Source organism: Callorhinchus milii, unplaced genomic scaffold (genome assembly GCF_018977255.1).
Source record: "Callorhinchus milii isolate IMCB2004 unplaced genomic scaffold, IMCB_Cmil_1.0 Scaffold15, whole genome shotgun sequence".
Classification (NCBI taxonomy): Eukaryota; Metazoa; Chordata; class Chondrichthyes; order Chimaeriformes; family Callorhinchidae; genus Callorhinchus; species Callorhinchus milii.
Window position 1 is genome coordinate 543,942 of NW_024704756.1, and position 144,179 is coordinate 688,120.

General features: G+C 47.3%; 3 protein-coding genes across 8 annotated transcripts in view; 2 read left to right on the forward strand and 1 right to left on the reverse strand.

The window, feature by feature from the left end:
• The first annotated feature begins 32,507 nt into the window (after positions 1–32,507).
• Positions 32,508–119,925, forward strand: si:dkey-172j4.3 (diacylglycerol kinase delta). 6 transcript variants are annotated; one of them, XM_042340645.1, is made up of 29 exons: positions 32,508–32,760; positions 73,644–73,754; positions 74,108–74,188; positions 75,874–75,978; positions 77,394–77,526; positions 77,984–78,090; positions 78,775–78,900; positions 81,913–82,015; positions 85,202–85,364; positions 87,575–87,683; positions 88,581–88,720; positions 88,895–88,976; positions 90,579–90,670; positions 91,557–91,656; positions 93,492–93,753; positions 95,836–95,946; positions 96,442–96,535; positions 96,992–97,099; positions 97,963–98,059; positions 98,676–98,783; positions 99,141–99,254; positions 99,903–100,037; positions 102,755–102,918; positions 104,674–104,800; positions 108,114–108,203; positions 110,365–110,484; positions 111,481–111,583; positions 115,085–115,215; positions 118,412–119,925. In XM_042340645.1, the coding sequence occupies exons 1-29, from the start codon at positions 32,557–32,559 to the stop codon at positions 118,499–118,501; spliced, it is 3,510 nt and encodes a 1,169-aa protein (XP_042196579.1). In that variant the 5' UTR covers positions 32,508–32,556; the 3' UTR covers positions 118,502–119,925. The 6 variants fall into 6 exon arrangements, with proteins under 6 accessions (XP_042196579.1, XP_042196581.1, XP_042196578.1 ...); XM_042340647.1 differs by lacking the exon at positions 115,085–115,215; XM_042340644.1 differs by lacking the exon at positions 118,412–119,925 and having other exon boundaries at positions 115,085–115,415.
• Positions 119,926–132,810: 12,885 nt separating this feature from the next.
• LOC121850208 (interferon-inducible GTPase 5-like) lies at positions 132,811–134,288 on the reverse strand. The gene is made up of 2 exons (XM_042340801.1): positions 134,167–134,288; positions 132,811–133,855 (listed from the first exon to the last, which is right to left on the reverse strand). The coding sequence occupies exon 2, from the start codon at positions 133,846–133,848 to the stop codon at positions 132,811–132,813; it is 1,038 nt and encodes a 345-aa protein (XP_042196735.1). The 5' UTR covers positions 133,849–133,855; positions 134,167–134,288.
• Positions 134,289–141,835: 7,547 nt separating this feature from the next.
• Positions 141,836–144,179, forward strand: part of LOC103173704 (interferon-inducible GTPase 5-like) — an 8,889-nt gene continuing 6,545 nt past the window's right edge. The window contains exon 1 of the mRNA XM_042340651.1: positions 141,836–142,076. The gene's annotated coding sequence lies outside the window, so the exon portion shown is untranslated. The remainder of the gene's footprint in view (positions 142,077–144,179) is intronic.

Genomic DNA, 144,179 nt, shown 5'->3' on the forward strand with positions numbered 1-144,179 from the left:
TGCTACACACAGTACCCCTACACACAGCACTGCTACACACAGCACTGCTACACACAGTACCCCTACACACAGCACTGCTACACACAGCACTGCTACACACAGCACTGCTACACACAGCACCCCTACACACAGCACTGCTACACACAGCACTGCAACACACAGTACCCCTACACACAGCGCTACTACACACAGCACCCCTACACACAGCACTGCTACACACAGCACTGCTACACACAGTAACCCTACACACAGCACTGCTACACACAGCACTGCTACACACAGCACCCCTACACACAGCACTGCTACACACAGCACTGCTACACACAGTACCCCTACACACAGCACTGCTACACACAGCACTGCTACACACAGCACTGCTACACACAGTACCCCTACACACAGCACTGCTACACACAGTACCCCTACACACAGCACTGCTACACGCAGCACTGCTACACACAGTACCCCTACACACAGCACTGCTACACACAGCACTGCTACACACAGCACTGCTACACACAGTACCCCTACACACAGCACTGCTACACACAGCACTGCTACACACAGCACTGCTATACACAGCACTGCTATACACAGCACCCCTACACACAGCACCCCTACACACAGCACTGCTATACACAGCACTGCTACACACAGTACCCCTACACACAGCACTGCTACACACAGCACCCCTACACACAGCACTGCTACACACAGCACTGCTACACACAGTACCCCTACACACAGCACTGCTACACACAGCACTGCTACACACAGTACCGCTACACACAGCACTGCTACACACAGCACCCCTACACACAGCACTGCTACACACAGCACTGCTACACACAGCACTGCTATACACAGCACTGCTACACACAGCACTGCTACACACAGCACTGCTATACACAGCACTGCTATACACAGTACCCCTACACACAGCACCCCTACACACAGCACTGCTATACACAGCACTGCTACACACAGTACCCCTACACACAGCACTGCTACACACAGCACCCCTACACACAGCACTGCTACACACAGCACTGCTACACACAGTACCCCTACACACAGCACTGCTACACACAGCACTGCTACACACAGTACCCCTACACACAGCACTGCTACACACAGCACTGCTACACACAGCACTGCTATACACAGCACTGCTATACACAGCACCCCTACACACAGCACCCCTACACACAGCACTGCTACACACAGTACCCCTACACACAGCACTGCTACACACAGCACTGCTACACACAGCACTGCTACACACAGTACCCCTACACACAGCACTGCTACACACAGCACTGCTACACACAGCACTGCTATACACAGCACTGCTATACACAGCACCCCTACACACAGCACCCCTACACACAGCACTGCTATACACAGCACTGCTACACACAGTACCCCTACACACAGCACTGCTACACACAGCACCCCTACACACAGCACTGCTACACACAGCACTGCTACACACAGTACCCCTACACACAGCACTGCTACACACAGCACTGCTACACACAGTACCCCTACACACAGCACTGCTACACACAGCACCCCTACACACAGCACTGCTACACACAGCACTGCTACACACAGCACTGCTATACACAGCACTGCTACACACAGCACTGCTACACACAGCACCCCTACACACAGCACTGCTACACACAGCACCCCTACACACAGCACCCCTACACACAGCACTGCTACACACAGCACCCCTACACACAGCACCCTACACACAGCACCCCTACACACAGCACCCTACACACAGCACTGCTACACACAGCACTCCCTACACACAGCACTGCTACACACAGCACCCCTACACACAGCACTGCTATACACAGCACCCCTACACACAGCACTGCTACACACAGCACCCCTACACACAGCACCCTACACACAGCACTGCTACACACAGCACTCCCTACACACAGCACTGCTACACACAGCATTCCCTATACACAGCACTCCCTACACACAGCACTCCCTGCACACAGCGCTCCCTACACACAGTGCTCCCTACACACAGCACTGCTATACACAGCACCCCTACACACAGCACCCCTACACACAGCACTGCTACACACAGCACCCCTACACACAGCACTGCTACACACAGCACTGCTACACACAGCACCCCTACACACAGCACTGCTACACACAGCACTGCTACACACAGCACCCCTACACACAGCACTGCTACACACAGCACTGCTATACACAGACCCCTACACACAGCACCCCTACACACAGCACTGCTATACACAGCACTGCTACACACAGTACCCCTACACACAGCACTGCTATACACAGCACCCCTACACACAGCACCCCTACACACAGCACTGCTATACACAGCACCCCTACACACAGCATCCCTACACACAGCGCTGCTACACACAGCACCCTACACACAGCACTGCTACACACAGCATTCCCTACACACAGCACTCCCTACACACAGCACTCCCTGCACACAGCGCTCCCTGCACACAGCGCTCCCTGCACACAGCGCTCCCTGCACACAGCGCTCCCTGCACACAGCGCTCCCTGCACACAGCAACCATTTGTTCTGGACACTCTGTTATCGACCACCTGTGAGTTACCAAATCTCTGGTCTCCAGAATCTGAAAGATCCTGTGGCCCTATTTGAAAATAGAAGGGAGTTTCTCTCCACTGACCAACTATTCCCCAAATATAATTGGCCATTCACTCCATGGCTGTTTATTACACTTCACATAGTATATTGTGAAGTGAACTGATTATGTATTTTGTGGGGTAAAAATGCGGCAGCCAGTTAAGTACAGCATTTGCCACAAACCGTTGTGAATTGAGTGAGCAATTTATTGTTTTTTTTTAAGGGATTATTACCCCGGAAAATCGATCCGACATCAACTAACAATTGGGTTATTACTTGCTGTTAGGTAAACAGGGGACATTGCTATTTCCAAATTGCTTGCACTTTACAGCAACATCTTGTAAGTGCTTTGAAGTGTCTTGAAGATGTGATATATTATTATTATTTATTGTTGACTGAATCCAAGTATTATATTGCCTCGCACATCACCTAAATAGGCTTTGAACTTGCAATGTTTTGCTTGGGGTAGCACTGCATTGTTCCAGCCTGCAGATGAGATGGCCTGCTCAGGTGGATGTTATAGATCCCACGGCATTATTTGAAAAGAGAAGGGAGTTTCACTAGTATCCTGGCCAATGATCCCCTAAATAAAATTTGTCTCAGTTAGAATACAATTTACATCACGCCTTTCATGTTGGAAGTCATCTCAAAGCACTTCATAGCTGTTTGGGGGATATTGCTGTGTGAAAATTGGGTCATGCATTTGCTTACAAATTCACAGTCACTACACTTTACAATACATCTTGCAAAGAGCTTGGAGATGTTTGTATGGAAAGTTAAGATGTTACATTAAATCTGCAAGGTTTATTATATTATAAAGTCCTGATGTAGGGCATGAAACCAGCAGTCTTCTCAACCAGGGGTGAGAAGACCTCAGACTGGGCCAGGACTGCACAATATTTCCATTAAGTAAGAAATCATTTTTACCAGATTTGAGTCATATATCAGCCTCATTGCTGAATGAATTGTTATTGATTCTGGATTCTGGCGAAATAGTCCGACACAAGACCTCAATGCTCTACATGGCCAACAGAGGGAGCACTAAACCCATACCAAAACAAATCAGAGATGTGTGGCCTGTGGTGCTCCGGATATCACAGTGTGAGGTGATAATTAATCTTCAACAAATCAATCTCCAGAATTCCACCGCAGTCCACCTGTGTGCTGACCAGTCCTGTCCTGTCTTTAATTTCTAGTAACAGCTTGATTCTGACATTCATTTGCCAACCATGTCAACCTGGGGACAGTTAATAATAATAATCCTTGCATTTGATACAGCGCTTTTCACATTTTTGAGATGTCTCAAAGCTCTTCACAGAATATACTGTAAAGTGAATTGACTATATAATTTGTGGGCGAAATGTGGCAGCCAATTGCACACAGCAGCGTCCCACAAACAGTCGTGGATTGAGTGCCCAAATTATTATTTATCTTTTTGAAGGGATTATTACCCCTAGAAAAGCTGTCTACCAATTGACTAACAGCCGGGTCCCCACTTACTGTTGGGTAAACAGAGGCTTGTGGGGTAAGGAAACTTGCCTAAGGTTTTGTCATTCAGAACTCTGCAGCTCGTGTACTGTCCCGCACCAGGCTTCGGGACCACATCACTCCCACCCTCGCTCGCCTCCACTGGCTCCCCATCCCCCAGAGGATTGCTTTCAAGATCCTCATTCTCACCTACAAGGCCATTCACGGCCTTGCTCCCTCCTACCTCTCCAACCTACTATCCCCCTACCTACCTGCCCGTACCCTCCGTTCCTCTGGCTCCGGTCTGCTCCACGTCCCCCGCCCCAATCACCCTACCATCGGTGGTCGGGCCTTCAGCCTCTCAGCCCCGAGGCTCTGGAACTCTATCCCCAGTGCCTTCGCCGCTTCCTCCCTTTCCTCCTTCAATGCCGGTCTCAAAACCTTTCTCTTTGACCGAGCCTTCAGCTCCCCTCTCGACTCTCTTCCCCCTCCTCGCTCCCTCCCTTCCCTCCCCTCACCCTGACCATTTCCCCCCTCCTTGCTCCCTCCCTTCTCTCCCCTCACCCTGACCATTTCCCCCCTCCTCGCTCCCTCCCCTCACCCTGACCATTTCCCTCCTCCTTGCTCCCTCCCTTCTCTCCCCTCACCCTGACCATTTCCCCCCTCCTCGCTCCCTCCCCTCACCCTGATCATTTCCCCCCTGCTCGGGTCATGACCCAACTGTGCAGCGCCTTGGGACGTCCTCCTGACGTGAAAGGCGCTTTATAAATGGAATCTTGTTGTTGTTGTTGTCCTGCCCAGGAATCAAACCCGGGTCCTCTCACGTATGAGGTGAGCGCACTAACCAATAAGCCTCAGGGCTTATTTGTGCAGTTTGTGCATTCTTTCACAATCCATGGAAATATTTGTCTTCAGCAAATGTTAATATTCTGCCCATCTACCAGTTCCCATCCAAATACAGCTTCCAGTCTGGTCTCCAGCAAAACAGTCCCCTCCGCAATCTCACCCAGCGGACTCCTATACACAGCTGTTTGTGGGACATTGCTGTGCGCAATTGGCCTCCATGTTCGCCCACAAATGTACAGTCAATTCACTTTACAGTGTGTTCTGTGAAGCGCTTTGGGACGTCCTCCCAACGTGAAAAGCGCTATATCAAATGCAAGAATTATTATTATTATTATATGCCAACAAAATATAGTCACTGCACTTTACAGTAAAATCTTGTAAGTACTTTGAAGTATCTTAAAGATGTGATATCAAGTGTATTATTATTATTTGTTATTGACTCTATCCAGCCATTATGTTGTCTAGCACGCCACCTTCGCGGTACTTTAGTTTTCTAAATAGGCTCTGAACTCACATTGTTTGCTTGACATTGAGACGTTGTGCTGGGGAGCGCTGCATCATTAAAGGTTCCGCCTGCAGATGAGATATTAGACTGAGGTCCCATCTCCCTGCTCAGGTGAACGTAAAAGATGCCATGGCACTATTTGAAGAAAGGAGCTTCAACAGTGCCCTGGCTAATAATCCCTCAGATAAAATTCGTCACTCAGGACAATCCAATTTACATTTATGTAGCACCTTCACTTTGGGAGACAAAGTGCTTCATGGCTATTTCCCATATTTCTCATACAGACAGTCTGCCTGTGTGCAGGACTTTGCTGCGCAAATTGGCTACCACATTCCCCCAAAACCACCCTTCACAATTAATCCTGTGAAGCACTTTGGGATGACCTCCTGATGCAAGGGTTATGAATTCCTGCTGTGGGTATTTATTCAGTTCTTCAAAACAACGATGTTCCACTCGGTAGCATGGCCTCTTGCTGTGGTTCAATTGTGTTCTCGTTCTCTCATGTTGTAATCAACCAACTGCCTGGTATCCAGCCTGAGACTCGTATCTCTGCAGTTATTGTGGTTACCCTGGCTCAACTGATCTCAATTATAACATCCTGTCAATCACTTTGCGATGTTTTGATAATGTGATGAGGCGCTATATCAAATGTAGAGATCAGTAGTGTTATTGTATAGCTCTGTTTACCTAACGTTGGTAAACACTCTGGCTTCTGAGTCAGAAAGGTCGAGCCCCGTGTCGTGAGCTCACAGCTCATGTGAAGAAAAGGATATAAAACTGTCAATATAAGATCTGTCATTCACATCACGGCTGTTTATGGAATGTTGCACGTTGGTTGCTGCAATTGTCTATCAATAGACAGTCACTACACTCTGAGAATATCTGTGTACACAGCGCTGTGTAAATGAGAATACCCCCCCACCACCCCTGCGGGCACACAGCACTGCAGGTAACAGTGTATATGATCTTGCAGTAATAATAATACTCCTAGCATTTGATATAATGCTTTATCACAGCATCAAAAAGTCTCAAAGCTCTTCACCGAATTCACTATAAAGTGAATTGACTTTATATTTTGTGGGTGAAACATGGCAGCCAAATACCCACAGCAGTGTCCCACAAACAGTGGTGGATTGATTGTCCAAATTACTGTTTTTTTTGTTGTGGAGGGATTATTACCTCTCAGAAAGCGATCCACCAATCAACAATATCAGCAGGTGTTAATATAGAAACCCAAATAATTATGACACTGTATATACTGAATATTAAATTTGATTCTTCACCTGAAATATTAAAAGTGCTTTGTACGTATTTTTATTGCAAAGTATACTGCCTACTACATTGCTAATGTTTATCAGCAACTTCCCACACATAGCAGTGAGCGTTTGTAGTCAAAGCACAGTTACCTCTGAGTCAGAGATCTTGTTTCCAATCCCAGGGCTTAACTCATTCCTTAGCTGCTCCTCCTGTGCTGCAGTGGGGGAGTATGGGTTAGTGGAGGTGAGACGTTAAACCAAGAAACTTGTATGAGATCATTTGCACTGGTCAAAGAGTCAGTAATAATAAATAATAATAATTCTTGCATTTGAGCCTCATCGTGTCTTTGTGATGTCTCAAAATGCTTCACAGAATATACTGTAAAGTGAATTGTCTATATTTTGTGCCTGAAATGCAGCAGTAAATTGCACACAGCAGTGACCTACAAACAGCTGTGGATTGAGTGATCAAATTATTATTTTTCTTATTTCTTATTATTTTTGAAGGGATTATTACCCTTCAAAAGTGATCCTCCAATTGACTAAAAACCGGGTTCCTACTTACTGCAAGGTAAACAGAGCCATGTGGGGTAAGAAACTTGTCTAACACTCCACCCTGCCCAGGAATTAGACCCAGGTCCTCTCGCTTGGAAGGTGAGTGCTCTAACCACTGAGTTACAGGACTACTGAGGACACATTATCTTGACAGAAGGAATTAAAGAGCTAAACCAGGACTGTACATGGGCACACAGCTAGGCCAGGGCTGTACACAGGCACACAGCTAGGCCAGGGCTGTACACAGGCACACAGCTAGGCCAGGGCTGTACACAGGCACACAGCTAGGCCAGGGCTGTACACAGGCACACAGCTAGGCCAGGGCTGTACACAGGCACACAGCTAGGCCAGGGCTGTACAGAGACAGTTAAACATGAAGAGTTGCTGGTGAGGAAGGTGAAGGCCAGCCTCAAGCAGCTGCTTCTCTTCTCCTCGCTGCAGAGAGAGAAATTGGGCGTGGGTGGCGGTTAGTGATGAGCTGCCCCCATCTATATCCAACTCCCACTGAAGCCATTACAGCTTATGGCACAAACACAGGCTGAGTCGAGCATCTGCACTCTGGGCACTAATCACACCAGCTCTGCTCCACACTGCTCACTGCCTCACAGCCACTAACTGTAGGCAGTGTCAGCTTACTCCCTCCAGCAGCGACACGCAACATCTCAGCTCACACCCTCTGCTTCCGAGGCCTTGTCAGCCCAATGGTTGCCACTGCTCGGTTTGTAACACATCTCCCTTTGCAATTCACTTGGAATTGGGACATTAGTCAGCTTTCCTCTTAACCCCCTTCTCTACCACAAAATATACAGTCAATTTACTTTACACTATATCCTGTGAAGCGCTTTGAGATGTCTTGAAGATGTGATGAGCTGCTATATCAAATGCAAGGATTATTATTATTGTTTCTAGTGGAAACAGCCCCAGGTTCTCTTTCTGAGTTTACCCCAGAAGCTAAAGGCTGACACCCTCTGTCACCTCCATGTCAGTGATAAAAATAACATAAATACTACAGGAAGAAAAAAAGTAATAGGAACTTATCATAAAAGGTGTAATAAGTCAAAAACTGAGAAGAACATTGTCAAGGCAGATAGGCATGTTGGGGACAGTTGCCCAAATAAGAGTTAACGTATACAAATCCACATAACATAAGAAATAAAACAAGTGAGTGAGAAGTACAAATTCAGTTTAAAGGGTATAGTGCAGTAGCCATTATAGGGACCTGGTTACAAGCTGAGCAGGACTGGGAACTAAATATTCCAGGGGCATTGGAAATTAGGAAGTGTAGCAATATTGATAAAATACACTATTCAGCAGTGGAAAGGAAAGATTTCAGTCAGGGCGATCAGGTCGTGGGAACACTGTGGGTAGAATTAAGGAATAGCAAAGGAGGTAAGACTCTATTGGGATTAGTCTACAGACCACAGAAAGTTGTGATGCAGTGGAGAAGTGTATAACTACGGAGATCAGGGAAGCATGTAGCAAAAGCAATGTGGTTATAATGGGAGATTTTAATTTTCACATAGACTGGGAGAAGCAGGTCACCTTGGGTAGTAATGGCAACGGATTTCTAGAGTGTATTCAGGACAATTTTCTGAACAATATGTTTTAGAACCAACCAGGGGACAAGCCATTGGATTTGGTAATGAGTAATGAGCCAGAACTAATTAACAATCTGACAGTGAGGGAACATCTTGCAAATAGTGATCATAATATGATTGAACTTGATATTAGATTTGAGAAGCAGAAGGGAGAGTCCCAAACCAAGGTTTTAAATTGAATTAATGCAAACTTTGATGGGATGAGAAATAAATTGACCACAGTAAACAGGGCTGAACTGTTAGTGGGTAAACTTACAGAAGAACAATGGGAAGTTTTCAAAAAAAAATTGATACAATACAGAATAACTACATATCCCTAAAATGTAGAAGTTCCAATCGTGTAGTTAAGCAACAGTGGTGGACACGCAGGTTAGAGACTGTGTCAAGCTAAAAGAAAAGATTTACTCAAATGCAAGAAAAAGTGGGAATGCAGAGGACTGGGAAAACTACAAAAGGCAACAAGGGATAGAAAGAAAGTGATAAGCGAAGCAAAAAGGGAGTATGAAAAATAAACTTGCAAGGGATATTAAGACCAATAGTAAAACCTTTTATAAATATATTAAGAGAAAGAGAATAGTCAAGGGGAATGTGGGTCCGTTAAAGACAGATGTAGGTGAGACTAAAACAGAAAATAAGGAAATGGCTGACTTGTTAAATAAATGCTTGACTATCTTTTTACAGTAGAGGATGAGGACAAAATACCAGTCATACAGGGGCAGCTAAATATAAGACATAGAGAAATGCTTAATAAAAATATAATACACATAAATAAAAAAATGGCAATGGAGAAAATGAGATTCAAGGTAAACAAATCTCCAGGACATGATAGCTTCCACCCCAGAGTGTTAAAGGAAATATGAGAGGAAATTGTAGATGCATTTGTCATAATTTTCCAAAGCCCATTAGATTCGGGAATTGTGCCATTAGATTGGAAAATTGCGAACATCACCCCTTTATTTAAGAAGGAAGGGATGGAGGGAGGGAGAAACCAGGAAAGTACAGACCTGTCAGCTTAATGTGAGTTAAGATTATTAGAGAAAATGGAAGTGCATGGAGTCAGAGGTAACCTTGTGAAATGGCTTGGTAATTGGTTGGGAGGCAGGAAACAGAGAGTAGGGATAAAGGGAATGTTCTCCGGACATTCTCGGAATGTGAAAAGTGGTGTCCGCCAGGGACTTCTGTACTGGGACCCCAGCTATTCGCCATATATATATAAATGACTTGGATGAAGGAATAGAAAGTTTTATATCCAAGTTTGCAGACAACAATAAGGAAGGAGGCTCAGTAAGTTATAAAGCTGTTCATCCCTCACACCCTCCGCCCCACAATCGGAGGTTGTGCTTTCAGCCACTATGCCCTGAAACTCTGAAACACTCTCCCTCAATCCCTCTGCCTTGCGTCCTCTCTCCCCTTTTTTCTGCCTGCAAACCTTCCTCTTTGACCGTGCTTACAGCCACCTCAATCCCTCAAACCACCCTGCCCCGGCTCTGAGTCAGGCTCCATCACTGTTAAGCACTCTGAGGCATGTGGAGGGCACTATATAAGTGCAAGTTGTTGTTGTTGGATGGGAGTAGGAAGTTACAAAGGGACTTAGACAGATTAAATAAGTGGGCAAAGTTCTGGCAGATGGAGTTCAATGTAGGGAAGTGTGGTCATCCACTGTTGATCAAAAAAAGATAAAGCAGAATATTTTCTAAGAACTGTGGAGGAGCAAAGGGATTTAGGTGTCCACATCCAAAAATCACTGGAAACTACTTCCTGGGTAAAAAAAAAGTAATCAAAAAGGTGAATGGAATGTTGGCCTTTATTTCAATGGGTCTGGAATACAAATGGGAAGAAACGATGCTTCAGCTGTATAGAGCGTTAGTCAGACCCCTTCTGGAGACTGCGCTCAGTTTTGGGTACCGCAACCCCGGGAAAGATACATTGGCCCTGGAGGGGGTGCAGCACAGTGTCACTAGAATGTTACCAGACCTTGGAGGGTTAAGTTATGACGAAAGACTGCGTAAATTTGGATTGTATTCCCTTGAGTTTAGAAGGCTGAGGGGTGATTTGATTGAGGTGTTTAATATGATAAAGGGTAGATTCAGAAAAGCTCTGTTGGGGGAATCTAAAGCAGCTACCAGCTCAGGTCAAATCTTCAAGTGTCCAGTTCCTTGGGACGTCTTCCTGACAATGAAAGACGTGAGGAGAGCTGGTAACCAGAGCCACATGTTGCCAGGCTCCCTCAGCGCTGCCCTGGGCCAGGCTACATTAGCAGCTCAGATCCTAGAATCTTACAGCACAGAAGGAGGCCATTCGGCCCATTGTGTCTGTGCCAGATCTTTGAAAGAGCTACCAACTAGTCCCACTCCCATGCTCTTATCCTGCACATTCTTCCTTTTTAAGTACCTATCTAATTCCCTTTTGAAAGCTATTATTGAATCTGCCCCCACCAGGCAGTGCATTCCACACCATAACAACTCTTTGGATAAAATAAATTCTCGTTGTCTCCCCTCTGGTTCTTTTGCCAATTATCTTAAATCTGTTCTGACAAAAGGTCAGAAACCTGAAACGTTAACCAATTTTCCTCTCTCCATGGATGCTGCCTGACCTGCTGTGTGTTCTCAGCGACTTCTGTATTTATCTTAAATCTGTTTTGTCTGATTACCGACCCACCCACTAGAGTTTCTTCCTGTCTGCTCTATCAAATCCCCTCATAATTTCAAACACCTCCATTAAATCCCCCTTCTACTCAACAATCCCAGCCTCTCTAGTCTCTCCACCTAATTGTAGTCCCTCATTCCTGTACCATTCTGGTAAATCTCCCCTGCTCCCTCTCCAAGGTCCTGACATCCTTCCTAAAGTGTGGTCCCCGCAATTGGACACAATACTCCAGCTGAGGCCTAACCAGCAATTTGTACAGGTTCAACATAACATTCTTGCTCTTATACTGTACGCCTCTATTTATAAAGCCTTGGATTCCATATACTTTTTAACAGCTCTCAATGGCAAACTATGCCATAATTTAGCTGGTTCGTCTCCACTTACTTAGTTCTTGCCAACCTGTGCAGAATCTCTGGGTAAACAGGATGCTTCCTTCTGGGGAGAGAGTGCATATTCCATTCCAGACACAGGGAGATTTTCACACAAGTCTGTAACCCTGACCCTGGCTTGGTGCTAGTTCTATGCTAGTGTTAGACATACACATACACGCAACCCTGAGGCACAGCTTTGAATGTGGGTCTGCGTGATCATGACCAGGAACAATGAGAGAGAGTGTGTATGTGTGTGTGAGGATGTGTGTATGTGTGTGGGTGTATGTGTGTAATGTATGCGTATGTGAGGGTGTGTGTGAGGGTGTGTGTGTGTGTGTTTAATGTGTGTGAGGGTGTATGTGTGTATGTGATGTACATGTGTGTGTGTGAGGGTGTGTATGTATGTACAACAACTTGCATTTATATAGCACCCTCCATGCAGGGTAGCATCTCAGAGTGCTTATGTATGTATGTATGTATGTATGTATGTATGTATGTATGTATGTATGTATGTATGTATGTATGTATGTATGTATGTATGTATGTATGTATGTATGTATGTATGTATGTATGTATGTATGTATGTATGTATGTATGTATGTATGTATGCATGCATGCATGTATGTATGTATGTATGTATGTATGTGTGTGCATGAGGGTGTGTGTGATGGTACATGAGGATGTATCTGCGTACTACAGAAAGTAAGAGTCCACAGACAAACGGTAATGTGATGAAAGGGTTAATTGAGTTCTGAATGAAGTTGACCAGTCTTATTTTTACTGAAAGTCACTGGAGAGAGTGTGGTGGAGGGAGGGGGTCAAGTGAGGTTGGAGATTAGCAACCCGTGTCTTCACATACTCGCTGAGAGAGCTGGTGGACAGGAGGATCTCTCAGGGTTCAGAAGATAAGTTATCAGCGGGTCAACCTTTATGGCTGCTGGGGGCCGGAATCTCTATTTGAGAAATGTCCTCGGGCTGCATAAGCTATATTTTTGGTGTTTCTCTTTCATAACCATAACATTTACAGGTTGAGGAGGGACCGGGTGGGCCAGATGAAATGGAGGGAGAAATCGGTGCGGGCTGTGTGTGGTCCGAGGGCCACCAGTTGGACCACTCTGATTTAAGTGAATATTTTAGACCGAGCTGGAGCATGAATGCTGGGGAGGACAAGTTTGCAGGGCTATGGGGAGAGAGCGGGGGAGTGGGGTTGATCAGGGCTATGGGGAGAGAGCGGGGGAGTGGGGTTGATCAGGGCTATGGGGAGAGAGCGGGGGAGTGGGGTTGATCAGGGCTATGGGGAGAAAGTGGGGGAGTGGGGTTGATCAGCGCTATGGGGAGAGCACGGGGGAGTGGGGTTGATTTGGAAGCTCTTTTCAAAGAGTGGCACAGACACGATGGGCTGAATGGCCTCTTTCTGTGCTGTATAATTCTATGGTTCTATGGAGAATTAACCTGCAGTTAATAGTGGTTTGAACTGTGTTCTTGTCTTTCCTCCTCATGTTAGTGGCTCTGGGGCTGCCTGAGACAGTGACATGTAGGAGCTCAGAGAGTATGTACGTGTGTGTGTGTGTGTGTCTGTATGTGTGTGTGGGTGAGTGTGTCTGTATGTGTGTCTGACTGTATATGTGTGTGTGTGTGTGCTCACACTATTACACTCGCGGTGGGCTCCTGCTCAATTCTCATACCTGTGGTTTGTCACTGAGTAACAAAGCCTGTAAGCGGACATGTTGACTTCACTGCTCTGCTTCTAATAGAGGATGTGGTTTCTTCTTAATATAGAAAACAGAATATGATAAATATAGGAAGCACAACATCCTCAGTTTGTGTTATCTTTAGCTCCTTGGCTGCTTGTGTTTCTGTTTATTCTGACCAAATCTACGCCTCCTCACTGCACCCCAACCCACCCACTCCTTCCATCTGTAATAATAATAATCCTTACATCTGATGCAGCTCCTTATCACGTTGTCTAGACATCCCAAAGTGCATCACAGGATATATTGTAAAGTGTAATGACTGTGTAGGCACACATAGTAATCGATGTGCACAACAGTAATGTCCCACAAACAGCCATGGAGTGAGTGATTAATTTTATTTGGGGGATTGTTGGCCAGGATACCGAGAAAGAGAAACTCCCTTCTCCATAGAACTATATAGCACAGAAAGAGGCCATTCAGCCCATCGTGTCTGTGCCACTCTTTGAAAAGAGCGTCCAAATCAACCCCACTCTCCCGCGCTCTTCCCTTAGCCCTGCAAACTTGTCCTCCCCAAATATTTATATTTTCTAATAATTGTATGGAATCTTTAACGTTCACCTGAACGGGCAGACAGGACCTCGGTTTAGCGTCTCATCTGAAGGACGGCACCTGCAACAAAGCAGATTTGCCCTGTGAGCTCAAAGTCCGAATGTGGAGTTTGAATCCACAACCTTCTGACTCTGAGGAGAGTGTGCTGCCAACTGAGCCGGGCTGATATGTAATTTGTTTAGTTCACTGTTGTATTTGCGTTTCACTGAACACTAAATCAAGAGGGCAGCCAGGTAACAGACTCCCAGCTAGTTACATGAGAGTATGATACAATACAATGTGTAGTTGTATTTCTCATTGGAAAGACACTGTAAAACATTAACACTGCTGGCTGGGCAGCCGAGCTGGCGGGAGAGGGGAAAGGTTAACAGTAATAATCCTTACATCTGATACAGTATCTTTGACATCAGGAGGATGTCCCAAAGCACTTCACAGAATATATTGTAAAGTGGTTTGACTGTACATTTTGCACCCAGCAGTGTCCCACAAGCAGCCATGGAAGGAGTAACCAATTTTATTTGGGGGAATGTTGAACAGGATACGAGAAACTCCCTTCTCTTTTTGAACAGCACCATAGGATCTTTAATGTTCCCCAGAACAGGGAAACGGGACCTTGCTTTGTCTCCTCCAAAGGACAGCCCCCCCTCCTCTATTACTACATGGGAGTGTTAGCTTAGACCTGCGAGGTCCAACCATTTGGCTGGTGAGGGCTGGATGCCCTATTTGAGAAACATCCACGGGCCACACAAGGGAGCTTCAATCCACAACCTTCTGACTCAGAGGCGAGAGTGCAACTAACTGAGTCAAGTTGACAAACAAGATGGCTGAAATCAGGGTCAACTGGGCTTTGAACCTAGGGAGGGAGGGGGATCTGAGGAAATTGAGGATGGAGTTCCAGAGAGCAATGTAGAATGGCTGAAAGCTCACCTACTGATGGGTAGGGCAGGGGACATGAAACAGAGAGTAAGAATGAGGTGTGGGTTTTTTCTGTGCTACTGACAAGGGTGGTATTGACCTTGTGATATTCTGAGATAATAACGATTCTTACATTTGATATAGCACTTTATCAAATCGTTGAGACATCTCAAAGGACAGACTCCTTCTCCCCCGCCTACCCTGTGACCTCCACAGTGAGTTTCTGGTTGGGTTGTGGTTGTCAGACAGACTGACAGAACAGTTTCTATGTCACACCATATTTTCATGTCACATTACAGAGAGGCAGAAAAGGTCTTACAAAAATCTTGATAGAAAAAGCGTCCACATGGGCTAATAACTGATATTGCTGCTATGTGTAGGGAGTAAAGGACTATTATAACTTAAGGTGCTGTCCAGGCTTTAGAGGCAGTGCAGACAACAGAGGTGTATAACATTTTAATGGGGATTGAAAAAGTAAACCCAGATGAATCATAGAATATACAGTACAGAAAGAGGCCATTCAGCGCTTTGTGTCTGTGCCGGCTCTTTGAAAGAGCTACCCAAATCTATCCCACTCCCCCGCTCTCTCCCCATAGCCCTGAAAACTTGTCCTCCCCAAATAAGTATCTACTTCTCTCTTAAAAGTTGTTATTGAATCGGCTTCCATCAGCTTTTCAGGCAATGCATTCCACATCCAAACAACTTGCTGTGTGAAAACATTTCTCCTCACCTCCCCTCTCTTTTAACAACTATTCTAAATTGGTGTCCTCGGGTTACCGACCCACCGCCAGTGGAAATAATCTGTACTTGTTCATCCTATCGAATTCCCTCATAATTTTGAAAACTTCTATTAAATCTCCTCTTAACCTTCTCTGCTCCAAGGAGAATAATCCCGGCTTCTCTCGCCTCTCCTGATAACTGAAGTCCCTCATTCCTGGTACCATCCTGGTACATCTCCTTTGCACCCTCTCCAATGCCTTGACATCCTTCCTAAAGTGTGGGGCCCAGAACTGAGCACAGTCTCGAGCTGAGGCCTAACCAGTGTTTTATATAAAGGTTCATCATAACTTCCTGACTTTTGTATTCTATTCCCCTATTTATAAAGCCTAATATCCCGGATGCTTCTTTAACAGCTTTATCTACCTGTCCTGCCAGCTTCAAAGATTTACTGATATGACCCCCAGGTCTCTCTGTTCCTTCACCCCCTTTAAGATTGTACCATCAGCTTATATCGCCTCTCCTCATTCTTCCTCCCCAAATGCATCACTTTGCATTTCTCCACATTAAACTTCATCTGCCACCTGTCTGCCGATGTTACCAGTCTATCTATATTCATTCGCAGTCTGTTACTACACTGTTTACTACTTTTCCTAGTTTACTATCATCTGCAAACTTGGAAATTGTACTCCATATACCCACGTCCAGGCAATGTATACAGATCAAAAATGGCAGTGCTCCAAATATCGACCTCTGGTGAACACCGTTGCACATTTCCCTCCAGTCAGAAAAACAACCGTTCACCACCACTTCATGCTTACTATCTCCCAGGCAGTTCTGTAGCCATGCTGCCACTATCCCTTTAATACCGTAGCCTTCTATTTTGCTTACAAGAATCTCATGTAGCATTTTATCAAGCGCCTTTTGAAAACCATATAAACTATATCAACTGCACTACTTTCATCCACCCTCTTTGTTACTTCATCAAAAAACTATCAGGTTTGCTTGACATGATTTATCTTTAACAAATCCATATTTTTCTAAGTGACATTTTTTTTGTCCTGGATTATAGTCTTTAGAAGTTTTACCACTACTGATGCTAGGCTGTAGTTCCCAGGTTTAACCTAGGATGCATCCCATCTGGACTGGGTGATTTATCTACCTTGAGCACTGACCTTTTCATTACCTTCTCTTGATTTATTCTTATCTTATCCAATTTCTCTCCCCTCTCCTCTAATGCTGTGGCATTGGCTGCAACCTCTTCTTTTGTGAAGACAGATGCAAAGTACTCATTCAATACGTCAGACATGCCCTCTGCCTCCACAAGAAGATTTCCTTTTTGAACCCTAATTGGACCCACCCTACCTTTGACTAACCTTTTTTCTTTATATGTTATAAAATATTGCAGGGTTCCCTTTTATATCACCTGCTAATCTTTTCTCACTACTTTCTATATTCTATTTGATTATCTTCTGTGTTTTGGACCTGACATTTATCATAAGCTTCTTTTTTGTTTTATTTTAATCTCAATTTTCTTATTCATCCAGGAAGGTTTGGATACCCCACCTTTCCCCTTTGTGGGAATGTATTTATTCTGTCCCTGAACTATATCCATGGAGTCCTGTAGCTCAGTGGTTAGAGCACTCGTTTTGCAAGCGAGACACCTGGGTTCAATTCCAGACAGGGCGAAACCTTGGGCAAGTTTCCTTACTCCACACAGAGCCTAATAATAATCCCTCCAAAAAAACAATAATAAATTGGTCATTTTCAATCCATGACTGTCTGTGGGACATTGCTGTGCACAATTGGCTGCTGCGTTTCACCCACAAATATACAGTCAATTCACTTTACATCATATTCTCTGAAGCGCTTTAAGACGTTGAAAAAACATGAAAAATAAAAAATAATGCAACGATTATTATTATCCTCCTTGAAGGCTTCCTTGAAGCTCTTTAGCTGTTTTACCTTCCAATCTTTCTTTCCAGTGCACGCTGACTAGGGTCCCTTTTTAACTCATTGAAATTAGCCTCTTCCAGTTGAGTATCTTCACCTTTGATTGCTCCTTGTCCCTTTCCATAAGTACTCAAAACCTAATGATGTTGTGATCACTGTTGTCCTGATGCTCTCCTACTGACACCTGCTCCACCTGCCCCACTTCATTCCCCAGAACTAGATCCAGCGCTGCTTCCTTCCTCATTGGGCTGGAAACATACTGATCCAGAAAGTTATCCTGCACACATTTCAGGAATCCTTCCCCCTCCTTGCCCTTTACACTGTTATTTTGCCAGCCTATGTTAGGATAACTGACGTCCCGCATTATCATTATTCTATTGGTTTTGCAACTTTCTGAAATCTGCTGCAGATTTGCTCGTCTATCTCCTTCCCACTATTTGGTGGTCTGTAGTATACACCTTAACTTTAATCAAATAGATTATGTTTTGGAATCTAGGGCCATAACAATGTTTTTAATCAATGTTGCCACCTCCCCCACAACTCCTTTTTCCCCTTCCCTATCGTTCCTGAATCCATTGTAGCCAGGAATATTTTCAGTTCCCATTCCTGCCCTTGTTTGAGCCAGGTCTCCTTTATTGCCATTGCATCATAACCCCATGTGGCAACTTGAGCCGCAGCTCACCAATCTTTGTCACACTCCGTGCTTTTACGCACATACACTCCAAGACCGACTAAGTCTGCTATGCATTTCTCCCCCATCTAATCCCTCCTTTTTCTGGACTACTCCTTATTACATTGCTATTTGTCTCTCCCAGCCCTCTATATAACTTGTTTGTCCTCTCTAATGCTATATCCTGATTCTCTTCCCCTTCGAAATTAGTTGAAACGCTTCCCCACAGCACTAGTTAATCTCCCTGCAAGCCCTGTTCAGGTGTAACCGATGCACCTTGCACCGGTCCCAGCTGACCCAGAACTCGTCCCAATGACCCAGAAACCTGAAGCCCTCCTTTCTGCACCATTTCTCCAGCCTGCATTCATGTGTTTGATCCTGCTGTTTTGATACTCAATTGCACAAGTAATCCATAGATCACCACCTTTGAGATCCTAATATTTTAGCTTTTTCCCTATTTTCTGATACTCTCCCCGTAGGATCTCGGCTCTTTTTTNCCCTACATCATGGATCCCAACATGGACCACTACTTCTGGATGTTCCCCTTCACCCTGTAGAATGTTTTGCACCCATTCCGTGATGTCTTCAATCCTGGTACCAGCGAGAGTCACATCTTTGGTTGCAGAAACGCCTGGCTGCTCCCTTCACCATAGTTCCCCAATGACAATTGCATGACACTCTTCCCTGTCCCCCCCTGTGCACCCATTTTGTTTTGACTCTTCTTCCGAGGTGTCATCACCCTGACCGGTATTCAGTACAAAGAACCAGTTTGTGAGTGCCACACCCTCACAGGGGATTCCTGCACTGCCTATCCCCTCTTCCTACCATGCCGGGTGGTCCCCCATCACTCTCTTGAACTCTCTGTGGCTGTGGAGTGACCGCTTCCTGAAACATTTGTTCCATGAATCTTTAGCCTCCCGTGTGCTATGTAGAGACAGACACCAGCCTCTCCTCGAGCTCAATACTTTAGGATCCACCAAGACAGGAGAACGAGAGGACACAGGGTTAGAGCTGTAAAGGGTGATCTCAGGACATATACCAGGAAGTGTTTCTTTACTCAGAGGAGAATTAATGACTGGACCATGTTTCCAGGAAGGTGGGGGGTGGGGTCTTGGTGGTTGAGGCCCAGGACACTGGGACTCATTTAAAAAGTAGCTGGTTACTGTAAGGGATTGTTCTTCAAAATCATTGTATCAGAACTGAGGGCATTTTTCTCTGCAGCTCAGCAACTCAATATATACTTTTCACGCAGTATGGCAGTTCTGCATTGCTCATTGATAATGTTCAGCAAGGTGTAGTCATATGAAGATAAAGATTGCAGACAGAAAATTGCAGGGAGTTGGTTGGTGCTATTGAGAGGCACATTTTACTGCTAACCTGCATTTCTTCTCTTTGTTGATAAAAACCAATTGTGAAGAAATAACACATCATATATTGTTGCAACCCTCCAATTTATTACCGTTTCTTTAACAAAAATTGGGAGGGCTGATTGGAGGACAAATACCAGCGCAGGCCCGAAAGGCCAAATGATCCATTTCGACCCGTCATTACACTTGAAGGCCTGGAGATCCACTGAACACCAGCATTGCTCATCAAGCTCACCACTGTCCTGACTGCAGGTCTACAGGAGGGCACCACCTAGTGCCTCTCGGGGCTGCCACTGCACACAGAGACACAGGGAGAGAGACACACACATACTCAGTGTCTGGCAGATCTTGTTTCTCTTCTCACTCTGTCCCCAGGGATTATTCCCCACTCACTGCCTCTCCTCCTTCTCTGTCTCCTGTGGGCTCAGATCCTCCTGCCAGCCGGCGCTCTCCCCTCTGGGGCAAAAACATAACGGATTCTGAATATCTGTTTTATCCCTTTGTTTATTGATAATGCCATGGAGATGTACTGAGGCCCACAGTGTGAGGGAGCTGGAGTAAGTTAGGCGGACAGTTGGCAGGTATTGGCTGACAAAATCCAGTCAAGCACACGTTCTTAATAATAAAAATAATCCTTGCATCCTTATCACATCTTTGAGATGTTTCAAAGTGCTTCAGAGAATATGGTGGTAGCCAATTGCACATAGCAGTGGCTCACAAACAGTGGGTTGAGTGACCAAAATATTATTATAGTGACCAAAATATTATTTTTTATTTGTTTTTGGAAAGGATTATCACTCCTGGAAAACCGATCCGCCAATCGACTAACAATCGGGTGCCTACTTATTGCTTGGTAAACAGAGGCGTGAGGAGTAAGGAAACTTGTCTAACGTTTCGCTCTGCCCAGGAATCAAACCCAGGTCCTCTCGCTTGTGAGGCGAGTGCTCTAATCATTATACTACAGGGTTTCTTTGTTTGCAGCAGTGAATTTTACATTCTGTGCTGGTCACTGGAAATAAAATGTAAAGCATTCAATTTACTCGCATTAAGAACAAAAATGAGACAGCAGTCAATAAGTCCAAGGCTTTGAGAACTTGTCTTCTTTGTGGTTATGTGTATTATGTGAGTGCCTTTGTCATGCTAGGAAGCACGATCTCTCTGTCTGTCTCCACCAATATTCGTGCAATTAAATGGAAGACCTTCACTTTTTTCCCCACTCTCCAGAAATCGATGTAAAACCTGCATGCACAGAGGTCAAATTGAACAAACATTCTACTATTTGTCTTTGACAGTCACAACTGTGGCCTGATCTCCTCAAAAGCATTTCAAGACATGTGTAAAAGGTTCTACTTTCAGTCAAAATCCTCTGGTCAGGTTGAGGTTTGATATCCACTTCTTGCAAATAAAATGGGAAGTGCTTCACTCCTCGAGAGTGCAGAAGATGCTTCATCAGGAGGGACTTGATAGAGCTACAAATAGGCATTGTGCTGCCTTACTCACTGACACTGAAACTCCAATAATTAAGCCAGCCGAAATGAGTACAATTCATCCCAAAATATCACAGTGAAAAGCGCTGTTCCCTGGCTGAGATCAAACACTTCACCTCCATCATACTTCCAAAGGTAAACAGTTTTTCATGTTAATACCAGTTAATAATAAGCTGTGGGTGTGTGCTGCCAGATTGCTGTTTGAGAACCAGATGAGTATGAATCCTAATGTGCGCTCAGTAAATCTCAGCAATTACCATTTTCATCAGTTTGCTCTTAATGTTATGATGAATAATACATCAAACACGGGATAAGGCTGCAAGCCAGAAAGGTCACCTCAAGTGGTGTTCAAACTCCACCAACACATTGGGGTAAAATTTCCAATGTTTTCTTAACCCAATCCTCATGCTAATTAACATATATTATATGCAGGGTTATTATTATATCTTGCATACAATAATGTCCTCAACTATCCTTTCTACCCCCACATCCATGCCATGACAGGCTCTGCCTTCCCCCACCTCCGCAACATCGCCCGGCTCTGCCACTGTTTCACACCACAGGCTGCTGAAAAACCCTCATACACGCCTTCATTAATCGAGGCTTGACTACGCAAACTCCTTACTTCAGCCTCCCCTGCTCCTCCCTCCATAGACTGCAGATCATCCAGATCTCTGCAGCCCGTGTCCTCTCCCACACCAGGCTTCATGGCCCTATCACCCTCATCCTTGCCCGATTCCACTGGCTTCCCATTACCCAGAGGATACAGTTCAAGATCCTGTTCCTCATCTTCAAAACCCTCAATGACCTTCCTCCCTCCTACTCCTGTGACCTCCTAATACCCTACAATCCTGCCTGTTCCCTCTGCTGAGCAGGCTTTGGCCTGCTACACGTTCCGCCCCCCCTCGCCCGCCCCACCATTGGCGGGCAGACCATCTGCCATTCTGCCCCCACCCTCTGGAACTCCATCTCTCTTGCCTCCTCCAATAACCATCTCAACACCCTCCTCTTCAACTGTGCTTTTGATCAACCTCTTTCCCCCTCCTGCCCTCCAACCTCCCCTATCCTGACTAGCTGATTATCCAGCGCCTTGGGACGTCCTCCCAATGTGAAAGGCACATTCAGTGATCCCAGTGAAATTTTCACATAAACCATCAACTCATTTACATTTAGCTTCCTCTCAATCCTCACTTCTGTATAATATTGATTTAAGCCCTTAAATCTGTGTTTCCCCTAATCTTGGCCTCTGAGATCCTTTTGTTTTTGAATTTCATAGAATTTGGGGTCATCAGCCGGGTGTCTGACACATGCAGAAATCTATCACCTACTTAAGAGTCTCCAAACCAAACTTAGAATTCTATGCCTCCCATCTACACGTGGAAATCCCATAGATAGATTGCTGGAATAGAATGTGCTCTTTCTCTCTCTCTCCCTGGCGGGACATATCCTGCTTACCATTACTTAGTTAATGTCTCAGACATTAGCAGTGGTGGAGCCTGAACTTGAGCCGGGGGGAGGGAGGGGGAGAGACCGTGGACACAGTTGAGGAGGGAGGTCTTCAGGTGCGACCGAAAAGAGAGGAAGGAAAGGGCAATGCGGAGGGGAGAGTGGAGGCCCCAGAGTTTTCGGGACGTAGTGGCTGAGTGTGGCCACCCATGGTGGAGCAGAGGACAGGACATCACACGGAGCCAATCGAGGTGGTGGGTAGTGGGTTGGGGAGAAGGTGGCTCGGAGGGCGGGAGGTGCCCACATGGCATGAAGGGATTTGTAGACGAGGGAGAGAATCTTGAAATCGATCTGTTCTGTGATAAGGGATTAGGCGATGGTGTCTGGCAATGATTGGTGTGATGGCGGTATGGAGTTTAGTGTGGGTGAGAATATGGGCAGCGGAGATATGGATCAGTTTTTTAGGAAATTTAGCAAATAATATGGGATATAGTACACAGTGGAGTCCTGTAGCTCAGTGGTTAGAGCACTCGCTTTGCAAGCGAGAGACCTGAGTTCAATTCCAGGCAGAGGGCGAAACCTTGGGCAAGTTTCCTTACTCCTCACGCCTAATAATAATCCCTCCAAAACAAAAAACAATAATAAATTGGTCATTTTCAATCTACGACTGTTTGTGGGACATTGCTGTGCGCAATTGGCTGCCGCTTTCGCCCACAAATATACAGTCAATTCACTTTACAGTGTGTTCTGTGAAGCGCTTTGGGACGTCCTCCCGACGTGAAAAGCGCTATATCAAATGCAAGGATTATTATTATTATTATTATTACACAGGTAGTTCAGGACATATGCATGTGCGACTGCCAGGAAGGTGGACGGCGAACTCGATGGAACTTTCTTTTTTTATGTTATGTTCTAGTTCATGGCCATCCATGGCCTTGCCCCCCCTCCTACCTCTCTGATCTGTTGACTCCCTACTAACCTGCCCGCTCCCTCCATTCAGTGGGCTCCAGCCTGCTCCATGTCTCCCACCCGACGGTGGCCGGGCTTTCAGCCTCTCAGCCCCCACACTCTGGAACTCCATCCCACGGTCCCTTCGCCTCGCTTCCTCCTTTGCCTCCTTCAAGGCCGGTCTCAAGACCCTTCTCTTCAATCATGCCTTTGGTCACCCTCACAACTCTCTGCTTTCCCTCACCCCTATCCCACCCCTCTCCCATGCTCGGGCCCTGACACCTGACTGTCCAGTGCTGTGGGACGTCCTCCCGACGTGAAAGGTGCTGTATAAATATAAGTTTTTTGTTGTTGTTGTTACCTAATTCTGGAAAGTATTAGATGCAGGTTGGCAAGAGCCAAGATTTGGGGACACCAGAGTGTGTGTTGGGGTAACTACTGGAGTGTAACCAGCTAAAACTGCATAACTTGCCATTGATATTGCTGTCTGGCAAGCTTTCCCGCTGCTTGTCCAGCGAGGATCACTGTTGGGGCTTTGGCTGCAGGTTAACAGGAGCTGAGTTCCTGCCCCAGTGATTGGTCTGCTCTTCCAGGTGCTACTGATGAGCCAGGCTGTGCCCTGGAGCTGTGCCCTGGAGTATTGTGGACCCGCCTGGCTTAGAAACTAGACGAGGGACCGACACAGATGGCTGGCTCGATTCCCACATCCCATTGCCAAGAAACAGTTCAGCTCCAAGGAGACCCCGCTTAATGTTATAGTAGAATGAATGGAAGATTCTGGAATCCAGTCTTAACTTGGAAGCCAGTTTCTGTTTAAGAGCTGTGGAAACCTGGCTTCCAAATTCAGAATGAATTGAAGATTTTCCACAATTCCCCGTGATCTGTAGATTTTACCACAATGAGGTCCTGCAAGTGCAATTTCGAGCCTCCGTGTGTAAACAACGTGGCCTAATAAACAGCTTAAGAAATTCAGCCACAGTAACCAGCTTTCACGGAGCACAATCCAATCATGTCACAAGTGACAGAATAATGCACTCATTGATCAAACTGAACTGCACGGAGAATAACAGCAAGGAGCTAAAGACAGGAGTTAAATCATAGAGTTCTGATGCCATGATCAACCCACTGATTGTGAATACTGGCAATGCTCCAAGACTGAATTAAACTCTGATCTCAGTGATCCTGATTTTGAGAGCGCTTGTCCAAACATTAGCGATGGCATGATTTGGTTTTGGCACAAGATGTTTCACTTGTGATCTTGTGTGATGAATGTGTCTCCACGATGGAGGGCAGCTTTGATCAGCATCGCCTTTGGAGTGGGAGCTGGCAGTCAGTGAGCTCTGCTGTTCCCAGGGCCTGTCTGCCGTGTGTTGCCATTGTTAGGTGAAAGGCTATTTGATTTTGTGATAAGATGATGGATGTGAGGGTTTGGGAAATGAAATGGTTTCCTTCAGTGGTTGAAAATACCAGTCAATTCACTTTGAGACAACTTGAAGACATGATAAGGCGCTGTATTAAATGCAAGGATTATTATGCTGACTCAGACAGGAGCAAGCTGATTAGGTTTTCTCCTGTACCTCTGTACCTCTGGCTGTGATGCCAGCACCTCCTCAGCTGCCCGCTCAGGCTGAAGGTGGGCACAGCCTCACGTTCTGCTTGACCCAGAGCTGAGTTTTAAACTCACATCTGCTCCACCACCCTGAGTGCGTTCTGCTGGAAGCAGGAATGCAGAAACTCACCTCCACTGCTGCTTATCCATGATCCTGTCATTGCAAGGTTCCAATGTCTCAATCTGCATCCTCAGCAACTCATTCCAGAGAAGATACATATTAATAATAATCCTTGCATTTGACATAGCTCCTTATCACGTCTTCCAGACATCTCAAAGCATTCATAGAATATATAATGAAATAGATTGACTGCATATTTGTGGACGAAACGCAGCAGCCAATTCCATTCAGTAGTATCCCACGAATAGTCATGGATTAAGTGACCACATTTTTTTCAGGGTTTATTATCCCTGGAAAGTGATTCACCAATCAACTAACAATGGGGTTCCTACAGCAACAGCAACAACAACAAAATTAAATTTAAAGAGCGCCTTTCACGTCAGGAGGACGTCCCAAGCGCTGCTAGGTAAACAGAGGTGTGTGTGTGTTTGTGTATGTAGTAAGAAAATTTGCCTAAGGTTTCACCCCAATGTGTTTTTCAGTATCGGCTAAAATGAACCTGGTTATTAGATTCTCCGCTTGTGATTTACAGACTGAGCTCTCACGTCAGAGAGCAGGTGGAACATTCAGCCTAGGAAGCTGTTCAGCATGGATATCTTCACTGGTTCCTGAATGTGTTTGATGACAAGCCTCTTAACAGTAAATGTCTACTGCAAATATAGAAAAACAGGGCCATTCAGCCCATCGAGGCTGTTCCACCAGTTCACTATAGTTTAATAACCACGCATTTGATTTTTGATATAATACCTTTCACCTCGGGAAGCCCTCTCATAGCTTCACAGGATTGACAGCAATGTATAGTAACTATGTATTTTGTAGGTGAACGTGACAGCCAATTTGCACACAGTAAATAAATAGCTATGAAGTGAACGACAACAACAACAACAAAATTACATTTATAGAGCGCCTTTCACTTGAGAGAACATCCCAAAGTGATGAACAGTCAGGTGTCGGGACACGAGCATGGGGGGGGGGGGGGGTGGTTGAGGGAAGGCAGAGAGGTGGGAGGGCAACCAAAGAGAAGGGTCTTAAGACCAGGCAAGGAAGGAGGCGAGGGCGGAAGTGAGGTGCAGGGACTCTGGATGGAGTTCCAGAGTGTGAGGGCAGAGAGGCTGAAAGCCCAGCCACCAATAATAGGGTGGGTCAGATAGGAGACATGGAGGAGGCCGGAGCCCGCTAAACAGAGGGAGCGGGCAGGTAGGGAGACAGCAGGTCAGAGAGGTAAGAGGGGGCAAGGCTATGGATGGCCTTAAAGGTGAGAACTCGATCCTCTGGGGGATGGGGAGCCAGTGGAGTCGGGTAAGAGTGGGAGTGATGGGATCGCTGAGCCTGGTGTGTGAGAGTATACGAGCTGCAGAGTTTTGGATGATCTGCAGCTTGTGAAGGGAAGAGTTGGGAAGGCCGATGAGGAGCCTTGAGGTAACAAATGCGTGGGTGAGAGTTTGGGCAGCCTGAGGGGTGAGGCAGTGGCGGAGTCTGGCAATGTTGCGGAAGTGGTGATAGGCAGTGCCGGTCATGGCGCGGATGTGGGGGAGAAAGGACAGTTCAGAGTCAAACAAGACACCGGTTCCTGACTGGCTCAGTGAGGTTAAATGTGCAGCCATGGAGGCTGATGCTGCCAACGCCTGGGGTGCGGAGGCGCTGGCGCGAGCCAATCAGGAGGGCCTCGGTCTTGCTGACGTTGATTTGGAGAAAGTTGGCCTTCATCCAGGACTTGATGTTGGACAGGCAGTCGGTCAGGATGTCAGTAGTCCTGGAGTTCAGGGTGGAGGCAGAGAGGTAGAGTTGGGTGTCATCTGCATACATATGGAAATTTACCCCATGTCTGAGGATGATGTCACCAAGGGGGAGCATGTAGAGGGTGAAGAGGAGGGGACCGAGGACAGAGCCCTGAGGAACACCACACGAGACAGTGCAGGGGCTGGAGGAGAAACTATTTGCTGAGATGAAGTGGAGGTGGTGTGAAAGGTAGGACCTGAACCAGTCAAGGACAGAACCTTGAAGGTTGAGGTGGGAGGAGAGGTGGTGGAGGAGGATTGAATGGTCCATGGTGTCAAAGATGGTGGAGAGGTCGAGGAGGACGAGGAGGCAGAGGGAGCCCTGGTCACACATGGTCAGGATATCATTTGTGACCTTGACCAGAGCAGTTTCTGTGCTGTGGGCAGCAAAATGACCAATTTTATTTGGAGGAATTTTATCATTGGATTTTTTCAGTCCCAATGCCACCCTTACATCACATCTCTCTATAACTCTGCTAACCTGAAAATTCTTATTGATTGTGTCTCTATAACTTTCTGGGGCCAAGCATTCCACTACCTCACAACCCTCTTGTGAAGAAATGCTTCCTGACCTCAGTTCTGTCTTGGCTTTGATTTTCAGGCTCTTATAATGGATAACCCTGTTAGAGGAAAGAATTGTCCACTGTCAAGTGCTTTCATTATTTTATATGCCTCAATCAAATCACCCCTTAATGTCCTCTGCTCCAAGAAATATTATCATGGAATCCTGTAAGGCATGGGTTAGAGCACTCGCCTTGCAAACGAGAGGTTTGATTCCTGGGCAGAGCAAAACCTTAGGCAAGTTTCCTTACTCCCCACACCTCTGTTTACCCAGCAGTGAATACGAACCTAGTTGTTAGTTGATTGGTGGATCGTTTTTCAGGAGCAATAATTCCTTAAGAATAAATTAATAATAAATTGGTCACTTCAATCCACGACTGCTTGTGGGACGCTGCTGTGCGCAATTGGCTGTCGCGTTTCACTCACAAATACAGTCAATTCACTTAACAGTATATTCTGTGAAGCGCTTTGAGACGTCTGGAAGACGTGATAAGGCGCTATATCAAATGCAAGGATTATTATTATTAAACCAGTGTGGGCAGTTGAGCTGAGAGGAGAGGAAGAAGCTGCAAGCTTTACCGGCTGTGGCCAGGCAGGTAGACTCTCCCTCGCTGTGAACTTGCTGTGAGCTGCACTGGTGCCAGCGAGCCAGTGTTTAGCCACTGAAGATGGTTAGTGTAAAAGGAAATGAGGAAAGAGCTTGCTCAAGCGAGCTTCCTGCTGTTTGCGTGGCAATGTGGGGGAAGCGGTTGTGGTGGAGGGGCTGGGGGCAAGGGGATGAAACTGAGTCGGGTTTAACCTGCAGACATTGCTCCCCCCGCTGTCCTTTAGCTGTGTTGTGTCTGTGAGCACAAGGCTGAGGCTAACTCACAACCGCGAGCGTGTGTGAGAGTGAGTGTGTGTGTGCGAGACTGAGAGTGTGAGTGTGTGCGTGACTAAGAGTGTGTGTGGGTGTGTATTATTAAGGGTATGAGTGTGTGTGTAAGACTGAGAAAGTGTGAGTGTGTGAGGCTGAGTGTGTGTGAGACAGAGTGTGAATGTGTGAGACTGAGAGTGTGAGTGTGTGAGAGTGAGTGTATGTGTGTGCGAGACTGAGTGTGAGACTGAGAGTGTGTGTGTGTGAGACTGAGTATGAATGTGTGAGACTGAGAGTGAGTGTGTTTGGATGAGAGTGTGTGTGTGTGAGACTGAGAGTGTGAGTGTGAGACTGATAAGTGTGTGTGAGAGACTGAAAGTGTGAGTGTGTGAGGCTGGGAGTGAGTGTGAGTATGAGACTGAGCGTGAGTGTAAGACTGATAGTGTGTGTGAGAGACTGAGTGTGTGAGAGACTGAGAGCATGAATGTGTGTGTGAAACTGAGTGTGAGTGGGTGATGCTGAGTGTGTGTGCTTGTGTGAGACTGAGTGTGTGAGGCTGAGTGTGAGTGTGTGAGAGTGAGTGTATGTGTGTGCAAGACTGAGAGTGTGTGTGTGAGACTGAAAGAGTATGAGTGTGTGAGGCTGGGAGTGAGTGTGAGCATGAGACTGAGAGTGTGAGACTGATAGTGTGTGTGAGAGACTGAGTGTGTGAGAGACTGAGAGCATGAATGTGTGTGTGAGACTGAGTGTGAGTGTGTGAGTGTGTGAGAGTGAGTGTGTGAGAGTGTGAGTGTGTGAGACTGAATGTGTGAGGCTGGGAGTGAGTGTGAGTGTGAGACTGAGAGTGTGAGAGACTGATAGTGTGTGTGAGAGACTGAGTGTGTGTGTGTGACTGAGAGTGTGAGTGTGAGAGACTGAGAGCATGAATGTGTGTGTGAGACTGAGTGTGAGTGTGTGAGGCTGAGTTTGAGTGTGTGAGAGTGAGTGTATGTGTGTGCAAGACTGAGAGTGTGGGACTGAGAGTGAGTGTGAGAGACTGAGTGTGTGTGTGACTGAGAGTGTGAGTGTGTGAGAAACTGAGAGCATGAATGTGTGTGTGAAACTGAGTGTGAGTGGGTGATGCTGAGTGTGTGTGTTTGTGTGAGACTGAGTGTGAGTGTGTGAGTGTGAGTGTGTGAGAGTGTGATTGTGTGAGACTGAATGTGTGAGGCTGGGAGTGAGTGTGAGTGTGAGACAGAGTGTGAGAGACTGATAGTGTGTGTGAGAGACTGAGTGTGTGTGTGTGACTGAGAGTGTGAGTGTGAGAGACTGAGAGCATGAATGTGTGTGTGAGACTGAGTGTGAGTGTGTGAGGCTGAGTTTGAGTGTGTGAGAGTGAGTGTATATGTGTGCAAGACTGAGAGTGTGAGACTGAGAGTGAGTGTGTTTGAATGAGAGTGTGAGTGTGTGACTGATAGTGTGTGTGAGAGACTGAGTGTGAGAGACTGGGAGCATGAAGTGCGTGTGAAACTGAGTGTGAGTATGAGACTGAGAGTATGTGTGTGTGTGAGACTGAGAAGGGTGAGTGTGTGTGTGTGTGTGAGAGAGAGACAGTGTGAGTGTGTGAGACAGAGTGTGTGTGAGACTGAGAGGGTGAGTGTGTGTGTGTGTGAGACTGAGAGTGTGAGTGTGTGAGACTGAGAGTGTGAGTGTATGAGACTGAGTGAGTGTGTGAGACTGTGTGTGTGTGTGAGACAGAGTGTGAGTGTGTGAGCCTGAGAAAGTGTGAATGTGTGTGACACTGATAGAATGTGAGTTTGTGTGAGACTGAGTGTGTGAGTGAGACTAAAAAAGGGTGAGACTGAGAGTGAGTGTGTGTGTGAGACAGAGAGTGTATGTGAGACTGAGGGAGTGTGAGTGTGTGTGAGACTGAGAGGGTGAGTGTGTGTGAGACTGAGAGGGTGAGTGTGTGTGAGACTGAGAGGGTGAGTGTGTGTGAGACTGAGAGGGTGAGTGTGTGTGAGACTGAGAGGGTGTGAGACTGAGAGGGTGAGTGTGTGTGAGACTGAGAGGGTGAGTGTGTGTGAGACTGAGAGGGTGAGTGTGTGTGAGACTGAGAGGGTGAGTGTGTGTGAGACTGAGAGGGTGAGTGTGTGTGAGACTGAGAGGGTGAGTGTGTGTGAGACTGAGAGGGTGAGTGTGTGTGAGACTGAGAGGGTGAGTGTGTGTGAGACTGAGAGGGTGAGTGTGTGTGAGACTGAGAGGGTGAGTGTGTGTGAGACTGAGAGGGTGAGTGTGTGTGAGACTGAGAGGGTGAGTGTGTGTGAGACTGAGAGGGTGAGTGTGTGTGAGACTGAGAGGGTGAGTGTGTGTGAGACTGAGAGGGTGAGTGTGTGTGAGACTGAGAGGGTGAGTGTGTGTGAGACTGAGAGGGTGAGTGTGTGTGAGACTGAGAGGGTGAGTGTGTGTGAGACTGAGAGGGTGAGTGTGTGTGAGACTGAGAGGGTGAGTGTGTGTGAGACTGAGAGGGTGAGTGTGTGTGAGACTGAGAGGGTGAGTGTGTGTGAGACTGAGAGGGTGAGTGTGTGTGAGACTGAGAGGGTGAGTGTGTGTGAGACTGAGAGGGTGAGTGTGTGTGAGACTGAGAGGGTGAGTGTGTGTGAGACTGAGAGGGTGAGTGTGTGTGAGACTGAGAGGGTGAGTGTGTGAGAGACTGAGAGGGTGAGTGTGTGAGAGACTGAGAGGGTGAGTGTGTGTGAGACTGAGAGGGTGAGTGTGTGTGAGACTGAGAGGGTGAGTGTGTGTGAGACTGAGAGGGTGAGTGTGTGTGAGACTGAGAGGGTGAGTGTGTGAGAGACTGAGAGGGTGAGTGTGAGTGTGATGTTGGGAGCGCATCAGCTCCACCAGAGAGAGAGAGAGAGAGAGAGAGACACTCACGCGGTGTAACACTCAGACAGTGTGTGTGATGCGCATCAGCTCTGCCACAGAGACACACACAGCCACACACACACAGCCACACACACACACAGCCACACACACAGCCACACACACACACACAGCCACACACACACACAGCCACACACACAGCCACACACACACACAGCCACACACACACAGTCACACACACACAGCCACACGCACACAGCCACACACACACACAGCCACACACACACACAGCCACACACACACAGCCACACACACACACAGCCACACACACAGCCACACAGCCACACACACACACAGCCACACACACACAGCCACACACACACAGCCACACACACACACAGCCACACACACACACAGTCACACACACACACAGCCACACACACACAGCCACACACACACACAGCCACACACACACAGTCACACACACACAGCCACACGCACACAGTCACACACACACACACACACAGCCACACAAACAGCCACAGTCACACACACACAGTCAGACACACACAGTCACACACAAACAGCCACACACACACACACAGCCACACACACACACAGCCACACACACACAGCCACACACACACACACAGCCACACACACACAGCCACACACACACAGTCACACACACAGCCACACACACAGCCACAGACACACAGCCACACACACACAGTCACACACACAGTCACACACACAGCCACACACACACACAGCCACACACACAGTCACACACACACAGCCACACACACAGTCACACACACACACAGCCACACACACACAGTCACACACACACAGTCACACACACACACAGCCACACACACACAGTCACACACACACAGCCACACACACAGTCACACACACACACAGCCACACACACACAGTCTCACACACACACAGCCACACACACAGTCACACAGCCACACACACACACACACAGTGACAGCTCAGCTCAGCCCAGTGTGAGGGTGACTGCGGATAGTGGGCTGTGCCCATGGCTGGAGCCGGTGCCGGTGCCGGTGCCGGGAAGCTGCTGGAGGTGGGGTACCTGCCCCGGGACCCCCGCCCCTCGGTGTCCTCACTGTGCTCAGGGCTCGGACCCGCCGACCCCGGGGAGGAATCGTCTGACAGCGACGGGGATCAGGAGCCGCACAGACTGATCAGGAAGGTCTCCACATCAGGACAGATCCGCAGCAAGGTCAGCCCGCGCCGGCCATCCGCACTGCCCCCCCCCCCCCCCAGCCCCGCGCCGGCCATCCGCACTGCCCCCCCCCCCCCCCCAGCCCCCCCAGCCCCGCGCCGGCCATCCGCACTGCCCCCACCCCCCCCAGCCCCCAGCCCCGCGCCGGCCATCCGCACTGCCCCCCCCCCCAGCCCCGCGCCGGCCATCCGCACTGCCCCCCCCCAGCCCCGCGCCGGCCATCCGCACTGCCCCCCAGCCCCCCAGCCCCGCGCCGGCCATCCGCACTGCCCCCCACCCCCCCCAGCCCCGCGCCGGCCATCCGCACTGCCCCCCCCACCCCCCAGCCCCGCGCCGGCCATCCGCACTGCCCCCCCCCAGCCCCCCCGCCCGCCCCGCGCCGGCCATCCGCACTGCCCCCCCAGCCCCAGCCCCGCGCCGGCCATCCGCACTGCCCCCCCCCCCCCCAGCCCCGCGCCGGCCATCCGCACTGCCCCCCCCCCCCCCCCCCAGCCCCGCGCCGGCCATCCGCACTGCCCCCCCCCCCCCCCCAGCCCCGCGCCGGCCATCCGCACTGCCCCCCCCCCCCCAGCCCCGCGCCGGCCATCCGCACTGCCCCCCCCCCCCCCCCCCAGCCCCGCGCCGGCCATCCGCACTGCCCCCCCCCCCCCCAGCCCCGCGCCGGCCATCCGCACTGCCCCCCCCCCCCCCCCCCCCCCCAGCCCGCCCGGCCATCCGCACTGCCCCCCCCCCCAGCCCCGCGCCGGCCATCCGCACTGCCCCCCCACCCCCAGCCCCGCGCCGGCCATCCGCACTGCCCCCCCCCCAGCCCCGCGCCGGCCATCCGCACTGCCCCCCCCCCCCCAGCCCCGCGCGGCCATCCGCACTGCCACCCCCCCCCCCCCAGCCCCGCGCCGGCCATCCGCACTGCCCCCACCCCCCCCCAGCCCCGCGCCGGCCATCCGCACTGCCCCCCCCCCCCAGCCCCGCGCCGGCCATCCGCACTGCCCCCCCCCCCCCCCCCCAGCCCCGCGCCGGCCATCCGCCCCCCCGCCCCCCCCACCCCCGCGCCGGCCATCCGCACTGCCCCCCCCCCCCCAGCCCCGCGCCGGCCATCCGCACTGCCCCCCCCCAGCCCCCGCGCCGGCCATCCGCACTGCCCCCACCCCCCCCCAGCCCACGCGCCGGCCATCCGCACTGCCCCCCCCCCCCCCAGCCCCGCGCCGGCCATCCGCACTGCCCCCCCCAGCCCCCCAGCCCCGCGCCGGCCATCCGCATTGCCCCCCCCCCCCCCAGCCCCGCGCCGGCCATCCGCACTGCCCCCACCCCCCCCAGCCCCGCGCCGGCCATCCGCACTGCCCCCACCCCAGCCCCGCGCCGGCCCCGCCGCCCGCCGGCCATCCGCACTGCCCCCAGGCCCCAGCCCCCAGCCCCGCGCCGGCCATCCGCACTGCCCCCCCCCCCAGCCCCAGCCCGCGCCGGCCATCCGCACTGCCCCCCCCCCCCAGCCCCAGCCCCGCGCCGGCCATCCGCACTGCCCCCCCCCCCAGCCCCCAGCCCCGCGCCGGCCATCCGCACTGCCCCCCCAGCCTCGCGCCGGCCATCCGCACTGCCCTCACACTGCAAGTGCCTCCGAATGGCTCAGTGTGATGTTGTGGGGGTGACACTGCCCGCGGCGCTCTGTGTGCGGGACTGAACAGGGCTGCGTGTGTGTGTGTGTGTTGGTGCGGGAGGAGGGCTGTGTCTGTGTTGCGGTGTGGGTTGGGGGGCTGTGTCTGTGTTGCGGTGTGGGTTGGGGGGCTGTGTCTGTGTTGCGGTGTGGGTTGGGGGGCTGTGTCTGTGTTGCGGTGTGGGTTGGGGGGCTGTGTCTGTATTGCGGTGTGGGTTGGGGGGCTGTGTCTGTGTTGCGGTGTGGGTTGGGGGCTGTGTCTGTGTTGCGGTGTGGGTTGGGGGCTGTGTCTGTGTTGCGGTGTGGGTTGGGGGGCTGTGTCTGTGTTGCGGTGTGGGTTGGGGGGCTGTGTCTGTGTTGCGGTGTGGGTTGGGGGGCTGTGTCTGTGTTGCGGTGTGGGTTGGGGGGCTGTGTCTGTGTTGCGGTGTGGGTTGGGGGGCTGTGTCTGTGTTGCGGTGTGGGTTGGGGGGCTGTGTCTGTGTTGCGGTGTGGGTTGGGGGGCTGTGTCTGTGTTGCGGTGTGGGTTGGGGGGCTGTGTCTGTGTTGCGGTGTGGGTTGGGGGGCTGTTGATGTGTCCCCACTGCCTCAGAGCAATGGGCTGGTGTAACAGGTCTGTTGAAGTTTGTGTTGCTGATGAATAGTTTAATTAGACCCAATACCTCACAGTAACCAGGAACCCGCACTGCACTGCAGTGTGTGACTGCCCGGGATTACAGCGCTGGTTACGTGATGTGACAGGCGGGTCTGCGTGTCTGGGCCGAGGGCTGTTGGTGGCCCGTGTGTGTTGGCTAAGGCCTATATCAACTTGTCTCACTCCCTCCGCTCAGCAAGCTCCGACCTGCTCCACATCCCCCGCTCGGCCCGCCCCACCATCGGTCACCCTCCCTGCCCTCCATCCCACCTGATCCCAACCCCCAGCTCAGTCCAGTGCCTTTGGACGTCCTCCACTCTTACAGTCATGTCCTGAAGTTGTAACAGGGGGCTTTACGCACTTTGAGTGCAGAGTGGTGTGACTGTGTGTAACTATGTGTGATTATGGGTGTGTGTAATTGCGTGACTGTGTGTGACTGTGACCCTCGGACTCACTAGTGGAGTGGAGGATTTGAGGAACAAGGAGGGAGCCGGAGCCAGTAGAGTGGAGGCAGCGGCTACTGCTGTGGGGAGAGAGGAGGTTAGCGAGATAGGGGGTGCCAAGGAATGGAGGGATTTGAACACTGGAGTGAGGATCTTGAAGTCGATCCGCCAATGGAGTTTGGCAAGGCTTGGAGTGATCGGGGGGTGGAGTTTAATGTGGGTGAGAATGTGGGCGGTGGAGTTTTGGATGAGTTGAATTTTGTGAATAGCGGAGGAGGGGAGACCAGAGAGGGGGACGTTTGAGTAATCCAGCCAAGAGGTGATGAAGGCGTGGACAAGGGTTTCGGCAGCTTGTTGAGTGAGGTCAGAAACAGGCAATGTAGCAGTGGTGAAGGAAAGTGGTCCTGTACAGTGTAGAGGGAGTTTTACTACATCTCTAGTAGCTAATCCGGGGAAAATAATAAGTAAATTCATTGCACATATTTCATAGATAGAATTATACAGCGCAGAAGGAGGCCATTTGGCCCATCGTGTCTGTGGCGGCTCTTTGAAAAGAGCTTCCAAATCAACCCCACTCCCCCACTCTCTCCCCATAGCCCTGTAAACTTGTCCTCCCCAAATAATTATCTACTTTTCTCATAAAAGTTGTTATTGAATCGGCTTCCACCAGCCTTTCAGGCAATGCGATCTGAACAACTCGCCTTGTGGAAAATTTCTCCTCTGTTTCTTTTAACAACTATTTTAAATCAGTGTCCTCAGGTTACCGACCCACCCGCCAGTGCAAATAGGTTCTCCTTGTTCACCCTATTGAATCCCCTCATAATTTTCAGAACTTCTATTAAGTCTCCTCTTAACCTTCACTGCTCCAAGGAGAATAATCCCGGCTTCTCTCGCCTCTCCTGATAACTGCAGTCTCATTCCTGGTACCATTCTGGTCAATCTCCTTTGCATCCTCTCCTGTCTCCCAGCCAGTTCTGTATCCGCTGCCACTGTCCCTTTAATACTGTGGGCTTTTATTTTGCTTACAAGTCTGTATGTGACACTTTATCAAACACCTTTTGAAAATCCATTTAAACTACAGCAACTGCATTACCTTCATCCACCCTCTCCGTTACTTCATCAAAAAACTCTGTTAGACATGATTTGCCTTTAACAAATCCGTGTTGGCTGTCCTTTATTAGCCCATATTTATCGAAAATTTATTTTGTCCCGGATTATAATCTCTAAAAGTTTCCCCATTACTGACGTTAGGCTGACTGGTTTGTAGTTCCTGGGTTTATCCTACTACTCCTTTTTGTACAGGGGAGTAACATTTGCAACCCTCCAGTCCTCTGGCACCACCTCGGTGTCCAAGGAGGATTGAAAGATTGTGACCAGAGCCTCCGTTATTTCCACCCTTATTTCCATCAGTAACCTAGAATGTAGCCCGTCTAGACCGGGTGATTTATCTACTTTGAGCACCGTCAACCTTTTTAGTATCTCCTCTCGGTTTATTCTCATCCAATTTCTCTAAAAATTTCTCTTGTTTAACCCTCACTTTATGTTTTGGGGTTCCAGCCCGAACAAGAGCCGGCGAGAGTGCTTTCTCTGTTTCCGTAATGAGCTTTGTAGAGAGGGAGTAGGAAAGCACACATCAAATGTTGCCTAACGAAGTCCTTGATAATCTGACCACAAACTGACAAACAGTTACTGCAGAGAATGGGGGTTTCATCATCAGCTAACCTCTCACTGCGGGGACGCTCAGAGGAAAGCTGATTACATAGAGTCATAATAATAATCCTCCCATTTTATACAGAGTCTTTCATGTCAGGACATCTCAAAGTGTTTTACACAATTTACTCTAAAGTGTAATGATTATGTGTATTTTGTCGGCAAATATGGCAGCCAATTTGTGCACAGCAATTTCCTACAAACAGCCATGAAGTGAGTGACCAAGATTTACTGGGGGATTGTTGGCCAGAACACCGGGGAGACTTCTCTCTCTTTCCGAACAGCGCTGTGGGATCTTTAGCATCCACCTGAACAGGCCGATGAGCTATAGTCATCTGAGAGATGTGTTCCAAATTAAGACTGGGTTCAAAAAATGTTCTAAAATTCTGGGTGATTGTAAACTTTCAGACAGTGGTAATAAGGCAGAGAAGTTTGGAATGTAGGGTCTGTCCGCTGGAGAGAATGACTGAGGTCAAAACAAGTTCAGCTTTGGATTTTCTGCCCATCACTTGGAGCCTAACTTGTGTGTACAATGTCTGTGCTATCTGAACTGTTACCTGATTGTATTCACGTTATTCATGTCTTGCCAACAGTTTGGTGGAAGAAAGTCTTCGTAAAGATTTCTCCCCCAACCCCCTGCCCTCCACCCGTCCTGATCCCAACTTCCCGCACGGGTACAAAAAAACCCGACTGTCCAGCACCCTGGGTAGTCTTTCTGATGTGAAGGGCCCTATATATTAATGTAATTTGTTGTTATTATAAGACTTTGTGGTGATCTGTTGCATATTGCAATGCTAGAGCACTCACCTCACAAGCGAGAGGACCTGGGTTTGATTCCTGGAAGGGCAAAATGTTAATCAACTTTCCTTACTCCCCTGTTATCCGAGCAGTAAGTAAGAATCTGGTTGTTAATTGATTGGTAGATCGCATTCTGGGGCTAATAAGCCCTTGAAAAAAAAAAATTGGTCACTCAATCTACGACTTACTGTGGAACATTGCTGTTCCTAATTGGCTGCCGTATTTTGCCCACAAAATCACCGTCAATTAACAGTATATTCTGTAGAGGGCTTTGCGCCGTCTCAATGATGTGATAAGGCACTGTATCAAATGCAAGCATTATATAGTGAAATCCATGTCAAATATTATCTTCAGTAAGTCCCAAATTCACTGTAAAGTGAATTGACTGTACATTTTGTGGGAGAAACGTGGCAGCCAATTGCACACAGGAGTGTCTCACAAACAGTCATGGATTGAATAACCAAATTCTTAATTTTTTATTTTTTTTATTTATGTGTGTTATTCTCTGCGTGTGATATATGTGGAGTCCTGTAGTGTGGTGGTTAGTGCTCTTGCCTTGCAAGGGAGAGGATCTGTATTCGATTCCTGCGCTGGTCGCGACAAAACATTAGGCAAGTTTCCTTACTCCAGAGTTAACCTAGAAGAAAGAAGTAAGATACAAAAATAATAATAATTTGGTCACTCAATTCACTCCTGTGTGCAATTGGCTGCTGTGTTTCACCCACAAAATATACAGTCAGTTCACTTTATAGTATATTCTGTGATACGCTTTGCGACGTCTCAACAATGAGATGTATTTTCCCTCTCTGCCTCCTACACAAAACCTGCAGGTGTTACACGATGAGGGAGATTCCCAGCCAGGCTGCTCCCTATGCAGGTTCCAAACCAGTCTTCCTGCTGGTGTAATAGTCACTGCGAGGGGGCGCAGGGGGTAACGGTCACTGTGTGGCGGGGTAACAGTCACTGTGTGGTGGGTGGGGGGGTAACAGTCATTGTGGGGGGGAGATAACAGTCACTGTGGGGGGGGTAACAGTCACTGTTAACAACAGCAACAACAAAATTACATTTATAGAGCGCCTTTCATATCAGGAGGACGTCCCAAGGCGCTGGACAGTCAGGGGGCAGAACCCGAGCATGGGGCAGGGAGCGGGCAGGTTGGTAGGGAGTCAGCAGGTCAGAGAGGTAGGAGGGGACAAGGCCATGGATGGCCTTAAAGGTGAGGACGAGGATCTTGAACTCGATCCTCTGGGGGATGAGGAGTCAGTGGGGTCGGGTGAGGGTGGGAGTGATGGGGTCGCGGAGCCTGGTGTGTGAGAGTACATGAGCTGCAGAGTTTTGGATGATCTGCAGTTTGTGAAGGGAAGAGTTGGGAAGGCCGATGAGGGAGTTCCCGTAATTGAGCCTTGAGGTGACGAATGTGTGGGTGAGGGTTTGGGCAGCCTGAGGAGGTGAGGCAGTGGCAGAATCTGGCAATGTTGCGGAGGTGGTGGTAGGCAGTGCCGGTCATGGTACGGATGTTGAGGAGAAAGGACAGTTCAGGGTCAAACAAGACACCGGTTCCTGACCGGCTCAGTGAGGTCGAGTGTGCAGCCATGGAGGCTGATGCTGCCAATGCCTGAGGTGTGGAGGTGCTGGCACGAGCCAATCAGGAGGGCCTCGGTCTTGCTGACATTGAGTTAAGAAAGTTGTCTCTCGTCCCGGACATGATGTCGGACAAGCAGTCGGTCAGGACATCAGTAGTCCTGGAGTTGAGGGTGGAGGCAGAGAGGGAGAGTTGGGTGTCATCCGCATACATGTGGAAATTTACCCCATGTCTGCGGATGATGTCACCAAGGGGGAGCATGTAGAGGGTGAAGAGGAGGGGACCGAGGACAGAGCCCTGAGGACCACCACACGAGACGATGCGGGGCCTGGAGGGGGAGCTGTTAGTTAATAGTCACTGTGGGGGGGGAGTAACCGTCACTGTGAGCGGGGGGTTAACAGTCACTATGTAGAGGGGTAACAATCACTGTTGGGGAGGTAACGGACACTGTGGTGGGGGAAACAGTCACTGTGGGGAGGGGAGCGGTCACTGTGGGGGGTGTAACAGTCATTGTTGTGCGGGTAACAGTCCTGTTGTTCGGTTAAGATATTCCACTGAGTAGAATCTGCCCTTTCTAGGTCTAAAGAGTGAAGAGACTTTTTCTGAGCGTTAGAGGCAGCGGGCAGAGGCAGGGGGCAGAGGCAGGGGGCAGAGGCAGGGGGCAGAATTTGGAGCAAAAGTATAGCACAGTGACTGTTACCCCCCCACAGTAACTGTTAATAATAAGAGGCAGTTGGATGAGGCAGGAGGATGAGGCTGCCTGGCGGATATTATTTTAGTTGAAAAGATGCCTATGACCTCGTCGCACTTGGCATTTGATGTGAAGATTGAGGAGGCCTGGGGGGGCGCATAGAGGAGGTAGTGCGTGGTGGAAAAAAAGGGCTTTGGGATTGTTTTTTGCCTCTAAGATAATGTTCGAGTAGAAGTCTGTTTTCGCACCGGTCAAAGAACAGTGGCAGCTGTGGAGATACTCGAGCCACAGTTGGTAGTGAACTGTCAGGACAGTTTTCTGCCATCTGCTCTCGAACAGCCGGATTTGGGATTTTAGGGAGCAGAGATGATTGTGAGGGTTGGTGGGTTTGGAGATGATCCTGGATTTCAGAGGGACGAGGGAATTTAAGGTGGAGGAGAGGCGATCATGGAGCAGCTGGACGGCTGCTTCAGGATCTTTGTGGGTGGAAAGCCGGAGGGATAGGATATTTGACGATGTGAAGGCCTTTGTGAGGGTCCCTTTTCCACAGGTGGTAGAGTATGATTGAGGGCTTGGTGGAGGAAAGAGGGATATGAGGAGAAGGAGATGTTAAGGAAGTGGTCCTAGATGGCTTTGTCCATTATGCTCAGGTCAGAAATGTCAAAGCCGTGGGTGATGACGAGGTCGAGGGCTTGGCCACAGTTGTGGGTCGATGAATTAATGTGAAGGGTGCGGTTTAGGGAGGAGAGGAAGGCAGTGAAGTCAGAAAATGTGGTGTAAGGGGAGTTTAGGTGGAGGTTGAAATCGCCCATTATGAACAGGCATTCGGAGCAGAGGACGGGGTCATTAATAATAATAATAATAATAATAATCCTTGCATTTGATATAGCAGTAAGTGAATTGACTGTATATTTGTGGGTGAACGTGGCAGCCAATTACGCACAGCAATGTCCCACAAACAGTCGTAGATTGAAAATGACCAATTTATTATTGTTTTTGGTTTTGAAGGGATTATTATTAGGCTCTGTGTGGAGTAAGGAAACTTGCCCAAGGTTTCGCCCTCCACCTGGAATTGAACTCAGGTCTCTCACTTGCAAAGCGAGTGCTCTAACCACTGAGCTACAGGACTCCACAAGTCCTGGGGGAGAGCCAGGTTTCTGTGAGCCCAAGAACCTCAAGGTGCTCATCCACGATGAGGTCATGGATGGTGAGGGCTTTGTTTGTAAGAGGACGGACATTTTGAAGGGAAATGTGGGTGGGTTTGTTGATAGGAGGAGAGGGAGGAGAGAGTGATACGGAGAGGATTTTAGGGTGTACAGAAGAGATGTGGAGTGTGGGGGCAATGGAGAGTTGGGGAGGGTACGTATGAGGGAGGGGAAAGTTGTGTTTGTCTGAAGGAGGCGGTTTGTGCGGAGGGAATGAATGATGGGACACTTGGGGTTGCTGCTCTGGGACAGCCAGTGCCGGGAGCCACGATGGGCGGCGGAGGATGCCCAGGCTGGAGCAGAGGGGAGTGGTGATGGGGTCGAGGAGAGAGAAGGACAGAGGGGGCATAGCGGACAGAGGAGGGTGGAAGGAGAGACATTCAGAGTGGAGGGGGAGTCTTGGGTCGGGGCGTACGCAGAGACCGGGAGTGAGCGATCAGCGGGAAGGCATTAGCCCTCAGGCTGTGAGGTCATGGCTGGGATGGCAGTGCCAGGGGCTGCCAGGACATTGTTTTTTATTATGACGTCATGGACCCACAACCGTGGCCATGCCCTCGACACCCTCACCCTCAACCCCCCCACAACCGTGGCCATGCCCTCGACACCCTCACCCTCAACTCCCCCACAACCGTGGCCATGCCCTCGACACCCTCACCCCCCCCACAACCATGGCCATGCCCTCGTCACCCTCACCCCCCCCCCCACAACCGTGACCATGCCCTCGACACCCTCACCCTCACCCACAACCGTGGCCATGCCCTCGACACCCTCACCCCCCCTACAACCATGGCCATGCCCTCGACACTCTCAACCTCCCCCCCACACAACCGTGGCCATGCCCTCAACACCCTCCCCCGCTCTCCAGACTCCAACAGCAACAACAGCACCCCCCAACAATATAGCAACCCCCAACAACAGCACCCCCGAACAACAGCACCCCCCAACAACAGCACCCCCCAACAACAGCACCCCCGAACAACAGCACCCCCCCAACAACAGCACCCCCCCAACAACAGCACCCCCGCAACAACAGCACCCCCCAACAATATAGCACCCCCCAACAATATAGCACCACCCCAACAATATAGCACCCCCCAACAAAATAGCACCCCCCAACAATATAGCACCCCCCCAACAATATAGCACCACTCAACAATACCGCACCCCCCAACAATATAGTACCCCCAACAATAGATCACCCCCCCAACAATAAAGCACCCCCCAACAATACAGCACCCCCCAACAATACAGCACCCCCCAACAATACAGCACCCCCCAACAATACAGCACCCCCCAACAATACAGCACCCCCCAACAATATAGCACCCCCCAACAATATAGCACCCGCCCCTCTTCACCACTGCAACTAATGTCAGTCTAGACTCAGAACTGAATATCACAATATTTGTCTTCAACCCACAATCTTCTGATATAGTGGGTAGTTTGCTTGTGAGACACGTTCTTTAACCAATATGCTGCAGGTCTCCACTGTAATCATTGCTATCATGACATGACATGTGGCTCATGAGTTTGGAGGCTGTGATTCTCTGGATGGAGCAAAGCAATCGATAACATGGAGAGAGGAGTGTGACTCTGTGTCAGCGACTGAGCCCAGGCCGAGCCCAGAGATTGAGCAGCCAACACACAAGGAAGCCAAAACGGCAATTCTGACCAGCACAGAGGCTGCAGATTGACAGCACATCACTCATCCCTGAGACAGGAAGGACTCTGCCTCCTTCACATCGGGACATGACCCTTTGAGTCAACTCTGAACAAATTGGTTTCTATTTTTTCTACAGTGTTATCAGGTCAGAGTGAGACCTGTGGAGAGGGAATACTTTCAGATTTAGCAAGATAGGAGAACCACAGGGCAATTTCAGGGCAGACACCAGGAGGTATTTCTTACTCTGAGGGTAATTAATGAGTTGAACAGGTGGCTTAGGGAAGGTGGAGTCCAGGACACAACTCATTTTGAAACAGCAGATGCTATGATGTGAGGACAGTAGGATGGATATAATAATAATAAAAATAATCCTTGCAATTGCTATAGCACCTTATCATGCCTTTGAGATGTCCCCAAGTGTCACTGAATATACTGTAAAGTGAATTATCTGTATATTTTGTGGGCATAATATGGCAGCCAATTCGCACAGAAGTGCCCACAAACAGTCATGGATTGAGTGACCAAATTATTTATTTATTTATTTTTGAAGGGATTATTACCTCAGAAAGTGATCTGCCAAACGACCAACAACCAGGTTCCTACTTACTGCTAGTAAACAGAGTCGAGTAAGGAAACTTGCATATGGTTTGGCCCTACTCAGGAATCAAACCCAGGTTCTCTTGCTCACAAGGCAAGTGCTCTAACCAATGGACTTTGGGAGTATTTTGGAATGTGATTGTTTGCGTAGAAGAGCCTCCTTTATCCAAATCAGTCTTATGCTACAATACAAAATTACATTTGTGTAGCACCTTTCACTTTGGGAGGATGTCCCATGTGCCTATGGTCATGTTGGTGTTCATTCTGTTGATGTGGCCCTGGTGGGTGGAGGCTAGACAGTGCACTTGTATTTCAATGTAAAAAGTAGACATTGTCCAAAACTGTCAGTAGAATATCAATCTGATTATAGCCAATTTTATTATATAAGACTCAATTACATTAGGCTCATAAACCGACATTACAGTGATCCATCAACCCTTCTCCTAATTGATCCTGATCTTGTAGGCTGTTTGTGTTCACCTTGAGCTGAGTGCACATTTTTACTGGAGACACTTTACTGTCTGATCGAGGGGTGATCTCAACCACACACACTGCACTACCTAAGACATTGATGAAGGCTACTCCGTCCATGTGTCCTACACACCAAACACACTCATGTGGAGCTGGTGTGACTCATTGCCAACTGCTGCAATTACAATCCAATTGACATTGATACAGTGTCTTCCACATCAGGAGGGGGTCTCAAAGTACTTCACATTGCTGGGTGGGCACTGGAGCTCGGGGGTGTGGTGGGAGGGGAGGCTGAAATTGACTCATGTCTGACAATCTGCTTGTATTTGACTCTTGCACATCTCTGACCATTATTAGTGAGTGGTATCCAGTTACAGTTCCCAGTTTCCTCTGATTGGCATCTCAGTTTGGTGCAGGGTGTAAAAGGTCACCTGTCGCTCAGACAGACAGGTACAACTCCAGTTACAAATGGCTCAGCGCTATATAAAGTACAAGGAGAATAGAACATTCTAGAAGATCAGGGTCAAGTAAGCTGATGGATGAAGGAATGATGGATGAACTTTAATGTTGGTAAGTGTGAACGATTGATATTGCAGTGACAAGTTTAGAGCACTTTTCATCTCCTACAATGCTCAACATTGACATGAACAACAGGTAATCTACCTGTGGTTTACAGGTAATCCAGCTGTGGTTTACACGTAATCCAGCTGTGGCTTTTGTGAAGGAATCCACTGACTGGGTGCCAGTCTGTTGCTGACTGCGTTGAGCTGAACATCCAAAGTCAAGCACCCAAATCACCTTCCTCAGGACTCAGTTCGTCAGTGCTGCCCTCTGCTACACAACAGAGAGCTTGTTATTATATTAGCATTGATAGGGACCGGTATCAGTGCAGATCATTAGACATCTCACAAGATACAGATTGGCCACACTGTCTACTCCAGACAGTGCCATCTGATCTTCCTTTTTGTTGAGTTTGCCAGCAGTGTCACAGCCTGGTGCTGCTATGAGCTGGTATATATGGAGCAAGGCTTCACTGTCTTTCTGCTCTTCACCTGTTTGTGACTCCAAACCTTGATTGATATCCTGCTCGCTCTGAAAGCACATTGAAAGCACCTTTGCTCTCTGTCTTGTAGTGTGTGAGCACATTGGCAGGCAGTGACAGGCAGTAAACCTGTCTCTTGAGGAGTCACTTGGAGTACCAGGGGTGATCTCTGGCCTGTGCACAGTTAGTCGATCTCATACACAAGCTGGTGAATGATAAGGATCACTGAAATTTGGCTTCTAAATGACTCCATGCCCTCGCCTCGGCCTACCTCTGTGATCTGCAGTGTCTCTCTGCCAACCAATCCTTCTCACTCAGTCTCTCTGCACATTCTCCAGCCTTCTGCCCCACCAATGACAGTTGAGCTGTCACTCACTATGTCCACGCTGTCTGGAGTTCTCTGCCAGAATCCCCCACCTCACTGCTCCCTCTCGAACCATTCTAAAATTCCATCTCTTCAATCGTGCCTTTGGCTCAAATGATCATCTCCCTCCTCCCCATCTTGCTTGGGAATGCCCTCCATCTGTAACCCATTGGGAGATGCTGTCCACCCGAGGATACATGTTGTTATTGTTGCTGACAGAATGGCCCAATTCTCAATACTCACCAGAGACTTATGCAGGATTCTGACAGGAGAAATGTTATACAGAGGCACATCATTTACTCGCAAACCATCAAGCATTAAACTACTGTAATCAATCTATAAGATGAATCATTTTGTTCAGGGAGGGGGATCATGAGCACGGTCAGCAAAGGTAGGTTTTAAGGTGGGATTTAATAGGAGGGGTTACAGATAGCGTGAAGCATAAGCACATGTAAGTATAGGGCTCAACTAGTAGCACTTTTGCTTCTGAGTTAGAGTTATGAGTTCAAGGCTGACTTTCCAGTGCATTTTTACATACAAATACACAGTCACTACACTTCAAAGGAATTGTTTGCAAGGAAAATTGAGATATTTTGCCGTTATTTTGCATTGTTGTGAGGATTTCTAAGATTTACAAAGACTAAAGCACAGAAACAGGACCCTCATCCCAACCAGTCCATGCCGGTGTCTATACTCTATACAGTCCCTCCCACTCCTTACTCCCTCCCACACCCTCTATTCCCCTCTCCAATATGTAAAGGTCTAGCTTCCTTTTGAATGCATCTACATCATGTGGTTGAGTTCCACAATCTCACTACCCTCTGTGTGAAGTAGTTCCTCCTAAATTCTCTTTTTGTTATCTTATACCTGTTACCTAGTTACGCACTTCCCAAACAATGGAAACAGCATATTTATGTTAACCTTATTGAACTCTTTTATAATTTTAAACATCTCTATTAGGTCCCTCTTACATGTCTCTTCTCACGCAAAAAAAACCCTCTCTAGTCTCTCCTGATAGTAGTAACCTGCCAGCCTCGGTGTCATCCTTGTAATCCTACACTGTAGTCTTTCCATCACTGCTAAATCTTTCTTATAATAATAATAATCCTTATAAATATATACTGGAGCTTCAGTTATGTGATCCCTAAGGGGCCTTGGGTGCAATCCTCTGGGCAGATGCCGTGTCCTCTTTAAGCTTGTGTAATGTATTTAATGTGAAGTCCTGCAGCATATTGATTAAGCTCTATATCAAATGCACGGATTATTGTTATTATCATTGGTGCCTTCTGTTGTGAGGTTGTGATGGGTTGAGATGGTAAGAGGAGACCCCCCCGCCCCTCCCCTATACCTGATCACTGTGGTATCTCTCAGCTGCTGGATGGGCTGCTTTCTGCACATTATGTATTGGGCTGTCTGGAGGGTTTGGCCTCTGCTGTTGGAATTACATGTTATAACACAGAGACAGGCCATTCGGCCTAAGGATTCTGTGCCGGTGCTTATTCACAATTAACAAGCCAGTGTTAAAGTGGGGTTTAGTGTGGAATTCTGTGGAATTTACAGGCTGTTGAATTGATTATTCTTCGTGCAAAATCAACCATTGAAACACGTCAGCTTTTTTTTTGAATGGAGAACGATAAACTCACAGGAGTGAATTACAGGCTGTGATTTCATTGAGAGGCTCAGTCAGGACTTCAATTATAGAACAACAACAGCTACTCCAACAACAGGCAGCAATCTAACCGAGGTGTTTGGTTAGTAAAGAGAATGGATAATTGCTCAGGAAAGAGTTGGCGGCTGGAATCTGATCGAGACAGTAATGTGGTTTATATCATTGCCCATCGTTACAGCCTGAGATTATTAAGTGATTTGTTATTGTTTGACCCTCAAAGTACATTTACAGCCTTTAAATCCATTCGGCCCCGGGATCCGTTACTGTGAAGCGCTCTGAGATGCAGTCCAGCGTGGAGGGCGCTATATACATCCAAGTTGTTGTTGTTGATGCCTCATTTGGTTCAGTGTTTTCTGAGACCTTGTGGGTCACAGAATCAGAGAATCGTACAGGCCAATCGGTCCATCAGGCTTGTGCTGGCATTTTGAAAGAGCTACTACCGAGTCCCACTCCCCCGCTCTTACCCCATAGCCCTGTAAATTTTTCCTTTTTAAGTATCTATCCAATTCCTCTTTTAAAACCTAATATTGAATCTGCTTCCACCAGCCTTTCAGGCAGGGCATCCAGACCGTAACAACTTTCTGGATAAAAAAATTCTCCTCGTCTCCCCTCTGGTTCTTTTGCAATCTATGTCTCTGGTTACCCACCCACCCACCAGCCAGAGGACACTTTACTTGTTTTGGTGGCTAAGGATTCCTGGTGGGCCTGATGGCTAATAGTTACAATGTCACTGAGTGAGGAGCAAGAGAGCCCGGAGTGAGCAGCTCAGCAGAGAGAGACAGTCGCTGGCTCCACATTCACTCCAGGGACGTATAATTTTACCAATGTCGTGGAGTCCTGTAGCTCAGTGGTTGAGCACTCGCTTTGCAAGCTAGAGACCTGAGTTCAATTCCAGGCAGAGGGCGCAACCTTGGGCAAGTTTCCTTACTCCACACAGAGCCTAATAATAATCCCTCCAAAACCAAAAACAATAATAAATTGGTCATTTTCAATCCACGACTGTTTGTGGGACATTGCTGTGCGCAATTGGCTGCCGCGTTCGCCCACAAATATACAGTCAATTCACTTTACAGTGTGTTCTGTGAAGCGCTTTGGGACGTCCTCCCGACGTGAAAAGCGCTATATCAAATGCAAGGATTATTATTATTATTAATGTCTACAATTTAGTAAATTCTGAAACAGCCTGATTTCTGAAGCCATTGTTATGCATTTCATAGAATCATACAGCACAGAAAGAGGCCATTCGATCCATCGTGTCTGCACCAGCTCCGAAAAGATCAATCCAACTCAATCCCACTGGCCCGCTTTCTCTCCATAGCCCTACAATCCTGTCCTCCCCAAATACCCATCTACTTCTCTATTAAAAGTTGTTATTGAATCGGCTTCCACTACCCTTTCAGGTACTGCATTTCAGATCCGAACACCTCGCTGGTGAAACAATGTTTTCTCACCTGCCCTCAGTTTCTTTTAACAAACTTAAATCGGTGTCCTCGGATTGCTGACCCACATGTCAGTGGAAACAGTTTTTCCCGGTTCAAACTATCAAATCCTCCCATGATCTTGAAAACCTCTATTAAATAATCTTAAACTTCTCTGCTCGAGGGAGAATAATCCAAGTTTTGCTAACCTCTCCTCATAACTAAGGTCCTTCATTCCTGGTGCCATCCTGGTAAACCTCCTTTGCACCCTCTCCAATGCCCTAACGTCTTTCCTATAGTGCGGTGCCCAAAACTGAACGCAGTCTCCAACTGAGGCCTAACAGCATCTTATAAATATCCAACATAACCTCCTGACTGTTGAATTCTGTGTCCCTCTTTGTAAAGCCCAGTTTCCCGTATGCTTTTGTAACAGCTTTATCTACCTATCCTGTCACCTTCAGAGATTTGCTTATGTAGACCCCCAGGTCTCTCTGTTCATTTGCCCCCTTTAAGATTTCTTTTAAGAAATTCTGGAGCCCTGTAGCATAGTGATTAGTGCGCTCGCCTCACAAGCAAGAGGACCAGGGTTCGATTCCCGGACAAGGTGAAACCTTAGGCAAGTTTCCTTACTCACGGGTCTCTGTTTACTTACCTAGCAGTTAGTGGGATCCTGGTTGTCAGCCGATTGATTTGATTTGATCATTTAATCCACAAATGTTTGTGGGACACTGCTGTGTGCAATTGGCTGCTCACAAAAATAGTCAATCCAGTGTATTCTACGAAGAGCTTTGAGACGTCTTAACAATGTGATAAGGCGCAATATCAAATGTAAGGATTATTATTATTATAAATAAAGAATCCGGCTTCAAAGTTACTACTGAATTGCAACAATTTGCAAAACTCCACGTGTCCTGGAATGCTACACAAATGGAGTAAAGCTCTACCCGGGTGGAATTTCTTCCTGCATATATCACTACATTGGAATGAGAAATGCATTTGATATAACGTCTTTCATAGCAGGAGGACGTCTGAAAGCGTTTCACAGGATTTATTGTGAATGCAGTGATTGTATTTTGTAGGCTTGAACCAACAACCTCCCAATACAGAGATAAGTACTCCAGCTGATGGGGTTTTGATGGGGAAAATAGCAAAAGACTATTTTTATTGACTGGTCAGTTATTTCTCCCCGTTTCCTGGCCAACAAAAGTTGGTTATTCACTTCATAGCTATTTGTGGGAAATTGCTAGGTGCAAATTGGCTGCCACATTCACCTATTATTCGCTTTTCTGGGTGTAATAATCCCTTAAAGATAATAAAAATAATTCACTCAATCCACGTCTGTTTGTCACAATTGGCTGCCGCCTTTCGCCCACAAAATATACATTCAGTTCATTTTACAGTATATTCTGTGAAGCGCCTTGAGACGTCGCGAAGATGTAATAAGGCGCTATATCAAATGCAAGGATTATCATCATTATTATAAGATACACAGACACTATACTTTACCATTAAATGAATCAGCCAAGAGAATCTGCTTTCCATACTGCGAGGTCACTAGAGACTCCCTGTGCACTTGGCGAGCAGAGACCTGAGGTTAGAGTCCAGTCCAGTGAGCCAGACACTAGCCCTCTGTAATGTCTGTTGCCTCCATCACTGTATTCTCTTGTTCACCTACTCTCTGACCCCTTCCTCTTGTTTCCCTGGCAACATAATAATAATCTTTTACAAGAATGATACCACAGATGAGATACTACACTTATGTGGAGAGACTAGAGAGGATAGGATTGTTCTCCTTAGAGAAGAGAGGAGGGAAGATTTAACAGAGGTGTTCAAAATTATAAGGGGTTTTAATAGAGTAGATAGGGAGAAACTGTTTCCTCTGGTGAGTGGGTCAGTTACCAGAGGACACAGATTTAAGATAATTGGCATAAGAACCAAAGGGGAGACAAGGAGAAATTCTTTATGCAGAGCGCTGTTACGGTCTAGAAAGGGTGGTGGAAGCAGATTCGATAATAGCTTTACAAAAGGAATTGTTATGTACTTAAACAGGCAAAATGTGCCAGGCTAAAGGATAAGAGTTGAGGAGTGGGACTAGTTGGTAGCTCTTTCATAGAGCCAGTACAGGCACGATGGGCCGAATGGCCTCCTTCTATAATTGTGCTATAAGATTCTATGAATTTATTATTCTAACATTTTGTATAGTGACTTATCATGTTGGAAAGACATGTCAAAGCACTTCACAGGATTTACTATGAAATGGAGCACAATTGCACACAGCAATGTCCCACAAATAGCTTCTCCAGACCTACTTCTTATCCCATTCTGTCAATCTGTCTACGACAGAGGGCCACTGGGCCTGCACGATGAGGATATGCTGATACAGGACTACAAGAAAGGTCTTGAGATAGACCTTGGAGGGGGGAAGGGAAGGGGCTGTGCGATGGAGTTCTAATGGATTGGGGGCAGAAGGGCTGAAGGCCCGACCTCCGATGGTGGGATGGGCCAGGCATGTGACGTTAAACTGAAGCCCCGACTGCCTGTTAAAGATCACATGGCACTGTTCAAAAAGAGATGGGAGTTCCTCTCTTCCAGTATCCTGGTCAACAATTCCCAAATAAAATTGGTGACTCATGATGTTTGTGGGTCCTGACTAGGTGCAAACAGGCTGCGGTGTTGGCCTAAATATGAAACAGTCATTACACTTCAGTAACTCCTGTGAAGCGCTTTGAAACATCCTCCTGATGTGAAAGGCGATGTGGAAGGATATTATTGTCAGCCCAGTGTGAGGTGAGGTGGCAAGTGTTGGATTCCCTTTCAGAAAATAAGGACCAATTAACTCTGACCAATGAAAGGGGATCAGGAGGTAGAATAGCAGGAAGCAGGGAGACTGCTGGAAGGATTTTTTTTGATTGGATTGTTTGATTTATAACTTTTGAGCTGAGAATAAAAGAGTTGTGTACACATTGATTGTTGAGAACATAACAGGGAGGAGGAGGTTTAAACCCTTCAGCATCAGCTCGAAGAATAGAAGAACATGAACGGGTCACAGAATGGTCTTTGGGTTGTAACAATTCTATGACTGATCAACAGGAAGTGCTTTAGGAAGTTTGTTGAAACAGTGCTAACAGCAGCCACAGCACAGTGCGTGATCTTTTGACAGTTTTTTTTGTAGCTCACTGAGGAACTGAAGTGTCAGTCAAACCTGTTTGTTTAAAGCTTGTGAAGGCTGGTTAACCAGAGGCTAAGTTATAAAGTTTTCGACTGTGGCCAAACCAGGCTTGAAGACAGGCGGGGTAAAGCCAGCGTTTGTCTCAGTGCAGAAATCCTCTATTCCACTCTCCTCCATCCCCGTTCCCCCCCACCACCACTGCCAGTGTGAGGTGCTGGAATCAAACTCCAGTCAATTGTTAAGTGTTGTGTCTGTTTTCATTGGCAGACCCCAGTGAGGGCAGAGCAAGGTCCAACATACAGCCAGAGAGTAAAAGACCAACTGACCTGAAGGTTCTATTTAAATAATAATAATAATTCATGAATTTGATATAGTGCCTTATCACACCTTCGAGACATCTTAAAGCGCTTCACAGAATATGCTGAAAGTTGATTGACTGTGTATTTCATGGGTGAAATGCTGCAGCCAATTGCGCACAGCAGTGTCCCTCAAACAGAGGGGGATTGAGTGACCAAATTCTTATTTTTTGTTGAAGGATTATTTTGATGTCTTGTTTGACTCTCAACTGACCTTTCCATCCCACCTCCGTGCCAGGACCCGTTAGGGCCCTCCACCCTTCCCGGGCAGGGTGAAATCTTAGGCAGGTTCCCTTGCTCCACGTGCCTCTGTTTACCTAGCAGTAAAGAGGAACCCGGTTGTTAGTCGATTGGTGGATCCCTTTTCCAGAGGTAATAATTCCTTCAAAATATATATTTTTAAATAATAATAAATTGGTCATCAATCCACGACTGTTTGTGGGACACTGCTGTGCGTAATTGGCTGATGTGTTTCGCCCACAAAATATACAGTCAATTCATTTTGCAGCATATTCTGTGAAGCGCTTTGAAACGTCTTAAAGACGTGATAAGGCGCTATATCTAATCGAAGGAAAAATACAAGAATTATTATTATCAGCCCAGTGAATTCACTCTGTGTCGTGGGCTTTAATGTTCCTTGTATTATCACTTTGAGAATGTCTAAATCGCTTCAAGTTTTTCTATTAAATAGAGTTAACTGTCTGTGCCACTATACCCATTCCCACTACCGCCCATCCCCCTCTCTATCTGCTCTCCCTTGTGTCTGCAGCAAGGTTTCTCTGGCATATGGATGATATTTGCTTTGATCGCAGCTTGCGGCAGTGATGTAGTGAGTACGTATTGGAAGGTGAATATATTTGAATAATAAACCTTCTTACACAAAAAAAATCACTCAATTTCCCTTCCCTCTCAGCCAACCTGAGGTAACTCTTTCCATCAAACAGCAGAGATGTGCATAACATGGCGAGTCCAACGTGCTGAGTTTGCATATCCTTGTGGTGATCAGGTTGCAATGGGCTGAGCACAGCGCATGCAAATCCCATCTTGTGCCAGCGAGGACAGAGGTAAAAAAACACAGCAAAAACATGATGGCTTTGGATGCAGGAGGCTTTCAGCCTATCCTCTGTCCTCCCCTAATAGCATCCAGCTGATTTTCAAATGAGTCCAGTGTCTGGCCTCAGCCACGCTTCCTGCGAACCTGTTACAGTCACTAATTCTCCTTTGGGTAAAGAAAAGCTTCCTGATGTCTGCCCAAAATTACTGTTTGCATCTCTGAACCTGGGTCCTCTTGTTCTCTGTATCCTAAAGTACTGATCTGGGTTACTTTATCAATCAAACCTGATACAGCTCTGCTATCCAGAGGCAAGAGCACTGCCAAACTGGTCATCCAGACTAACAGAGACAGGGGGACAGAGAGGCAGAGAGACAGGGGGACAGAGAGACAGAGAGACAGGGGGGCAGAGAGACAGAGAGACAGGGGGACAGAGAGACAGAGAGGACAGTGGGGACAGAGAGACAGAGAGACAGGGGACAGAGAGACAGAGAGACAGGGGGACAGAGAGACAGAGAGACAGGGGGACAGAGAGACAGAGAGACAGGGGGACAGAGAGACAGGGGGACAGAGAGGCAGAGAGACAGGGGGACAGAGAGACAGAGAGACAGGGGGACAGAGAGACAGAGAGACAGGGGGACAGAGAGACAGAGAGACAGGGGGACAGAGAGACAGAGAGACAGGGGGACAGAGAGACAGAGAGACAGGGGGACAGAGAGACAGAGAGACAGGGGGACAGAGAGACAGAGAGACAGGGGGACAGGAGAGAGACAGGGGACAGAGAGGCAGAGAGACAGGGGACAGAGAGGCAGAGAGACGGGGACAGAGAGGCAGAGAGACAGGGGGACAGAGAGACAGGGGGACAGAGAGACAGAGAGACGGGGACAGAGAGGCAGAGAGACAGGGGGACAGAGAGGCAGAGAGATGGGGACAGAGAGGCAGAGAGACGGGGACAGAGAGACAGAGAGACAGGGGGACAGAGAGGCAGAGAGACGGGGACAGAGAGGCAGAGAGATGGGGACAGAGAGGCAGAGAGACGGGGACAGAGAGACAGGGGGACAGAGAGACGGGGACAGAGAGACAGAGAGAGACAGGGGGACAGAGAGACAGGGGGACAGAGAGGCAGAGGGACAGGGGGACAGAGAGGCAGAGAGAGACAGGGGGACAGAGAGACAGGGGGACAGAGAGACAGGGGGACAGAGAGGCAGAGAGACAGGGGGACAGAGAGGCAGAGAGACAGAGAGTGGAAGAGAGAGATGAGAGAGCACAATGAAGTTAATCTTTAATACTAAAATCTGGAGTATTAGAATGTGACAAATATTATAAAAACTCAATTGATCCATTGAGTGTGTGTGTGTGTTGGTGTTAGCCTCTCTCCCAGAGCTCTCTACTCTGACATCATTCTCTACTGTTTTGCCCACCGAGACTGTGCCCACAGTCCAGTGCCTAAAATATTGCATTTACATGAATTACAGGAATGTGAGACACTGATACATTCTCACTGTAAGAAGATGTAATCAATAGCTTAGTGACCTTCATAAAGAATCTGAATAAGGAATTCCGGGAATTAACGGGAAATGTGTCACTCTGCTTGGTGGAAACACCACTCCCAAAGCCCATTATTTGGAAGGCATTCCCGTAAATCACAAGGGCCCACTTTGGGATTCCTTATTAAGAAATCCTATTAGAAATCAACTCATAGTAGAGCTGAATGTGACATGAGCCATTGCTGTCAGACAGTAAACACACCAGAGCTATAGGGGGGTTTATGATTTAGAATTCTGTTGGAGATGGCTGGTTTGCCAAACACTATATAGAAAGGGTTGGAAGCAGGAAACAGCGCATTATGTTGACTGCAGCATTCCTGGCCTGTGTTCAAAACCCAAATATAACATTAGAGCATATACAAAGCTCAATAGACTCTGTTATTGAATGCTGTGCATATTGCTAACTGTGTACACTATTAATTATAATTCTAAGCAAAGGCTGAACTGAGGAGCTGGATTTGCTGATTCCTCAACGTTAGAGCTCTTCAATCTTCCTCCTCCTCACTCATTCCCTGACAGCCTGCGTTCCGCTCAGTAACACAAACCTGCCTGAGCACATCATCCCCGGGACTGCGCATTGTAGCGTAACCACAGCAACAATCACAAAATGACCGTGTCTGCTGCCAAGCCAATTAGAAATCACAAAAGAGTGGGCTATAAAGGGCCAGTGGTGCTGAGGAGAGAACAGGCTGTGCTGTCATCAGAGGTGCCCTGGAATACTGCAGACCCGCCTGGCTCAGGAACCGGACTAAAGACCGCCACAGAGAGCTGGCTCGATTCCAACATTTTGTTGCCAAACATGTCACCTTGGAGTCAATTCAATGACAAGGACACTCCTGAGCCGGGCAGGTCCATAGTATTCCAGGACATTACTGATGACCGCACAGCTCTGCCTGCCTCATCTGTAGGACGTGGAAGGGCAGACCAGTCACTGTGGTATACATAAATGGAACTCTTAGTCTGATTTGAATTCCCTTTAAACATCGTGATGCGTTTCCGCAAGTGTCAGACACGTCTGACTCCGAAACAGGTCATCGACACATCTTTTAATCAAACTTCGCCTCCTTTTCTCCATCCCCTTTAATAGCTTTATTTTCCAGCTACAGATCAACCAGTTATAAGGGCCTCGTAAGAAGGTGAGCTTGTGCTGTAGGTCCCAGATAACAAATACAACAGAAACTTACATTTATGTAGTGGCTTTCACATCAACAATGATTTGCAGATATATAGCACCCCCTCGGAAGGTAGCATCCCAGAGCGCTTGACAGTGGCAGAGCCTGATGCCAAGCCGGGGGCAGTGACGGTCATCATGGTCGAAGAGGAAGGTCTTCAGGCGCGATCTGAAGATGGGGAGGGAAAGGCAAGAAGGGATAAAGGAAGAATATTCCAGAGTTTTGCGGTGTAGTGGCTGAAAGTGCGGCCACCAATGGTGAAACGGAGGGCACGAGTGACATGCGGGAGGCTAGAGCCAGTCGATCGAAGGCAGCGGGTAGTGGGTTGGGAAGTAAGCAGATCGGAGAGTTAGGGAGGTGCCAGGGAATGAAGTGATTTGACGACAACTGTGAGGATCTTGAAATTGATCCATTCGGTGAGCCTGGCTAAAACTGGTATGATGGGGCTAAGAAGTTTAGTGTGGGTGAGTATGCGGGCGGCGGAGGTTTGGATCAGGTGGATTTCGTGGACACTGGAGCTAGGGAGACTGGCAAAAGTTTAATAGTTGAGTCGGGAGGTGACGAACGCACGGACGACCATTTAGGCTGCATCTGGGATAAGGTACTGTCAGAGACGGGCATTGTGGCGGAGGTTGAGGAAGGCAGTCTTGATCAGGGCCCGAATGTGGGGACATGCGGGGGCATCCCAAAGCGCTAAACAGTCCGGGTTCACATCCTCTCCAAGATTCTTGAGATCATTCCTGAGCTGTGGGGTGGGTCCGAATTCCCGTATAAGAGACCAAAGTGGATATATTTGCCCTCCTCCTGCTTCCACACTATCGATACTACAATTTACAGCAAAACCTCTGTGAGGCATTCTGAGATGTTTCAATGTAGTAAGACGATATCTCAAATGGAAGGATTATTATTATTATACAACAACGACTTATTTAGCACCCTCCACTCAGTGTGTGTCAATGTGTACGAGTCTAAGTGTGTATATGTGAGTCTGTGTGTGGGCTCGTGTGCATGAACAAGTCTCATACTATTCTTCTTACGTGTTTGGGGAGTAAACATGGCCTCTATGAAATTTGCTGAGAGCTTTCTAGAGGAAAGAAATAATTATTTGGTATTGCGCTTATCACATTGTCAAAATGTGCTTAACAGGATTTACTGTGAAGTCCAGTGACTGCGTTTGAAGTTAAATGTGTAGTTATTACCAGAGCCAATAGAAAATTGCGGAAATATTTGCCAAACATTGCAGGGATATTTGACCAATATTGCAGAAAATTGCAGGGAGTTGATTGGTGCTATTAAGAGGTATATTTTACTGCCAAACTACATTTTTTCACTTTATTGATAAAAAAAACTAAACATGAAGAAATAACACGTATTAGATTGTTGCAAAAAAAATTAATGCTTTCTTTAACAAAAAATAGGCGGCCCAATCAGGGATGGTGGGGGGACAACAACACAGGCCCCAAGGGCTGAATGGTCCATTTCCACCCCACACTTGAAGGTCTGGAAATCTACCAAACACCAGCTTTGCTCACCAATAATATTCCCTCCAAAAAACAAAACAATAATAAATTGGTCATTTTCAATCCACGACTGTCTGTGGGACATTGCTGTGCGCAATTGGCTGCCGCGTTCGTCCACAAATATACAGTCAATTCACTTTACATGTTTTATATTCTGTGAAGCGCTTTGAGACGTCAAGAAGACTGAAATGCAAGGATTATTATTATTATTATTAAGCTCCTCAGTGTCCTGCCCCTTGCACACAGATTCAGAAAGACACACACACAGACACAGAGAGAGACACACACACAGACACAGATAGAGACACACACACACACAGACACAGATAGAGACACACACACAGAAGAGAGAACACACACAGACACAGAGAGAAACACTCACACAGAGACACTCACCAACGTTATCACTTTCTGCAATCTCCACCTTCTCAAACATCACCGTGTGGTTTTAGCACAATCTTAATTTAGCCCCAGCCCCTCAGATCTCTGGCCTCAGAAACATCACACTCACGGCAGGTCTACAGCAGAAACCCCTTTATCAAGAACTGCTTAAGACAGCACGGTCAATATGTATCACACAGGGGCTGCTGGGTGTAACGTGCGCTAGGCATTGTGTGTGGGGTTGGAAAGCCAACTCGAGGGGAGGGGAAGTGCAGTTCTCTTGTATTGAACATACACAGAGTTCGGTGGGAGGGGGGATGGGGCGCTTACAGCCTGGGACTCACTGGTTCCAATCCCAGGCCAGCCTGAGTTTGCTGGTCTCAGCCAGGGCTGCGTGGGGAGACTACACATAGCCTGTATTAACACTGACACTGACACAGCCTGTATTAACACTGACACTGACACAGCCTGTATTAACACAGACACTGACACAGCCTGTATTAACACTGACACAGCCTGTATTAACACTGACACAGCCTGTATTAACACTGACACAGCCTGTATTAACACTGACACTGCCTGCATTAACACTGACACAGCCTGTATTAACACTGACACAGCCTGTATTAACACAGACACTGACACAGCCTGTATTAACACTGACACAGCCTGTATTAACACTGACACTGCCTGCATTAACACTGACACAGCCTGTATTAACACTGACACAGCCTGTATTAACACTGACACTGACACAGCCTGTATTAACACTGACACAGCCTGTATTAACACCGACACAGCTGTATTAACACCGACACAGCCTGTATTAACACTGACACAGCCTGTATTAACATTGACACAGCCTGTATTAACACTGACACAGCTGTATTAACACTGACACAGCCTGTATTAACACTGACACTGCCTGCATTAACACTGACACAGCCTGTATTAACACTGACACAGCCTGTATTAACACTGACACAGCTGTATTAACACTGACACAGCTGTATTAACACTGACACAGCCTGTATTAACACTGACACAGCTGTATTAACACTGACACAGCCTGTATTAACACTGACACAGCCTGTATTAACACTGACACTAACACAGCCTGTATTAAAACTGACACTGACACAGCCTGAATTAACAGTGACAATGATACGGCCTGTATTAACACTAACACTGTATTAGCGCTGACGCCAGGTGATCACAGTGACACACACAGTACTAGCCTCAGGATGCCGAGCACCTTGTTATTAGAATGTGAGAACGGCACTGACACTGATATCACGTTTAGCCACAAAGCCCCACGGCACTGATCTGTGTTGGTGAGACGGAGACAGGTCAGTAACACGAGACAGATACTTCTGAGCAGCTAAAGCTCACTCACTGCCTGTTCGCTGCTTCCGTTACCTGTGGTGTGAACAAGCCGTGCCTCACACCTGGTGAGTGTGCACAGTGTACACGGCCTGACACACCGCCCTGTGGTTTTTGCTATGTTTTTGACAATGTCTTAAATTTCCATTCTGTCAGCTTGACCTGGTTTCAACCGCATCCCCCACCCTCCCCCACCCCCCCACCTCCGCACTCTGCTCTCTCTACCGAGGGTGCTCATGCTCCTTGCCTGCAGAATGGCCGGCATCGTCATGTCCTTTTATTTCTTGTTAAAACATGTATAAAAATATAGTGTATCCTGTGAAGCGCTTTGAGATGTTTTGAAGACGTGATAAGGTGTTGTATCAAATGCAACGGTTATTATTATTATTATTATTATTATTATTATTATCTGCTTTCTCACAATCCTTACCACGTGAGTAACCGCTTTCAGGGACCTGATGTACCTTATGTACCTAATGTCCTAAGTCACTTTGCTTCTCTGCTTCTTGCATGTTACTGCAATTCAATACATACTCCCCTTATTTTTCAAACAAAATAAATCACCCGCAGTACTGCGAACATCCCTGAGCTACCGAGACCACCACAGAGGGCTGGCTCGATTCTGACATTCCGACATTGACAGACATGTCATCTTGAAGGCAGTTTAGCCCGAAGGAGACCTCGCTTACCTCCCCCTAAGGAGGATAGTCACGAGTTGGTCATTTGACAACTACCAAGCGTGGGTTTGAGCCTCACTCGGTGGATGATACCAGGAACTCCTTGCCAGCTTCCCTAAAGGCATGAAATGTTTGAGAGCATTGCCACCGATCTCCTGTCTGCAGCTCGGGCACATGTCCCTTCCCACTGAGTGATTGAGGTGTGAAGCTTGAGCAGCAGATGCTTGCCTCTCTATAGGGTGGATTCCAGGCGGTGGATGTAGGAACGTGTGTCACCAACTTGGACTCCTGGTAATGCCTTCCAACAGTATGTGGGCGAACAGGCAGTGTGTGTTGGAGGGTGGGGGGGGGGGTTGGGGGGTGCTAGCCAGTGCGTGGGGAGAGACAGGCAGTGTGTGTGGGGAGGGGTCAGGCAGTGTGTGTGGGGAGGGGGCCAGGCAGTGTGTGTGGGGAAGGGGACAGGCAGTATTACAGTAAATTGTAGCTTACAGACAACGTACGGACACAAGTGTCAGCTGTTAGTAATAATCCTTTCATTTGATATAGCGCCTGATCACGTCTTTGAGACGTCTCAAAGCGGTCACAGAATATCCTGTAAAGTGAATTTACTAGATATTTTGTGGTCGAAATGCGGCAGCCAATTGCATACAGCAGTGTCTTATAAACAGTCATGGATTCAGTGACCAAATAATTATTTGAAAAAAAATTTAAAGTGATTATTACACCAGGAGAAGCGATCCACCGGGTTCCTGCTTACTGCTGGGTAAACAGGTGTGTGGCATAAGGAAACTTGCCCAACTCCTTTCAGCACCTCGATACCTCAGGCACTGACAGTATCACCATCCATGGATTCACACTCCACCTCACTAAGCCAGCCTTGGCAACTTGTTTGACCCTCAACTATCCTTTTTACCCCACATCCGTGCCATGACCTGCTCTGCCTTCCCCCACCTCCACAACATCGCCCGGCTCCGCCACTGCTCACACCGCAGGCCGCCGAAACCCTCACACACACATTCATTACATCGAGGCTCGACTACGCAAACTCTCTGCTTGTCGGCCTCCCCAACTCATCCCTCTACAGGCTGCAGATTATCCAGAACTCTGCAGCCCGTGTCCTCTCCCGCTCCATGACCCTATCACACCTATCCTCGCCCGACTCCACTGGCTTTCCATCAGACAAAGGATACAGTTAAATATCCTGGTCCTCACCTTCAAAGCCTTCCATGGCCTTGCTCCCCCTTACCACTGCGACCTTCTAACCTCCTACCAACCTGCATACTCCCTCTGCTCAGTGGGCTCCAGCCTGCTTCACGTCCCTCGCCTTACTGCCCCCACCATTGGAAGGCAGGCCTTCAGCCACTCTGCCCCCACCCTCAAGAACTCCATCCTGTAGTCACTCCGCCTTACCCCTCCCTTGCCTCCTTCAAGATCTGTCTCAAGACCCTCCTTCCAACCTCCTCGATCCCAGCCCTCAACTCGGGTCTGAAATATTGATTGTCCAGTGCCTTGGGACGACTTCCCGAAGTGAAAGGCGCTATACAAATGTCATTTTATTGTTGTTGTTCCCTAACGTTTTGCCCTGCCTGGGATTTGAACCCAGGGTCTCTCGATTGCGTGGTGAGTGGTCTAACTACTGAGCTACAGGACTCCACAAGGCTGATCTTGAGTATGGGATTGAGCCATTTCTCTCTCTCTCTTCTTCTCACTGACATCGGGCTCTGCAGGGCAGCACATTAGCGGGAAGCTATTAATTATCTGTCATTAATTTGGGGACTGACTTTTGAGTAGAATTAGCCCACGTCACAGTCAGTAACCGCACTGCTCTCCTCCCTGTCTATTTATACCTGGCATCACACAGCAGGTCTGTCAGCCTCTGGTGCTCAATCTCGGGTCACTTCCTTGTGTATGTGTGTGTGTGAGTCACTTCCTTGTGGCTGCTAGTTTGTGTGTGTGGGGGGGTGGGGGCTAGTGTGGGAGGATTTGTGGGGGTGGGAGTCTGGGATGTGAGGGTGTGGGGGTTGCTGATTTGTGTGTGTGGGGAGCTGCTGGGATGTGAAGTTGTGGAGGGGGGGCTGCTGTGTGAGGATGCTGGTGTGTGTGTGTGCGTGTTGGGGGGGCTGGTGTGTGAGGGTGTGGGGGGGGGGCTGCTGTGTGTTTAGTGGGGGCTGGTGTATGAGGGTGTGGGGTGGGGGCTGCTGTGTGTTTAGTGGGGGCTGGTGTATGAGGGTGGGGGCTGCTGTGTGTTTAGGGGGGGCTGGTGTATGAGGGTGGGGGCTGCTATGTGTTTAGGGGGGGCTGGTGTATGAGGATGGGGGCTGCTGTGTGTTTAGGGGGGGCTGGTGTATGAGGGTGGGGGCTGCTGTGTGTTTAGAGGGCTGGTGTATGAGGGTGGGGGCTGCTGTGTGTTTAGGGGGGGCTGGTGTATGAGGGTGTGGGCTGGTGTATGAGGGTGGGGGCTGCTGTGTGTTTAGAGGGCTGGTGTATGAGGGTGTGGGCTGGTGTATGAGGGTGGGGGCTGCTATGTGTTTAGAGGGCTGGTGTATGAGGGTGGGGGCTGCTGTGTGTTTAGGGGGGGCTGGTGTATGAGGGTGTGGGAAGGGCTTTAAAGGTGAGGACCAGGATCTTGAACTGTATCCTCTATGTGATGGGGGTCAGTGGAGTCGGGCGAGTATGGGGGTGATAGGGCCACGGAGCCTGGTGTGGGAGAGGACACGGGCTGCAGTGTTCTGGATGATCTGCAGCCTGTGGAGGGAGGAGTTGGGGAGGCCGACATGCAGGGAGTTTGCATGATGAATGTTTGAATGTGTGGGTTTTGGTGGCCTGTGGTGAGAGACAGTGGTGGAACTGGATGATGTTGCAGAGGTGTGGAAAGGTGGAGCGGGTCATGGCATGGATATGAGGGAAGAAGGACAGTTGAGGTTGAGCAGGACATTGAGGTTCTGTATTGGCTCCATGAAGTGTACAGTGCATCCATGAAGCGTGATGCTATCCGCGCCTGAGATATGAGGTGCTGACTGAAGCCAAGCATTAGGGTTATGAAATAAATTCTTACATATGTTTCACAAGAAGAAAAATAAATTGTTCTCCATCAGTGTAATAAATAACGCTTTTAATCACAAAGCTGCAATCAGACAGAACAATATTAGGTCAATTTAAATTTGCTGTTTCCCAGGTTTATAGGCAGAGATGGTGGTGTGAGGAAGGGGATGAAATAATAATAATAATCCTTGCATTTGATATATCGCATTATCACATCTTCAAGATGTCTCAAACGTCTTCACAGAATACACTGTCAAGTAAATTGTACATTTTGTGAAAACGTGGCAGCCAATTGCACACAGCAGTGTCCCACAAACAGTTGTGGGTTGAGTGACCAAATTATTAGTATTTTTTTAAAGGGTTTATTGCCAAAAAAGTGATCCAACAAATCAACTAACAAATGGGTTCCCTCTTACTGCGAGATAAACAGAGGCGTGTGTGTAGAGTAGGCCAATGTTTCGCCTGCTGGGAATCGAACCCAGGTCCTCTCGGTTGCAGTGACTCCACAATGTGACAATAAAGGATCCCAGGAATGTGGATCCAGTGGCCAGGATGCATGAGGAGGATTGTCAATCTCGTTTAAGATGGTGACCAGTGTTCCTTTTTCCCTAACAGACCGAATTTGTATCCCAGACGTCAAGCTTTAGGATGTACCGCAGACTGTTCCCATACAGATTGTGGGTTTTACGGAAAACATTAACAACAAATTACATTTATAGTCAGGAATTACATTTATAGACAGGAATTTGAATTTGAACCCAAGCTAGTGGTTGGGATCAGGAGAGATAGAGGGCAGAGAGGGTGGAGGGTGGAGGCAGGACTATGACCCGAAGAGAAAGGCCTTGAAGTGATGTACCTTGTGGGCAAGTTTCCTTACTCCACACGCCTAATACGCCTAATAATAATCCCTCCAAAACAAAAATAAATTGATAATTTTCAATCCACGACTATTTGTGGGACACTGCTGTGCGAAATTGGCTGCCACGTTTCGCCCACAAATATACGGTCAATTCACTTTACAGTGTATTCTGTGAAGCACTTTGAGATGTTGAGAAGACATGAAAAGCTCTATATCAAAAGCAAGGAATATTATTATTATATTATTATATTATAGAGTTGAAGAGTAGAGATGTTGTGAAGGAAGAGAGGAGTTATTGCTTGTTCCCCTTTGGAGACTGGAATATCTGTGCAGAACTGTGAGAATGGTTAGGTGTCAGCCTGGCTCAGTCTCTCACACTCTCACCTCTGAGTCAGAAGGTTGTGGGCCCACAGCACACGTCAAGTCTCTGAGCTCACAGTTCAGGTGGACAAACCAGCCCAGTCCTGGGGGAGAGAGCGTTGCTTTGTCAGAGACACCGTCTCTCAGATGAGACATTAAATAAAGCTCACATCTGCTGTTCAGGTGGGTGTTGATGATCCCATGGCACGATTCTAAGAGAAGAGAGTTTCTCCCATTGTCCTGGTCAACAATCCTCCAAGTAAAATTAGTCACTCACCTCACTATTTGACAGATATTGTTGTGTGCAAATCAACTGTTTCACCTACAAATACAGTCACTACGCTTTGTAGTAAAACTATGTGAATGCTTTGAGATGTCTTCCTGATTTGAATGGCCTCCTGCTTGTCACTTGTACTCTCCGCTCCACTATTGGAGGTCGCGCTTTCAGTCACTATGCTCTGAAACTGTAGAACACTCTCCCTCAAGCTCTCCGCCTTGCCCCCTCTCTCTCCTTTTTCAAGTCCTGCCTGAAAACTTTCGACCTTGCCGGCACCTCCCCCGCCACCCCGGCTTGGAGTCAGTCTCCGCCACTCATAAGCATTCTGAGATGTTGCCCTGCGTGGAGGGCGCTATGTAAGTGCAAGTTGTTGTTGTTATTTGTATGGTTAGGGTAGGGTCAGCAAACAGGGAGGTTTGTGCAGTTTAAGGAGTGAGTTGAATGGGACAAGTTGTCAGGTGGCACTTCCATGTCCTTTTCACCTCATTCACTATGTTCATGAACAAGCTTAATGCAAGTGTGTGTGTGTGGGGAGCGGGCGCTCTGTGTGTGTGTGGGGGGGGCGCGGGCGCTGCGTGTGTGTGGGGGGGGCGGGCGTTGTGTGTGTGGGGAGCGGGGGTTGTGTGTGTGAGGAGCTGGCGCTGTGTGTGGGGAGCGGGCGCTGTGTGTGTGGGGAGCGGGCGCTGTGTGTGTGGGGAGCGGGCGCTGTGTGTGGGGAGCGGGCGCTGTGTGTGGGGAGCGGGCGCTGTGTGTGTGGGGAGCGGGGTTGTGTGTGTGAGGAGCTGGCGCTGTGTGTGTGAGGAGCTGGCGCTGTGTGTGGGGAGCGGGCGCTGTGTGTGTGGGGAGCGGGCGCTGTGTGTGGGGGGAGCGGGCGCTGTGTGTGGGGAGCGGGGGTTGTGTGTGTGAGGAGCTGGCGCTGTGTGTGTGAGGAGCTGGCGCTGTGTGTGTGAGGAGCTGGCGCTGTGTGTGTGAGGAGCTGGCGCTGTGTGTGGGGAGCGGGCGCTGTGTGTGTGAGGAGCGGGCGCTGTGTGTGTGAGGAGCTGGCGCTGTGTGTGGGGAGCGGGCGCTGTGTGTGTGAGGAGCGGGCGCTGTGTGTGTGAGGAGCGGGCGCTGTGTGTGTGGGGAGTGGGCGCTGTGTGTGTGTGTGGGGGGGGCGCGGGCGCTGCGTGTGTGTGGGGGGGCGGGCGTTGTGTGTGTGGGGAGCGGGGTTGTGTGTGTGAGGAGCTGGCGCTGTGTGTGGGGAGCGGGCGCTGTGTGTGTGGGGAGTGGGCGCTGTGTGTGTGTTGGGGGAGCGGGCGTTTGTGTGTGTGAGGAGCGGGCGCTGTGTGTGTGAGGAGCGGGCGCTGTGTGTGTGGGGAGTGGGCGCTGTGTGTGTGGGGAGCGGGTGCTGTGTGTGTGTGGGGAGCGGGCGCTGTGTGTGGGGGGAGCGGGCGCTGTGTGTGGGGAGCGGGCGCTGTGTGTGGGGAGCGGGCGCTGTGTGTGTGGGGAGCGGGCGCTGTGTGTGTGGGGAGCGGGCGCTGTGTGTGTGTTGGGGGAGCGGGGGTTGTGTGTGTGAGGAGCTGGCGCTGTGTGTGTGAGGAGCGGGCGCTGTGTGTGTGAGGAGCGGGCGCTGTGTGTGTGGGGAGTGGGCGCTGTGTGTGGGGAGCGGGTGCTGTGTGTGTGTGGGGAGCGGGCGCTGTGTGTGGGGGAGCGGGCGCTGTGTGTGGGGGAGCGGGCGCTGTGTGTGGGGAGCGGGCGCTGTGTGTGTGGGGAGCGGGCGCTGTGTGTGGGGAGCGGGCGCTGTGTGTGGGGAGCGGGCGCTGTGTGTGGGGAGCGGGCGCTGTGTGTGGGGAGCGGGCGCAGTGTGTGGGTGGGGGGGTGGAAGCGGGGTCTGCATGGCGGGCTTGGCAATGGAAAGTCAAGTCAATCCTCTCTGGTGGCCTCTGTAATCAGCCGTCAGCATAACCTAAACTGTGTGTGTCCTTTCAGAGTGTGAGGGAGAGAGAGAGGACGGAATGAATGGGGTTAGAGAAGAGAGCTCCAGTGGAGGAATGAGCACCAGTACAGACACGATGGGGAGAGAGCAGGAGTGCAGTTCAGGGCAGGTTGACAGTATCTCTGTTGGAAAAGATGTTCACAGTTTAAATTACTTTTTGGAGCTGTTGGTTGGGTTTACCCTGAATTGTGCGACATGACTGAAAAGCAGCTGAGCGGTGGTGAGAGGGGGGAGAGAATTTCTCAGGCTGAAATCCAGCTGGAGAGTTCCTAAACCACAAGTGAGAGTGTGCGCCAACCCCCAGCACAGACACACAGTGGCTGTGGATTTCCTGCCAGCTTTCTTCGATTATAATTTATAAACTGTTTAATAAAAAACCTAAAGTGAAGGCTGCCGGACTGCACACACACGAACACACACCCACAAGAGCTGTTAGAGGCTCAGGGCAAATAGGACCCAAATCCATTCACTCCGGTGTAAATTTGGTGTAAGTTGTTGTTGAGTGTTTTCCAGCTGGTTTGAGTCTCTGATTAAATGACTGAATTACAGGACATAGATTGGGTCAATTATAACATTTTTGACAGAAACTGTGAAGCGAGTGTAACCTTTGTTTAAAAGCTGCTTATAGCTGAGAATTCCTCGTGGCCCTTTGGCTGTGGTTCAGTCTGTGGCTGGAAACCAGCACTGGGTAAAGCTAACCCCTCTATGGTCACTTATTTGTCCACAAAATACACAGTGACTACATTTGACAACAAAAGTTTGTGACACAATTGAGATATTTTGATGTTAGAGGTGCAATATCAAATGCAAACATACGAGGTACAGTGGAGCCCTGTTGAAACGCTGCTTCGCCAACAAGGTTCACCTACAACCCCACATCTGCGGTTGGCTTGAGTGACTTCCTGCGCTATAAATGTCTGGTGTCTGGGTCATCAGGTCACTGCCGATGTAACTTCTTGGACGTTATAATCAGAATCCTACTGGTGACCATTGTTATTGCTCACTGGAATTTCTCTGTGTAAATCCCTACCCTGTGCTATGCTGAGTGCGACTCCCAGCTCCTGGTACAACAACAACACCTTGGATGTATATAGTGCCCCCCACGCCAGACGGCGTCTCAGAGCGCTTCACAGAACAGATCCCGGGGCCAAGCCAGGGGGAGGGGGAGGAGCCGGGGGAGGGGTGGAGCCCGGGGAGGTGGGGGGGAGCCCGGGGAGGTGGGGGGGAGCCCGGGGAGGTGGGGGGGAGCCCGGGGAGGTGGGGGGGGGGGGGGGGGGAGCCGGGGGGGGGGGGGGGGGGGAGCTGGGGGCGGGGGAGGAGCCAGGGGGGGAGGAGCTGGGGGGAGGGGGAGGAAGGTGACCAAAGGGGCAGTCGAAAACAAAGGTCTTCAGCCGAGACCTGAAAATAGGAAGAGAAGGGGGAGAGGCGAAGGGAGTTTCAGAGCCTCGGGGCAGAGTGGCTGAAGGCACTGCCGCCAATGTTGTAGCAGACGATTGGGGGGGACAAGGAGGAGGCCAGACCCAGTGCCTACCATTGACCTAGTGAGGGCTCAAATACCTGCCTGTTGGATTTCAAACAACCAACTAGTGACTGTCCTCCTTGACTGGGTGGTAAGCGAGGTGTCCCTACAGCTGAACTGGATCCAAGGTGACTTGCCAGGCAACAGAATGTCAGAATTGAGCCAGCCCTCTATGGCGGTCTCTAGTCGAGTTCCTGAGCCAGGCGGGTCTGCAGTTTTCCAGGGCACTGCTGATGACTGCACAGCCCGGACTGGCTCATCGGCAGGACCTGGAAGGGCAGAGCAGTCACTGAGGGCGGGGAGTCATCCCACTCAGCTCCTGGTAACTCTGTAAACTTCAAACCCATCTCAAATCCGCCCTTCCTGGCCAACGTTTTGGAACCCGTCATTGCAGATCAACTTCGGTCACACCTCTCCTTCCACTCCCTACTCAAACCCCTCCAGTCCGGTTTTCACCCTGTCCATAGCACAGAGATAGAGCTCGTCAAAGTAACAAATGACGTCCTCTCTCTCTGTGACCAAGGCTCCCTCTGCCTCCTCGTTCTCTTGGACCTCTCTGCTGCATTCGACACAGTCGACCACTCCATCGTCCTCCACCCCCTTTCCTCCCTCATCCACCTTAATGGGACCACACTTGTATGGTTCGAGTCCTACTTAACTAACACCAAGAATACATCTCGGCCAATGTTTTCTCCTCTCACCCCCGCCTGGTCACCTGCAGGACCCCAGGGCTCCATCTTTTCCTCAATTCCACACTCATCTCTGGGATGACACCCAAATCTACTTCTCCTCCAGTTGCGACCCTGATGTCTTGTCAGCTTGTTTGACGGACATTAAGGCCTGGATGAGCACAAATTTCCTGCAGCTGAATTTCAGCAAGATGGAAGCCATACTCACAACAGTCTTTGCCACGCTTCACTGGCTCCCAATTACTGAACGATCGATTTTAAGATTCTCTCACTCATTTTCAAATCCCATCATGCCCTCGCACCCACCTACCTCTATGATTTGCTTACCCCCCACTCCCCCACCTGCTCCCTCCGCTTGACTGGGTCCGGCCTCCTACTTGTCCCTCGTACCGTCCTCTCCACCGTTAGTGACTGTACCTTCAGCCACTATTCCCTGAAACTCTGGAACTCTCTTCCTCAATCTCTCTGCCTTTCCCTCTCTCTCCCCACTTTGAAATCCCACCTAAAGATGTTCCTTTTTGATTGTCACCTCCCTCTCCCCCTGGCTTGGGATCAGTCACCACCACTGGCAAGGGGTCAGGGTCGCTACCCCGTGTGAAGGGCACTGTATAAATGCAAGTTGCTGTTGCAAGCCAAAGCCCTAGTAGGTTGGTAGTCCCAGCTGGACAAGCGGTGGGAAAGCTTGTCAGACAGCAATATCTATGCAGTTTTAGCTGTTTAGACTCCAGCTGTTACCCCATCGCACACTCTGGGGTCCCCGAGACTTCGCTCTTGCCAATATGAGCTTAATACTTCCAGCATGACTTAGGTAAGCAGGATGTGTCTCTCCAGGGAGAGAGAGCGCATTCCATTCCAATAATCTATCTCTAGGATTTCCACATGTAGATGGGATAGTCTTAAGCACGGTGATGGGTTTTCACGTGTGTCAGACACCCGACTGACCAAATAAATATTGACCGGAATGTACTAACCAGTTTAGTGATCATGAAAAGACCAGAAATTGAAACCAATTTGTTTGCTCTCTGGATGCTGAGAACAACTGGCTGAGTCACTTTAAGTCAATTACACGTCTACATTTGGAACCTGTGTTTGCTTGATTGAAGCTAATAAATGAATAATTGCTAAAAAATATCTCGCAGCGATATTTCATTTACTGCTAGCTGCCGTGAGCCTGGCAGTCACAAGCCCACAGACATGTGATGGCAGCAAAGAAGTTTGAGGAGTTTGTGTCTCTCCTCGGGAATAGCGCTGCCCATCCAGCAGGTGCCAGCAGGCTGGGGGATTGCTGAGCTAGGCTGTGCTGACCTAGGCTGTAGGTGCTTTACTGGACTGTGCTGGGCAGTGTTGTGTTGGACTGTGTTGGGCTGGGCTGTGTTGAGCTAGGCTGTGTTGGGAGGTGCTGTGTTGGGCTGTGTTGTGTTGGGCTGTACTGTGTTGGGCTGTGCTGTGCTGAGCTAGGCTGTGTTGGGAGGTGCTGTGTTGGGCTGGGCTGTGCTGAGCTAAGCTGTGTTGGGAGGTGCTGTGTTGGGTTGTGTTGGGCTGGGCTGTGCTGAGCTAAGCTGTGTTGGGAGGTGCTGTGTTGGGTTGTGTTGGGCTGGGCTGTGCTGAGCTAGGCTGTGTTGGGAGGTGCTGTGTTGTGTTGGGCTGTACTGTGTTGGGCTGGGCTGTGCTGAGCTAGGCTGTGTTGGGCTGTGCTGTGTTGGCCCTGTGTTGGGAGAGAGAGCTGGAACCAGTGAAACACCTCTGATGGCTGCTGTCAGCTATTTTTAGATCCAGCTGCTATTTTTACCTCAGATTATTTCCAGCGCTGTTTACAGACCAGTCTATTATGGTCGTGTTCTGTCACATTCCTGTGTCTGTGTGTTTGTATAGACTGAGGCTGGAGAGTGTTGAGGCCAATTCGATGTATGGGCCAAATGACCATGAGCTATCAAGAAGGAATGAATATCTGAAAAGATATTTATCTAAAAGCTAATCTGGTCTCTGCGGCAGGTTGTGCGTTCTGTGACCATCCAGCCTGCTCCCCATTCACCCCTACTCCCTCCGTCACCCGCTCCCCACCTCATCCTCCCTTCCCTCGCACCCCTGTCACCCGCCCTGGGGCCAGCCAGCACAGGGAAGTGATTTGGGACGTCCTCCTGACGTGAAAGGTCCCGTGTGAATGTGGGAATGTGGGTATTGTGATCACCTCAGGTGGAGAGATATTCCTTGCGGTTTCCATGAGAACAAACAGAAAGAGAGAGAGATGGAGTAAAAGCTGCTCTCTCTCACTCTGTGTGGATTGCTGATGGGCTCCGTGTCCCTTGTATCAGAAGGTTGTGGGTTCAGCCCCAGCTGGCACTGAGCCAAGGCAATCCGCAGAGAGCTGCTCGAACACCGACAGCTCAGAGCTGGGTTGGGAGCTGGGCTGCCGCACTGCCATCCTCAGGGACATTTCTCTGGCTTCATTCAAAATCTGATTCAATTAAGTTTTATTGTTTGGGGAGAATGTTGATTCACTGCACTACAGAACGGGTCCTGTAGCATAGATTAGAGCACTCACCTCACAAACAATAGGACCTGGGTTTAATTCCCAGATAGGGCGAAACCTTAGGCAAGTTTCCTTATTCATTAATTGGCTGCCTTATATCGTCCACAAAATACACAGATACAGTCAATCCGCTTTATAATATATTCTGTGAAGCTTTGAAGTGACTCAAAGACATGATAAGGTGCTATATCAAATGCAAAGATCATTATTGTTATTATTATTACTCCATGTGCCCCTATTTACCTAGCAGTACGTAGGAACCCAGTTGTTAGTCAATTGGTGGATGGCTTTCTAGGGGTAACAATCTCTCATAAAAAATGTGGTCACTCAATCCACGACTGCTCCTGCATTTCGCCCATAAAATACAGTCAATCCTCCTAACAATACAGTCTGTGAAGAGCTTTGAGATGTCTCAATGATGTGATAAGGTGCTTTATCAAATGGAAGGATTATTATTATGAGGTTCTGTCTCGGATGCTATGATTAAAGTGTTGAGTATTGGGTTTCGACCACTCATTAAATGATTCAACAGAGCACAGAATGGACAGAACAAACTGTGTTTTCGTAAACTCTCACAGGGTTCATCATGACTGGACTGTGTCGTAATCCCATTGGCAAACTCACAATGATACTCTGCAGTCAGCCCCCACCCCAAGAAAGCTCCGTCCTCTCATTGTCTCTTGGTAAAAAAACACTAAACTCCTGACCAGCCAGACCAATGAGGGGTGAGATCCAGAATTTGCGGTACTAGGCAGTGATCATTTCCCAGTGAAATACCCTCCGGGAGACACACAAGCTTTTATCCTCTGTTCTATCTGTTCATTTTGTAACGGGTGATAATGATTCACAGTCAGTGTAATTGAAGCCTCACAGAAGCAATCTGTCTCACTCAAGTCAGTGTGGTGTTGCCTTCAGGTCATCCAAGGGCATTTTATTTTGTGCTTCGTCATAATTTACTATCTTAAATAGTTGTTAGCGAGGCCTGTCAGAATCCCTTGCCACATGCCTCACTCCCAAAACCAGATTGGAACCTGCTGATTTTGGAGTAGGTTCTAATCCCCGCTGTGTGTCCTTATGGCCATCTGTAGCTCACTGTGCAGCCATGTTCTCCCCACTCACACAATCTGGGTCTCCTTGTAAGTGAAAAACAGGTTGGGTTATTGGAATTGTAGCTCAGTAGTTAGAGCACTTGGCTCGCAAACGAGAGGGCCTGGGTTCTATTCCCGGCAGGGAGAAACGTTTGGGAAATTGGCGGATCACTTTCCAAGGGTAATAAACCTTTCAGAAAAACAATAACTTGGTCACTCAATCCACAACTGTTTGTGAGATACTGCTGTGTGCAATTGGCTATTATGTTTAATCCACAAACTACATAGTCAATTCGCTTTACAATGCACTCTGTGAAGCGCTTTGAGACATCTGAGTGATGTGATAATGCGCTGTATTAAATGCAAGGATTTTGTATCCCACACTGCAGAAGTCGCAATATTGATTGATACCAGTCTGGAGACAGACACAGTGGTAATGCGAGATTTTGTGTGACCATTAACCAGAGGGTCATGTATTCAAACCATGGAGTCTGTCCTTATTTCTGTTCTCTTCTTTCTCACTGGCCTCATCCCCCAATAGATTCAAGATCCTCTTCTCACCTCTAAATCCCTCCACGGTCTTGTCCCACTCGACTTCTGCCACCCCCTCAAACCCTCCCTACCCAGCTGCTCCCTCTGATCAGTGGGCACCCACCCAATGCACATTTGCCACCTTGCCCTCCCCCTCCCCACCCTTTCAGCTTATCTGCCCCCGCTCCCTACAACTCAGAGTCTCTCTGACTCTCTCCCTTTCTCTGTGAAGGGTCTGTCTCTGTGACCACACTTTCAACAACAAAATTACATTTGTAAAGCGCTTTTCACGCCGGTTGGCGGTAATCGTTCCCCACCCCTGGCTCCCACCCCTGCTCGGGAGACCAGACAGTATTGTTAAGATCCTTGAGATGTCCTGTGACCCCACACTCATCTCTGTCCCCCCATCACACCGGTCCTCATCAGGCTCCACTAGCTCCCTATCACAGAACAGATCGATTTCAAGATCCTCTGACTCGTGTACAAATCCCTTCATGCCCTGGCATCTCCCTAAGTTTCTGATCTGCTTACCCCTCACTCCACTAGCTGTTGCTGCCGCTCAGTTGGCTCTGGCCTCCTGCTCGTCCCTCCTCCCCTCTGCTCTACCATCGGCCGTGATTTTAACCCAGCTTGGGGTCAGGCTCCGCCACTATTAAGCGCTCCAAGACGCTACTCCACGTGAAGAGTGCTATGTAGATCAAAGTTGTTGTAGTTTTTGTTGTTGATTCCAGGGGTGCTGTGTAAATGTAAGTTGTATTTGATTGTAAGGTGCTGTGTAAATTGACAGTGTGTTGCTGCTGACACTGTGACTTTGTTTAACAGAAGAGTATTAATGAAGGGCTGCTGCTGAAGCAAACAAGCTCATTCCAGAGGTGGAAGAGAAGGTACTTTAAACTGCGAGGGAGGACACTGTACTGGGCCAAGGACTCAAAGGTAAATGAAAACCTCACTGTGATTCCACTGTGTGCAATAGGTGTCAAGAGTATTGGGATTCTATTTCGCCCACAGAATGCATAGTCACTGCATTTTGTGGGTGAAGCACTTCGAGACGTCTTGATGATATGATAAGCTGCTATATCAAAAGCAAGGATTATTATTATTAATTATTATTATTATACACTGGGAATGATGTCAGTTTTCTTGATGAAGAGAAAAGTTACACATGATTTTAAAAACTGTGACTTTAGCTTCCCAGAGTGCAGTGTTCAGGTCTGCAGGGGAGGCTCATGTTCTCAGGTCTCAGTCTGGTCTCTCGTAACCGTCACTCACTCTCGCTCTCTTTCCAGTCCTTAATATTTGATGAGGTGGATCTGTCCGATGCCAGTGTTGCAGAAACCAGCACCAAGAACATTAACAACAGCTTTACCGTAAGCCACCTTTATTCCTAGCTCTTTGTTAGCGCTGCGCTGGAATCCTCAATGTTGAGCTATGTGGAGTCCTGTAGTTTAGAGATCAGTGCGCTCGCCTCACAAGCAAGAGGGCCTGGGTTTGATTCCCGGGCAGGGTGAAACCTAAGGCAGGTTTACTAACTCCACACATTTACTTAGCAGTAGTAGGAATAAGGTTGTTGGTCGATAGATGGATCACTTTTCTGGGTGTAATAATCCCTTAAAAAAAAATTTGCCCACTCATTCCCTGACTGTTTGCAGGCCCCTGCTGTGCACAATTGACTGCTGCGTTTCACCCACAAAATATAGTCAATTCACTTTGTAATATATTCTGGGACGCACTATGAGATGTGTTGAAAATGTGATAATGTGTTATATCAAATGCAAGGATTATTATTATCCTCATTGAGAGACAGATTTTGCTGCTTTAGGAAAAGGTGTTCAGTTTTTTCCTGTTACCGGTGGTTTGTTCACAACACAACACATGTCACCTGGCGTGTCACCAGTGTTATCAGACAATTAGCATGCATGCCATGAAGCCATTGAGTCTTGGCAGGTTTGGGTTGAGAACCTGACTGGGTTGTGTGCTGGGGCAGCTGATAAACTGTATGAGAGGTGTGTGATTGGATGGCTGGAGCCAGCGTGTGATTGGATGGCTGGGTCCACTGTGGGATTGGATGGCTGGGGTCAGCGTGTGATTGGATGGCTGGGGTCAGCGTGTGATTGGATGGCTGGGTCCACTGTGGGATTGGATGGCTGGGGTCAGCGTGTGATTGGATGGCTGGGTCCACTGTGGGATTGGATGGCTAGGTCCACTGTGGGATTGGATGGCTGGGGTCAGCGTGTGATTGGATGGCTGGGTCTACTATGGGATTGGATGGCTGGGTCCACTGTGGGATTGGATGGCTGGGGCCAGTGTGTGATTGGATGTTGACCTACAACACAACTTGTTATGGAGCCCGGATGCTCCGGGTATTGTTGTTGTGTAAATATGATGCTAAACTTACGGAAAACCAGCTTCCAAATTAAGGCAGAAAGTCACAGTTTATCACAATTCTGGGCAACTTTTATTATGGTCTTTCAGGTTAAGGCTATCCAGAACCTCTACTCTCTCACGCACTGGGCTCTGATCGAGACCCAAATAAATTCAAATGTCCTTGTAGCAAAATCTAACCCTAAGCAAGTTAAAATATACATTTCTGGATGTGTTGCTAACAGGCTGACATTCCAGTGCAGTGTTGGGGGCTTTGTGTGTTATTGCTGTGTTTTTCTGAGCCATTAAACCAATATATCTGTTGGATATTAAAGATCCGTCTGCACAATTGGACAAATGAAGAGAATTTCTCCCAACCAACAATCTCCAGATAAATCAGTCATGATCTGTGGGATTATCCACAAAATGCATAGTCAATCCAATTTACAGTATATCCTGTGAAGTGCTTTGAGACTTCGACTACCTGATAAGCCTTATTATTATTTATTATTTATTATTGATATTATTTATTAATATAGCTTTTTGTGGGATATTGCTATGTACAAATTGGCTGTTGTTCATGCTTACATGTACACCGTCACTACACTTCACAGTAATTACTTTGAGACATTTCGGTATTATGGTGCAATAATTATTCTTAACCCCTCCAATGTGGTTGGATTATTTTCAGGTGATCACTCCCTTCAGAAAATTAATGCTCTGTGCTGAGAACAGGAAAGAAATGGAAGATTGGATTACTGCTCTGAAGTCAGTCCAAAAATGGGAGAACTATGAGGTGAGGGAGTGGAAATGAGGCATCCGTCCTCGGGGAGAGTTCCTTGGACTAACAGTAAAATAATTTAAATAACTGATATCTAAACTCAGTTTCAATTATGTTTCAAGCTTACAGAGGATAGTCATTGAGGGGTTTTGATAGAGTAGATGGGGAGAAACTCTGGCGAGTGGGTTGGTAACCAGAGGAAACAGATTTAAGCTAATTTGCAGAGGTTAGTTGAGGAGAATTTTTTTTTAGTGTTGTTACCGTCTGGAATGCACTGCCTGAAAGGGTGATAACAGCAGATTCGATAATAGCTTTCAAAAGGGAAATGGATATGTACTTAAAAAGGAAAAATGTGCAGAGCTGTGGGGTAGAGGGGGAGTGGGACTAGTTGATAGCTCTATCATAGGCAAGATGGGCCGAATGGCCTCCTTCTGTGCGTAAGATTGCATGATTCTATATGTTTGGCCGATTAAAATTTCTTATGTGGTAAAGTTTGCTTGTGCTCTTTGTGAGCATGTTATGAAATAAACTTACTTATTCGGTATTATAACATAAATTGCCTGTGTATAAAGTATACAATAGTGTCCATATATACAATAAGATATGGCTTATAGTATATTACAATGTAGAACATATCTGATCATTCTGTGTTAATAAGGCTAACTGAATAACATTCAATCTACAGCATCAAAACAGGCCATTTAGTCCTTCCTCCAACTACAGTAATCCCTCCCACACAGTAGCCCCTCCTCCATAGTAACCCCACCCCACAGTAACTCCTGCCTCCCCACACACAGCATAGCTCGTCATTGATATTGCTGTCTGGCAAGCTTTCCCGCTGCTTGTCCAGCGAGGACCATCCAACCCTTTAGGTGCAGGGTTAACAGGAGCTGAGTGGGATGACTCCCTGACCCCAGTGACTGATCTGCTGATGATCCAGGCTGGGCTGTGCTGTCATCAACAGAGCTCTGGAATACTGCGGACTACCTCAGTGATTACTCTATTATTGCATTGTATATAGAGCATTGAGCAGTTAATCTATTTCAGTGGTAATGTCTCCAATGATAGTAGATGGTTTTACGAGACAAAATATTGTACTGAGTTTCACCCTCTAGGTTTGTACGCTTCCATATTCATAGGATGCAATATTGTGCCCCATATTCCCAAACCCCCTGGTGAGGGGAGGGAGAAATTTCCGGTTACATTGATTCAATCGGTGCTAACCAGGAACCTGACACACATTATAAACTCCCATCTCAGCCACTGTCACTGTCTCTCCTGCCAGCACCTGGCTGGCTCCATAGACCCCTTCACAACAACAACATATTATACAGTCAATTCACTCCACCCCTGGTGGAGGGTCGAAGAGGAGGATATTGCATTTTAGTGTTTTATATTTGACTGATGTCAATACGGGGTTTTGTCTTCAGGCAACGCAGCTGAACATGGAGCACTTCTCAGGGATGCACAACTGGTATGCCTCGTCCCACGCTCGGCCCACCTTTTGTAACGTCTGCCGTGAGGCCCTGTCCGGCATGACCTCCCACGGATTGAGTTGTGAAGGTATTACACACCTGTCCTACTCTGAATATATAATATACTAATAATTCTTAGCATTTCATACAGCGCCTTATCACGTCATTGAGACGTCTCAAAACGCTTCACAGAATACACTGTAAAGTGAATTGATTGTATATTTTGTGGGTGAAAGGTGGCAGCCAATTGCACACAGCAGCGTCACACAAACAGTCGTGGATTGAGTGACCAATTTATTATTATTATTTTTTGGAGGAATTAAAGCAATCCACCAATCAACTAACAACTGGGTTCCTACTTACTGTTAGGTAAACAGCGGCGTGTGGAGTAAGGAAACTTGCCCTGGAATCAAATCCAGGTCTCTTGCTTGCGAGGCAAGTGCTCTAACCATTGAGCTACAGGACTCCACAGAAATATACTGTAAAGTGGATTGCTTGTGTATTTTGAGGCTGGCTGAAAGGTGCTGTGTGCTTTCCCCTGACAGTGTGTAAATTTAAGGCTCACAAGCGCTGTGCTGTCCGGGCCACCAACACCTGTAAGTGGACTACGCTGGCCTCTGTAGCAAACGATATCATTGAAGATGAGGATGGGGTAAGTAGCTCGGTGCAGCGGGTGGTGATTGGAGAGTTTACTCTGAGCGCTTGATATATATAATAATTTTCACATTTTATGAAGCGTCTAATTGTATTTACTATAGCGCCTTATCATGTCTTTGAGACATTTCAAAGTGCTTCACAGAATATACTGTAGAGTGAATATGTTTTGTGAGCAAAATGTGGCACTCATTTGCGCTCATGTGGCACTCATTTGCGCACAGCAGTGTCCCATAAACAGCCGTGGAGTTAGTGACCAATGTTATGTGATGGATTGTTGGCCAGGACACCGGGCTGAATAGAGGAGTATATGATGGAGTAATGGACTATAGAGGTCAAGTGTGATCCAGGGTCAAGCCTGTTGTTACTGTCTCCACCTTCTCCGGGAGCTGTGAGGCCGACAGGGGGCAGTGAGGTCACAGGCAGCGTCCTGTAAGGCTTCCTGGGGGGGAGAAGGGGGAATCTCGTTCTCTTTCTCTCGGTTGTTATTAGTTGTGGCCTTGGGAGGCCTGAGAGACAAGAGAAACAAGGATCAGGAGGAAATTACATGGAAAGGTTATTTATTTTTCATCCAACATGATAATGATCAACACAACACACATCTTGACTCTGGGGACCTGGCTGGTAGTGGTATAATTCTCCTAATGCTTTCTCCCTCACTGAGCCCATCCCCTCTCCCCAGGTTGCGATGCCTCACCAATGGATGGAGGGGAACCTGCCGGTCAGCGCCAAGTGTGCCGTGTGTGACCGAGCCTGCGGCAGTGTCCGTCGCCTGCAGGACTGGAGGTGTCTGTGGTGCAAAGCGATTGTAAGGCTCTGGTCTCCTTGCGTCGGCTCCTAGTGAAAGCTTTCTGTGCTCACAATGGTGAACATACTAGAACCTGGCAGAGGGTGTGAGCATGTGGAACACCCTGCCCTGTGGAACAGGTGGAAACACAAAAATAATAATAATATTTGCATTTGATACAGTGCCTTTTCACGTCTTCGAGACGTCTCAAAGTGATTCACAGAATGTACCGTAAAGTGAATTCACTGTATATTTTGTGGATAAAACATGGCTGCCAATTGCGCACAAACAATCATAGAATTATACAATTATACAGCACAGAAGGAGGCCATTCGGCCCATCGTGTCTGTGCCGGCTCTTTGAAAAGAGTTTCCAAATCAATCCCACTCCACCGCGCTCTCCTCATAGCCCTGCAAACTTGTCCCCCCCAAATAATTATCTACTTCTCTCTTAAAAGTTGTTATTGAATTGGTTTCCATCTCCCTTTCAGCCAATGCATTCCAGATCCGAACAATTCACTGTGTGAAAGCTTTACAGTATATGGATTGAGTGACCAAATTATTATTATTTAAAAAAAATGTTTTTGAGGCAATTATTATCTCAGAAAAAGCGATCCGCTAATCAACTAACAACCAGTTTTCTACTTACTGCTCAGTAAACAGTGATGTGTGGAGTATGGAAACTTGCCTAAGTTTTCGCCCTGCCCGGGAATCGAACCCAGGTCCTCACTTATGAGGCGAGAGCTCTATCTACTACAATGTATTCCATATCTTGTTTCACAGGTTCACTATTCGTTCACTGAAATAGTGTTTGCATAGATTTGTTCTGAATTTACTCCCTTCAATCACAGGCCGTGTCCTCTGCTTTTACTATTCTGGACCATGTATTCAATATCTTGAAACAGTCTGTAGTGATCTATATTGTGTATCGTTTGACACATCCCAACATCTGATTTGCTTTACTCGCTGCCACAGAGCATTGTTGCGAGAGCTTCAATATATTGTCAATCAGGAACCCCAGATCCTTTCATTTCCATACATATTATTTTCCTTCCATTCAAATAATAGTCCTTTCCAGAAATTTTTATCCCCATGTGAAGTACTTTACATTTCTCCACATTGAATTTCATCTGCCACTGATCTGCTCAATTCCCAATTATGTTCAAATCCTCCTGTAACCTATCTTGTTCAGCTTTGCAATCTACCACCTGCATTAGCTTGGTGTCATCTGCAAACTTAGCCACTGTGTTTGCAATTCCTAGTTCCAGATCATTTATAAAAAATATTAAACAAAAGATGTCCCAAAACAGGCCCTTGTGGAACCCCACTGGTAACATTTTTCCAGTCTGATGACATTCCCTGTCCCACCACCCTTCCAGTCAACCAATTGCACATCCAAACCTCCACTGATTCCTGCTTTCTTTACTTTCAGTACCAGTCTCTCAAGTGGAACTGTATCAAAGGCCTTACACACACACACACACACACACACACACCATGGCATAGCCACAAACATACACACCATAACATAGCCATACACACATAACACACCATGTATAACCACACATACCCACATCATGGCATAGCCACACACAGATCATGTCATAGCCATACACACACCATAGCATAGCCATCGATGCAGAATCAATTGGAATCTTTAAAAGAGAGATACTGATCGGGAGTGTGTGACAGATGACAAGATATTGTGGTTCCCTCCTGTTCCAGAGCTCCTAACCCTCTCCAGATGTTTCTATCAATGTAGAATGTGGAGTCCTGTAGCTCAGTGGTTAGAGCACTCGCTTTGCAAGTGAGAGACCTGAGTTCAATTCTAGACAGAGGGCGAAACCTTGGGCAAGTTTCCTTACTCCACACAGAGCCTAATAATAACCCTCCAAAACCAAAACAATAATAAATTGGTCATTTTCAATCTACGACTGTTTGTGGGACATTGCTGTGCGCAATTGGCTGCCGCGTTCGCCCACAAATATACAGTCAATTCACTTTACAGTGTGTTCTGTGAAGCGCTTTGGGACGTCCTCCCGATGTGGAAAACGCTATATCAAATGCAAGGATTATTATTATTATTATATTATGTCAAAATGGGCTCAGCCCCTCATTGACAGGTGTCTGTGATGTATCTCTTATCTGTTGGGTTTTAACTGCAAAACAGATTCTTGATCAGCACGTCAGCAGTGAGGCTGGGAATGTTCCACAGAATTACTTACCCAAACAATCTGCAATTTTGTGCCCAGGCCAGTGCAATCACTCAGGCTGCACTGAAATGGAATTAGAGGGCATTACTGCAGAAACTATCAGCTCTCACGTCCAGTTAGGGATGTGAGGGTAGTCAGACGTTGGGTATGTGGGGAAGGCATTGTGCTGGATTGGGATTAGATAGTTGACTGTTCACATTACCCCAGGAATGCACTGTAATAAAATACAATAATAACCCTTGCATTTGATAGAGAATTTTTCACATCAGGTCAGGAGGATGTCTCAAAGCCCTTCACAGTATTTACTGTAAAGTGTAGTAACTAATTTGTGCGCACCAATCCAACAAACAGCCATGGAGTGAGTCACCAATTTTATTTGGGGGATTGTTGGCCAGGACACCGAGAGAGAAACTCTCTTCTCATTTTGTATAATGCCATGAGATTTTTATTGCCCACCTGGAGAGGCTGATGGGGCCTTGTGGCTGTGTGTATTTATATGTGTGTACATGTTTGTGTGTATTTATAACAATCATTGGATTTGATATTATGTCTTTGAGACGTCTCAAAGTGCTTCACAGAATATAGTGTAAAGTGAATTGACTTATGATTTTTGTGGGAAAGATGCGACAGCTGATTACGTATGGCAGTGTCCCACAAACAGTCATAGATTGAGTGACCAATTTATGTGTATGTATATGTCTGTGTGTTTGTATGTGTTATGTGGGGTGTGTCTATGTGTTTTCCTGACAGCACTGAGCTCCTGTTTAAGTGTCCAAGCCGTTAGTAAACTTGTCTGAGCAGGTGTAACTTGTGTTTTGCAGGTACATAATGTGTGTAAGGAGCAGTTTGAAAGGAAGTGCCCCCTGGGTCAGTGCAAGCTGTCAATCATTCCCCCAACCTCCCTAAACAGTATTGACTCTGATGGTAAGTGATGGAGGCCAGAGCATGTCAGCAAGCTCAACCCTCCTCTCCCTCAGCTCTTATCTTCACCCTCAAAATCACCAGCTCACTTTCACTTTGATGTGAAAGGCGCTACACAAATGTAATTTGGTTGTTGTTGTTGATGGAATTCCAGAAAGCACTTTGTGCTGAGCCTATACGTGTCCCGTTGAAGCCGCTGAAGTAAAGTTGCCATTTAGTCAGGAACCCCCAATGTGAGGGCCTCACTCCCACCTCATTCCCTCAGATACCTCCCTACGGAGGCCTGTGCAAAACCCTAATGGGTTTGTGGAGTCCTGTAGTGCAGTGCTTAGAGCATTCAATTAACAAGTGAGAGGACCTGGGTTTGATTCCCGGGCAGGGCAAGACATTAGGCAGATTTCCTTACTCCACACGCCTCTGACTACCTAGTAATCCAGTTGATTGGCGGATCATTTTTCTGGGGAAATAATCCCTTCAAAAAAATAATAATAATTTTGTCACTCTGTTTGTGGCACACTGTGTGCATAACTGGCTGCCACTTTTCACCCACAAAAATACAGTCAATTTACTTTACAGAATATTCTGTGAAGCGCTTTGAGACGTCTCATTGACATGATAAGGCGCTGTATCAAACACAAGGATTATCATTATGTGTCAAGTATAAGATTATTATTAATAATAAGTGCCTGAGCGAGAGTGCTGAGTGGCTACCCACACACCACTGTCAGCAAGCCACTTCCAGTTGAACAGAATGATTGGTTGTCCATTTATCTAAGGAATTGACCAGCCTGGGTGTGGGCTGGCTTTGTGCTGAGCTCAGGAGGAGTGAGAAACCCTCCACATTTACATCACAATCAGCGTTCAGCACTGAGAGGCGCCCACATTCCAAGTCCCCACAGCATGAAATTGTGATTTTTTTATAAACTCAGACTTCTGGATTTCAATTTGATTTCTCCTCACTGTATACACTGCCGCATTTATTACCTCACTACATGCAGAGGTGAGTGAGGCTCAGTGTGTGTGAGGGAATATATAGCTCAGATAACCTGTGTTCCACCTGGACAGGTACAGGTATCTCCTGAGCTGCCACTTCAAACAGTCTCTCTCTCTCCTGGCTTTGTGTTCACCCACAAATCCAAATACAGTGGCAGCTGCTTTAGCTGGACACTGGTTAACCTCGGGCACCGAGTAAATTAGACAAATTTAACACCTGGCCCCAAATCATTTGTATTCTTATCTGTTTTAAATATGATGGTTAATTCGTACAGCAATCTGGTTAGTCCGGACAGAAAGACCCGCTGGTTTCTGCAGAATCTACTCACTTGGGCCTTCTGTGTATAGAGTGGCTCCTGGATGGAGATGGGAGGAGTCAAATTATGCTTAACTGACAGCGGACTCCAGCCATTCACAATCAGTGAGGAGGCCGAGGACCTGGGAGGAAACAAGGGAGTGAATGGGAGGAGTCAAATGGTGATTTATTAACAGCTGAAGCCGCTTGTAACTGGAGCCCAAAGATTCACAAGCGGCTCCAAGGCTGTCACCGCGAATTGGTCCCTTTCCGGTCCAATGGGAGGAAGGAGCAGACACCGCCACTCCTCTGCTGGGCGGGAAGCAATAAGAGAACTTCAGTTAACATCATAGAATCATAGAATTATACAGCACAGAAGGAGGCCATTCGGACCATCGTGTCTGTGCCGGTTCTTTGAAAAGAGTTTCCAAATCAACCCCACTCCCCCACTCTCTCCCCACAGCCCTGATCAACCCCACTCCCCCACTCTCTCCCCACAGCCCTGATCAACCCCACTCCCCCGCTCTCTCCCCACAGCCCTGATCCCCACTCCCCCGCTCTCTCCCCACAGCCCTGATCAACCCCACTCCCACTCTCTCTCCCCATAGCCCTGATCAACCCCACTACCCCACTCTTTCCCCACAGCTCTGATCAACCCCACTCCCCCTGAATTTGGCACATTCACAGCCGATTCCCCCAGTCCTGGCCAGACTGCACTGGCTGCCTATCCCAGAGAGGATCGATTTCAAGATCCTCACCCTTGTATTCAAGTCCCTGAACTCCTCATGCCCACTTCCTACGCTCAGCAAGCTTCGGCCTGCTTCAGGTATACCGCCTCTCCTGCCCCATCTTTGGCGAATGGGCCTTCTGCCACTCTGGCCCCACCCTCTGGAACTCAATCCCACAGTCGCTCTGCCTCACCCGCTACCTTGCCTCCTTCAAGATCCGTCTCAAGACCCTCATCTTCGACCGTGGTTTCAATCACCCTGCTTCTCCCCCTGCCCTCCACCCTCCCCAATCCCTAAACCCATCTTGGGTCCGAAACTCTGACTGTCCAGCGCCTTGGGACATCCTCCCAACGTGAAAGGTGCTATACAAATGTAATTTTGTTGTTGATCAATTTTATTTGAGGAATTGGTGGCCAGTACACCGGGAGAGAGAGCAACTCCCTTCTCTTTCTTCAGTTGAACGTCATAGGATCTTTAACATCCACCTGGACAAGTAGACGGGACTTTACTTTACCTGGTAACACCTGCTACTGATTTACATTTTCTGCAGTCAGAGAACACCATAAATTTTCCCATAACACAAGTTCACAAAGCCTTACACAGCCTCACACAGCTCCTCCACTCTGTCAGTCACAGCAGATTGTAGCGCTGTGTGTCATTATGTTATAATAATAATCTTTGCATTTGATATAGCGCCTTATCACATCTTCGAGACGTCTCAAAGCGCTTCACAGAATATACTGCAAAGTGAATTGACTGTATATTTTGTAAGTGAAACATGGCAGTCAATTGCACACAGCAGTGTTCTACAAACAGTTATGCATTGAGTGACCAAATTATTATTATTATTTTATTTAATTTTTTTTTTTAAAGATTATTACCCTTGGAAAAGCAATCAGTCAATCGACTAAAAAACAGGTTCCTACTTCCTGCTAGGTAGACAGAGGCATGTGTAGTAAGGAAACTTGCCTAATGTTTTGCCCTGTGCAAGAATTCAATCCAGGACCTCTCGTTTGCAACGTGAGTGTCATTATGTTATAATAAGCTACAGGACTCCACAAAATGAGGCTTTCAGAGAAAATTGTTATTGCCTTTCACCAAAACAATGGAGATATTGGGTGAAGGTTAAAGTCTGGTATTGCTGTAACACACAGAGCGTTTGCTTTTGTTCAGGCTTCTGGAAGGCTACCTGTGCCGAGTCGTGCAGGAGCCCACTGCTGGTCCTCGTGAACTCCAAGAGCGGCGACAACCAGGGTGTCAAGTTCCTCAGGAAGTTCAAGCAGCTCCTGAACCCAGCCCAGGTTTTTGACCTGATGAATGGAGGGCCTCATCTTGGGTATGTCTCCTTCCTCCCGCTTGAACTTGCCAGCCCTGTTCACCTGTCAGCCCTGCCACACGTTCAGCCTCTCTGCCCCCACCCTTTGGAACTCCATTCCCCAGTCCCTTCACTTCACGCTCTCCCTTGTCTCCTTCAAGGCATATCTCAAGACCTCCTCTTCAACCGCACCTTCAGTTATCCTCCTACCCACCTTTCTTGCCTTCCACCCCTCCTGATCCCAAACCTCAGCTCGGGTCCACATCCCTGACTGTTCAGCATCTTGGGACGTCCTCCCGATGTGAAAGGAGTTGTGTAAATGTCATTTGTTGTTGTTGCCCTGCCCCACCTGCCCAAGTTGACATCCTGCCACCCCTTTCTGCTTGACCACGGATGGTGGAGCGAGCAGGGCAAGGGATCCGAGAGCAGGCCAGTGCCAGCCGAGCAGATTTTAATAGGTCACAGAGATAGGGTGGCGCTCTTAACATATTTCATGCAGCTCGAAATAAAGATACCGACAGTAATGTTTCGGTCCGCTTGTTTTTATTGAGGACGAGACTCCCCCTAGTGGTGATCGACGGGTTGGAGCAGAGAGCCCAGCATAGTGAGAAGAGGAACAGTATGAGAATTCTGTTAAAGAATTTGGTGAGAGTGGGAATTCTTGAGCAAGCGAGAACCAGCGAGCAAGCGAGAATTCTTATTTTTAGCAAAAGAGTGGGAATTGTTTCTGGAGCAAGAGAGAACTTTTCAAGCAAACAGGTCAAAAGTCAAATTGGCAGTTAGTCTTAGGCCAGGTGTTAGGGATCAGTTAATTAATTAATTATTTGATGAACAGTTGAAACTGGTTGTCTCAGAGGCCTATATAAAGGGGAGAATTGGAAAATTATGGAAACTTTTATTAAGAATAAAATCATGTAGCATCTGGACAGAAATAAAATCATAAATTATTGCCAATTATTGTTCATGAAGCGAAGGCCTTGCCAATCTAATTTACTATTTTTCTTCGACGGTGTGGCAAGGCAGCTTGATATGGTAAGGCTGTGGCTAGACAGTGATTAACAACAACAACAAAAAAATTATATTTATATAGCGCCTTTCGCATCTGGAGGATGTCCCAAGGCGCTGGACAGCCAGAGTTACGGACCCGAGCAGAGGGTGGGGGAGGGCAAAGGGGAAAGGAGGGAAATCGAAAGCTCCGTCGAAGAGGAAGGTCTTGAGGTGTTGAAGGTGGTGAGGGAGGTAAGTTTGCAGATGAGACCAAACTAATGAATGTGGCAGATTGCGAAACTGAACAAGATGGGTTACAGAAGGATTTGAACATACTTTGGACTTGGGCAGATTGGTGGCAGATGTAATTCAATGTAGAGGAAGGTAAAGTATTTCACATGGAGGACAAAAAATCCTGGAAGGGACTATTATTTGAATGGAAGCAAAATAATATGTCTGGAAAATGAAAAGGACCTGGGGGCCCTGATTGAATAAATTGAAACTCTCCAACAATGCTGTGTGTCAGTGAGCATTTGGGAAATTATTTAGGTGAGAAAAGAGGGGGAGATGGGGCCAAACGTGTGAACGGAGTGGGGGCCGGAGATGGCAGTAGAAAGAACAGAGGCAGAGGAGCGGATCCTCTTGATTTTGGACTCAAAGAAGTCCATCATTTCTTCACATTTGGAGTTGTAGGAAAGGATGAGAGAGGCAGAGGAAGGTGGATGGAGTAGCTGGTTGGTGGTGATGAAGAGGAGCCTGGGGATTATCCTTCACCTCCAAGATGATCTTGAACCAGGGTATTTTTAGCTGAGACAAGAGCAGAGCGTTAGGTTTGGGGTGGTCCAGCCAGATTTGCCAATGGGCTGTTGGATTTGTGCTATGTTTATTTGGCGGCATGAGGCAATGGAGGTGGCTGGTGTACCGGAGACTTGTGGGAGTAGGAGATAGTGTGGGAGGTCACGGGGGTAAAGGTAGCAAAATATGGGTTGTGGAGGAGAGTGCAAGCACTGTCTGATGAACTTTCTCCTACCCATTAGGGCTTTGACCTGCAGGGTTTACAGGTCCTGTCGATGAGCCAGGCTGGCCGTGCTGTTATCAGCAGTGCCCTGAAATACTGCTGACCGCCTGGCTCAGGAACTGGACTGGTGACACTCCCACCAAAAGGTAGTGCGTTCTCACAAGCTTGACTGTAAAGAAAGGTTTTCCTATGTGGTTCTAACCCGTTTTTCTGTTTTTTGTCCCAGTCTACGTTTATTTCAGAAATTTGCCACTTTCCGTATCTTGGTGTGTGGAGGCGATGGAAGTGTGGGATGGGCATTGTCGGAAATTGACAAACTGGGATTACACAAGCAGGTGAGGCAATGTGATCTCCTCATTGTCCAGCAGCAGTTGGTGGAAGCTGTGCGTGGCCAACTCTGTCAGTGTGAGGAATCCACGTGGGCTTCAGGCCCATCTGATCGCTCATCTCATCGGTGTTCAGATCGGGGCAGACACACAGGGACCGTGCCAGTTTACACTGAGAGCTGATTTCAGCCAGCGCATGATACCAGCACCACACATAGCATCAGAGCATGTTCCTCTCCAAAGGCCTGAAAGTCCACTGAGCCTTAGCCTGTCTTAAAATGTAAAGTTGTAGAGGTTTGTAGAAAATGATTCAATCTACACTTAATGTGGAACCTAGTTATGTTAAGGAAGTTATGTTGAACCATGATAACTCTCTGGTTAGGACTCAGCTGGAGAATTGTGTCCAATTCTGGACACCACACTTTAGGAAGGATGTCCGAATGGCTTCTTTCTGAGCTGTAAGATTCTATGATTCTACTTTTTCAACATGTATTAAGAAAAGGTTTCAAATTGAGACTGAAGTGAAGAATGTTTTACATTTCTTCAGGATTTTAAACTGGGTGTAGTCTTGCAGCTCAAACATGAAGTTACATACAGGTAAACGCACTGCTAGTGTCGCACTTTCAGTCAGTATAATGTGATATCCCCAATGGTGGACACTCAGCGTACAGACATGGCTGCCACATTCAGGTACAAAACACACAGTCACTACATATTACAGTAAATTCTGTGAAGCTCTTTGAGACGTTGCCTGATGTGAAAGGCACTATTTCAAATGCAAGGCTGATCTATTTTATTAAATCACAATCTTTCTGCTTCCAGCACAGTTGGGTTTGAGGTGAAGTTAGTGTGACTGTGGGTGGGAGTTGCTGAGCCACGCTGATTCTCTGCTGGTTCTCTCTGTAGTGTAAGCTTGGCGTGCTGCCCCTGGGGACTGGCAATGACCTGGCTCGAGTGTTGGGCTGGGGAGGATTGTGTGACGACGACGCACAGCTGTTGCAGGTTGTGGCGAAGCTGGAACGAGCCACGACTAAAATGCTGGACAGGTAACATAAGGAAGAGATGCATCGTATGTGACCTGATTGTAACCAGACTAGCCCTGTGCTCTCTCTGGGTGTGTACACACTGAGTGACGCTCTCTCTGGGATGTGGACACACTGAGTGACGCTCTCTCTGTGGGGTGTACACACTGAGTGACATTCTCTGTTTATATTCTGTAGATGGAGTATCATGATCTATGAAGTGCCAACCAAACCGCTTCCTGTTGTGAAGGAGGATGAAGTTGATGACTGCAATGTGCAGGTATGAGGTTCCCAATGGGTCAGGCTTGGGTATGAGCTGGGGAGTGGGGGTGAGCAAGCTGGTGGTGGGAGGGTTGGTTGGGGGGAGCCCAGTCGGCCAGTGAGAGCTGTGATGCTGATTTACCATTGGCGGGCAGGCCTTTTGACATTCTGCCCCCCACCCTCTGGAACTCAATCCTGCTGTCCCTCCGCCTCGCCCCCTCCCTTGCCCCCTTCAAGGCTGGTCTCTTCAACGTGCCTTCGGTTACCCTCCATCCCCTCCCCTCCCGCCCTCCACCCTCCCCGATCCTAACCCCCAGCTCGGGTCTGAAACACTGATTGTCCAGAGCCTTGGGACGTCTTCCCGACGTGAAAGGCGCTACAAATATAATATTGTTGCTGTTGTTATTTACTGGAAAATCATCATATTTGTATTTGATACAGCATCAATAACATCAAGACATCTCAAAGCCCTTTAAAAGGCAATGTAAAGAGTAGTGATTGCGTATTTGTAGGCGAAATGTGGCAACCAATTTGTGCACAGCAGGTAGGAGGTGAATGACCAGTTTAGCTGGGGATTGTTAGCCCGGACACCGGGAGAGAGAAATTCCTTTCTCTGTTTGAATAGCACCGTGGGATCTTTAACATCCACCTGAACAGGCAGAAGGGACCTCGATTTATCTCCTCATTTGAAGGCTGGCACCTCTGACAATGCTGCCGTGGGCCTGGCATGTCGGCACGTGTGATCCACTCCCTCAGCTGAGAGCTGCTGAAGGCACCTCCCCCACGCTGGGACCTCGCAGTGAGCCTGGAGCTTCATCTAATGTGACAATCTTTAATAATGTTTAATAAATTAACCACTGTCAAAACAAAAGATTTCTGTGCCAGAGCTGAGCTGTGAATGTGCCAAATTCAGGGGGAAAACTGTTTTTGTGACTTTGATTCACATCAGAGACCAATGTGGTTAAATGGGCATGTGAATAATTGGTGTACAGATAAGTGGCATTCTACTGCATCAATGTAGATATTGCGTGTCGGAGGCTCAGTGGTAGCGTTCTCGCCTCTGAGACTGAAGGTTGTTGATTTGAGCCACATGTTGGGACTTGGAATCCATTTAGTTGAGGATGACTCTCCAGTGCAATGTTGGGGAGTGTTCCACTGTTCCAGATGTCATCCTTCAGATGAGATGTTAAATCAAGGTCCCATCTGCTGCTCATGTTAAAAATCCCACGGCGCCATTTAAAAAGAGAAGGGAGTTTCTCTCTTCCAGTGTCCTGGGCCAACAGTCCCCCAAATAAAATTGTCCCTCACTCCATTGCTGTGCATTTGCCCACAAAACAGAAAGCCAGACTTTACAGTACTGTATATCCTATGACTCGCTTTGGGACTTTTCAACCAGCTGGTAAGGCACTGTATCAAATACCAGCATTATTGAAGTAGGAAGTCATTGCAGTGTACAATCAGGTACAAATTCCATTGTGGATTGATGTATTGAACACCTTGGGACATCCTCCCGACGTGAAAGGTGCTTTAAAACTGCAATTTTGTTGTTGTTATTGTTGAGAGATACAGTCTATTGTGGTTCAATGACAATGAACACTGACTCCTTTTATCTATTTTCCAGATTCAAATCTCACAATATGCTGACTCAGTGGTGCACCATTTAACAAAAATCCTTGATTCAGACCAACACTCTGATGTTATTTTGTCCGCCAAGTAAGTCTGCGCAACGAGTCTATAGTGTGTCCCTGTTCAGGCTCCTTTTCAAAATCATGGTTCAATTTAATCCTGGATGTTTAAATCCTGGAGGGTGTGCTCACAAAGGGGGAAAAGATTTGAGGGAACCAAGCACTAGGGAATAACTCTTCCATGAACTCATTTACCATTCCCCCCACCCCTCCGCAGTAAACACTGGGAGTATTCAGGACATCTCCTGGACTGTGTAATCCCAGCCTGTGTGTACCTCCAGTCTTCAGGCGAGATATTAAACCAAGATTCTATCTGCCTGTTGTCCAGATGGATGTTAAAAGTTCCTGTGGCACTATTTAAGAATATGGTGTCCTGGCCTTTCAGATGAATCAGTCACTTCCTTCTTGCTGTCCCTAACCTGGCTGCTGATCTGCCCTAAAAGGCAATGGGTTTGTGTATTTCAGTCTTAATTTTCTGTCTCCTCTGTTAGTGATGGATTTGTAGTTTTATGGAATCTTACAGCAAAGAAGGAGGCTATTTGGGCCATCATGTTTGTACCAGCTCTTTGAAAGAGTTACCAACAAATCCCACTCCCCCACCCTTACCCAATACCCCTGCAAATTTTTCCTTTTTAAATGCCTATCCAATTCCCTTTTGAAAGCTACAAACAAATCTGCTTCCAGGCAGTGCTTTCCAGACCGTAACATCTCACTTTTTGCCAATTAGCTTAAATCTGTCCTCTTGTAACTGATCCACCCGCCAGAAGAAACAGTTTCTCTCTGTCTACTCTTTCAAATTTTGAACACCTCTATTAAATCTTACTGTATCTGCTCTAAGGAGGATAAAAGTTTTGTTATATTCTCCCTCTTGTGCTTGATCTGAAGAATGATCATTGCCGTGTGGTGAATTTCAGATTTCTCTGTGGGACGGTGAATGACTTCATCACTGAAGTTGGAAAAACCTATGAACAGACCAAAGAGAATAAGGAGGAAGCAGATATTATGGCAAAGAAGGTCAGTGTTGCTGCAGGAGCCGTTGACACAACAGTGAACATAGGAACTGGAGTAGGCCATCTAGCCTGTTCCCCCATCCGATAAGATCATGGATGATATGTACCTCAACGCCAATTACTCACAAGGCCTCATAATCCCATTGATACCCCGACCTAACAAGTATCTATCCACCTCAGTCCTGAAAATTTGAATGGATCCAGCATTTTTTTTTGGTTAGCTGTCTGACACATGCAGAAACCCATCACCATGCTTAGGAGTCTCCAAACCAAACTGAGATTTCCATGCGTCACACCTACACATGGAAAACCCAGAGATAGATTGTTGGAATGGAATGCGCTCTCTCTCCCTGCTTACCTAATTCACGCCTGAAGCATTAAGTGCAGTTGGCAAGAGCCAAGCTTTGGGGACCCCAAAGGGGTCACCCGCTGGGGTAACTGCTGGAGTCTAAATGGCTAAAACCGCATAGCTTGCCATTGATATTGCTGGCCGCAAGCTTTGCCGCTACTTGTCCAGCTAGAACCTCCTAGATTAGAGCTTTGTCTGCAGGGTGGGATGATTCCCTGCCCCAAGTTCTGCCGATGAACCAGACTGGGCTGTGCTGACATCAGAAGTGGAATTCTGCTGACCCACTTGACTCAGGAAGAGAAAGTCATGAAGGGCTGGCTCGATTCGGACATTCCATTGCCAGGCATGTCACCTTGGAGCTATTTCCTTGGAGAAATCCAGCATCCAACAGCCTTTTGGGGGAGAGAGTTCCAGATTTTCAATATCCTATGGGTGAAAAACTGCCTCATGATTTCACTCCTAAATGGCTTAGCTTTTAACATTATAACCCCTTGTTCTGGATTTGCCCACCAGAGAAAATAGTTTCTCTGTATCTATCCTATTCAATCCCTTTATTATTTTAAAAATCTCAATTAAATCACCCCTCAACCTTCTAAACTCAAGGGAATACAGACCAAGTCTCTGCAGCCTTCCACATCATCATAATTAAATCGTTTGAAACCAGATTCTCTCTATCTAGTCTATCAAAACCCCTCATAAAGTTGAAGATCTATTAAATCTCCCCTCAACCTTGTCTGCTTTAGGGAGAACAATCCCAGTCTCTCTAGTCTCTCCACATAATTGACGTGGAGATAAATCTTTCCAAACCGGCTATTTGAAGCACTTTGAGACATCTCAAAGATGTGATAAGGCCCTATATCAAAGACAAGGATTATTATCACATCTGACGTTAATAAATTTCTGCTGTGAGAATAGCTTTTCTTGGCAATATGGTGGGGTTTATCAGGATCCAGGTTCAGATTGCCATCCCTGGACACTTGTTTGACCTTTCCTGCTGGTCCTCTCTCCAGTGGTGGAATGTATACCACATTCATGGAAGCATTTTTCCAAGAAATCTCAGTACAGGAGGTGATTTCAGGCGAGTGCCTGTGCAGTGCTGGCTCCCCACTGCAGCTATACACAGTCCTCTCTCATCCTGTATCCCTGCAATCCACAAACCCTTTTATTTCTTCAAATGTTTTCTTTTCTTTTAAATTTTGTAAGTGGCTCGACTAGCTCTGGACCCCTTCATGTCCCTCTGCCCTCCATTCCACCATCGATGACCGTGCTTTTAGCCACTGCGCCCCAAAACTATGGAATACTCTTGCACTATCCCTCCACCTTCCTTCCCCATCTTCAGATTGCGCCTGAAGACCTTCCTCTTCAACTGTGCCAACTGTCAGTTGCCCCCTCCCCCGGTTCTGCATGGTGTTCCACCACTGTCAAGCGCTCTGGGACTCTACTCCACATTGTTCTAGTTGTCGGCTGTGACTGTTTCCCTCCTCCCACAGTGCGCCATGTTAAACGAGAAGCTGGACTCGCTGGTGAAGGCTCTGAATGAGGAATCGCAGGCTGTGATTGTTCCCTCCGGATTGTCCCCTCCAGTCCCCAGCCAAAGGCAGGACGGCAAACATACAGAGAACGGCGGACACCAGGACATCGGTCCTGACTCCAAATGTGTGGCCAAGATCTTCAAGTCCAAAGAGCAGCTGATGCTCAGAGCCAACAGCTTAAAGAAAGCTCTGAAGCACATCATTGAACAAACTGAAAAGGGTTTGTTGACAGCAAAACTGTTTCTGTTACAATAACATGTATCATAGACAAGAAAAATCATTCCAAAGTTTTATTTCTTTGAGTAAAAATTCTATTTCCTATCTTCTCCAGTTCTAATCTTCTCTGTGTTCCACCACCGATGTTAGGCTGACTAACCTGTAGTTACCAGGCTTATCCCTCTCCCCTTTTTTGAATAGGGGAGTAGCATTTGCTGCTTTTCAGTTCTGAGGCACTATTCCTATATCCAAGGGGTATTGAAAGATTGTGGCTAGAGCCTCCAATATTTCCACCCTTACTTCCCTCGGCAATCTAGGATGAATCCCATCCGGACCGCTGACTTTTCTACTTTGAGCACTGCTAACCTTTTAAGTACCTCCTCTATCTATTTGTATCCTTTCCACTTTCTCTACCTCCTTCTCCTTTGTGACATTGGCAGCATTCTCTTTTGTGAAGACAGAAGCAAAGTTCCCATTCAGTGCCTCAGCCATGCCTTCTGCCTCCACAGGAAGTTTTCCTTTTTGGTCCCTAATTGTCCCCACCCTTTCTTTGACCATCATTTTACTCTTTATATGTTTATAGAAGACTTTAGAGTTCCCTTTTATTTTATCTAATCTTTTCTCATACGTTCTCTTTGCCTCTTTTTCAGTTCTTCTCTGTACTTTCTGTATTCTGCTACAAAATCTAATGGATTTTGAACCTGACATTCATCTTAACGCTCGTTTTTCTGTTTCATTTTAAGCCTAATTTCTTTCGTAATCCAGGGAGCTCTAACTTTGGATGCCCTACTTATCCTCCTCATGGGAATGCGTTTGGTCTGCACCCTAACTATCTCCTCCTTGAAGGCCTTCCATTGCTCATTTGCAGTTTTGCCTGTCAATCTTGGTTTCCAATCCACCTGGGCCAGATGCCTTTTCAGCTCTCTGAAATGAGCCTTTTCCCATTGAGTATCTTTACCTTTGATTGTTCCTTGACCCCCATAATCATTACTCTATTATTTTTACATCTTTCTGTAATTTGCTTCCAGATTTGCTCCTCTACCTCCTTCCCACTGTTTGATGGTCTATAGTATACACCTAGTGTAATAGCTCCTTTCGTGCTCCTCAACTCTAACCAAATAGATTCTGTAGATGAGCCCTCCAGCACATCATCCCTTTCCAGGACGTAACAGTATCTTTGATCAATACTGTCACCCCTACCTCACTTCTTCCCTATCCCTCCTGTATATCCCCTCCCCAAGATTACCATCCTATGTAATGTGGCACTGTGAAGTTCCTCATCAGTCATTTGTGTGTCAGCCTGGCTCAGTTGGTAGCACTCTTGCCTCTGATTATGAACTCAGTAGAGTCTGACTCATGCTTTGTAGAACTCAGCCCACTGATGTCAGAAAGGAACCAATTATTTGCGATGGGAGGATATCAGTAATAATAAGATTAACATATTTGATACAGCAACTTTCACATTGGGAGGATGTCCCAAAGCTCTTCACAGGATTTACTGTAAAGTGCAGTGACTGTGTGTTTTGTGGACAAACATAGCAGCCAATTTGTGGACAACAGTTTCCCAAAAACAATCCTAAGGTGAGTTTCTTGGGGATTGCTGACTGGGAGATGGAGCCTCGGTTTAATTTCTCATCCAAAGGACGGCACCCCCAATAATGCAACACCCCACCAGCTCTGCATTGGAATGTCAACTTAAAATATATAATGCTACCAACAGCGCTAGGCTGTCACATCTTGGAGGAGGGGAGGGACAAACCTCAGGCCACCTCAGCCTATCTGAAGCACCTTTTTTTTTACACTGATTTATTTTCTGAATTTCTATTGCTTCCTGTTAAAGATGAGAGACCTCAATTTCCCCACACGGGGTAACAAATAGGAACTCCGTTCTGGAAGTGGTTTGGTCGGAGCAATGGTCTAAATGAAGAATTTACCCAGAAATGCAAAACTAAATGAAAAACTATTTTAAAGTAATTAAAAAAAACAGCTGGTGATGTACCTGTGAGAGTGTGACCTGGGCTCAGTATTTTATTGTCACTGACATTCTCTGCTGGAACTCTGTGACTATTGGCTTTCTCTGTTGTAGTGGTCGATGAGCAGAACAAACACACACAGGTGAGCCGGAGCGAGTCCACCATCTCCACGGCCTCGCTGAGGAGAGAGGGTGAAGAGGTCGGGCAGAGAGACACAGAGACACGTGAGTTAGTCCCAGCAATGAACAGAGCGCGGGGCCTAAAACAAGATCATTGAGAGAAATTCCTTAATTGCCACCCCCAAGTGGAGACCAGATACGTCACTCAGACACAAGAACTCCCAACCCATCTCTCTTTGTTTCCCATGAGTCCCTCAATAGTTCTCATAATTCAGTCACTGAATCCAGGACTGTGGGACGCTGCTGTGTGCAATTGGCTGCCGCGTTTCACCCACAAAATATACAGTTAATTCACTTTACAGTATATTCTGTGAAGCACTTTGAGGCGTTTCAAACACGTGATAAGGCTCTATATCAACTGTAAGGATTATTATTCCAAATTAAGACTGGATATCCACAATTCTGCCCTGTGTTACATTTTAAAACAAAACGGTGTCTCATGCTGAGACTAACAGAAAGTTTGGAGTCTCAGCACTGAGTTGTGTAGGAGCTGCTGGCAGCACAATGTGATGCTAACCTGTGGCGTTGGTTTCTGAGCAGGAGTAAAGACCGGAACAATGACCACAAGTTCCAGCATCGTCCTTGATAGTGACTCAGTGACCACCGTCAGCTTACCAGACCATCCCAGCCTGTTGTAAGTTACTGTCTGAGGAAAATCTTACACTGTATACACTGCTCATTCACCTTTAAACTTGCCTCAATCAGTGTATTCCAGCCAGTCACTTACTTTTTAACTGTATTGATTTTTGTGCTTCTAAAGTATAATGGGCATTACCGCTAGGAAATAAAGATTCTGTCAATAACATCCAGTTATATCAATCACTCCAGCTGTCGCTGATGCACAGTGTAGAGGGAGCTTTACTGTGTCTCTAACCCTGACCAGGGAGTGTGGACACACAGTGTAGAGGGAGCTGCTCCTCCCTGTGTGTGTGTGTGTGTGTGGGGGTGGGGGGGGGGTGTTCACACCTAACACAAGCGTGTAACAGTACATTATTTAAATAGTGTGGGTATTTAAAGGCTGACAATGAGCTGCTTGGGTTTTGAGTAAAGTTACATGCAGGTAATAGCAGCTGCTGTGTTTGTGTCCCAGGCCCTACGCTGAGAAATGTGTGATGAACAACTATTTTGGGATTGGCTTGGACGCTAAGATCTCCCTGGAGTTTAACAACAAGCGGGATGAGCACCCCAAGAAATGTCGGTAGGTTTTATCGGATTTCCCTGCTCCTGAGGCTGCAGAGCTCTCTAGGTCGTGTCACTGGGAAAGAAATCTTTTCATTTGTCTGGTCTCCAGACGAGTGGATCTGGAGCTGGTCACTGACTCACTTCTGTCCTCAAATTAATTTTTTTTGCTCAGCCGAGTGTCTGACACACTTGAAACCCATCACCATGCTTAAGAGTGTCTTAACCAAACTGAGATTTCCATGCACCCCACCTACATATGGAAAGAGACATTTGATGAACCCAAGTCTGTTAAACAATGTGAGCTTTATTTGTGGTAAAGGATAGCAGCCATAGATCATTGCCAAGTCTGAGATTCCTTGAGGTGGACACCAGCCTTGTCCCTCTCCTGGTACTCCTCACTCTGTCATGTGTCTAGGTGGCAGCCTGCACCATTGGCCATGGCCAAGCTGTGGACCTGATCTCCCTTTGTTCACAAACTAAGGAATCTGTGTTATATTTCAAATCCCTTCATGCCCTGGCACCTCCCTATCTCTCCGACCTGTTTACTCCACAATCCACTACCCATTGCCTCTGCTCAACTGGCTGCATGTTCTCCTCCTCTTTCTGTATGTCCCTCATGCCCTCCATGCCACGCTTCCAGTGACTACACCACAAAACTCTGGAACACTCTTTATCCCTCTGCCTTGCCCCTTCCTATCCCATTTTCAGATTGACTTCCTCTTCAACCGTGCCACTGTCTAGTCCTCTGGGACTGCGTGAGGGGCACTATATAAATACAACGTTTTGTTGTTGATGTTAGATTAATTCCCCTTTTTGTGAATTTCACTGTTGGAGCCAGCTGCGAATTGAAAGATTTCTATTTATTTTCGGTGTGTTCAGAAGCCGAACAAAGAACATGATGTGGTATGGAGTCCTGGGCACCAAGGAGTTGCTCCAGAAAACATACAAGAATTTGGAACAGAGGGTTCACCTGGAGGTAAGAGAGAACCACAGGATCACCTCCACAGTGATTTCTGTAGTGAGGAGCCACATGTTCAGCATATTCATTACGCCATTTGAGCTTGGTTGGAAGACCTCACATTGGTCAGATAGTGGTCTCCTCTCCGTGGGTTTGAAGGTTCTGACAGTCAATCTGCTCCCAGCACCGAGCTACCTATGGTTGAGCACCAAGTGGGCAGGGCCCTGGGTGGGTTTGGGTGTTTAATAATAATCGCAGCATTTGATATAGAGCCTTATCACATCTTCGAGACGTCTCAAAGCGCTTCACAGGATATTCTGTGAAGTGAATAGACTGTAAATTTTGTGAGTGAAACTCTATGGCCAATTCTGCACAGCAGTGTGCTCTAAACAGTTGTGGATTGAGTGACCATATTATTATTATTATTTTTTTTTGGAGGGATTGTTATCCCCGGAAAAACAATCCGCCAGTCAACTAACAACCAAGTTCCTACTTACCGCTAGGTAAACAGAGAAACATGCCTCACAGTACATTGAAGGACCTGGAATTGAACCCAGGTCCTCTTGCGCTCTTAACTACTGAGCTACAGGATTCTGTTTAGTGCTGAGTATGACAGTGGTTCCTTGTCTCGCAGTGTGACGGGGAGTCCATCTCCCTCCCCAGCCTGCAGGGTTTAGCTGTGCTCAACATACCCAGCTATGCCGGTGGAATCAACTTCTGGGGAGGAACCAAGGAGAATGATGTAAGTCTCGTTGTTTACTCTACCAGACATTCACACAGTGAACTTCAACATACAAGGACAGGGTCTCTCCATCAGGACCCCTCTCAAAGCCGAGCCGGAGGAGGTTGTGTTCAGACAGGGAGTCTTGCTGTTAAGTTCTGCAGGGAGGGAGTCTTGCCTTCAGGGAGGTGTCTGAAGGAATAGATTAGATTCTGGTTGGATTTTCTCTGGACATTCCCCCAAATAGACTCCCGGTGGATTTAAGATGTTTTTGAGCGCTCCAGCACAGCAACATGTTATAGAATAAACCTGAAATGTGTTGCTGGATTGTTCTGCGTCTCCTTCCTCTGTATCTATCACTGTCTGTGTTGCTTTCAGAGCTATGGGGCTCCATCTTTCGATGATAAGAAGCTGGAGGTGGTAGCCGTGTTTGGCAGCATTCAGATGGCTGTGTCCAGAGTCATTAATTTGCAATATCACAGGATAGCTCAGGTGAGTGTGTCACAGGATAGCTCAGGTGAGTGTGTCACAGTGACAGGAGAGCTCAGGTGAGTGTGTCACAGGAGAGCTCAGGTGAGTGTGTCACAGGAGAGCTCAGGTGAGGGTGACAGTGACTGTATCACATATCACAGGATAGATAGCTCTTAAAATCTCCCTCTTTAACTGAGCCTCTGATCACCTCCCTCATTCCCATCCTCCCAGCTCGGTGTTCAACCTCGCCACTGTCAAGCGCTCTGACACTTTATCCTACATGGAGGATTGTGGTTGCTTGACAATGGATGTCGGAATTGAGCCAGTCTTCTGTGCTGGTATCTAGTCTGGTTCCTGAGCCAGACGGGTCCGCAGTATTCCAGGGCACTGCTGATGGCAGCACAGCCCAGCCTGGCTCATCGGCAGGACCTAGAAGGGCCGACCAGTCACTGGGGGCAGGGAGTCATCCCACTCAGCTCCTGTTAACCTTGCAAGACAAAGACCTAACGGGTAGGGTGGTCCTAGCTGGACAAGCGGCAGGATGCTCAAATGAATCAGGGTCCAGGATAGAAACACGACAGATGATTTTCTGAGTTGACCACCTTATTCCTGATCAAGCAATATTGTTACAATGGAACTAAAGTCCTTTCTCTATGTGATTTGTTGCAGTGTCGCACGGTTCAAATCACTATCTCGGGAGACGAGGGTGTCCCTGTTCAGGTGGATGGTGAAGCCTGGATTCAGCCGCCAGGAATGATAAAGATACAGCATAAGAACCGCGCCCAGATGCTAACCAGGGACAGGGTAAACCTTCAGCAGCTCATATTGATCCAGTTGTGATCCAAATAAGGACATTCCCTGATCAAGTAGAAGGATGCTCAGTACTCGGTGACCATTAGAGGAGACTATGGCCTTCTTATATGTTGTAAATTTCCAATAGTGGCTTTGATCTCCTTCTTGGAACCATAGAAATTTTCAACACAAAAGAAGGCCATTTGGCCCATTGTGTCCGTGGTGCCCCCTTTATACCACAAACCTTTCCGTCAAGCTCTCTGACATTCTCCATTACCTTTCCTTACAACCTTTGATCTGTTTCCCATGATGCTTTGTTTCATTTCTGCCTCCACCCTCCCACTGCCATATTAGTTTAACTCCTTCCCCACAGCACCAGTCATTCTCTCCCCAACAGGAGATGGATCTCAGCACTACTTTGTCCATTCACCCTGTACAGGTCATATCTGCCCCTGAACTGGTCCCAATACCCGAGAATCAGAACCTTCCATCCTACAACAACAAGATTACATTTGTATAGTGCCTTTCATGTTGGGAGGACGTCCCAAGACGCTGGAAAGAGTACAGCATTTCAGACCCAAGCTGGGGTCAGGGGGGGGAGAAGACATGGTCAAAGAGAAGAGTCTTGAGGCGGGACTTGAAGGAGGCTAAGGAGTGACTGCGGGATAGAATTCCAGAGTTTTGGTTCAGAGTGGCTGAAGGCTCTCCTGCCAATGGTGGGGCGAGTGGGTCGGGGGACGACCTACACCCTGATCAGCCCTGCAAATCCCCGCCCTGTCTCACTGTGACTGTCTGACTGGCCCGCGGCTCAGGGAAGTGATCCTGAGATTTCAGCCCTCCAGCTCCATCATTTCAGTCTGTCCGCCAGTTCTCTAAACACCCTCTGCAACACCTGGAACCTGATTCTATGTCATTGTCCCGACATAAATCACATGGGAGTTCTCCCTCCCTCTCCAGTATTTTCTGCACCTGTTCCATTATGTCTCTTATCTGGGAGGTAAGATACCATTCAGGACTCACGGTTGCAGCAGAAATTCCTGTCAACTTCCCCATCACAGGTCATCACTGCTATTTGCTCCAAGGGGCCAAGGCACTGAGGTGCATCCTTGTCACAGTTGCTCACTGTCTGATATCTGTTTGATACACCAACATCCTGTCTTCTCTCCAAACCCCCTTCCCCTCTTCACAGTCACTCACTTCCCCTCCTCATTCTGCCTGCCTGAGGGGCGGGGCCTCAGCTGGAATGGCTTCAGTCACTTCTCAAGCTCAGCAGCTTGGAGCTGGAGCACATGGCACGTACGCGAAGAGGCCAGAATCTCCCACATTGTGCACTTTCCACACAAAACGGGCATCAGCTCCATTATGCTGAATACATTGTTGTCAAAATATCTCCTCAACCCTATCTCTCAGCAGATCAACTCTACCACTCCATTAGCATGGGTTGAACTGTATCTGAGGAGCATAGTTTAGAGATTTGCCTCCCAATGGTCCACTGTTCAATTTTGATTGCTAAGATTCAATCTTGATTGTCTGGTAAGTCATAGAGACCAGATCAAATGTGGACAATTATTAGATAATTACTATAAAAGCAAGGAAGTTATGTTGAATCTTTATAAATCGCAGTTAGGACTCAGCTGGAGTGTTGAGTCCAATTCTGGGTAACACACTTTAGGAAAGATGTCAGGGATTTGGAGAGTGTGCAGTGGACATTTACCAGAATTGTAACAGGGAGGAGGTGCTACAATTTGTTGAGAAACAAGGGAGGCTGGAATTGTTCTCCTTAGAGGGTTGAGCAGAGATTTAACAGAGGTGTTCCAAATTATGCGGGGCTTTGAGAGAGTAGATAGGGAGAAACCTCTGGCGGGTGGGTCGGTAACCAAAGGAGAACAGATTTAACATAATTGGCAAAAGAATCAAAGAGGAGACAAGGAGAATTTTTTTTTCCCCCGAGAGAGTTGTTTGGTCCTGAAAGGGTGGTAGAAGCAAATTCAATAATAGTTTTCAAAGGAAATTAAATAGATAATCAAAAAGGAAAAAAAATTGCAGTGCTCTGGGGTAAGAGCGGGGGAGTAGGACTAGTCTTTCAAAGAGCCGAATGGCTTCCGTCTGTGCTGTAAGATTCTATAACGAAGCGACAATTATTGTCAACGTGTAAAACAAAACATCATCACAGTCACCAAGTCAGGTGGTTGCACGGCACAGGTCAATCTTCACACTCGGGGACTGTGAACCTCGCGTCCAGGCAGACATCAGGCCCAGTGGGTTAAAATCATGAAGGTCACAGTACATTTGTCTTTTAGCACAAATAAACAATAATATGTAGCTTTGAAACTCCAGGCAGACCAGCCACAAAACAACCACTGGATCAGAGGCAAAGTTTGAATGTAGGTTTCCCTTCACCTGTTTGTCGTGTTCTGAGAAGTTGCACAGTTTTACTGCAGAACGTTCAATTCTTCTAAAGACAAATTGCTATTTAACGGCAAGGCAACTGTCACTACTGAATAACCTGCCAAGGTTATAAAGATGAGTGTCGGTTGATGTCACTAACATGCGGGGTAAACATTATATTTTCCACGAATACCAACCTTCTCCACTGTGACCTCCAGAGGCCATTATTGGAGTCCTTACGTTTAGACACAAGATCAAATGGACTCTATTGGTTTGAGGTATTGACTTGGCTTCGATCTGCCTTTCATGGGAATTTGACAGGTTCTACTGTCCCTCCTCAGGCGTTTGAGAGCACTCTGAAGTCGTGGGAGGACAAACATAAAGTTGAGGGCCGGCAGAGCTCACGGCCTCGGCTCAGCTCCCAGCAGTCCATGGAGTTCCTGACTGACGAGGAGGCTGCCCACATTCAGCAGTTTACACAGGCGGCTGAGACGCTGATCAACAGGTACATCTCAATCCTTGGATCAAATAGTTTACATTTCTCCACCCTGCATAAATGATTAACCTTTTTTGCCCCTGCAGTTCCCCTGGTCACACATCTCTTCCGAGAATAGACGTCTGTATCTCTGACTTTCCTTAGTCCATGACCATACTCCTAACCCTAACCCAACCTGTGCTTGTCTGGCAAAAGGTTGATGGGAAGCCAGTGGAGTCGGGCGAGTCTGGGGGTGATAGGGTCACAGAGCCTGGTGTGGGAGAGGACACGGGCTGCAGTGTTCTGGATGATCTGCAGCCTATGGAGGGAGGAGTTGGGGAGGTCGACAAGCAGGGAGTTTGCGTAGTCGAGCCTGGATGTTATGACTATATGTATGATGTATGTAAATCTCGGCAGCCTGCGGAGTGAGACAGTGTCAGAGCCGGGCGATGTTGCAGAGGTGGGGAAAGGCAGAGAGTGGGACATGGCATGGATGTGGAGACCAAGTATAGTTGAGGGTCAAGCAAAACGTCAAGGTTCTGGACTGGCTTAGCAAGGTGGAGTCTATATCCTTGGATGATGATGATGCTGTGCCTGACCGCAGTTCCTGAGGTGAGGAGGTGCTGACAGGAGCCAATCAGGAGAGCATCGGTCTTGATGATGTTCAACTGTAGAAAGTTAGCTCTCATCCAGGTCTTGATGACAGTCTGTCAGGACAGCAGCGGTCCAGGAGTTGAGGGTGGAAGCAGAGAGATAGAGTTGGGCATCATCTGCATACGTGTAGAAGTTGACCCCATGTTGGCGGATAATGTCACCAAGGGGGAGCATGTAGATATTGAAGAGGAGGGGACCAAGAAACAGAGCCCTGAGGAACACCGTACACGGTGTGGGGGCTGGAGGAGAAACTGTTTATGGAGATAAATTGGAGACAATGGGAAAGGTAAGAATTGAGTTGAGAAGTGATGGAGGAGGTAGAGTGGCCAGCGGCATTGAATGTAGCAGAGAGGTCAAGGAGGATGAGGAGGCAGAGGGAGCCCTGGTCACAGGTGGACAAATTGTCATTTGTCATGCTGTTTCTGTGCTGTGGGTGGCACAGAAACCCGATTGGAGGCATCCGTGAAGGGAGTGGCGGGAGAGGAACGAGCGAAACTGGGAAGCATTGACTCATTCCAGGACCTTGGAAAGGAAAGGGAGGTTGTTGTGGTAGTTTGAGAGTTGGGATGGGTCCAGGGAGAGTATTTTTTTTAAGGATAGGAGTGATAACAGCCGTTTCTAGAAGAGTGGGAATGGTGCCAGTGGTATGAGATAAAATCTGGCTCGCACCAGCGATTATATATAATTCCACAGCGTGGCCACAACCTACACTATATAAATGCAAGTTGTTGTACATACAATGTATAGCACCATTGTACAGGCCATTTGGCCCAACTAATTTGTGGTAGTGTTTAGATTCCATATGAGCCTCCTCATCCTTTCCCTATCCCCTTCCCATATTCCCTTTTGTTCCCTTCTCCTTCATGTTATCCACATAGTAACGTCCCAATCTCAGACAGACGTCTTGTTGGTAAGAAAATGGGGTTCAGCGGCTGGGTTCCCTCTGATCAGCATTGCCATGTCACATGCCATGTTTACCACCAGCATTGCTGACCTTGAAGAGAAAAGCAAGTTGCCGAGGGCATCAGAAGCTCTGATCGGAGTGTAACTAACATAGAGCAGTTAGCTCACTCACAAACTCCCTGTATTCGATTGAAGTGACTATGCTTGCTTCTTTCCCTCGTTTGACAGAATTCACCATGCAGCAGAGAGACACAAGGTCATAGAACAGGAGCTGGCACACGCAGTGAACGCCAGCTCCCACGCCCTGAGCTCACACGTGGTGAGTGAAGTGTTTCCCAAACAAAACGTGCCTGAGGTAGGCCCATTTATTCCACTACTTCTCAAGAGATCAAAATAATAATCCTAATAACAATCCTTGCATTTGATATAGCGCCTTATCATACCTTTGAGACATCTCAAAGAGCTTTACAGAATATACTATAAAGTGAATTGACTGTATAATTTTTTGGAAGAAGAAATGCAGAAGCCCCACACACCGTCATGGATTGAGTGATCAAATTATTATTTTAAAATTTTTATTTTTGAAGGGATTATTACCCCTGGAAAAGCGATCCACCAGTCAACTAACAATCATATTCCTCGTTACTGCTCGGTAAATAGAGGCCCAACTTGCCTAACGTTTTGCCCTGCCAGGGAACCAAACCCAGATCCTCTTGCTTGCGAGGCAATTGCTCCAACTAATATGCTTCAGGGCTCCAGATGTCTGTATTTTGTGAATGCGAAATGTTTTTCGAAATTACGAATTTACGCAAACAATATTTCAGTGAGCGAATAGTGAACCTGTGAAAAAGGCTCCCTGGAGCCTAACACAGATTAGATAGTTTTCTTTTAGGAAATAACATTATGGGATACAGTACATAGGGGGTTTGGGATATATGTGCAGGCGACCGGGGAAGGTGGAGGGCGAACTTGGTCTTTTTTCGTCTAGCGTATTTTCATCTTATGTTCTTATTTTGCCTGTAGGAAAGTTCAGCAATGAAGGCCTGTTTTAGCAAGATCACATTGTAATAGTGACTACTCTGGCTGTATGCTGTCCCTTGGGGACAAGTATCCAGACTATCTTAACATTTGTTTTAGGGTAATTTATGTTTTTTTTCAAGGCGAGGGCTGGTCACTGCAGATCATTCCGATTATATTTTCTACTCTTGTCATCTCGGATTAGCATTATACATTCCCTAGCCAGTTACAGCACAACGTAACAACAACGCTCTCTCTCAACAACAAGATTACATGTGTATAGCGCCTCTCACATCAGGAGGACGTCCCAACGCGCTGGACAGTGACAGCATTTCAGACCTGAGCTGGGTCGGGGGGGGGAAAAGGGAGGGGAGGGGAAGGGGGGCGGCCGATGGCCTGGTCGAAGAAGAGGGTCTTGAGGCGGGACTTGAAGAAGGCTACGGAGGGGGCGAGGCGGAGTGATTGGGGGATGGAATTCCAGAGGTTAGGGTTTGTGGGACACAAACACAGTCTCACTCTGTTTGCTCCCTTTACTTTGTCTTCATAGGAATTGCTCGCTGCTGCCATCCTGGTAGTCACATAGTACAATAACGGTGATAGCAATTAATTCTGTATGGATTAGTCTACAACAGAGTAGAAAGCTTTGGGAACCTTAGATCCACAGTTAGTTACCTGGTTCTTCCAAGCCAGACTACGTTTACTATATGTCAAGTCTCAAATGATTCATAAACGGTACCCCAAAATATTGTTTTCTAAAATAAATCTATCTAATTTGCATTTGAATGAATCGATACTTTCTGCTTCCATTGTCTCCTAAGAGGGACTGTCCCATACATTTACCAGTCGTTCACTTCACTTTTGTCTTCTGGTTTTCAACAAATTATGAATGGCGCATGATGCGAGTCTACACTAAGAACTAAGTTGAGACAGTACAGAGTCTGAGACTCTGCCTGGCCTAGTTACAACTCTCCTCACCTTTGAGTCAATAGGTTGTCAGTTATAATAAAAAATAATAATCCTTGTATTTAATATAGCACTTTAACACATCTTTGAGACGTCTCAAAGAGACTCACAGAATATACTATAAAGTGAATTAACTGTATATTTTGTGGGCAAAACGTGGCAGCCACAAACCATCGTGGATTGAGCAACCAAATTAGCATTTTTTAAAAAAATTGGAAGGGATTATTAACCCCAGAATAGTGATCCGCCAATCATCTAACAATCAGGTTCCTGCTAGGTAAACAGAGACGTGTGGAGTAAGGAAACTTGCTCAATGTTTCGTCCTGCCGGGAATCAAACCCAGGTCCTCTCGCTTGTGAGGTGAGTGCTCTAACCACTAAGGTACAGGACGGATGTAAGCGGGGTCTGCTTGGAGCTGAACTGGCTCCAAGGTGACATCATAGAATCATAGAATTATACAGCACAGAAGGAGGCCATTCAGCCCATCGTGTCTGTGCCGGCTCTTTGAAAGGAGCTTCCAAATCAACCCCACTCCCCCGCTCTCTCCCCATAGCCCTGCAAACTTGTCCTCCCCAAATAATTGTCTACTTCTCTCTTAAAAGTTGTGATCAAATTGGCTTCCGCCAGCTTTTCAGACAATGCGATCTGAACAAGTCGCTGTGTGGAAAATTTTTCCTCATCTCCCCTCTGTTTCTTTTAAGAACTATTTTAAATTGGTGGTTACCGACCCACCCACCAGTGGAAATAGTTTCTCCTGTTCACCCTATTCGAATCCCCTCATAATTTTGAAAACTTCTGTTAAGTCTCCTCTTAACCTTCTCTACTCCAAGGAGAATAATCCCAGCTTCTCTTGCCTCTCCTGATAACTGCAGTCCCTCATTCCTGGTACCATCCTGGTCAATCTCCTTTGCGCCCTATCCAATGCCTTGACATCCTTCCTAAGAGGCCTAACCAGTGTTTTATAAAGATTCATCATAACTTCCTGACTTTTATATTCTATGCCCCTATTTATAAAGCCTAGTAACCTGTATACTTTTTTAAAGAGCTTTATCCGCCTGTCCGGCCATCTTCAAAGATTTATTTATATGAACCCTGAGGTCTCTCTGGTCCTTCACCCTCTTTGAGATCCTACTATCTGGCTTATTTTACCTGACATGTTTGGTAACAGAATGTCAGACTCGAGCCAGCCCTCTGTGGCGGTCTGTAGTCCAGTTCCTGAACCAGGTGTGTCCACAGTACTCCATGGTGCTGCTGATGACAGCACAGCCAGGTTGGCTCATTGGCAGAAAATGGAAGGTAGACCAGTCAGTACTGGAGGCAGGGACTCTTCTCACTCAGCTCCTGTTAACCCTGCAAGCTAAAGCCATAATGGGTAGGAAGGTCCTAGCTGGCCAAGCAGTGGGAATCTTGCCTAATAGTGCTCTCAATGGCAAGCTACGTGGTTATTAGCTATTTAAACAGCAACAGTACTTCAACGCACACTCTATGGTCCCTGAGCCTTGGGTTTTGCACCTGCACCCAATACTCTCTGGAATTAGAAAAGGAGGATGTATCGCTCTAGGAAAGAGTATACATTCCATTCCAAAACATCCATGGAACTCTGTTAGGTTTGAATTCTCTTAAGCACAGTGAGCATCTGTTAGATTAAGTAATCACTTTACACTCTCCTCTTTTCCTGTTTCATTCAGATTATGACCAGAAGCTCAGCGGGGGATGTCTCCAGCGCAGTGAAGGCACTGCACACAGAGACCAAGGCACTGCTTGACAGCAAACTGCTGGTAAATAACCAGAAGGGGAAAAAGAGGGGGAATAGGAGCACCTTTGAACTTATAGTCCAGGTCAACACTGCAGTGCGGTGCTTGTCCACTTCTGCATTGCTCGCCTTGCCCCATCCCTTGCCTCCGTCTAGGCCCGTCTCAAGACTCTCCTCTTCGATCGAATGTTAATCATGTTCCTACCCTCCCTGCACCCCCCCACCCCTCCTGATCTCAAACCCCTGACTTCCAGCGCCTTGGGACGTCCTCCCGACATGAAAGGCACTTTACAAATGTAATTTGTTGTTGTTGTTTTTCTTGCTTTGCGAGAGGTGCTGTCCTTCGGATGAGACATTAAACCGAGGCCCATCTGTCTGTTCAGGTGGACGTTGAAGATCCCCGAGCACTATTCGAAAAGAGAATAAAGTTTCTCTCAGTGTCACTTAAATAAATTAATCATTTGTAAAACACTGATTCATGCAAATAGGCTGCCAAGTTTGCCTACAAATACAGAGTCAGAAACATTAGTGTAGTACTAATTTTTAACTGTAGTGCTTTAAAACATTCAGATTCTAGATTTATATCAAATGTGAGCATTAGTTGTGGAAATTCCTTGCCATCTACAGCGAGATTTAATTTGTGGCATTTCTTAATGGGATTTCTTAATAAGGAATGTAAGTGGAAGTGCACTTCTACCTGGAAGTTTGCCAGGCAGTGCTCTCAGTAGTGAGTCATGCAGTTTTAGTTGATTAAACTCCACTAATGCTATGGGGTCCTCAAGCCAACCTAATTCTCTCCGTCAAGCATGGTGTTTCCCTCCACACAGAGTGAGCGCATTCTATTCCAGACGCTTAAACATAGAACAACACATGGAACTCTCAGTCTGGTTTCCAACCTGTGCAACACAGACAAGGCCATCTCGACCACTTCCTCATCTCCTTCTCCTCTCGCATCCCTCTCCCATCCATCAAGACCTCAATCATATTTTTCCGCCCATGGAAAAGGCTTCCCCCCGAGACCCTCAAAAAGGCCCTCTCATCTTCAGACCTCATACCTCTTTGGCCTTCCACCCACAACGACGCTGAAGCAGCCGACAAGCTGCTCCATGATCGCCTCTCCTCCACCTTCAACTCCCTTGTGCTCCTGAAATCCAGGACTGTTTCCAAACCCACCCGCTCCCCCTGGTACGACAGCCACTTCATTCCCTAAGTTCCCAATCCTGGTTGCTCGACCACAGGGGCAGAAAACCAGCCTCATGGTTTACCACCAGCTGTGGCTCGAGCATCTTCACACCTACCGTCGCTCGCTGTCACAAGCAAAAACTGCTCGCTACTCAAACATCATACTGGAGGCCAACAATAACTCCAAAATCCTTTTCTCCACTGCCCACCACCTCCTTCATGCACTCTCTCAAGTCGCCTCAGTCATCACATCTAACACCAAGTGCGAAGAGATCGTGGACTTCCTTACCTCTAAAATAGACAACATCCTCCTGGCAGCTTCATTCCTCTGCCCCATGTCGCCTATCACCACCCCCATTCCATCGCCCTCACCCACCCCGCCTTCAGCTCCTACCACGGCCCCCATCATTTGCCCCCTTTCTTTCTTGCCAAAGCTCTGGAATGCATTGTTACCAACCAGCTTTTCATGCATCTCTCCCTCCACACCCTACTCGGACCCCTCCAGTCCGGTTTCGGCCCTGCCCACAGTACAGAGACAGCGCTGATGAAGGTCACAAGCTATATCCTCTCTGTCTGTGACCAGGGCTCCCTCTGCCTTCTCGTCCTCATGGACCTCTCCGCTACGTTCGACACAGTCGATCATGCCATCCTCCTCCACCGCCTCTCCTCCATCATCCACCTCAGTGGGACCGCACTCGCTTGGTTCGAGTCCTACCTCACAAACCGCCAGCACTACATTTCTGCAAATGGGTTTTCTTTGCACTTCCACCCGTTCACCTAATGGGTAGATACCCCAAGGATCCACCCTTGGCCCCTTCTCTTCCTCATCTATGTGCTCCCTCTCAGTGATATCATCACTCTGAGACGCCGCCCGGCGTGGAGGAGCTAATATAAGTGCAAGTTGTTGTTGTGTTGTTGTTTCCTCATGTGTCAGACATGTGACTGAGCACATAATCAAACCTCGCTGTTTGGCTATGCCCAGTAAGTTCTTCACCTCTTCGCAGCAGCTGGAGTCTTCCTATGAAGAGGAATTGCAGGCTGCGTTGAACAGTGTTGAGAGTGAGCTCCAGAAGCTGTCTGGAATCCACTGGCTTGGACATATCATTCAGACAACTGACGAGGAGGTTGGTCAATCTTTTCGGCACTGATCTATGCACTCGGTCAGTGGTACTTGTGACATAGCCAGGGTTATCCATAACCAGAGGCCTATTGCTATGGATATCCCTTGGCTTGTTCTGACAGAAACCTATAGCTTTGATAGATATTATCAACAGTATTTTGTGTTTATGTAGTGCCCTTCCTATAGAATAACATTTGGAGTCAAGCACTGTGTGACGCTACCCTGAGTGAGGGGCGCTATATAAATGCAAGTTGTTGTAGAGCACTTCACAAGGATGTGGTCAAAAGTAGAACAAGGGAGAGCGTTGAAGATGGGGAACCATAGGCGCCATCAAATAAGTAGGTTTTAGGAAGGATTTAAAGAGAGATAGAGAGGGGACAAGATGGAGAAAGTAGCTTACAAAGGTTAAGGACAGAGTAGCTCAAGACACAGCTACAGCTGATGGAGTGGAGGGAGGGAGGGATAAGTGAGGAATATCAGTCCAATAAGGTTAATCTTTCCTGAACTCTGGACCTTACATTTTCAGCTCAGAAGAAGGCCTTTCAGTGGATTGTGTCTGTGCCCTTACTATCTCTGTTAGTTAGCACCTCTCACCTGAGGTCAGTTACAACCTCTCCAAGACACTATATAAATGCAAGTTATTGTTTCTGTGCGACACTCCTTGAGTCACTGGGGAGTGGAATGAAACTGACAAAACTAATCACGGAGGCAGGGAGTGGGGCGAGATTTCAAACCCATGGTTTGTAATTCAGGTCGGAGAATGAAAGGGTTAACCCAATAGCGTCCGTATTCATCTCTGAAGAGTCCTAGTGATACTGTAGCTTAGGTGTGAAACCTCATTGAGATGTGAAAATATGAGATCCACGTTCAGCTCTAAATAATACTAATACAACAAGACTTGATATCACAAGCTCAAATAGGAAATGTCAGTCATCGGCCTGACGGCTCTGCTGGTCTCTGCTAGCTCATTAAAAGGTAACAGTGGTTTCTCTCCCTTCAGGAACTCTCTAAAGGCAGCAACAAAAACAGTATCAAGTTAAAAATAAAGAATATCTCGAGAAAAGAGAAGTTGCAGAAACAGAAATCAACCAGTTCTTTACCAGGTGAGTGACAGAGAATTCTGCAAATGGCGATGCTGTTCTTTATCTTAGGTCGAACAAAGGCTCTTTCAGTTTCCGCTGCTGCAAACCCATTCATTGGAAACCAGTTGTCAATGGCCACACCTGTGAATTATGTGAAGATGCTTCTCTTTATCTCTTGCCTGTGCTGGATTGTGGTTGAAGATGTCATTATTGGACTTTATTGGAACTTTAGCCAGTTGCCTGCGAAGAAGTTCCAACCACACTGGTTACCATGTGAAACTTGTTAATAGATTGTATTTTGACACCTTTATTAAGGGCTCACATTCATTCTGGATCCAATCATGATAGCAAATACTGAGCAATCTCCCACCCCATTCAGCCACCACAATTCCTCTCCCAGTTTATGAGATCATATTCCCATAAATTGCTGCTGCTGGAGAGCAACTTGGAATCCACAGGCTCTTTGTGGATCTCTAAGCGCTTCTACTTTCCCTTCCTAAATGGATACTCTCACTGCAAAATACTTTCTCTGCGAATACTGATTATAGTTAATTTTATTACAACTTGCATTTATCCAGCCCCCTTCACAGAGGATAGCATTTTCAAGCACAATACAGTGGTGGGGTTGGATGCTGAGCAAGGGAGAAGTGACAGGGAGGTAACTATAGATGGGTTAAAGCGGTAAGTTTTAAAATGAGAGTTAAAGATAGATAAAGAGGGGCCAAGGTGGAAGGATTAAGGCAGGGGCTTCCTTCCAAAGGTTAGAGGCATAGAGGGTAAAGTGTTGTGGAGGGTTTGGGGGGAGTGCAGCTGAAGAAAGGGGCAGACAGGAATGGAGCACAAGCAAGGTAAAAGGGGAATGGTTTCAGGATGGCAAATGGTATCCAACCAGCTGGAAACATTTCCCCAAATGTCAACGTAATGGCTGAAGTGAAACTGTCTATTTTTTGCACCATTGTTGGCTCCAATATCAAAGATGGGAACCTTCCTCAACGTTGTTGCTACTCACTGGCATTGGATTCGCATCACGTGTAATCTTTATCATCTTGAAGGCAAAGCCCCCCCCCGATGGTGCTGTCCGTGTATCCAGACATTTCTCTGTGGCTCACGGAAGAGACAACTTCTGGCTAGTGGGGTACTGGGGTGCTGCTGAGAATGCTATTCAGTGAAGAGCCAGTTGTTACCCACACAATGCACTGAAAGATTGCAGCAGATGTGGGAACAGTTTAAGTGTCTCAAGTTCACGTGAGCAATGCTGAAGGAACATTACTGACTTGAATTAGTGAGTTTGCTTGTAACTAGTTTGGGCAGCGGGGTCAGCAGAGCTTTGGTATCATTTGTGCTTTATGTTTGGAAAGAAAGTCTTTGAACCTCAAGTTTCAGTGTTTCATATTAATCAACAAGTCTTTGATGCCACACAAAGGAACACTCAGACTGAAAGCAGAGCTCATTGCAGTCAGCATCACATTCTCATAACTTGCTTTCAGTAACCGAAAGGAGTCACTGTGGGAAATTGGCCCCTTTTTGCATTTCAGACCGTGGCAAAATATTCAATATTTTGCTCACATAGGGAAAGAGAACTAATTTACTAGGAAGGAGTGTGCATTCATCAATCTTTGTCACCTGCTTCACTGGCTCCTGTCTGAGCATTGCTCCCACTGATCTCTGTATGTTGCTGCATATTGTAATGTTTCAGATGTTGTCTTGTGGTGTTTAGTGACTTCCAAGCTATCCTGTCTCTGGTATAAAGTTTTTATGCTCATTCATCTACAAATTATTTTGAAGAGGCAGTTTCAGCACTCAACCCTGTTTAAATATTAATGTATCTTTAATATCTATTTTATTATCTCTTAACAGTGAGTTCTCTGTGATCAGCTTAGTGAGACAGGCAGTGCGAGGGAGCTGAAATTGAGATGTATGAGCTTGATGCTGAACCACTTACTTAATGGTCCCTATGGCCATTGATTCAGTTCCCTGCTCTTTTGGGTTTAAGAAAGTCATTCAATTCCTGTACCCTCTCCCTCCTTCCACTTCAGCTCAAGATTTTACCTAAAAAAAAGTCTAAAAATCAAGTAATGTCAATCACTGACCTTAAGATGAGTATTTAAAGCCTGTTCAGAACAGACTAGGAATCTAACCTCAAGTTTGCACTAAACTAGGCCGTATCTCTACACACTAGGCCAACTGGAAAGCCTCAGTCTTATTTTATTAATTCAGTGACATATAGGAGAAATGAAAGACTGAGGATATGCAATGGGTTTCACAAGATTCAGGTGGTGGGATTCAGCTTTGGACCCTAGGTCAGCTAACCCCTGATTTGGCTTGGAATGCGGTGGGTTTTGATATTAAGCACCACTGGCAGCAAGTTAAAAACGATAGGAGTAAAGGCTGAGTCCATTGCGGGGTTCAAGAGGCCAGTAGATATGTATATGAAGGATAGAGATTTAAAGGGTGTGTGGATAAACAGAGCAGTGAGATTGAAAAGTCAGCTTGCTCTGACAGTGCAGAAGCGATGGGCCGAATGGCCTCCTGAAATGTTGTAAATGTTTATAATTCTATTATCTAGCGCAAAACCCTTCTAACTGGACGGTGAGAATTGGGAAAGCCGCCTGGATGGAGTTCCAATGCATCATCTGGTCGCCTTTGGGATCAATGAAGATCACTGCGGAATCTTAACACATTGCACAAAAATGATTCCATTTCTTACCTAAATTTATAACCTGCAACATAACTTACATTCAGAGACATCGTTTATTCTGCTGTGCAGCAAGTAATATGATTCAAGAAAATAATTTTAGATGAATTTGATCATTATTTTCAAAATGTCACCCAAGCCAAGCAGTGGGTTCACTTGATGATTCAGCCGACAGCTTGCAAGTCGAAATTAGCTCAGATCAGCCCAGGGTGCTGTCAATCAAATCTACTTTGCTCGGGGTGGGTGAGTCTGGATGTGGGGTTGTCACTCAAGCTCAGCTGGTGAGACAGAGTCCCAGGGCTGCCTGTCGCTCAGACACACTTGGTTTAGTTTTAAGCTCTAGACTTTTCTTGTCACTTGCCTCAGCTGGCGAGTTTAAAACCCAACATTTCTTGCCATTTGAACAAATTCTAGTGAATTAGTGGAGATGCTAGACTGGAGCTAGGTTGCTGGATGGGATGCCAGCACACAAAAAGCCCATTTAAACTGTGTAATCTGGCCCCTTTCCCTACTGGAAGATGCCCGCCTGTTGGAGCAGGATTAGGATAGAGGAGTATCATCAGAGGAGCAACACTGACTTTAATACAATGTCGAATGGCCTTTTGCTGTTTCATAGATTTCTATGGTTCTGGAATGTCAGTCCAAACCCCAGACAGAGGGCAGTTATGAAATAATGCCCAGAGCAGCTGCAAAAACTCGTCTTTGCTCAAAAGGTCATTGATGTTTGCTTTTTTTGCCAAAATGTCTGCATTGTTTCTGCTTCAATGTGCTTTGATTTCTCGTATGGTGCTCTTGCTAAGCAAGGCTCTGCTTTTCCCTTTTGCTAGTGGAGAAATGGGCCACAGATGAAGTAGCTGTTTGGTTGGAGTCTCTCAGCTTAGGGGAGTACAAAGAGATTTTTATCCGTCATGACATCCAGGGCTCAGAGCTGTTGCATCTGGAAAGACGCGATCTCAAGGTACCAGCCAACGGCATTATTCCCATTAAAACAAAATCACCCATGACTTCCAAGCTTTGCAACCATTATTGCTCCATGAGCGTCCCTGTTCCATGGTGCACCTGACCTGGGCCTGGGAGTGTTGGGTGCTGGCACTGGAATTGTCACAACTCCCACTTTTACAAATACAAAGAAACTCATTCTTTTATTTTAAAAGTCCTAGATAATAATCATTTTGATATTGTGATACCTTTTCATGTCATCAAAATAATAATATTAATCTTTGCATTTGATATAACACTTTATCACACCCCTGAGATGTCTCTAAGCGCTTCACAGAATATACCGTAAAATGAATTGACTGTACATTGTGTGGGCGAAACGCAGCTGCCAATTGCACGCAGCAGTGTCCCTCAAACCACCATAGATTGAGTGAGCAAATTATTATTATTTTATTTTTTTGAAAGGATTACTCTTCCATCAATTGACTAAAAAATAATCCTACAATTGACTAAAAAAAATGGATTCTAGCATTTCTATAAATGCATCAACGTGCGCCCTACATGTGGGGTCGTGTCAAAGCACTTCCCAGAATTCTAGTGTGAACTTTATGGCCTGTATTTGTACGCAATGCACAGCAGTGTCCCACCGCCAGCCATGTTATCACACTGCTTTCAATGTTCTATATATTAAATGTTTTATATAATGTTCATTACATCTTTAGGCTCATTGTACACCTATGAAGCACCTCTCTTCATTATTTATTTTGGTCAGCCGGGTATGTTACATCTGCAGAAGCTCATTACAATGCGTAAGAATATCCAAATCAGACTGAGAGTTCCCACCTACACATTCCACTCTCTCTCTTCGATATCCAGCTATACTTGTGTAATAGGCGGTGAGTCATGTGACATTCCCACCTTTCCAATCTAGTCCCACGCAGTCCCACTTTGGGTGTTGTTGAGTAATTAGTGCTCTTAAACTACCCATCAGCAAATGTGCCCTGCACCACTTCACATTCCTCAGCCCAATACTGGGTTTTATCCACCAGAATTAGAGTAATTGACGATTTCAAGAGTGATATTATTCTCCTAAAAGTTTCCAGCTTTACTGCCTGGAGATGGAATATTATTAAGTTACTGCTGTACGTTCCTGCAAGTTATTGTGAAGAGGTAAAGACATTGGAAGTGTGTAACAAGAGAGGACTATTCACTCAATGGGTCAATCCTTCTACAGACCATGTACAAACTACATTATTGTGGACTATATTTCATCTCCTGTTGGAAAGTCCTGCATGAATACTGGTTAAGTATAATCAATCTCCAAAATATCTATCCTTTGCCATCTTCCTGTTATCTCACCAACTGCCCAAGACTCCAATGGAAAGGCAATTTCATATCCATTTAAACCTTTCTCTGCAACCAACAATCCTATTCCCAACCTAACTGGTTTGGATGAAGAAGCCCCTTCAGTTCATTGAATCTAATCCTTCCAGAACCCATCCTACTGTCTTCCCATCAAAGCATCGAGCTATTTTTAATAAGTCAAGTGTCCTTTCTTCAACTAGCTTTCCTAGTAACCGGTTCCATTTGTTAATTACCTTCCTGGTGTCTGTCCTGAAATAACCCTAAGCCAATGAACTCTTGTTCTACTGTCTCAGGCACCCTAATGTATTGTTCTAGGTTTATTTTTTCAATCCTGTTTAAATGTTATACACCTCTATAAGGTCCCCTTTGATATGTCTTCCTTCAAGACTGAAGAGCCGTAGCTTATCTAATCATTAGTCACAGCTGATTCCGACACTGGGGAATCATTCTTGTTGCTCTCCCCTGCACTGCCTTCAGGGCCCGAACAGCCCCTTTTGTTCCAGTGATTAGAACTGTTTGCAGTATTCCAGCCATGGTCTGACCGCACTAACAAAGGATTCTTTCTAACAAATGCTCCTGTAAGCTTAATGATCCTTGTAACCAATGCTCATACTATCTAATGATCCCTGTAACCAATGAACACACAAGGTAATGATCACTGTAACCAGTGGTTACAGCAACTAATGATCACTTTAACTAGAAGATACATTAACTAGTGACCCTGTAACAAAGTACTAATAATCTCTATAACTAATGCTCCGCTAACTAATGTGTTACCCATGTTCATAGCAACTGATCATCCCTGGAACCAGTGAATACAGTAACTATGTGATGATTACTCAAGCAATAATAATAATAATCCTTGCATTTGATATAGGGCCTTATCATGTCTTTGAGATGTCTCAAAGCACTTCACAGAATATACTGTAAAGTGAATTGACTGCAAACTTTGTGGGTGAAACACAATTTACTGTGCTTGCAGTGGGAGCGTGTTTCAGAGCTGGGAGTATGTTATATATTTCCTGCTCTAGGTTGGTTTTATGGGTGGGTGGTTGAATAGCTCATGCTGGCAGCAATTGATCTTTAATGTTATTGAAAAGCCAGTCACAGGAACTCACTGGGCAGCACTCCTTGTGACGGCACTGCACTACATCGTCATTGCAAATAACATTATATGATTCTGTTGGAATTTAAACTGGTCTCTACAGTTACCTACTTGCTTGATTTATTTTGGTGAGGAAAAAAAACAGGACCGTGGTGGAGGCGATTATAAATAGGAAATGGCAGTAACATGCAAGGAGCAGAGAAGCAAAGGGGCTTGGGAGTTCAGGTACATCAGTTTCAGAACTCCGTCGCCCAGATTCTCACTGGCAGAAAAAAATTTGATCTATTTTCATGGGAGCAGAAAAGATTGAGGGGGGATCTGATAGAGATGTACAAAATTATGAGGGGTTTTGAGAGGGCAAAAAAAGGAATAACTATTTCCACTACTAGGGGAATCAGTGACTGGTTTATAAGATTACAAGATCTTCACAGTTAGTCACAAAAGTGAAAGGAGAACATATGCACATGTGTTCCCTGTGAGAGAGATGTAGAGAGCCCTCTGAGAAATATGGTTCAGGCAGAGCCCAATATAAGCCTCAAGAGGGAAGTCGACGGGTATATGAAGGATAGAAGTTTGAAGGGGTGTGGGGGTAGGCCCAGTCAACGGGATTGAACAAACAGCATGTTCTGATGTAAACTTGCTGGGCCAAATGGTCTCCTGTAAAATTTCTATGATTTTATGACCCACCAATAAGTGGAAAAGACAAGTGAAGTCTCTTACTTACTGTGAATATTTTATTTTTAAGGACCTGGGGGTTACCAAAGTGGGGCACGTGAAGCGTATTCTGCATGGTATTAAAGAGATAAGCCGCAATGCAACCATCTCAGAAATATAGTTGCTGGATTACCCTGGACAAAGGAACATTTTGGAAATCTCCATGGGACCTTGACGGGCACTATTAGTCTCGTGGTTCTGTTTACTCACGGATCTCTGATTTGCGATGCTGACCAGCAGGTGACTAGGAGTAAGATTGTCTGTATTTAAATATTTAACAAAAGGGATCAGTATAAACTGCTGTCCTGCATATTTCTCAAGGCTTACAACGTGCATGATGCTGCTCCCATGTTTCAAAATGTTTTAACTGTGACTGAAGCAGATGTTTTGCACTGTGATGTTTACAAAGAGCTACTGAAGTAATACTGCATTAACAGGGGTGTCCTGGATAATTAATCTAAAGAGAGCCTCAGAACAAAGTTGATTGAAAGACAATTAAATTTCAACCAGTCGGATAACCTTTCTACCCGCTACATGATCCTAGGTGACCACCAGTGAATTGAATGAGTTGCAGCATCCTTGGACACAGCTGGCTTTTATTTAGCGTTCCTGTGGCTCATTGTATTCCACAGTAATAACTTGGCTTAGCATGTATATGGTGATCCAAGGTATCTGAGCAGGAAAAAGATTCCTGTCAAAGTTGGCATGAAGACACAATCTATTGTAATCTCAGAATAGCTGTTGTATCTCTTTATCTGAATACTTGGTATATAAACATTATATAGTTATCCAGGCATCCGAATAGAGATTTCACATTGGCTCCTTGTTAGAATACTCTGAAGTGTATCTCCTGTCTATTTGAATGATCAATGTTGAGGTGCAGTATGTTTCTCGATGTGCATGGTCTGCATGATTTGATATTGTGGTGGGAACTCAATCATGCCATAGCTTTCAGGTCTCAATGAGAATCAAACTCCATAAACAGCAGAGGCAGCTTCACCTCAGTTAGACTGAGCTGATGAGGATTGTTTCTTCGTGGTGAGTCTGCCAGCTCGGGGCCAAATCCCTGACTGTCCAGCCCTTGGGACATCCTCCCAATGTGAAATACAACTGCAATTTTGTATTGTATCAGCCTACAATTCCTGTACCCTGTGTAGTTAAGACTTGAATAGTGTTTATGAGTAGGGAAGTGGAATTGGAGTCATGCTGCCATCTGATGGTCATGTGTAGGCACTTTAACAGCAGGCAGGTATCCCACTTGCCCACTCCAGCTCAGTTGTCGGGCCAGACGAAGATGATTAGTCATAAAAATCTAAATGAAAGGATGAAATTTGTCCAATTTTTAAAAAAAGAAAATCACCATGAGTACCCATGAGAAAAGTCTGTGGATACTAGGTTCTGTAGTCGGTCAGTATACTGCTCTTTCAGACGCTTGGTTCAGCCCAAAGTAAAAACACAAACGCTTTCTCTCTCCTGGGCAGAAGGATTACAAGTGAAATGTGAGCAGATTCATTTCCCAGCACTGGCATCCCCTATGTTTCTATGTATAATTTTTAATAATTATTATTAATGATAATATTCTGAACGCCTATTAATGATAATATATACGGAAAATATATATTATCTATTTATAGTACACTTCACGTTGGGAGGATGTCTCAAAGTATGCAACAGCATTTACTGTAAAGTGCAGTGACTGTATTTTGTTAAGAAATTAATACTCGTATTATTGAAATTACACAGTTAGCGTTTGTGGCAATGAATTCAGCTTCCTTCCCTGATGATGACATGCCTCAAGGCCAAAGGCAGGAAGAAATAGACAAGTGTAATAGCATTGCGTTTAGCTGTTTGATTTCATCATAAAGGGTACTGGTGGCAGCAGTCACAACCTAAACTGCCTTGGCAGCTCCGTAAAAGTAACTATTGTACTGTAATTTTCAATTTCTAATCATCAGGAACTCCTGCACAATAGATAAAAGTAGAAAAAATGGGAAGCTCTCATCTCAAAAGGATCTATTTTGCACTGCTGACTAAAATGACAATCATGGTCATCTGATGCTTTGAGGTTAAAAGGAAGATCTTTGGTTCAAATCCTCTGGTAGTTAGCTGATCTCAGCCAGAATTAGGGTGGGGAGAAATCAGCGAGAATTCTCACTTCTGATCCGGAGAAACCTCCTGACTGGAAATACTATGCGGATCTCTGGTGAAGCAGTCAATTAGCCTGCTAGCCCTAATTATTGACCCTCCTGCAAGATGCCTATTGGGCCCTTTACATCGTAGAGAAGGGAAAAAGGGAAATAAAAAAAAATACCCAAAAGAGTTGGTTAGAACAAATGTTTTTTTTCATTCCATCTTTATAATGGGAAATTCCAATAGGTATGTAAAGATCACTGTTCTAAGCAATGAGTGTGAGATTTACCTAATTGCGGATATCCTAAAGGTTTTCTTTTCAATCCTAATGGACAAGCTTGTGGATTGTACTGGGAATCTTCCAATTCAGCTCAGACACAAAATGATGACTTCATCTCAGAATGGCTATCTGAACAAGTAACCTATTAACTTTTCCCGGCCTCCAAACTTGCTGCTGAGCAATGTTGATGAATAAGACTAGCCTGGGCTCCTCTGCCACTCATTTTATGTTCTGTTCCTGTGGAGCAGTGATGGAACTCTTTCCAGTTCCTCTCCATAACAACATGGTGTCTAGTTGCCACCACGCTGTTATTGTTTAAGGAAAAAAAATGCTTTGTTACAGGTCGTTTAGAACAATATTACACACCTTCGCTCTATTGCAACCTTGATCTCCACAACTTGTTGACAAAAGTCAGCTCAATTTATTTTGATCAGAAGAAAATTCCCAGGATGTCGTGTCACTTATGTTCCTCATCTTTGGGAATGTATCCTGGAACAATCAGAATCTGATTTTCAGAACTTGTTCAAAAAATGTTCAGAAGGCTGTCCGTACGGGCCACTCAGAGAGACCTCCTCCCTGAGTCAGTCAGATTTGCAGGTTAATGCAGTAAACTTAATAGTTCCCCCGTCCCCCCACTTAGGATGAAGTAGACTGAAGCTGTAGTTTCACAACCTGCCCTGACCCATCTGACTCATGGTTTGGACACTTCACTGAAAGCAGTGATCCCCCAAACTTCATAAAAGGCTATGGTCAGATCTGGATTTGCTCTCTCCCCCCCTCGCCATTCAGGTTATTTTTAACATTTCATCGTTTTAACCATGCTTTGTCTATCTACTTATATAAGATTGTAGAAAATTATCGTAGATTGAAAATGACCAATTTATTATTGTTTTTGGTTTTGGAGGGATTATTATTAGGCTCTGTGTGGAGTAAGGAAACTTGCCCAAGGTTTCGCCCTCTGCCTGGAATTGAACTCAGGTCTCTCACTTGCAAAGTGAGTGCTCTAACCACTGAGCTACAGGACTCCATGGCATAACAATGGCTTTGACCTGCGGCAGAGAACATTTGCTTTATTGTTCCAGATTTGATCACAAAATTGAGTTCAGCCTGGTTCTGAAATGCTTCAGAATGACTGCAATCATCCTGAATGAACAACAACTTTGAAACCCAAAATGGAATGCCTATGTCTGTACTGATGCAAAAACTGGATTGTTTAGGCTGCCTCAACTATTTAGTGATCCAGCCTGACTGACATTGTGCTTGAAGCTTGTACAACACTGACAGTTCTGAGCTCACATTTTAACTCTTTTAGCTCTTACCAGAGTAAGACTTTGTCAGTTTAATAATATTAGCTGGTTATGTCAATCAAGCTCTAGATAATAATAAATAATAATCCTTGAATTTGATACAGCGCCTTATCACGTCGTAGATGGCTCAAAGTGCTTCACAGGATAAACTGTAAACTAGATTTCCTGTAAAGTGCCCACAAAATCACTCATTCAGCATATTCTTCTTCTTCACAGCATGTTGACATATAACTGCATTGCAACATATGCATCCACAGTGTGGACCTTTACCTCCCCACCCCCCATCTAGCCACCCCCCAGCCCCCATCCTCACACCCCATTCCTTCAAAATTCCCTTCCTCCTGCAATCTACACATTTTAAAATCCAAGCTTAGTGTCACTTTGTCATTAGTTCTTTATTTCTCCCATCCTCACTTTTACTATTTAAGCCTTGGTGTTGTCTTACATGATGGACCTTTAGCCTTTATGTAGAGTTCTCAACAAACATGCAAGAGGTTGACACAATGTGGCTTTCACTATTTCAAGCAAATTTATAGGGTCTCCTGTCTCAATAAATTACCTGGCTCTGGCCAACAGGATCTATAAGGTCTCTGAGTAGAGGGTTGAGGGTTGCACTCACTTCATAAATCTATTAAATAAATAATGACTCTGGAGGTTAGATACCCCGATTACTCCAGTCCTCGCCAAACTCCTCTGTCTCCCAGTCACAGAGCGGATCGACTTCAAGATCCTCACTCTAGCGTTTAAATCCCTCCATTCCTTGCACCCCCCCCCCCTCCTCCCTCCCCCACCCCACCCAATCTCTCTAACCTCCTCTCTCCCCACAGCAGTACCCACTGCCTCCGCTCTACTGGGTCTGACCTCTTCCGCGTCTCCTGAATCCTCTGCTCCACCATCGATGGCCGTGCCTTCAGCCACTACATCCCAAAACTTTGGAATTCCCTCCCTCAACCCCTTGGCCTTGCCCCCTCCTTCCCCATCTTCAGGTCGCAGACCTTCCTCTTTGATCTGTCACCTTCCCTCTCCCCCTGGCTCGGCCTTGGGCTCTGCCATTGTTAAGTGCATTGAGATGCTGCCTGGCGTTGAGGGCGCTATATAAATGCAGGTTGTTGTTGTTGCCATTTCACCTTTAGAACCGAGTCTAAGTGCACAACAGGATAGGGTGAGAGTCTTGTATTGCTAGCCATAAGAGTCCCATGTAAAATGAGTTTAGCAAAGTTTCAACCCAGTTGCAGAGTGTCTGGGTTCACAGCACAGATTCCCTTCAATTCATCACAAAATCATGTTCAGAGGGTTAGAAAATAAATGAAATTGCACATGGCTAGAGCAGAGGGAGCTCTTCTAGGGTTAGAATGTGGGCTTGTTGTTGGGCCGCAGTGAGTGTGCTTCACTGTGCATCTAACCTTGGCATTTAGCAGCACTCGATTATCTGAAACGGTATCCTTCATTTCCCAGTGCTAACATCCCTCACCTTGTTAAGCTCAAAATTCATTGTTGCATAAATTTCTGATGCAGGTTCCATTGTTAATTATGTTATGACTAAACAACATACTGCCTCCGCTGCCACATTACAGAAATGCTCTTCCAGACGCATTCATAAAGATTAAAATGTCGATGAGTATTCACACTTTGTAAACGCATAATTGTGCTTACAGTTGTTTACATCTGTATTGTAGCATTTTTGTTTGTATAAAGAGAGCAAACCCAGGATTATTTATTGTTGACGCATAAAAGATGATTTATAAAGATATTCTTTTAATTTTTGCAAAATACAGAAAGATCAAAGGTACTTTATTGTAATAAACAGAACTTTAACAACTGAAAATGGAAATGAATGTGTGTTTCTTTCTCCTCGGAGACTCCTCTGTGGAATAGAGGAATTGTCCTTAATAATAATCCTTGCATTTGAGAACTTGCCTACCACGAGCTTCACAAGCTTTTGTAAAGGGTGGTGCTGATTCTGTCACTCCTATTTTCAGACCCAATCCTCTTCCTCTTCATATGGAAGTTCCTGTTAATCCCCACCTACACATGGAAATTCTAGATAGATGTTGGAATGGAATGTGCATTTGCTCTCTGGAGGGACGCATTCTGCTTACCTAATTCCAGAATGTATTAGGCAAAGGTTGGCAAAACCCAAGGCTTCGGGATGTTGGGGTAACTGCTGGAGTCTAACCAGCTAAAACCAGCATAACTGACCATTGCTATTGCTGTCTGGCAAGTTTTCTCGCTGCTTGTCCAGCTTGGACCGCCCAATTAGTTAGGGCTTTGGCTTGCACAGCTAACAGGAGCGGAGTGGGATGAATCCCTGCCCTCAGTGACTGTTCTGCCCTTGCAGGTCCTGCCGATGAGCTCGGCTGACTGTGCTGTCATCAGTAGTGCTCAGGAACTGTGGAACTCCTGGCTCAGGAACTGGACGAGAGACCATCAGAGAGGGCTGGCTTGATTCTGACATTCCATTGCCAAGCCCACCCCCAAATTCCCCCACGCCCGAGAAGGATAGTACCATCCAAGGATGCACACCCCACCTCACTAAGCCAGTCCAGAACCTTGGCATCTTGTTTGACCCTCGACTTTCCTTTCGACATCCGTGCACCTTCGCAAAATTGCCTGGTTCCGCAACTGTCTCATACCGCAGGCCGCCGAGACCCTCATACACACATTCATAACATCTAGGCTGACTACACAAACTCCCTGTTTGTCAGCCTCCCCAACTCATCCCTCCATAGGCTGCAGATCATCCAGAACTCTGCAGCCCATGTCCTCTCCAGTCCATCACACCTATCCTCGCCCGACTCCAATGGTTTCCCATCACACAAAGGATACAGTTAAATATCCTGGTCCTCACCTTCAAAGCCCTCCATGGCCTTGCTCCCCCCTACCACTGCGACCTTCTAACCCTCTACTATCCTGCCCTCTCCCTCCACTCAGCGGGCTCCAGCTTGCTTCACATTTCCTGCCTCGCCCGCCCCACCACTGGTGAGTGTCCTTCAGCAACCCTGCTCCCACCCTCTGGAACTCCATCTCGCAGTCCCTCTGCCTCGCCTCCTCCCTCGCCTCCTACAAGACCCTTCGGTCACCTGCCTTCCCCTCCTGCCCTCCACCTTCCCTGATCCTGACCCCCATCTCAGGTCCAAAACACTAACTGTCCAGCACCTTGGGGATGTCCTTACGACATGAAAGGCGCTGTACACATGTAATTATGTTGTTGCGGTGGTACAAAGTAGCATCTTCAGATAACTTCACACCGAATCTCTCTTATGATCTTATGAGGAGGGTTAGGGTTCCACCAGGTGACAATCCCTGCAACTATTTGCAACTTTTTGTCAATATGAATAATAATAATCCTTACATTTGATACAGCGCCTTATCAGGTCTTCAAGACATCTCAAAGCGATTCACAGAATATACTGTAAAGTGAATTGACTGTGTGTTTTGTGGGTGAAATGTGGTAGCCAATTGTGTGCAGCAGCGTCCCACAAACAGTCGTGGATTGAGTGACTAAATTATTATTATATTTTTAAAAATTTAAGAAGATTTTTAAAAAAATAAAATAACCGATGATAGACTGGGAGATCACCCAGAATCTGCCACAAACAGTCTGGAAAAGAATGATCAATTTTACCTGGTCAGGGAGCGATCTCTTTTCGAAGTGCCGACATGGACGGGTGGCTGGGGCTGAGGCTTAGCGAGAGCGGCCCCTGGAGACCGGGAATGGAACTCATACTGCGCAAGCGGGAGCCTGGAGTTATACACGTGGGCAGTGCGGTTACCGCGGGGCTGAGTGCCGCGGCTAATCCCATTCCCCTGCTCCTTCCTCATTACATAGCACCTCATCGCAGGGCATGGTCACGACTCCATTTGTGCCCAGTGCCTCCGGACGCTCTCCGCGCTGGGCATTCCTGTCATTTCACAGAATAAAAGAATCATACACAGAAGGAGGCCATTCGGCCCATTGTGTCTGTGCCAACTCTATGAAAAGAGCTTCCAAATCAATCCCACTCCTCCGCGCTCTCCCCATAGTCCTGCAAACTCGTCCTCTCCAAATAATGATCTGCTTCTCTCTTAAAAGTTGTTATCGAATCGGCTTCACTCCTTTGCCGGTTGCCGGCCATTTGCAGGGCCGGGATTCTTGCATGACAGAGAGAGAGACAGAGCCTGGGATGGAGAGACAAGGTGAGAGTGCAGGTGCGGGGCCATAGCGCACAAGGTTGGGATAGAACTTTTTGGTAGGAAGGTCTTTGGATGAAAAGGTCAGTTAATGTTTGAAACTTCTTCCCCTTCCCCCCCATGGCTCTGCTTCAGTGGCGAAACTGGGAATGGAAACCTTTGAACATTGTCATTGCCCATCCACCATAGGTTCCTGCAGTGTGTCAGGTACGCAAACTGGTCTACTTATAATAATAATAATAATAATAATCCTTGCATTTGATATAGCGCTTTTCACGTCGGGAGGACATCCCAAAGCGCTTCACAGAACACACTGTAAAGTGAATTGACTTTTTGTGGGCGAACGCGGCAGCCAATTGCGCACAGCAATGTCCCACAAACAGTCGTAGATTGAAAATGACCAATTTATTATTGTTTTTGGAGGGATTATTATTAGGCTCTGTGTGGAGTAAGGAAACTTGCCCAAGGTTTCGCCCTCTGCCTGGAATTAAACTCGGGTCTCTCGCTTGCAAAAGCGAGTGCTCTAACCACTGAGCTACAGGACTCCACAAAGGTAGTGCTTTAAAACCACTCTGGTTGCACCACGCACCAATTTCTCAGACTGTCGGTGGGCTAAGGGTTCATTCTATTCATACAGACCATTATCCACCCCATCCTTACCAACTGCTGGCTCAGTATATCAGCCATGCCCTTTATCTTCACAAGATTTCCTCTTTGGTCCCCGATTGGACCCACCCTACCTTTGACTAACCTCTTATATGCTTATAAAATACCTTAGGGTTCCCTTTTACGTTACCCACTAATCTTTTCTCATACAATCTCTTTGCCCCTCTTATTTTGTTTTTCAGTTCTCCTCTGTATTTTCTGTATTCTATTTGATTATTTTCTGTATTTTGGACCTCCTTTTTCTGTTTTATTTTAATCCAAATTTCCTTATTCATCCAGCGAGGTTTGGATGGACAAGTATTGTGGAAGGATGAGATCAGAATGAGCCAAAGGTTCTTCTTCATCTGAACTAATCTTGTAATCTTATGATAAGCAGCAGGTTTGCCAGACAGTTACAATGGCAGGCCAGGCGTGTTTAGCTGATTGAACCCCAGCAGTTATCTCTAACATACATCAGATGGCGCTCCTTGCAAATATTTGTAACTTTTTGGGCAGTCCAAGAACATTTATATAGCTGCCGTTGTACACTAGACTGGGTTTCCTCACATCTTGAAAGAAATAGGTTTAAAATTCCAATTAAATTGTCCAATTTTTCAGAATTCTAGGGTCCTCAAGCCTTGGCTCCGCCACCCTGCGCTGAATAGGGCAGTCAGGTCCATTAGGTCACTGTCAATGTCACTTCCCACTTACCTTTGATCCCAGAGGTGACCTATCGTCCCAAGATCCACCACTGTTAAGCGCTCTGAGACGCTATCCTAAGTGCAAGTTATTGAATACTCTCCAGAAAGAGATAAGAAATGTGTATCTTTCTTGGGAGTGAGTCTCCATTTGCAGGTGGTGTCTGTATGTGGAACTCCCAGTCTTTGTGCTGGGATTCCCATTCCCTGCGCTCAGTCCTTCCCTTCCCGCACGGCGGATGGATTTTTGTGCTAAAATAAATGATTACCATTGATATCACTTCCTGCATTGCTTTGATGCCAACCACATCAAAAGTAATGTAATCGTAGAATATTACAGCACAGAAGGAGGCCATTCCGCCCATCATGCCTATGCCGGCTCTTTGGAAGAGCTCACCAGTCCCACCCCCCCGCTCTTTCCCTGTATCCTTGCAATTTTTTTCCTTTTGAAGTATCTGTCTAATTTTCTTTTGAAAGTTGTTATTGAATCTGTTTCCATCCTTTCAGGCAGTGCATTCCAAACCAAAAGTCAGCCATTTTAGCTTTTCACACTAAAACAGACTTCTCGTTCAGCATAGTCCAACTGGCAGAGCCCTGGCTGGTGATTTTATCCGGCCAGAGACCATTTTCAACATTTCAACTTCTGCTCCCTCCCTCTTTGGTGAATGTCTTCCTATGGCAGCGGCAGGAGCCAATGTTTGGGAGGACCCAGCGCAGAAAATAATACTGCCCTTTGATGCTGTATGTGAGGAAGGCAAATGCTTGCTCTTACCAACCATATCCTTAACAACCCCGGGATCCTATCACTGCATATAGTGAACCTGATTGAGAGAGAGGGATTGATGGGTGGGGGGGGTGGGGGAGGAAAGCAAGTGTGTGTGTGTGTGAGATAGAGGTAAGAAAGGGGGAGAGTGAGAAAGTGGGAGAGAGACAGTGATTGATTGATTGAGGGAGAGAGCAGAGAGAGAGAGATCATGAGAAGGGGGTGTGAGAGAGAGGGAGATTGAGAGAGGGTGAATGACAAAGAGGGGGAGAGATAGAATGATTAAGAGAAAGAGGGCAAATAATAATAATTTAGTCAATTCAATCCATGACTGTTTGTGGGGACGCTGCTGTGTGTAATTGGCTGCCATGTTTCACACAAAATATACAGTCAATTCACTTTACAATATATTCTGTGAAGTGCTTTGAGATGTCTCAAAGATATGAGAAGGCACTATATCAAACGCAAGGATTACTATTATTATATCAAACGCTGCTAAGTAGAGAATCAGGTACTTGATCAGTTACCTTTTTTCTGGGACAGTTTCAGCAGTTCTTATACACTAACTGATAAGACTCTCTGCTGCCATGTGTCAGCTGCTCATTCTCATCGTCAGCCTCAAATTTAACCCCAAATGTTCCAACTCGCTGCTGCATTGCCCAGTTTTCTTTGTTCGATGACCAGTTTCAACTAATCTCAAGATTAGATTATGCTTCACAGATCTAAGGAGAGTCGCCTCTGCAGAATCCGTCACAATAGTATATATTGTTTTGTTCCTTTCAGTGGGATGGAAATTCAAACCAAGGAAACCATATCAATCAGTTCATTCGCATAGGAGTCATAGGAGTCAGCAGGTCAGAGAGGTAGGAGGGGACAAGGCCATGGATGGCCTTAAAGGTGAGGACGAGGATCTTGAACTCGATCCTCTGGGGGATGGGGAGCCATTGGAGTCGGGCGAGGGTGGGAGTGATGGGGTCGCGGAGCCTGGTGTGTGAGAGTACATGAGCTGCAGAGTTTTGGATGATCTGCAGCTTGTGAAGGGAAGAGTTGGGAAGGCCGATGAGGGAGTTCCCGTAATCGAGCCTTGAGGTGACGAATGTGTGGGTGAGGGTTTGGGCAGCCTGAGGGGTGAGGCAACAACAACAACAACAACAAGATTCCATTTATAAAGCGCCTTTCACGTCAGGAGGACGTCCCAAGGCGCTGCACAGTTGGGTCATGACCCGAGCAGGGGGGAAATGGTCAGGGTGAGGGGAAGGAAGGGAGCGAGGAGGGGGAAATGGTCAGGGTGAGGGGAGGGAAGGGAGGGAGCGAGGAGGGGGAAGAGAGTCGAGAGGGGAGGCAGTGGCGGAGTCTGGCAATATTGCGGAGGTGGTGGTAGGCAGTGCCGGTCATGGCGCGGATGTGGGGGAGAAAGGACAGTTCAGGGTCAAATAAGACACCGGTTCCTGACTGGCTCAGTGAGGTTGAATGTGCAGCCGTGGAGGCTGATGCTGACAGCGCCAAGGTGCGGAGGGCTGGTGCAAACCAATCAGGAGGGCCTCGGTCTTGTTGACGTTCAGTTGGAGAAAGTTGACCCTCTTCTAGAACTTGATGTTGGACAGGCAGTCGGTCATGACCCCAGTAGTCCTGGAGTTGAGGGTGGAGGCAGAGAGGTAGAGTTGGGTGTCGAAATTTACCCCATGTCTGCGGATGATGTCATCAAGGGGGAACATGTAGAGCGTGAAGAGGAGGGGACCGAGGACAGAGCCCTGAGGAATGCCACACAAGACGGTGCAGGGGCTGGAGGAGAACCCAATTGCTGCAACAAAGTGGAGGTGGTGTGAAAAGTAGGACCTGAACCAGTCAAGGACAAAACCTTGAAGGTTGAGGTGGGAGGAGAGGTGGTGCAGGAGGATTGAATGGTCCATGGTGTCAAAAGCGGCGGAGAGGTTGAAGAGGGCGAGGAGGCAGAGGGAGCCCTGGTCACACATGGTCAGGATGTCGTTTGTGACCTTGACCAGAGCAGTTTGGAGGGGCTCATGGAGGGAGTGGGAGGAGAGGAAAGAGTGAAGCTGGGAGGCAACGCCTCTTTCAAGACCTTGGACAGGAAAGGGAGGTTGGAGATGGGCTGGTAGCTGGATAGCTGTGATGGGTGAATGGAAGGTTTCTTCAAGGTGGGGGTGATAGTGGCTGCTTTGAGGGGGGCAGGAACAGTGCCAGATGACAGGTAGAGGTTGGTGATGATGATATCGGAGCTGTAGGTTTTGAGCAGTAGAGTTTGGCAGACCGCACCTGGCCCTTGAGCGAGCGGAGGTGGCTGGTGAACCAGGCTGAGGATCGGGAATAGGAGGCAGTTCAGGAAGTGAGGGGGCAAGGGCATCGAGTGTGGTGGAGAGAGTGCAGTGGAGAACAGTGAGCGCAGCGAATGGGTTGGTGCAAGAGGTGGGCCAGAGTGGGAGGAGTTCAGTGGACTCCAGGGCAGCAGAGAGGGATTGTGGGGAGATCTTCTTCCATGTGCAGTAGAAGATGCTTTGGAAGTTTGGAGGCAGTGGGGAGAGGGATATAGCAGTTAAGGGAGATGAAGTGGTGGTCAGGGATGACCTTGTCAGTGATGGTGACATCTGAGACTCTGAGGCCCCCGGCTGATCATCAGGTCAGGTGGGGGTCTGTGAACATGGGTAGCAGAGTAGATGTGGAGGGAGAAGTTGAGAGAGGAGAGAGAAGAAGTCTGAGAGTTGGTAGGGGTTAGGAGGTCGCAGAGCGCGGCCATGGAGGGCTTTGTATGTGAGGACCAGGATCCTGAACTGGATCCTCTGAAGGATAGGGAGCCAATGGAGTCGGGCGAGAATGGGGAAGATGGGGTCACGGAGTTTGGTGCGAGAGAGGACACGGGCTGCAGACTTCTGGATTATCTGCAGCTGTGGAGGGAGGAGTTGAGAAGGCCGACAAGCAGGGAGTTTGCATAGTCGAGCCTGGATGAAGGCATGAACAAGAGTTTCAGCACCTGAGGGGTGAGGGAGTGGCGGAGTCGGGCGATGTTACAGAGGTGAGGGAAGGCAGAGCGGGTCATGGCTTGGATATGGGGGAGACAAGGCAGTTGAGGGTCAAACAAGAGACCGAGATTCCTGACTGACTGGTGAGTTGAAGTGTGCAACCATGGAGGTTGATGTTACCAGAGCCTGAGGTGCGGAGGCGCTGGCGCGAGCCAATCAGGAGGGCCTCAGTCTTGTTCATATTCTACTGTTGGACAACTTCACTTCTCAGGATTGAAATCCCAGTGATCATCACATGAGAGATTCCTGTGGCTTCTCTCACTGGGCTGAACAGTTCTCCATTTGCTTCCTGTCCCACCGCTGACAGTGACTCTAAAATCCCCAGTGAAGCAAAACACAATGTTTTTCATTTGCAAAGAAAGATGTGAAATTATAATAATCAGAAATCTGTGAATTACTGTAATTTGCAGAGGGGGCGAATAGAATCATAGACTCTTACAGCACAGAAGGAGGCCATTCGGCCCACCGTGCCTGTGCCCGCTTTTTACAGAGCAAATCCGCTAGTGCCGCTCCCCTGCTCTTACCCCAAAACTGTGCAAATTTTTCATTATATAGGTACTGAAAAATTCCTTTTTGAAAGCTATTATTGAATTTGCTACCAACTCCATTTCCGGCTGTACATTCCAGATTGTAACAACTCTCTGGTTAAAAAACATCTCTCATCTCTCCTCTGGTTCTTTTGCTAATTATTTTAATCTGTGTCCTCTGGTTACTGACTCAAGCGCAAAAGGAAACATTTTTTCCTTATCTACTCTATCAAAATTCCTCATAATTTTGAACACTTCTATTAAATCTCCCCTCAACCTTCTCTCCTCGAAGGAGAATAATCTCAGACTTTCCAGTCTCTATGTAATTGTAGTCCCTCATCCCTGGAACCATCCTCAATGACAGGGACTGTGGGTGGGGTCAGGCCTGAGTGACAGGGACTGTGGGTGGGGTCAGGCCTGAGTGACAGGGACTGTGGGTGGGGTCAGGCCTGAGTGACAGGGACTGTGGGTGGGGTCAGGCCTGAGTGACAGAGACTGTGGGTGGGGTCAGGCCTGAGTGACAGGGACTGTGGGTTGGGTCAGGCCTGAGTGACAGGACTGTGGGTGGGGTCAGGCCTGAGTGACAGGGACTGTGGGTGGGGTCAGGCCTGAGTGACAGGGACTGTGGGTGGGGTCAGGCCTGAGTGACAGGGACTGTGGGTGGGGTCAGACCTGAGTGACAGGGACTGTGGGTGGGGTCAGGCCTGAGTGACAGGGACTGTGGGTGGGGTCAGGCCTGAGTGACAGGGACTGTGGGTGGGGTCAGGCCTGAGCGACAGGGACTGTGGGTGGGGTCAGGCCTGAGTGACAGGGACTGTGGGTGGGGTCAGGCCTGAGTGACAGGGATGGGGGGAAGGGGTTGTATTGCGGACCTATTACAGAAGATAAAATGAATCTTTATCAAACATGCTTTTCACGGCTCTCTGTGCGGCTCCCACGTGCTGCCTCACTGCGTCCGTCAGGACCGTGACGGTGAACCACGAGGACACTGCTGCTCCGAGGAGAGAGATGGTCACTGGAGGGAAGCCACGTTCCTTCATAGCCACCGTGCAGCCAACAGCGGTGGCCAACAGCACTGGAGACAGTTTACTCAGTAAACAAAGCTTCTTTACAGTTTTCCATATGCTCATGGGCTCCTCCCGGAATGAGCTGATCGCTCTGTACAGAGACCCGTAATCCAGTCCAACCTCCCGCTGGAGATATACGAGTCCTGCGACTACCAGCCCAATGCTAGTCACAAACAACAAGCCTGGCCATGGGGCCGCACCCACAGCACCGGCCAGCACAGCCAACAGCCAGATTCTGTTCACCATCGATCTTATCTTCTGTCCCATAATCTCCCTGGTTATTTCGGGGAGTGCGAGTGTGAAACCCTGTGACCTGATCATCGGGACATGTCTGACGAGGTTCGTCCTTAGTTCAGGAAAGTCATATTTGTTCAATTTAAAGTTTGATATCAGAAAAATGGGGGGTATTTTAACGTTAGCGTATTGGAAGTTGGCCACACAGTCCATCCGGATTGTCTTCATCTCTTCATCTTCTGTAAACTCAGCTCCTTCCATTGCCAGTGAGTGGAGATCATTGTCTATTTTACATCGGACATAGAAGCACAGTTTGCCCTGCTCCTGGACCTTCTTGGCCAGTTCAGCATCATACATGGTTGGCTCAGTTGTGGTCTCACAGTGACCAGTCGGAGCAGCTCCCTGAGCGTTGCTCTGAAGATTTCTTATGGCATTGATAAAGGTGGATTTCCCTGAGCCTGCTTCACCTGCCACTGCAATGTTAACCTGTACCTCATCTAAGTGACTACATTTATTCCTTATCTGAGATAGAATGGCTCCTAATCCACCAGTCTTATAATCAGATTGTAGTCCAATGATTTCATCAGAATGGAAGAACTTGGAGGCAGCCATTTGATCTCTGAAATCAAAGATTAATATGAAGGTTTAATTAATGTTGGCCATCAAAAACAGCTTATATTGACACTTTACACCTGACAGTATATAACTGGAGTATGTGTACAGTATACCTGGAGGGGGAGGATGTGTGTGTACAGGATATAACTGGTGGGTGTGTGTACAGGATATAACTGGAGTGTATGTATACAGTATATAACAAGAAGCTGTGTGTAGGATATCACTGTGGATACGCTGTTAAAGGAAGTGACTGTCAGACATTGTGGGACAGAGGAGCAAACAGACAGAGTGAATGTGTAAAGAGACAGATCTGACCGGAGTGTGTCCTTCACTCTCTGCAATCCCCACTCGCTGTCCTCGGCTCGGGACCAGTCTTACCCACCAGCTGCTCACAGTAAACGAGTTTGCCCTGAGTACCGGCAGCAGTGAGAGGCCACAGCACAAGAGCAACCGTTACAGTGAAAGTGAATGGAGTTTGTGGTGGGAGTTCTCTTCCTGTACAGAGGCGTCCAATGTGTGGCATTCATGACACTTCAAGGCAATCTGTTCCTCCTCATCACCGATGCTCGTCAGTGACAGAGAATCACAGCACCTGGTTCACTGGGAAATGGGTCCAGGATCGTGTTTATATTGTGTTTATAGTGTAAAGAGTTGAGTTTAATCCTATTTTCCAATGATAACAATAATAATCTTTGCATTTGATATAGCGCTTTTCACATCTTCGAGACGTCTCAAAGCGCTTCACAGGATATACTGTAAATTGAATTGACTGTATATTTGTGGCCGAAATGTGGCAGCCAATTGCACACAGCAGTGTCCCAGAAACAGTCGTGGATTGAAGTGACCATTATTTTTTTTCTTGAGGGATTATTATCAGGCATATGGAGTAAGGCAACCTGCCCAAGGTTTCGCCCTGCTGAACCCAGGTTTCTCGTTTGAGAGGTGAGTGTTTTAACCACTGAGCTACAGGGCTCCACATGAAGAAGGTAATTCCATGATCCAGAATTACCTGATTATATCGAATCCCCCGTGGCCTACTCTTTGCCCCCCAGCCCAGCCCAGCTGCTTCCTGTATCTCCTACAGAGAGTGTGGGAGCTCTGGGGCTCAGTCACCTTTTATGTGGCACAGACTCTGCCTCCCCCTCTCTCTGGTATAACCCAAGGCCCCAGTAGCTGTCTCCCTCCCTCCCTCCCAGTTTCAGGGGCAGTTACACACAGTCATTTGATCTCTCTGTGGTGACAACTTCCCTTTTCAGGATTGAAATCCCAGTGATCATCACATGACAGATTCCTGTGGCTTCTCTCACTGGACTGAACAGTTCTCCATTTGCTTCCTGTCCCATCGCTGACAGTGACTCCAAAATCCCCATTGAAGTAAAACAGAAAGTTTATTTTATTTACAAAAAAGAGCTGTGAAATTACAATAATCAGAAGTCTGTGAATTACTGTAATTTGCAGAGGGGGCTAAGAGAATCATAGAATCTTACAGCACAGAAGGAGGCCATTCGGCCCACCGTCCCTGTGCCAGCTTCCCAAAGACATACTCCCCTACTCTTACCCATAGCCCTGCAAATTTTCCAAGTACCTTTCTAATTCCCTTTTGAAAGCTATTATCTAATCTGCTACCACATCTCTTTCAGTCATTGCATTCCAGATTGTAACAGTTTTCTGTATAAAAAACATTCTCCTCATCTCTCCTCTGGTTCTTTTACTAATTATTTTAATCTGTGTTCTTTGGTTACCGACTCACGTGCAAGAGGAAACCGTTTCTCCTTATCTACTCTGTCTACTCATAATTTTGAACACCTCTATTAAATCTACCCTTAACCTTCTCTGCTCCAAGGCAAATAATCCCAGCCTCTCTTCATATAATTGTAGTGCCTCATCTCTGGAACCATTCTTGTAAATCTTCTCTGCATAATCTTCAAGGCTCCGAAATCCTTCCTGAATTTTGGTGTCAGAATTGCACATAATCATAGAATCATAGAATTATACAGCACATTAAGGGGTCATTTGGCCCATCGTGTCTGCGCCGGTTCCAAAAAGAGCAATCCCAACTCAATCCCACTGGCCTGCAATCCCCCTCCGTAGCCCTACAATCCTCACCTCATCAAATCCCCATCTACTTCTATCTTAAAGGGTCTTCTTGAATGGGCTTCCACTACCCTATCAGGAAATACATTCCAGACCTGAACACCTCGCTGGGTGAAAAAGCTTTTCCTAACCTCCCCTCAATTTTAACAACTATCTTAAATCGGTGTCCTCGGGTTACTGACCCACATGCCACTGGTTCAACCAATCAAATCCTCCCATGATCTTGAAAACCTCTATTAAATCCCCTTTTAATTTTCTCTGCTTGAGGGAGAATAATCCTAGTTTCGCTAAACTCTCCTCATAACTAAGGTCCTTCATTCCTGGTGCCATCCTGGTAAACCTCCTTTGCACCCTCTCCAATGCCCTAATGTCTTTCCTATAGTGCGGTGCCCAGAACTGAACGCAGTCTCCAACTGAGGCCTAACAGCATCTTATAAATATCCAACATAACCTTCTGACTTGAATTCTATGCCCCTATTTATAAAACCTAGTATCCCGTTCTACCCTACTTACATCTCTCTGCCTCTGCTCTGATCGCCTCATCATCCTGGGTGACTTCAACCTGCACTTCACCCCCTCCTGCTCCATCTCCTCGGACTTCTCCTCCCTCTCTCTCATCGCTCAACCTCTCCCTCCACATCAACTCCGCCACTCACAGTCACGGCCACCCACTCAATTTGGTGATCATCCGGGACCTCAGTGTCTCGGATGTCACCATTACCAACAAGGCCGTCTCCGATCACCACTTCATCTCCTTTACCACCTCCATCTCCCTCCCCACCTCCACCAGACCCACCCTCATCTCCTACCGCCCCTGGAAGAAGTTACCCCCACAATCCCTAACCACTGCCTTGGAGTACTCTGAACTACTCTCCCTCTGGCCTTCAACCCTCACTGACCCCTCTTCTGCTCTCACCCTCCTCCACAACACCCTCTCCTCCACACTCAACACTTTTGCCTCCATCACCTCCCGTACTGTCTCCTACTCTCGCTCCTCCCCCTGGTTCACCACCCACCTCCACTCACTGAAATGCCAGGTGTGGGCCGTTGAACGCACCTACCTCAAATCTGGCCTAACGGTCCACCAACAAATCTGGCTGGACCTCCTCAAAATCTACCGCTCCACTCTAGCCTCGGCCAAGTCGTCCTTCTACTCCAGGATAATCCTGGAGGCGAAGAACAACCCCAGGCTTCTGTTTTCTACCACATCCCGACTCCTCCGTCCCCCCCGCCACCCCATGCAGGTCATCTCCTCCAACCTTCACTGTGAGGAGATGCTGGATTTCCTTCAATGCAAAATCAAGGGAATCCGCTCCGCGGTCACTCCCCCTCCAACTTCCACCCACCCTCCACCCCTTCCCTCCCACACTCCAACTCCTACCCATCCTCCCCTACGCACCTTTGAACCCGTTTCCCCACCCTCTGTCACCAAACTCATCCTGTCCCTGAAACCCACCACCTGCTCCCTTGACCCCAGGCCTACTCCACTCCTTATCTCTCAGCTCCACCTCCTTGCCCCACATATCACAGACATCGTCAACCTGTCCCTCTCCTTTGGCTCTGTTCCCATTCCCCTAAAAACTGCCATCATCACTCCCACTTTGAAAAAACCCTCCCTTGATGCGTCACAGCTATCAATCTCCGGCCCATCTCCAACCTCCCCTTCCTGTCCAAGGTCCTGGAACGAGTTGTGGCCTCCCAGCTGCGCTCTTTCCTCTCCACCCATTCATTATTCAAACCCCTTCAGTCGGGTTTCCGTGCTGCCCATAGCCCAGAAACCGCCCTGGTCAAGGTCACCAATGACATCCTAACCATCTGCGACCAGGGCTCCCTCTGCCTCCTCGTCCTCCTCGACCTATCGGCAGCATTCAATACGGTCGACCACACTATCCTTCTCCACCGCTTGTCCTCCCACCTCAACCTTCAAGGCCCTGTCCTTGAGTGGTTTAGATCGTACCTCTCCCACCATCTTCATTTTGTTTCCACAAACGGCGTTTCCTCCACCCCCCGCACTGTCTTGTGTGGTGTCCCTCAGGGCTCTGTCCTCGGTCCCCTCGTCTTCACCCTCTATATGCTCCCCCTGTGGTGACATCATCTGCAGACATGGGGTTAACTTCCACAGGTATGCGGATGGCACCCAACTCTACTTTTCCTCCTCTACCCTCAACTCCACGACCCCCGATGTCCTGACAGCTGTCTGTCCGACATTGAGTCCTGGACGAGAGACAACTTTCTTCAGCTCAACGTGCGCAAAACTGAAGCTCTCCTGATTGGCTCACGTCAGCGCCTCCGCACCTCAGGCGCTGACAGCATCAGCATCCAAGGCTGCACTCTCCCCCTCTCAAAGCCGGTCAGGAACCTCGGCGTCCTGTTCGATCCTGAGCTTTCCTTTCTATCCGCGCCACAACTGGCACCGTCTTCCATCACCTTCGGAACCAGACTACGGCACTACCTCACCCCTCACGCTGCTGAAAATCTGGTCCACGCCTTTATCACCTCAAGGCTGGACTATGGGAACTCTCTCCTCACCGGCCTTCCCGGCCCTCCCTCCACAAGCTGCAGGTCATTCAGAACACGTTCCTGGCCACACACTCAACCTGGTGATTTCCCGGGGTCACAAGTCTTGGATATCACAATCACAGACAAAGCCATCTCCTCACCAAATCACCATTTCATCTCCTTTAACTCCTCGATCCCCCTCCCCACCACCACCCAACCCACTTCCATCTACTATCACCCCTGGAAAAAAATCTCCCTCCAATCAACGTTCCACTGGCAGGCCTGGCTGGACCACATTAAAATGTACGCTACACCCTCACTTGTGCCAAATCGTCCTTCTACTTCAAGATAATCTTGGAGGTGATGGACAACCCCAGGCTCCTATTCTCCACAACCAACCTGTTCCTCAATCCAACCTCCCACACCTTGCCTATACTCTCCTGAAACTTTGACTGTAATGAGATGCTGGATTTCCTTGAGTCCAAAATTGAGCAGATCTATTCAGGTGCTTCCGCCCTCCCAAATACCACTCCCTCCCCATCTCTCCCCACGCTCCGATCCCTATCCATTCCTCCCTCCACATCTTTAAACCTGTCTCTCCCTCCTCTCTCTTATCCAGCATGAAACACGCTATCTGCTCTCTTGACCCCAACCCACCCCATTCCTTGCCTCCCAGATCCACCTCCTTGCCACTCTACTCTCCAACACATTCAATCTCTCCCTATCATCTAGCACCATTCCCATCACCCCAAAAACAGCTTTGATCACCCCTATCCGGAAAAAAACCTTCCCAGGACCCATCCCCGCTTTCTAACTACCGGCCCATTTCCAACTTTCCTTTTATTTCCAAGGTCCTTGAAAGAGTTGCTTCCCAGCGTCAATCCTTCCTCCCCTATCACTCCATTCAAAGCCCCTCCAATCCGGTTTCCAAGCTGCCCACAGCACAGAAACTGTTCTGGTCAACGTGACATACTACATTCTGTCAAACTTTGATTAGGGCTCCCTCTGCCTCCTCGTCCTCCTCGACCTCTCTGCTGCCTTTGATACTGTAGACTACTCCATCTTCCTCAACCGACTCACCTCATCTCAACCTTCAAGGTGCTGTCCTAGAATGGTTCAGATCGTGTCTCTCACACCTTCTCCAATATGTCTTCGCCAATGGTTTCACTTCCAGCCCCCATCTTGTGCGGTGTTCCTCAGAGCTCTATTCTCAGTTCCCTCATCTTCAACCTCTACGTGCACCCCATGGGGTGAAATGTACACGGATGACACCCAACTCTATCTCTCTGTCTCCACCCTTGATTCCAGGACAACCGACATCTTGACAGACTGTCTGATAGACATCAAATCTTGGATGAGAGCCAACTTTCTACAGCTGGACGTCAGCAAGATCTGATTAGCTCGCGCTCGTGCCTTCGCAGGGCAGACGCTGGCAACATCAACATCCATAGATGGGCATCTTTTTCAACCCTCAACTGTCCTTTTGCCCCCATATGCATGCCTTGATCCGCTCTGCCTACGCCCACCTCCACAACATTGCCCAACTCCACCACTGCCTCACCCCACAGGCCTCCAAAATCCTCATACACACATTTGTCATCTCAAGGCTCGATTATGGAAACTCCCTCCTTGTCGGCATCACTGACTCTCCCCTCCACAGGCTGCAGATCATCTAGAACACTGTAGCTCGTGGCTCTGAGACCCCACCCTCGCCCGGCTCCACTGGCTCCCCATCTCTCAGAGTATAGAATTCAAAATCCTAGTCCTCACATTCAAGGCCCTCCTACCTCTCTGACCTGTAACCCCCTCTCAACCTGTTCACTCCCTCAGTTCAGCAGAAACAGGCGCTTTGCAAATGTAATTTTGTTGTTGTAGGTGTAGCTGTACTGAGGTGGTGCTGTATTTCATAACATCCAGTGCTGCTGGGATCATCACTGGTATCATTTTGTTTTGTGGTTGAGGAGCGACTAACACACAGCCTGGGGTCATGGAGGTAACGTGGGTAATTGGGCACTGATGACCAGCCCTATTCAGGGTGCACACGGGTCACTGGCAGCCCCTCCTGTTCACCGTACAGCCCCGCCCTGGGTTAAAGGGTGAGCTGTGGACACAAGAGCAACACGTCAGTGCAAACCAGGATGTGACATGCGTATGCTTTGGGGCAACTGCTGAATTATAACCTGCTAAAACCACATAACTTCCCATTGAGAACACTTAGGGTTATCTTGCTGATGCTTCTCCGCTTAGGAACCTTTGTGGCTTTGGTTTGCAGGATTCACAGGAAAAGGGTTCAAGTGGAAAGTCAGCAACAACAAGTTTCCCAGCTATGTGTCTGCCCAACTGATTTCTTTTAAAACACAGTTTGATGTTATGAAGAAAAGATATTCTACTCTGGAAGGTGAGATCAGATGGGCCAAAATGCCTTCTTCATCCAAAATAACCTTGTAATTTTCTGGCAAAATTCTTTTCAGTTGGTCAAACCGCAGCAATAACCCTCACACACATCAGGTGGCGATCCTTGCAAATATTTGCAGCATTTTGGGAAGTCCAAGAACATGTACAACGGCATTGTACACTGTACACTGGTTTTCTGCATTTCTGGAAAAAAACACAGCTTTTAAATTACAATTCAGGTTGTTTGTAACTTTTGGTCACAACGCATGAATCTCACTCTGCAGCAGCTACATGTGTTGTGGCCCAAAGTTTCGAGCAAGCGATGTGCTTCATGGTTCATTCATGATGTGAGTATCCGCCTCCCTCCAGCCTTCATGCCACTGGGAAGGGAATGTTGGTGGGAGACCGGTACCAACATTAGTACCAAAGAAGTAAAGTTTAACTTCTTTTAGTGTAAATTAGAGGGACCTGGAAAGGGAATCTCAAACACTAACTTTCATCTGAAGACCTTCCCACCACAAAGCCTCACATGGGCATTGCTTCCATCTCTCCCGACCTCACGTCACGTACTGTAGCCCCACTCCCACCTGCTCCATCCCGGGCTCTCCCTCTATCTCTCTCTCTCTCTCTCTCTCACATCCAGACACTGTAACAAGCAACAACAACAACAACAACAAGATTACATTTTTTGTCCTCCCTAAGGCAGGACATGTGGCAATCAGAATATGACCCCGCCTCCCCTTGGTGACACCGCCTCCTCTTGGTGACCCCGCTCCAGTTGTTGACCCCGCCTCCCTTGGTGACCCCGCCTCCAGTTGTTGACCCCGCCTCCCCATGTTGACCCCGCCTCCCCATGGTGGCCCCACCTCCCCACGGTGGCCCCACCTCCCCATGGCGGCCCCGCCTCCCCATGGTGACCCCGCCTCCCCATGGTGGCCCCGCCTCCCCCTGGTGGCCCCACCCCCTCACAGCCACAACCTGCCCCCAGACTCCCTGCCTGGTACCCAGTGAGGCAGCGCTGCACTGGATTCTCACTGGACCCTCTCTGTGAGACCGCCCTCCCCTGTCACTGGGTGTGTGAGTGGAGCAGTTGGAGACAGGAGATATTTGCACAAAGCTCTCACAGTGCGGGTGGGACTGAAGCAGCAGCAACAGTCGCTCTGGATATCGCTGTTGACGGTGACTATCAGCAAAGTCTATCTCACTGATCGAGTTGTTCCAACAAGTACCCACTGCAGGTAAGGACCAGGACTTCACCATCAGCTGCTTTTGTATGAGGGTCAATCATCCGAGAATTCTCTGCATTGAGCACCGACTGATCAGTCTATTGGTGACAGAATAATTTGGTTCAACTCCATCCGAGTCCAGATTTACTGTTAATGTCGCATTTCAGAGCCTCAAGGATTTGGCAAATTGCCTCAACTTTGTTTTCAGTAGTTTTTAAAAGAAACCAGAGTACTGTGACCAAATTCAATCTGTCTTTATTAATGCATTAATATACCGTTTCAGAGCCTCCAGAATTTGGCAAATTGTTGAATTTCGTCTTAACTTTGAAACCGGATTTTATTATTCTTAAAAAGCTTTGGACCTTAACCTTATAAGAGAATAATTTTCCCTCTGGTGACGAGTGTGTTGGAGCTTCCACATCATCCTGAACTCTGGCCTGTACACAGCCCCACCTTCACCAGCTTCTCTATATCCTTTCCCGGCAGCTTGAGTCTTAGCTCAGAAGAATCTTTGCTTTGTGTGAATCATCTGTTTCTTTGCTTCGACTATTTGATCTGTCACAAGACACTGGACCAACAAACCAGGGTGTGGGAATGTCCAATGTCTTTGTGGCGCCCAAGAGGAAAGTCTGAACCTTTCCACAGAACCAAGTCTTTGTGGTGTTGGGTTTTTATCAGGCAGATGATAAAATGAATGTTGTCATTAAATGTCCAAATCATGAATTTTATTCGGATTGGCAAATAGTAGAAACACAACGTTAAAAAACAGTCTCTACCAGATAAAGCGTGATCAAGTACAGAATTGGGTGTTTGATCAGTTACCTTTTCTCTGGGCGTTTTCACAATCCTCTGGCACTCATAATAGTATAATAATAATCCTTGCATTTGATATAGAATCATTTCACGTTAAGACATCTCAGAGCACTTCACAGAATTTACTCTAAAGTTGATTGACTGTAATGTACGTATGTGGTGTCAGTTTTGAGACCCAGCTGTACTTACTACTCCACATCCAGTCCCTGACCAGGATCGCTTTCACCCACCTCCATCATGTTGCCTACCTCTAACCATACCTCGCACCCAACACCCGAATCACTCATCCACGCATTTGACACCTCCCACTTTGATTATTCCAATGTCCTCCTCATTCTTCTATGCATAAAATTCAATTAATTCAAAACTCTGCTGTCCATATTATCATTGATGCCAATCCCACATTACCTCAGTGCTCACCAGGCTCCCTATTACAGAATGGATCAACTTCAAAGACCTCACAATTATTTACAAATCGATTCATGCCCTGGCTCCTCCCTTCCTCTCTGACCGGCTTACTTCTCACTCCAATACCCACTACCTCTGCTCAGCTGACTCTGGCCTTAAGTTGGAATTGGTCTCAGGTCAGATGAAATCATCCTCCGGGCTGAAAGCATCCCGTGGGCATCTGTTGGACAATGCTGCTTTATATTGCTGTAGCTTTGGAATCCAGAGACACAAACCTACGTCAAGCCTGTCGGACAATTTTAAATTCCTGGAAGGCAAAGCTCAGAATCAGACCATTTGGCCCAACCAGCCCGGCTGGTGTTTATACTCCATACAAGTGCCTAATGGCAAGCTATGCAGTTTTAGCTGGCTAGACTCCAACAGCACCCACCAGACAGTCTGGAGTCCCCAAGCCTTGGCACTGGCCACCCTGCGCCTAATACTTTCCAGTACGCCATAGAGAGAGAGCGCATTCCATTCCAACAATCTATCTCTGGAATTTCCATGTATAGGAGCAATGTGTGGAATTCTCAGTTGGGTTTGGAGACTCTTAAGTACGGTGATGGGTTTCTGCATGTGTCAGACACCCGAATGACCAAAAGAAAATGAGTGCCGATCCCAGTTCCTATTCCTAATCCCATATCCTAGTTATTTCTCTGATTCCCTCAACTTTATTCTCTCTTACTATGGTCTTTTTTTGAATGTGCACATGGTTACTACCCTTCTCTGACTAATTTGCAGGATCAGGCTCCAAACCCGGATATGGTGCCAGGACCCAGAATGTGAATGACAATAACTCTGGATGCAAATTATAATGAGACACTACAATGATATGAATATTAAAATAATAATAAC

Excerpts from the sequence above, each read along its gene's own strand:
- LOC121850208 (XM_042340801.1), bottom strand. The coding sequence starts at position 133,848 with ATGGCTGCCTCCAAGTTCTTCCATTCTGATGAAATCATTGGACTACAA.
- si:dkey-172j4.3 (XM_042340644.1), top strand. The coding sequence starts at position 32,557 with ATGGCTGGAGCCGGTGCCGGTGCCGGTGCCGGGAAGCTGCTGGAGGTG. Across the intron at positions 75,979-77,393 it reads AAAAATGGGAGAACTATGAG|GCAACGCAGCTGAACATGGA; the intron begins GTGAGGGAGTGG and ends TTTTGTCTTCAG. Across the intron at positions 87,684-88,580 it reads AACTGGGATTACACAAGCAG|TGTAAGCTTGGCGTGCTGCC; the intron begins GTGAGGCAATGT and ends TTCTCTCTGTAG.